At 42.6% G+C, this 144,179-nt stretch overlaps 1 protein-coding gene across 3 annotated transcripts; it reads right to left on the minus strand.

Moving 5' to 3' along the window:
* Positions 1-298: 298 nt before the first annotated feature.
* Positions 299-45,896, minus strand: LOC132402593 (uncharacterized). Of its 3 annotated transcripts, none has more exons than XR_009514969.1 (2): positions 45,827-45,896; positions 299-3,867 (listed from the first exon to the last, which is right to left on the minus strand). XR_009514969.1 is itself a non-coding variant. In XM_059985490.1 (2 exons), the coding sequence occupies exon 2, from the start codon at positions 33,297-33,299 to the stop codon at positions 31,263-31,265; it is 2,037 nt and encodes a 678-aa protein (XP_059841473.1). In that variant the 5' UTR covers positions 33,300-33,317; positions 45,827-45,896; the 3' UTR covers positions 28,911-31,262. The 3 variants fall into 3 exon arrangements, 2 of the variants coding, with proteins under 2 accessions (XP_059841473.1, XP_059841474.1); XM_059985490.1 differs by lacking the exon at positions 299-3,867 and adding an exon at positions 28,911-33,317; XM_059985491.1 differs by lacking the exons at positions 299-3,867; positions 45,827-45,896 and adding exons at positions 28,911-33,317; positions 35,745-35,856.
* Positions 45,897-144,179: the final 98,283 nt, after the last annotated feature.

The following is a 144,179-nucleotide window of genomic DNA, read 5'->3' on the forward strand; positions in this document are numbered from 1 at the left end:
GAAAAATATACTTCATATGTGCCAGAGATTCCATTTCAATCCAGATCTCAGTGTATGGATGCTGTCTGTATGCTGTTTGCACTTTGTTGCTGTGACCCTGTAGAATCCCCCAGGTTCTCCAATTTGCAGTCATACAGAACAGAAATAAACCCTTCAGAACATGCTATCCATCCTCCCAGCTAGCCCCCACGTTCAGCCCAAAACCCTCCATGCACCTATCCAAATCCCTCTAACTTGTAATTATATCCCAAAACTTGTGGTTTGCCAGCATAACTGGCTGAGGTAAATTACTCTGGTGGTTGGTAGATAGATAGATACTTTATTCATCACAAAGGAAATTACAGTGTCACAGTAGCATTACAGTTCACATATACACAAATATTAGAAGCGAAGGAAGAAAAAAATTAAAACCAAGTTACCTCAAACAGTCTAACAGGAGGGGGTCATTATTTCTCTGGCTATAGGTTGACTCATTATAGAGGCTAATGGTCAAGTGCAAGAATGATTTCATATAGCGCTCTTTGGAGCACCTCAGTTGTCTTAGTTAGTAGATTCCTGTGCAGAGTTGGTTGGAATGTGGGGAGATTCAAAAATTAGATCACTGCAGGATTTGTAGGTAAATCCAGTGATTGCATTTTGGGAGCTCAAACAGGGATGGGACTTACACAGTGAATGCTTGGGCCTTGGGGAGTGTTATGGATCTGAGGGATGTAGGCATGCAAGTGCACTTTTACAAAGAAACCACTGCCTCTGCTTTCTCAAAAGTTTGCGAAGATTTTGCATGCTGTCTAAAACTTTGACTAACTTCTATTGATGTACAGTGGAGAGCATACTATTTGATTGCATCACGGCCTGGTATGGAAACACCGATGCCTTTTGTCACCAGGTTTGGACAAGGCCCAAGTGCGGAGTGAGAGACACCAAAGTGTGTTGATTTTTCACAGACTTTAATGTGAACAATGTTAAAGGGAAAAGAAAACAATAATTGCAAGGCCAAACCACGGTGTTAACGAGAACCCTCAAATGGAAAATGAAGTCTACACTACAGCTGAAAAGAACAACTAAGAATAAAACAAATACTGCTAGTCTTCTGAGTCAGTTGACTCGACAGTCCAATTTCTTAGGCAAGGTGGAATTCAGATAACGAAGTGTAGTTATGTCCTGGGTACAAGACTGGACAAACACTACCATGGAATGAATGGAGTTAAATGCCATCACAATGAAATCATAATTAACTGACACTTGCATAGTCACAAGTGCAATTGCCGAATCTGCTGCACTGCCGAATCTGTGGTTGTGACGCCTTTGAATGAAAACGGCTACAAAAAGCAGTGGATACAGCCCTGTCTATCACATGAAAAGCTCTCCCCACCACTGAGCACATCTACAAGGAGTGCTATTGCAAGAAAGCAGCATCCATCATCAAGGCTCCCCACCATCAAGGTTATGCTCTCCTTTTGCTGCTACCATCAGGGAGAAGGTACAGGAGCCTTGGGACCCACACCACCAGGAACGGGAATAGTTATAAAAACTCAACCATCATGCACTTGAACCAGGGAGGAAAACTTCACTCAACTTCACCTATCCCAACACTGAACTGTTCCCATAACCTATGGGCTCACTTTCAGAGACTCTTCATCTCATATTTTTGGTATTTCTTTTTTATTTATTATTATTATTCTTTTCATATTTGCAGTTCATTGTCTTTTGCACATTGATTGTCAATCTTGCAAGTGGTTTTTCATTGATTCTGTTGTGTTTCTTTGGATTTACTGAGAATGCACAGAAGAAAATGAATCTCAAGGTAGAATAGGGTGACATATATGTACTTTGATAATATAGTTACTTTGAACATCAGCTTGGTGAAAGCTGTGTCATTGATGATCAAGTTGGTGTTGGCCATGCTACCCTCCATTACTCAGGGCTTGGAGTACAGAAGATCAGTAGATACAGTGCAGTTATACAAGATGTTGCTGAGCCTGAACTTTGACATTAGTGCTTGGTTTTTGTCACAAGATAAAATCTGCAGATGCTGGAAATCCAAGCAAAACAGAAAATGCTGGAGGAACTTAGGGAGCATCAGAAGGGAAAAGTACAGTCAACATTTTGGGCTGAGTTCTACTGATGTCTGTGTTGTATGGTTTTGGTCACCATGTTTATAAGAAAGATCTTACCAAACTAGAAAGGGTGCAGAAAGATGTACCAGGATGTTGGCTGGACTAGGGGTTCTGGATTACAAGGAGATGTGGGGTAGACTAGGTCTTTATTCCTTGAGACGCAAGAGATTGAGGGATGACCTGATCAAGATTTACAAGATCATATGGGACACAGATAGGGCAAAAGCACATCGCCTTCTTTCCCAAGCAAATGATGCAAAAAGAGGCAAGAAATTTAAAAGGGACATCAGGGGCAGATTCTTCACACAAGGAGTGTTACATATTTGGGATAAGCTGCCAGAAATAGTGGTTGAGGCAGGCACATTACCAACATTTAAAAACTTTTTAGATAAATACAGAGGTTTAGAGAGTTGTGGGCCAAATACAGGCAGGTGTGATCAGGTTGCTGGGAAACAGAGTCAGCATGGATGAGTTGAGCCAAAGGGCCTCTTTCTGTACTGTATGACACTATTGTAACTGGGTGGCTACTGGTAGTGTGGGCTCAGTCAATCAAAGAGCCTGTTTCTGTACTGTATAACTATTGTAACTGGGTAGTTACTGGTGGTGTGGGTCAGTGGGACAAAGGGCCTGTTTCTGTACTGTATGACTATTGTAACTGCGTAGTTACTGGTAGTGTGGGTCAGTGGGTCAGGGGCCTGTTTCTGTACTGTATGACTATTGTAACTGGGTAGTTACTGGTGGTGTGGGTCAGTGGGACAAAGGACCTGTTTCTGTACTGTATGACTATTGTAACTGGGTAGTTACTGGTGGTGTGGGTCAGTGGGACAAAGGACCTGTTTCTGTACTGGGTGACTATTGTAACGGGGTGGTTACTGGTGGTGTGGATCAGTGGGACAAAGGGCTTGTTTCCATTCTCAGTGAGGGACCTGTGAATAGGATTTAGCATCAGGGTCCTTGGGGACTCGATGGTAGCAGGAATAACAGTTTAAAGGTCACAAACAAGACAATCTGCAGATGCTGGAAATCAAAGTAAGACACACAAAATACTGGAAGAATTTAGTGGAAGCAGGAGGCTTGATGAAGGGTTTTGGCCTGAAATGTTGTCTGTTTACTCTTTTCCATACATGCTACCTAGCCTGCTGAGTTTCTCCAACATTTTGTTAGCTTAAAGCTCAGTTCCCTGCAGAGACACAAAACCACATGGCACATTCTGATGTACACAGTTACGATGGTCATCGCCATCAGCACCACTCACTGACATCTGAATCTGACCATTCAATGGCCTTCAGCTGACCGCTGAGAGATTCCAGCATCTCAACAGTGGAAGCCTCCAGTTGCAGCACCTTCCCATCCAGCAGGTTGGGCAGCTTTAATATGTGGGCAATGATGTCATTGAGAACAATGACCAGTGCATCCACGTTACAGAATTTCTCACTGCGAAACTTCAACACTTCCACTTTACCAAGCAGTTCATTGACAGCAACTGTCCCGTGTTTCAGCTGGGAATCTAATTCAAAGAGATTGCTGAGCAGCTCATGCAGTCTGCCGAGTTCATCCTCCACGCTTTTTATTCTTTTTTCTGTCTGGTCGATCTCTTCATTTACCTGCTGTATGTGTGAGATACAGGATTGCAGATCTGATGAACATTTTGAGATACGCTGCTCTTCTTCCTTCACTTTTTCACTGCACCATCGACAATTTGACTCTGCCTCAGCTCTTCTAGACTCACAGATCCCAACCGTTATAGCTCCTGTAGGTAGAAATGTTTTCACTGGGTTAAATTCTCCAATACTAACTGTTACAATTTAAAATCACAAGCCTACTGTCCATTGGATTTCACTATTGGTGTATGGCCAGTGGCCAAGATGAGTTGTCAGAATTAGTTCTTGTGAAAGTTCACCAAATTCCATATTTCTGCAGCATGGAATGAGATCGGTCAGCCCAATCCTACTGTCTGCCTGCACTGCACTTTCTGTGTAATGTTAACAGTTTATTCTGCATTCTGCTATTGTTTTATCTTGTACTACCTCAATGCACTGTGTAATGAATTGGTCTGTGTGGATGGCATGTGAAACATAGTTCTTCACTGTCCCTCACTACACCTGACTTGTACACCAGACCACACTTGTGAATGTGTGACATTGGAGCCAGTTTTCTTACCTAACTCATACCACCATAACGTTCTGTCCCCTTCTTCCTTGTGCGCTTGTCCTGATTTTCCCTTACGGTCATGATACGATTCACCTCAGGTGGAGAGGGAGGGGGAGTTCACCCTCCACCCTTGGATTGGAGACTGCTCTTGCCCACATGTGTGCCCTCTGTTTTTACTCAAAACTTTCACTGTTTTAAAGATATCAATCTAGTCACATAATGGTTTTCTTCAAGACCCCAATGATATTTTCACTGAACTTGCAACCTTGCAGGACTACCCTTGTGAATCTTCACTGCATACACTATTTTGTTCTGCCAGCAAGAGGTAAACTGATGATCAGAATTGCACGTGGTGTTTCTATGTGTGCCCTAATCGAGACTCAGCTAAATAACACAGTTTGTACATTAGCGAGAAGGAAAATATGATGAGCTGCTGACAACAGTGGTTAAACTGGTGATCACTGCACTGTGTGTGTGTAAAACTGTTCGAATCTAAAATTATATTCAAAACATAGGCCAAATGTGAGAGGGGGTAGAGTTGACAGGCCATGAGGACCAGCATAGGTCTGTAGGACTGGTGTCATGTAATGTGTTCATAAGGGATTCTGCAGATGCTGCCAATCTAGACTAACACATATGAATTGTTGGAGGAATTCAGCAAGTCAAGCAGCATCGACAGAGAGGAATAAATTGTTGATGTTTCAGGCTGAGATCCTTTGTCAGGACTGAAAGGGAAGGGAAAAGTCATATCAAAGCCAGGTGTGGGGAGGAGAAGGAGTGCAAACATCCAAGTGAGAGGGAAGGGGAAGTGTGAGTTCTTTCATCAAGGCTGTTGGTGGACTGTGATGTGGGCTGTCTCCCTTTGCACAATATCGACTGCGAAATATACAAATGACGGGAGTGCATTCTCTGTCACAGAACAGTACGACATGTAATGGCAGTCTCAACCTAAATATTAGATGGTTCTTTCAATAGTGCCAGAGTTGGTTTTCATTAAACATTGATAGTTGTTCTTCACCTGGCTAAGCTGAAAATAATGGATCAAACGCACAGCCCATCAAAAGCTCTTGTGGCTCACGTTACAGAAAGGCAGGTCAGAGAGGTAAACAACTTAGAAAACCAAGAGTACAATACAGGCCCTTTGGCCCACAAAGCTGTGCCGAACATATACTTATTGTACAAATTACCAAGGTTACCCATAGCCCTCCATTTTTCTAAGCTCCATGTATCCATCCAGGAGTCTCTTAAAAGACCCTATCGTTTCCACCAGCAGCCCATTCCACACACTCACTACTCTCTGCATAAAAAACTTACCCTTGACATCTCTTCTGTACCTGTTTCCAAGCACCTTAAAACTGTGCCCTCTCATGTTAGCCATTTCAGCCCTGGGAGAAAGCCTTTGACTATCCACATGATCAATTCCTCTCATCATCTTATACACCTCTATCAGGTCACCTCTCATCCTCTGTCACTTCAAGGAGAAAAGGCCGAGTTCACTGAACCTATTCTCATAAGCCATGCTCCCCAATCAAGGCAACATCCTTGTAAATCTCCTCTGCACCCTTTCTATAGTTTCCACATCCTTCCTGTAGTGAGGCGACCAGAACTGAGCACACTACTCGGTGGGGTCTGACCAGAGTCCTATATAGCTGCAGCACTACCTCTTGGCTCCTAAACTCAACCCCACGATTAGTGAAAACCAATACACCGTATGCCTTCTTATCCACATAGTCAACCGGCACAGCAGCTTTGAACGTCCACCTGCCACTTCTCAGCTCAGTTTTGCATCCTATCAATGTCTCGCTGTAACCTATGACAGTCCTCCGTAACATCCATAACACCCCCAACTTTGTGTCATCATATTTGTTGACCCATCCCTCCACTTCTTCATCCAGGTCATTTATAAAAATCACAAAGCGTGGGGGTCCTAGAACAGATCCCTGAGACACACCACTCATCACCGAACTCCATGCAGAATATGACCCATCTACAGCCACTCTTTGCCTTCTGTGGGCAAGCCAGTTCTAGATCCACAAAGCAATGTTCCCTTGGATCCCATGCCTCCTTAATTTCACAATAAGCCTTGCATGGAAAAATCGCTTCTGCTAAAGTTATTGTGAATCAGCCTGAATGTGTTAAAAATACTGATACATTACTGAGAGCAGCATTAAAAGAAGGAATTTACAGGTATTTCCCAGTCTGTGCTGAGGCCCACTGGAGCATGGGCAGCTCCCAACTTTCTGGCACTTGAAAGGGCACAATATCCAAATGTGTACCACATCCACAAGGTGGATGAATGCACTGTAAAAGTACGTTTTAAATCCAATTACCATTACAGCAAGGTGACTGCAGAGTGAATAATATTGGGATCCAGTTTTGGAAGCATTGGGGTGAGGTGAGCTCACAGAAAAGGGGATTGCACAACACTGAGTGCATGGAATGGTTTCACGCTTCAGTTGTCAATGTTTTTGGATTTATGTAATATGGTACAGATTTAGAGCATTTTTGTGCAGAACTAGAAGCGCTGTGACATGAGAGCAGTATGCATCATTAAGGACCCAACCATGCAGGTCATGCTCCCTTCTCACTACTACCATCAGGCAGGAGGGTCACCAGGTTCAGGAACAGTTATTACCCTACAATACCAGGCAGCTGAACAACCATGGATAAATTTACTCACCTCAACACTGAGCTGATTAAACAACCTACAGACTCATTTTCAAGGATTCCACAACTCATCTTCCCAGCACTATTTATGTGTGCTGTACTGTGCAAAAGCCTGAGGCACATATTTATAGTTAGGGTCCTGAAGCCTTTTGCATAGTACTGTAGTAATTTTATATGTGCCACAAAAAATTCAGGAATTCAAAATTCAAAATAAATTAGTTAATTTGCTGATGACGCAAAGTTTGGGGGTGTTGTGGATAGTGTGGAGGGCTGTCAGAGATTACAGTGGGACATTGATAGGATGCAAACCTGGCAGATGGCAGATGAAATGGCAGATGGAGTTCAAACCATATAAGTGTGAGGTGGTTCATTTTGGTCAGTCAAATATGATGGCAGAATATAGTATTAATGGTAAGACTCTTGGCAGTGTCGAGGATCAGAGGGATCTTGGGGTCCAAGTCCATAGGACACTCAAAGCTGCTATGCAGGTTGACTGTGGTTAAGAAGGCGTATGGTGTATTGGCCCTCATTAATCGTGGGAATGAAGTTAAGAGCTGAGAGGTAATGTTACAACTATATAGGACCCTGGTCAGACCCCACTTGGAGTACTGTACTCAATTCTGGTTGCCTCACTACAGGGAGGATATGGAAACCTTAGAAAGGGGACAGAGGAGATTTACAAGGATGTTGCCTGGATTGGGGAGCATGCCTTATGAGAATAGTTTGAGTGAACTCGGCCTTTTTTCCTTGAAGTGATGGAGAATGAGAGATGACCTGATTAAGTGTTTAAGATAATGAGAGACATTGATCGTGTGGATAGTCAGAGGCTCCCGCCCACCCCGGCTGAAATGGCTAACCCAAGGGGGCACAGTTTTAAGGTGTTTGGAAGCAGGTGCAGAGGAGATGGCAGGGGTAAGCTTTTTATAAAAATGGAGAGTGGTGAGTGCGTCGATTGGGTTGCCAGCGGCAGTGGTGGAGGCGGAAACGATAGAGTCTTTTAAGAGATTCCTGGATGGCTACATGGAGCTTAGAAAAATAGAGGGCTGGGGTAAAGCCTAGGTAGTTCTAAGGTAAGGACATGTTCAGCACAGCTTTGTGGGCCAAAGGGGCTGTATTGTGCTATAGGTTTTCTATGTTTCTAGAGTGAACTTATTATCAAAGTATATACAGTATCACCATATACAACCCTGAGATTCATTCTCCTCTGGGCACAAGCAGCAAATCTATAGAATAGTAAATATAACAGGATCCATGAAAGATCAATAAAGAGTGCAGAAGACAACAAACTATGCAAATTCAAATAGAAATAAATAGCTACAAATACTGAGAATATGAGATAATGAAATAAAGAGTCCTTAAAGTGAGATCATTGCTAGTGGGAATATTGTGAGTACAGTTATTCCCTTTTATCCAACAGCCTGATGGCTGTGGGGTAGTAACTGTTCCTGAACCTGGTGCTGCAAGTCCTGAGGTACCTTCTACCTGATAGCAGCCAAGAGAAGTGAGCATGACCTGGATGGTGAGGATCTCTGATGATGAATGCTGTTTTCCTACGACAGCATTTCATATTGATGTGCTCAGTGGTTGGGAGGGCTTTACTCATGATATACTGACCCAAATCTGCTACCTTCTGTAGCATTTTCTGTGCAAAGCAAAGGTAATGTTGTTTCCATACAAGGCCGCAATGCAGCCAGTCAATATGCTCTGCAATGCACATCTATAGAAATCTGTCAAAGTTTTAGATTTCAGTCTGGACCTTTGCAGACACCTAAAGTAGAGACACTGCTGTTCTTTCTTCACAATTGCACTTAAGTGCTGGGTCCAGGATGGGTTCCCTGAAATAGTAACGTCCAGGAATTTGGAAGATTCTTATCCCCTCCACCTCCGATTGTTTGATGAGGCCTGGCTCATGGACCTCTGGTTTCCCTTTCCTGAAGTCTACAATCAGTCTTGCTGACATTGAGTGAGAAATGTTGTGACAGTAGTTAGCAAAATTTTCAGTCTTGCTCCTGATTTTGACATGGGTCTCTTTTGTGGACTAAAAGTGGGATGGGGGCAGAGAGAGGGGATCATGGTTGGGAATAGCGGAAGAGAACAGGGTGGGGTCAGGAAACACCAGATACATTCTATATTCATCAATAAACCAATTGTTTCGTATCAAATGCCCTTTCCTGGTGTCTCAGAAATGGACGTATTTGCACCTGTTGTAGCCCAACACCTGGCACTTGCGCTCAGCTAACCTGTCCTACACCCCTCCTGCAGTATTCCACCCTCACCTTTCCCATCATCGTTTGCTCTTGCCAGATTTACAAATCTGCTCTTCATTCCACGTTAACAATTACGTACTGTGTAAAAGTCTTAGATACCCTAGCTACATGTGCCTGAGGCTTTTGGACAGTACTAAATGTGTCTATTTTCCCCAATGTGTCATCTTTTGCTCATTAGTTGTGTCTTTATTTATTAATATATTTTCATAATTCTATTGTGTTTCTTTATTTTTCTGTGAATGTCTGCAAGAAAATGAATGTCAGGGTAGTATGTGCTGACATATACGCACTTTACTAATAAATTTACTTGGACTTTGAGAATTTGTTGTGGACAAAAATCAAATGAATGTCTTTCTTAGCTTCTGACTTAAAGATTGTGATTTGGGACAGTGTCAATAAGGAAAATGGAGGCATACTCTACAGAATGAAATAATCAGTAATGCTCCATTTGCCATTATAATCATTTGCCACAACTTTGTGAACACCTCAATCCCTTCGACCCTCACATATTTGCGGTTCTGTATGTCTGCATTTGGGTAATAATCTACATTTTTTCTTGTCTACTAGCAAAAATACATAACCTCATATGGCCACATTGAATTCCATCTGCTGAGTTCATACTCGATCACACAACCGACCTATAAACGTTTTGGATCACATAACAAACTGAAGTTACAGAGGGATGGAAATCAGAGTACCTGAGACGTTGGTGAAGAAGTTGTGGAGGTAGGTGTTAATGGGACCTCAGACAATGTTAATAATTAAAAGGTTGAGCAAGGTGCTACCGGTGTCCTGAGCTGTGTATATTTCATTGTGAGAAGAATCGTAGGAAATGTGGATAATAATGAGGTTACAGGTTTGAAAGCAGAGGCAATGTACAGTAAGGAGAAGCTGTTGAATGGGCAAAATTGCAGTCAACGGGTTGATTTCCAATGTGAAAGACTGACAAAATTGAAAAGCATGAATATAGGACTGAAGATGTTATATTTGAAGGTGTGCTGTATACGAAGTAAGGGGGATGAAATTGGACCACAGTTGCAGATTGGCAGGTATAATGTTGTAGGCATCACTGAATCATGGTTGAAAGAAGAGTACAGCTGTGAGTTAATGTGCAAGGATACACATTCTATCCAAAGGACAGGCCAGAAGAAAAAGTGGATGGTGTCGCTCTGCTTGTAAAAGATGAAATCAAATCATTAGAAAGATGTGCCATTGGGTCAGAGGGTGTTGAAGTATTGTCGATGGAGGTCAGGAACTACAAGAGTAAGATGACCCTGATGGGAGTAGTGTACAGTCCCTATGCAGTAGTGAGGATGTGGCCTACAAATTACAATGGGAATAGAAAATGCATGAAAGAAGGGCAATTTTACAATAGTCATGGAGGATTCCAATATGTAGGTAGATTTGGGAAAGTCTGGTTGGTGCTGAATTCCAGGCAGGTGAACTTCTGGAGTGCCTAGAATATGACTTTTGAGAGCAGCTTGTGGTTGAGCACATCAGGAGATCAGTTATTCTGGATTGGGTGTTGTGCAATGAACCAGAACTGATCAGTGAGCTTAAGGTAAAAGAACTGTAAGGGAAAGTGATCGTAATATGACTGAATTCACCCTGAAATTTGAGATGGAGAAGCTGAAGTCAGAAGTATCAGTATTACAATGAAGTAAAGGGAATTAAAAAGGCATGAGAGGGCAGTTGACCAGATTGATTGGAAAAGAACAGTGGCAGGGATGACGGCAGAAAAGCAACGACTGGAATATCTGGAAGCAATTCTGAATGCACATGACATACACATTCCAAAGAGTAAGAAGTGTTCTCAAGGCAAGATAACACAATTGTGACTAATAAGAGAAGTGAAAGCCAGCGTAAAAGACAGAGAGGTCATATAATAGAGCAAAAATTAGTGGGAAGTGAGAGGATTGGCAAGCTTTGAAAAGCCAACAGAAGACAACCAAAAAGTCATTTTGAAAGTAAAAATGGAATATGAAAGCAAACTGGCCAATAATATCAAGGAAGACACCAAAAGTTCCTTCAGTTACAGAAAGCGTAAAAGAGAGATGAGAGTGGGTATCAGAGAGCTGGAATATGATGCTGTAGAGGCAGTATGGGGGAGAACGAAATGGTGGATGACTAAACAAGTATTTTGTATCAGTCTTCACTGTGAAAGACAGTAGCAATATGGTGGAAATTCCAGATGTCAGGGGTCATTATGTGTGTGAATTTACGATAACTAGAGAGAAGGTTCTTGGGAAACTGAAAGATCTGAAGGTAGATGAGCCACCTAGAGGAGATGGTGGACATCCCTAGTTGTGAAAAAATGCCTGAAGAGATTGTGGAGGCATTCACAAAGATCTTTCAAGAATCACTGGATTCTGGAATGGTTCTGGAAGACCGGAAAATTGCAAATGTCACTCCAATCTTCAAGCTGAGAAAGAGGCAGAAGAAAGGAAACTCTACGTTAGTTAGTCTGACCTCTGATTGGGAAGATGTCAGAGTCAATTATTAAGGATGACATCTCAGGGCACTTGGAGGCACATGATAAAATAGGCCATAGTCAGCATGATTTCATCAAGGAAAAGTCTTGCCTGACAAATCCATTGGAATTCTTTGAAGAAATAACAAGCAGGATAGGCAAAGGAGAATCAGTTGTTGTGTACTTGGCTTTTCAGAAGGCCTTTGACAAAATGCCACTTTTGAGCCAGATTAACAAGCTAGGAGCCTATGGTACTGCAAGAAAGATTCTAGAATGGAAAATGCTGTGGCTGGTTGGAAGGAGGCAAAGAATGGGAATAAAGGGAGCCTTTTCCAGTGACAAGTGATGTTCCACAGGGGACTGTATTGGGACTGATACATTTTATGTTATATGTCAATGATTCGGCTGATGAAATTGATGGTGTTGAAGCAAAGTTTGCAGATGATATGAAAATAGGTGGAGGGACAGGTAATTTTGAGGAACTAGAGAGGCTACAGAAAGAGTTAGACATATTAGGAGAGTGGGCAAAGAAATAGCTGATGGAACAGTGTCAGGAAGTGTATGGTCATGCAGCTTTGTGGAAGAAATACAAGGGTTGACTGTTTTTAATTGGAGAGAAATACAAAAAAGAGACATAAAGGGACTTGGGAGTCCTTGTGCAGGAATCCCTAAAGGTTAGTTTGCAGGTTGAGTTGGTGGTGAGGAAGGCAAATGTGATGCAATTTCAAGACAACTAGAATATAAAAGCAAGCATGTAATGTTGAGACTTTATGGAGCATTAGTGAGGCCTCTCAGAGTATTGTGGGTAATGTTGGGCCCCTTATCTTAGAAAGGGGGTGCTGAAACTGGAGAGGGTTCAAACAAGGTTTAGGAAATTTATTCCAGAACTGAATGGCTTGTCATATGAAGAGCATTTGACGGCTCTGGGCCTGTACTCAGAATTCAGAAGACTGAGGGCTGACCTCATTGAATTCTATCAAATGGGGAAAGGCCTTGATACAGTGCATGTGGAGAGGATGTTTCCTATGGTGGGAGAGTCTAAGATCCAAGGACATTGTCTCAGACTCGAGGGACAGCCTTTTATTATAGAGATGAGGAGTAATTTCTTTAGCCAGACGGTGGTGAACCTGTGGAATTCTTTGCTGTAGGCAGCAGTGGAGGCCCAGTCTTTATGTATATTAAAGGCAGAGTTTGATAGATTCTTGATTGTGCAGGGCATGAAGGGATATAGAGAGAAGTCAGGTGATTTTGGGCAGAGAGGCAAATTGGATGAACCCTGATTGAAGGGTGGAGCTGACTCAATGGTCTAAATGGCTGAATTCTGCTCCTATGGCCTTATGGTCTTATAATACTCATGCACCCCTTCAAGCTTGGGAATGGCATAATTTACCATTTGGCCTACAGTTTTGTGCTGATTTGATGCCAATTTATTCTAAGTACCCTCCTCCATTCCTTTCAAATAACATAGAATGTTACAGCACTATACAAGCCCTTCAGCCCAGAATGTTGTGCCAACCATTTAACCTACACTAAGTTCAATCTAAACTTTTCTTCCAATAGAGCTCTCCATTTTTCTGTCATCCATTTGTCTATGGAAGAGTTTGTTAAATGCCCTATGTATGTGTTCCTACCATTACTCCTGGTAGAGCATTCCATCTACCCACTACTGTCTGCAAAGAACTTACCTCTGACATCATTTATAGTGATATGTCTATTCATGAGCCTCTTAAGCTCGAACAAACCGTCTGCTTCCCCACTAACCTATTCCAGGTACCCATCACTCTCTCAGTAAAAAACCTTCTTCCTCAAGTCACCTTTAACCCCCCTCCTGCTCCCCCCCCCCCCCAACATTAAAAGCATGCCCTCTGGTATTTGACATTTTTAACCCAGGGAAAGATTTGGACTGGCCACCCTACCTTTGCTTGTCATAATTTAAAAAAAACATCTATTTGGTCTCCCTTCATTCTCCAGCGCTCAAGAAGAACACCACAGATTTGTCCAGCCTCTGTCCTTATAGCTTATAGCACTACAGTCCAGGCAGCATCCTGCTAAGCCCTCTCCAGGTTCTTGCCATCACAGTGCAACCAGAACTGCACACAATGCTCCAAGTGCAGTCTGACTAAAGTTTTAACCCAGGCATGGGCAAACTACGGCCCGTGGGCCATATGCGGCCCGTTAAGCTTTTTAATCTGGCCCGCAGAACTTGATGAAATTATATTAGTAAACCTTGTTAATGTTTTTTCCCTGCAATTCTGGCATTTTCCCAATAGATGACGCACTCTATATACATTTGTGGCGACCCATTTCCTGGCATATCCGAACTGGCTCACAATTAGCCAGCGTTCCGGCTAAGGGAGATAGCCTGCGGGGATTTGCGAGCACAGAGCTTTGGAGCCTCTGCGCCACGGGGGGCAGGTTGAGGGAGGCTTAAAAGTGAGGCTGGGGATTTCGAATAAAGTTTTTTTCTTCGACTGCAGTTACCGACTCCGTGTCGTAATTTTAGCGCTGCATGTAGCACACCGCTACACATTGACCTTTGTTGAGGTGCAGCGTATTACTCCACATTTGCGCTTTATTCTTTGTTCGGCTCGACCTATTTGTGTGAACAGGCGTTCAGCGTCATGAACATCAACAAAGCCAGCCACAGATCCAAGTTAACTGACCAACACCTCAGGTCCATCCTGAGAATCTCCACAACAAAACTAGATCCAGACTTTGATGCGCTGGCTAAAAAGGGAGACCAACAACACTATTCCCACTGAAATTAAAAATAAGTTTCTTCGTTGTGTTATGTAAAAAATGCATTTGAAAATATTTTTTTCAATAAGCCTTACATGTGGTTATGAGAGCCAGTGGGTTTATAGAAGATGTCAGTGGACTGTCTGTCTCCAGGCTGGAAACCGAGAGATGGGAGAGAAGTGTCCGAGATGGACCAAGTGAATTTGAAGGCTGGGTGGAAGTTAGAGGCAAAGTCGATTAAATTGATGAGCTCAGCATGGGTGCAGGAAGCAGCACCAATCTAGTCAGCAATGTAGTGAAGGAAAGGTTGGGGAGCAGTACCAGTATAGATGTGATGCATAGACTGTTCCAACGAACCAACAAAGAGGCAGGCATAGCTGCGGCCCATGGGAGTGCCCATAGCTACACCCTTGGTCTGAAGAAAGTGGGAAGAGACAAAAGAGAAGTTATTGAGTATGAATACCAGTTCTGTCAACCGGAGGAGTGTGGTGGTGTTGGGGAACTGGTGAGGTCTGTTGTCAAGAAAGTAGTGGAGGGTTTTGAGGCCTTCTTGATGGGGAATGGAAGTGTGTAAGGATTGGACATACATAGTGAAACTGAAGCTGTCGTGACCGGAGAACTGGAAGTTATTGAATAGGTGGAGGGCATGGGATGTATCCCAGATGTAGGTGGGGAGGGACTGAACTATGGGAGACAAAATGGAGTCCAGGTAGGCAGACACAAGTTTGATGGGGCAGGAGCAGGCCAAAACTACGGGTCTACTGGGACAGTCAGGCTTGTGGATCTTGGGGAGGAGGTAAAACCGGGCAGTGTGGGGTGTGGGAATTATGAGTTTTTTGGCTGAGGATGGAAGGTCTCTGGAGTTGATATGGGCAGTGATGGTACGGGAGACAATGGTTTGATGCTTTTTGGGGGGGTCCTGTTCCAGGGGTAAGTAAGAGGAGGTGTTAGAGAGCTACCGTTTGGCCTCAGTTAGGTAGAGGTCTGTCTGCCAGACTACTACAGTGCCATCTTTGCCTGCGGGTTTGATGGTGAGGTTAGGATTAGTGTGGAGAGAGTGGAGAGCAGTGCATTCAGAGGGAGTGAGGTTGGAACCGGAGTGGTGAAGTTGAGACAGTTGATGTCTCAGCGACAGTTGGAGATGAAAAGATCAAGGGCAGGTAGAAGGCCTGGTGGGGGTGTCCAAGAAGAGGAGTGTTGAAGACGGGAGAATGGGTCATCAATAGGGGGAGGAGAATCCTTGTTAACGTATTAGGCTTGGAGATGTCAGTGACGGAAGAAGAGTTCAGCGTCATGGCAAGCACGAAACTCATTGAGGTAAGGACGGAGGGGGAGAAAGGTGAGGCCCTTGCTAAGGACAGAACATTCTGCCTCAGAGTGGAAAGTGAGAAGGGATGGTGAAGAATGGCAAGGGTTGGGGCTGGAGTCAGAGGAGGATAAAGAGTAGGAGGTCTCAGGAGGGAGAGGGGGGTTGGAATGTTTAGGGAGAGCGGGCTGAGGGGAGAATGATCAGAGGGATGGAAGGTGATGAGGGGTGAAGGGAAGGTTGGGAAGGCGGGGAGGATAGGGGCAGTAGAGGAATAAGATGAGCCGTAGGACCCAGCCGTAGTAACAATGGTTCTGGTCTGGAGAGGGTCAGGGCCTCCGCTCCGTCCGCTACAACAGACAGGATCTCCCGGTTGCCACCCACTTCAACTCTGTTTTACGCTCCCATTCAGAGATGTCCACACATGGCCTCCTCTACTGCCATGATGAGGCCAAACTCAGGTTGGAGGAGAAACACCTAATATACCGTCTGGGTAGTCTTAGTCTCCAGCCCCTTGGCGTGATCATTTAATTCTCCAACTTCCGGTAATTCCCTCCCTCTCCCTTCCCCCATCCCAGTTTCACTCTGCCTCCTCCTCCAGCTGCCTATCACCTCTCTCATGATTCCGCCTTCTTCTACTACACAGTTTGCTTTCCCCTTACATTCCTTCTTCACCATTCCTGCCTATCCCCTCCCTGCTTCCCCTCCCCCATCCCTTGATCTTTCCTCTGATTGGTTTCTCCACCTACCAGCCTTCTCCTTCCCACCCTCTCCCCACCTCCTTTGTAGGGCCCCTGACCCCCCTCTTCAGTACTGATGAAGGGTCTCGGCCCGAAATATTGACTGCTCATTTCCATGGATACTGCCCGACCTGCTGGTTCCTCCAGCTTGTACGTGTTGCTTTGACTAATGTTTTACATGGCTGCAACTTAACTTCCTTACTCAAAATCGATATCGTCTACTCATGATGTCAAGCATTCTATACACCTTCTTTACCATCTTAGCCACTGTGTGAACTATGGACATGGACTCCTGTGTGTCAATGCTATTAATGACTAACATTCACTGTATGCTTCCTCTTTTCATTGGAGCTTCCAAAGTCCAAAACCGCACAATTGCCTGGATTACTTTCTATCTGTCACTTCTCTGTCCATATCTGCAGTGGATCTATATCCCGCTGTGTTCTTCAATCATCCTTTACACTATCCATACGTCCACCATAGAACTGAGAGGAGTACAGCACAGGAACAGGCTATTTGACCCATATTGTTTTGCTAAACCAGTTAAAACAGAAATCAGAAACGCTCAAACACTATTTCCTCCTACCTACACATGTCCATATGTCCATATCCCGTCATCTTCCTTATATCCATGTGCCCAACCATTGTCTCTTAAAAGCTTCTAATATGTTTGCCTCTACCACCAAACCAGTCAGGGCATTCACACATCCACCACTCTGAGTAATAAACCTACTCTGCACAAACCCCTTGAACCTTCCTCTTCTCGCTTTTAATGTATGCCCTCTGGTATTAGACATTTCAATCCTCTGTCCAATCTATGTCTCATAATTTTGTAAATCTCCATCTGATTTTATCCCAGCCGCCAATGCTTGTGATAGCAGCTGCCCTCTAAACCAGGCAGCATCCTGGTAAAGCTTTTCTGCAACCTCTCCAAAGCTTCAACATCATCTAACCACCTACATTTTCAGTAAGTCATTGATACACAGCATATCCCAAACAACAAAGACCCCAGTACCATTCCTTGCAAACACCATTGGTCACAGACCTCCAGCCAGAATAATAGTCTTCCACCGTCTTCACTCTGTCTTCTATAGGCAAGTCAGTTCCGATCCCAAGCTTGCAATTCACTATGGCACTCATGCATATTTTTCTGCATCAACTTATCATGTCAGATCTTATCAAATGTTCATGTAGAGATAACATCCACTGCCTTACCCTCATCGTGCTCCTTTGTCACCTCCTTAGAAAACTGAATCTAGTTAGCAAGGATGCAAACTATCTGCCCGACACAAAGTATGTTGACTCTCCCTAAACTGGTTGTGCATTTCCAAGTGCACACAAATCCTCTTCCCCATCTGTATCCTTTCCAGAGGTTTCCCTACTACTCACAATAGGCTCACTGGCCTTTGGGTATTTGAAATTTCCCCTTTCCCTTCTTCAATAAAGATACAATTGCTACTCTCCAGTCCTACGGGATTTCACCTATTGTTAGTGAGGACACAAAGATTTGTGTCAAAACTTAAGAGAAAGGAATAATAGAGCCAGTCCACAGAAATGTTTTGAGAACTTAGTGTGAGTATCAGTCTATAGCCTTGACAGTGTATAATGGTGAAGAACATGTTTGTCTGGAAAAGTACTGGGGTAAAAATTATGTGAGAGAGATAGTGAGAACTGATCATTTCTTCATCTGGCTCAACGAGTGCATTTCCTGGCTTCCACTTGTTCTCCACACCCATAAATCCCTCCAAACATCCCTCCAATTGTATCTTTATTGGAATTGATAGGATTGCTAAGAGGGTATAGTGTTTGTTGACATTCATTAGGCAAGGGACTGAGTTCAAGAGTCATGAGGTAACGTTGCAGCTTTCTGAAAGACTGCTTAGACCACACTTGGAATGCTGTGTTAAGTTCTGGTCACTTCATTATAGGAAGGATGTGGAAGCTTTAGAGAGGGTGCGAGGGTTTACCAGGATGCAGGCAGATTAAAGAGCATGTCTAATAAGGACAGGTAAAGCGAGCGAGGACTTTTCTCTTTCAAGCAAAGGAGGATGCAAGTTGACTTAATAAAAGTGTACAAGTTGATAAGAGACATAGATCAAGTAGACAGCCACAGACATTTCCCAGGTGGAAATGGAAATACAAGAGGGCAATATTTTAAGGCGAACAGAAGAAAATGTAAGGAGTTGTCAGAGGTAGGTGTTTTACGTAGAGAGTGCTGCGTGTATAGAAGCCAGGGGCAGTGATACAGTTGTGTGTGGGCAGGAGGAATGAAAACTGATGACCCCCTGAGCTCGTAAATTGGCAAGGCCTAGTTTGTTATCTCATCATCGGTGAGTATGGCATTCAAGGACATGCCTCAATGATCGACATGTCCTGGGATTGATGCCAAGGATCAGTGCCCAAGAGTTGAGTCAGAAGGGTGGATGTTGAGGCCTGTTGGCTGGAGCTGACTCTGTGGATCTCTGTGAGTCCACTGGGGAGTCAAGACCCAATGTCTGTGTGTCTGCATCTGTTGCAGGCTGCTAGTTTGTCTTAGGGACTAAAGGACTGTGTAGGTGCGTGATTGGGAGGAAGGACCTGGGCTTGTTTTGCTGCTATTGATCTGTTGCTTGTTGTGATCTGTGTTGTTCTGCTGTGGACATGTTATTTTGGTGGTGGAATGTGTGGTGACACTGTGGGCTGCCCCCACTGCATCCAGTGGATGTGTTGGTTGTTAGCGCAAATGACACATTTCACTTTATGTTTTAACATGCACATGATAAGTAAACTTGAATCTTGATGGATTAGCTTGGATAAAGGAAAAAATGAACATAGAATACTATAGCACCATACAGGCCCTTTGGATCATAATGTCGTATCAATCCTCCAAGATCATTCTATCTCTTCCCTCCCACCCAAGTTTTCATTTTTCTTTTACCCAATGGAGGGCTATGTTGGAGGGAAGGGTTAGTTTTAAGTTGGAGTAGGTTAAAAGACTGGCATCCTGGGCCAAAGGGCTTGTACTGTGTTCAACTGTCCTACGTTCTTAAATCATGAATAATCCAGAACTGATCTGAAGGGTATTCAGGCATACTGGACAGATCTGCAGCACCAATTTACAGTGACTCACCTGCGATTGTGCCAATAATGGGCAGAAATAAAAGGCCAATGCCAACATCACGTCCCACTGTCATTGACCTCTCATCTTCCTTTTGTTTCTCCAATGCTTGCTCTGCATCTCTCAGAGATTGTATTGAAGAAAGCAGGCGATTTTCATATTCCGCCTTCTCATTTTCAATGTACGGTAACTGGTATCGTAAACGGCTCAGCTGCTGTCTCTTCTCTTTTATCGCATCTTGCAATTGGCCTTTCTGTTCTGTTAACTGCTCACAGTCTGTCTGAACCTTTCTGAGGTAGCCAGAAGCCGTGTCATAAGCTTCTTGCGCTCCACTGCGTGCTTCCCGGACCCGCGTCTGGATCACATCTGTATCTACCTCACTTAAGCCTCTGTTTCGAATGCTGCTCAGGTTGCGGGCCAGCGACTCCACAGCCTTGATCTCTCTTGAAAGACACATGGCAATCTTACAGGAAATTTCTTCATCCATATAAAGGAGTGCAACTGCCATGATCCCTTTAGAAATACAGAGGTCAGATACTGAGTGACAGTGTTGAGTTTCCACGGGTCACACTCCCTCCTCTGTGAGGTGGTAGATTGGTCACATCACTGCACAGAATGGTTACATGCATCTCATAATAAGGTCACCCCTGCACTGGAGATGGAGCAGAGTTTCACCAGAATGTTTATTATGGGAGAAGATTGGACAGGCTGACTTTGTTTGAGGCTCAGAGGGACCTGACTGAGTTGAGAATTATGAAGGGTGGATGGAGTAGAAAGTTTGCAAATTATCCCAGTGCAGGGTTGTTAACACCAAATGAATAAGTTTAAAGTGGGGACTAAGGTCCAGAGGGGATCTGAGATTGATGTTCTTTTTCCAATTCAAAAGACCACAAGACCATAAAATTTTAGAGCAAAATTTGGCTATTTGGCCCATTGAGTCTGCTCTGCCATCTCATTGAATAGCAGTAGCAGGATCAGTCCAAGTCAGCATGGATTTATGAAGGGAAAATCATGCTTGACTAATCTTCTGGAGTTTTTTTGAGGATGTAACTATGAAAATGGACAAGGGAGAGTCAGTGGATGTAGTGTACCTGGACTTCCAGAAAGCTTTTGATAAAGTCCCACATAGGAGATTAGTGGGCAAAATTAGGGCACATGGTATTGGGGGCAGAGTACTGACATGGACTGAAAATTGGCTGGCTGACAGGAAACAAAGAGTAGCAATTAACGGGTCCCTTTTGGAATGGCGGGCTGTGACCAGTGGTGTACTGCAAGGTTCGGTGCTGGGACCACAGCTGTTTACAATATACATTAATGATTTAGAAGAAGGGATTAAAAGTCACATTAGCAAATTTGCAGACGACAAAGCAAGGTGGCAGTGTGAAATGTCAGGAAGATGTTATGAGAATGCACAGTGATTGGACAGGTTGGGTGAGTGGGCAAATGTATGGCAGATGCAGTTTAATGTGGATAAATGTGAGGTTATCCACTTTGGTGGCAAGAACAGGAAGGCAGATTACTATCTAAATGGAGTCAAGTTAGGAAAAGGGGAAGTACAACGAGATCTAGGTGTTCTTATACATCAGTCAATGAAAGCAAGCATACAAATACAACAGACAGTGAAGAAATCTAATGGCATGCTGGCCTTTATAACAAAAGGAATTGAGTATAGGAGTAAAGAGGTCCTTTTGCAGTTGTACAGGGCCCTGGTGAGACCCCACCTGGAGTATTGTGTGAGTTTTGGTCTCCAAATTTGAGGAAGTACATTCTTGCTATTGAGGGAGTGCAGCGTAGGTTCACAAGGTTAATTCCTGGAATGGTGGGACTGTCATATGTTGAAAGATTGGAGCGACTGGGCTTGTATACACTGGAATTTAGAAGGATGAGAGGGGATCTGATTGAAACATAAGATTATTAAGGGATTGGACATGCTGGAGGCAGGAAGCATGTTCCCACTGATTGGTGAGTCCAGAACTAGAGGCCACAGTTTAAGAATAAGGGGTAGGCCATTTAGAACTGAGATGCAGAAAAACTTTTTCACCCAGAGAGTGGTGGATATTTGGAATGCTCTGCCCCAGAAGGCAGTAGAGGCCAAGACTGTGGATGCATTCAAGAGAGAGTTAGATAGAGCTCTTATAGATAGCCAGGTCAAGGGATTTGGGGAGAGGGCAGGAACAGGGTACTGATTGTGTATGATCAGCCATGATCACACTGAATGGTGGTGCTGGCTAGAAGGGCTGAATGGCCTACTCCTGCACCTATTGTCTATTGTGCCTGATCCAACTTTCCTCTCAGACCCAATCTCTTGCCTTCTCCCCGTACCCCCTCATGCCCTGAGCATTCAAGGATCTAATTACATCCACCTTAAATATACATAAATATTTGGCCTCCACAGCTGCCTGTGCAAAGAAACACCTGATTCACCACTTTCTGGCTAAAGAAGTTCCTCCTCAACTCCAATCTACACAGAAGCCCCTCTATTCTGAGGCTGTCCCCTCTGATCTTAGACTCTTCCACCATATGCCTTACTCACCACAGACTCAACCTGTCATGAGGGGGACATCGGGAGTGGACCCAAAAGCAAGACACAGACACTGAACTACCAGGAACAGGACTAGACATGAGAAGGAAGCAGGGGAAGGGAGGAAGAAAGGACAGTGGACATGACAAGGGCCCCAGACAAGGCTAGGATTTTGGGCCTGGGCTAGGACTTGACAAGGACAGCAGAACCAGGACATGGAACTGGGAACTAGGAGCCTGGGCTTGGACTCCGAGCCAGAGACTGGACAAGGACCCAGAACCTGGGTCTTGACCCAGGCTTGGACTCCAGAACCCAGTGAGTTTAAGACATAGCTACAGGACAGGCAGAGGCAACAGGACTGGACATGAGACTCATGGACAAGAGAAGGGAACCCCAGCACCAGTCTGGGCAAGGAACTCCTGGGCTGGGTGAGGCACACAGACAAGACAAGAACATAAAGCTATGGCTTGGACAGGACAAGGTGCTTGGACCTGGCTAGGACTGGAACAAGACCCCAAAGCCTTGACTAGGTTGAGGAAGGGACAGGAACACAGAACACTGAGCCTGGGCCAAGGGAGAGACAGGAACATGGAACACCAAGCCAGGCCCCTCCTTGGGTACAGGACATAGGGCCAGGACTCATTACACAGTACACAGAGCCAGGATACTTCCTTGGATACAGAACATGGGGTTAGGACTCATTACACAGAACACTGAACATAAAGAGACAGTTCCCAACTCAAGGTAGCAGCAAAATAGCCACACCAGGCCAAGACAGGGTAGGGAAAGGCAAGGCTGAATCCTGAAGCTATTTATGAAGCCAGCCCAAACGAGAATCAGCTGCCTCAACAGAAACTGGGGAAACCCGGAAAACCTGGAATAAGGAGCATGGACTGGACCGTGAACCGGAATGCGGATTTCATGGACCGGACCATGACACAACCTGCAAATTAACTATTAGGGAATCCTGCACAAGGACTCCCAAGTCCCTTTGCACATCTGATTTCTAAATTGTCAAAGGTATTCTGAAAATACAAGTAAATGACATCCACGGCCTCTCCTTTGACCACCCTGCTTGTTACTTTCTTGAAGAGCTCTAACTGATTTATCAGGCAAGATTATTTTCTCATTAATCTCTAAGTACCTTGAAACCTCATCCTTAATAATAGACTTCAACATTTTCCCAATCATTGAGGTTAGGCTAACTGGCCTATAATTTTTTTTTGTTTGACTTCCTTCCTTCTTAAAAGAGTGGAGTGACATTTGCAATCTTCCAGTCCTCTAGGACCATGCCATATTCAAGTGATTCTTGAAAGATCATAACAACAGCATCTGTTAACTTTTCAACAACTTCACTCAACACTCTGGGATATAGTCCATCTGGTATTATCTGACCTATTTACCTTAAGAACTTGCTGCTTTCCTCACTGTTTTTCCTTTGTAAAAGCAATGCCTTTCAGTCCATCTCCCTGACATTGCAGAAGTGGTTCCCTTATTCAAGAAAGGGAGAAGAGATAGCCCAGGAAATAATAGATCAGTGAATCTTCCTTCAGTCATTGGTAAGTTAATGGAGAAGATCCTGATAGGCACGATTTATGAATATTTGGAGAGTATAATATGATTAGGAAGAGTCAACATAGATTTGTCAAGGGCAGGTCATGTCTTATGAGCCTGGTTGAATTTCTTTTAAGGATGTGACTATCCACATTGATGACCCTATGGTATCCACCTCCACCACCGTCACCGGCAGCCATTCCATTCACTCACCACTCTCTACTTACCCCTGATATCTCCTCTGTACCTCCTTCCAAGCACCTTAAAACTCCACCCCTCATGCTAGCCATTTCAGCCCTGGGAAAGAGCCGCTGACTATCCACACGATCAATGTCTCTCGACATCTTATACACCCCTATTAGGTCACCTCTCATCCTCTGTCGCTCCAAGGAAAAAAGGCCGAGTTCACTCAACCTCTCATAATGTATGCTCCCCAACCCAGGTGACATCCTTGTTAACATAGAAACCTAGAAAACCTACAGCACAATACAAGCCCTTCAGCCCACAAAGTTGTGCCGAACATTTCCCTACCTTAGAAATTATTAGGCTGACCTATAGCCCTCTATATTCTAAGTTTCATGTACCTATCCTAAAGTCTATTAAAAGACTTCATCGTATCCACCTCCACCACCGTTGCTGGCAGCCCATTCCATGCACTCACCACTCTCTGAGTAAAAAATTACCCTGATTTCTCCTCTGTACCTAATCCCAAGCACCGTAAACCTGTGCCCTCTTATGGTAGCCATTTCAGCCCTGGGAAAAAGCCTCTGACTATCCACACGATCAATGCCTCTCATCATCTTATACACATCTATCAGGTCATCTCTCGTCCTCCTTCGCTTCAAGGAGTATAGGCCGAGTTCACTCAACCTGTCTTCATAAGACATGCCCCCCAATCCAGGCAACATCCTTGTAAATCTCCTCTGCACCCTTTCTATGGTTTCCACATCTTTCCTATAGAGAACTGAGCACAGTACTCCTAGTGGGTCTGACCAGTGTACTATATAGCTGCAACATTACCTCTTAGCTTCTAAACTCAAACCCACGATTGATGAAGGCCAATGCATCGTATGCTTTCTAAACCACAGCTTTGAGTGCAGCTGTGCAGCAGCTTTGAGTGTCCAATCAACCTGGACCCCAAGATTCCTCTGAACCTTCACATTGTCAAGAGTCTTTCCATTAATACTATGTTCTGCCATCATATTTGACCTACCAAAATGAACCACCTCACACTTATCTAGGTTGAACTCCATCTGCCACTTCTCAGCCCATTTTTGCATCCTATCAATATTCCGCTGTAACCTCTGACAACCCTCCACACAATCCACAACACCTCCAACCTTTGTGTCACCAGCAAACTTACTAACCCCTCTCTCCACTTCTTCATCCAGGTCATTTATAAAAATCACAAAAATTAGGTGTCCCAGAACAGATCCCTGAGGCACCAACTGGTCACTGACCTCCATACAGAATATGACCCATCTACAACCACACTTTGCCTTCTGTGGGCAAGCCAGTTCTGAATCCACAAAGCAATGTCCCCTTGGATCCCATGCCACCTTACTTTCTCAGTAAACCTTGCATGGGTACCTTATCAGATGCCTTGTTCAAGTCCATGTACTGCTGCACCTTCCTCAATGTGTTTAGTCACATCCTCAAAAAATTCAATCAGGCTCATAAGGCAGGACCTGCCCTTGACAAAGCCATGCTGACTATACCTAATCATATTATACCTCTCTAAATGTTCATAAATCCTGCTTCTCAGGATCTTTTCCATCAAGTTACCAACCTCTGAAGTAAGACTCACTGGTTTATAATTTCCTGGGCTATCTCTACTCCCTTTCTTGAATAAGGGAACAACATCCACAACACTCCAATCCTCCAGTACCTCTCCCATCCCCATTGATGATGCAAAGATCATTGCCAGAGGCTCAGAAATCTCCTCACTCACCTCCCACTGTATTCTGGGTTACATCTCTTCTGGTCCCAGGACTTATCCAACTTGATGCTTTCCAAAAGCTCCTGCACACCCTTTTTCTTAATATCTACATGATCAAACTTTTCAGTCCACTGTAAGTCATCCCTGCAATCACCAAGTTCCTTTTCTGTAGTGAATACTGAAGCAAAACACTCATTAAGTACCTCTGCTATCTCCTCGGGTTCCATACCCACTTTTCCACAGTCACACTTGATTGGTCCTATTCTCTCATGTCTTATCCTCTTGCTCTTAACATACTTGTAGAATGCCTTGGGGTTTTCCTTAATCCTGTCTGCCAAGGCCTTCTAATAGTCCTTTCTGGCTCTCCTAATTTCTTTCTTGAGCTCCTTTATGCTAGCCTTATAATCTTCTAGCCCTTTATCATTACCTAGCTTTTTGAACCTTTTGTAAGCTCTTCTTTTCTTCTTGACTAGATTTACAATAGCCTTTGTACACCATGGTTCCTGTACCTCACCATCCTTTCCCAGTCTCAATGGAACGTACCTATGCAGAACCCCATGCAAATACCCCTTGAACACTTGCCACATTTCTTCCGTACATTTCCCTGAGAACATCTATTTCCAATTCATGCTTCAAAATTCCTGCCTGATAGCCTCATATTTCTACTTACTCCAATTAAATGCTTCCATAATTTGTCTGTTCCTATCCCTCTCCAATGCTATGGTAAAGGAGAAAGAGTTGAAATCACTAACTTCAAAATGTTCTCCCACTGAGAGATCTGACACCTGACTAGGTTCATTTTCAATATCAGATCAAGTACAGCCTCTCCTCTTGTCGACTTATCTGTATATTGTGTCAAGAAACATTCTTAAACATACATAACAAACTCCACCCCATCTAAACCCCTTGTTCTAGGAACATGCCAATCGATATATGGGAAATTAAAATCTCTCACCATGAGAACCCTGGTATTTTTACATCTTTCTAAAATCTGTCTCCCTGTCTGCTCCTCAATGTCCCTGTTAATATTGGATGGTCTATAAAAAAACTTCCAGTAGTTATTGACCCCTTCCTCTTCCTATCCTCCACCCACAGAGACACCTTAGACAATCCCTCCATGTCTTCCTCCGTTTCTATGGCCGAGACTCTATCTCTGATCAACAGTGCTACACCCCGCCTCTTTTGCCTCCTTCCCTGCCTTTTGTGAAACATCTAAAGCCTGGCACTTGATGTAACCATTCCTACCCCTGAGAGGTTCTGTAATGGCCACAACATCATAGCTCCAAGTTCTGAGCCACACTCTAATCTTATCCACTTTGTTCATTATAGTCCTTGCATTAAGATAGACACATCTCAAACTATCGGTCTGGGCACGTCCCTTCTCGATCACTTGCCTATTCTCCCTCTCACACTGTCTCCAAGCTTTCTCTATTTGTGAGCCAACCGGCTCTTCCCCAGTTACTTCAGTTTGGTTCCCAACCCAAAGCAATCCTAGTTTAAACTCTCCCCAGTAACCTTAGCAAACCTCCCTGCCAGGACATTGGTCCCCCTGGGATTCAAGTGCAACCTATCCTTTTCTTAATCTAATCCTAATCTTATACCAAGTTCCATCTACCTGCATCCAGACCATACACCACAAAACTATTCATTTAGAAGTCAGGAGGCATAGCATCCAGGAAAACCTAGTTATGTTCCTTCTGAGTAGGCTTGGCCCTCTGTACATTCACCCTTCTATAGTGTTACTGTATTTACTGTCATTTTATATACACTTACTGTCTTGTATGTTCTGTGTGTGATTGTTGGTGCTGTGTTTTTCATCTTGGTCCTGGAGTAACACTGTCTCATTTAACTGTATTCAGGGGTATTCAAGTATAGTTGAATGACAATTCAACTTGAATTGAATTGAATCTCTACCAGTCACCTCTTTCAAGTGTCTGCTCATTCTTCTACGCTCCAGTGGAAAAACTTCAGTCTAATCAACCTTTCCCTATAGCTCAGGTCTTCAAGTGCAAGCAATATCCTGTAAATTTTGTGTGCACTCTTTCAATCTTCTTTACAACTTTCCAGTAGATAGGTGGTCAAAACTGCATACAACATTTAAATTAAAGCCTCAGTAAAGTCTTATACTACTTTTGAGCAGATGGGGCTCATCAGCCATGGTTGGCAGCTCAGAGAAGAAAAACTCTGATATCAAACCTCTGCTGCCTTGCAGCTATACCCACTTACGGGCAAGGATTTGGGAGTAAACCAAGAGGGAAAATTACAGAGCTGGATTCCCTAAGGCAGTCTTATGTTGAGCTCAATGTTGACTGGCAAATCCAGTGATGTAGTTGGTACCAAACTGTATTGGTCTCTGCCGTTCCTTTGGGTTCATCAGATGTGTGGAGAGGAGGAACTTGCTACAATGAAAACAGCTTGCTCTCCATATCGTACTGCCCAAGCTTGCGTATCTAGACAGCTAGGTCACAACATCTATGGTTGAACTTGACTGACGGAAGCCTCACAATACAACTTCAACAAGATATCCCAACTCCTGTACTCAACACTTTGAATTATGAAGGTGAATATGCCAAAAGATCTCTTTACGAAATTAATCTGTGACAACGCTTTCAAAGAATTATGGACCTATATTCACAGACTCTTTTGTTTACCATAACATTCATTGTGCTAGATTCTGTCCTGTTTGTTCTCCCAAACTGCAACATCTCACACTTCTCTACATTAAATTCCATCTGTCACATTCTATCTCATATTTCTAGCTGGTCCAGATCCCACTCAAACTTTGATAACCTTCTTCACTGTTCACCCTGCTCCCCAGTTTTGGTCTCATCCACAAGTTTGCTGATTCAGTTTAACACTCCATTGTCTAAATCATTAATATAGATGACAAATAACAATGGACCTAGCATCAAACCCTGTGGTACACTTTTAGTCACAGCCTTCATTGAGGCAACTGTCTGCTACTCTCTGGCTACTCTCACTAAGTCAATGCTGAATACAATTGATTACTTCATCCTGAATGCCAAGCGACAGATCCTTCTGGGAAAACCTCCCATTGTCAAAGGCCTTGCTGAAGTCCATGTAGCTAATGTCTTCCTTCATCAACATTTTTGCAGAATAAACCTGTCAATGTTGAACATTAATGTTTTGTAAGACAATTGACAAGGTTACGTAGGTGCAGTTATTTGTTGGTTTTGATGGACAACCAGACTGGGGATAATTCTAGAATGATAATGACAACATCAGTCAGGTTAAATAATCTCCAAGTCATGTTGGGGATCTGATAAAGATCATCAGTGCGTACGCTCTGAGAAAATTCAGGAATTTGGTCAAACGCTGTAACAAGTTCCAAGCAATGCCAGTTTATTGAAAAGCAGATGCAATATATCCATATATTTTGGATTATTTTAAACAAAATACAATGAAGTTTCATCTAAGACAAGGGGGTGATCCTTGGGTTACATCGTTGTGATAAAAGACATCATTCAAGACCAGTTCCATTGTCATAAGCAAATCTTAGATCAAAACTTTGACTGAACAGTCCAGTTGGTAAGGGCACTGGAAGAGGCCATTTCTCATAAGGAGTTCATTTCAGGTATTTGCCAAGATCTTGGGTTGCAAGCTTATAGCTCAGTGAAAATTGCGACACTGGTGGATAAGGTAGTGAAGAAAGCTTTTGCCATTCTTGCCTACATTGGCCGAGGCATTGAGTATAAAATATTTGACATTACATTACAGCTGAATAAAACATTTCTCAGACTGCATGGAGTATTGTTTAAAATACTGGTTGCCACAGTGCAGAGGAGACATTGTAGAGCTAGAAAGAGTACAGAAGATATCCAGCAGTACAATACCTGAATGATGGCCTGTTGTTTCAGGACAGATTAGATAAACTTTTTACTCTCACTGGAACATAGGGGACTGAGGTGACATTAAGAGATTTATAAATTTATTAGAGGCATATGTAGGGTAGACAAACTTTATGTGGATGTGCCTAAAACTGGATGGGATAAATATAAAGAAAGAAGGAGAATTTTTAAGGAGCTCTAAGTGCGCTGTTCATCTGAAATGAACAGTTAGAGAAAATAGAGAAGCAAAGACAATTATAAAAACTGTTTGGATGGGAAATTGGACTGAAAACAAGTTGAGGGGTATTGGACAATTGCAAGGAAACTGGGATAAATTTGTATAACAAAGGGCCTCTTTCTGTGCTGTATGACTCTATCAACAATCAGTAAGCATGGACAGACAGGGCTTTGCACAGCCAATTCCTAAAATAAAACCGAGAAGCTAATTGAACAGAAAAGCAGTCTATGCAAATACACCTTGCTTCTAAACTTCATTTAAAATTCTCAGGGGAATTAAACGTAAACCTGCATAATACTGAGGAGATCTTTTGTGTTTGGGAAGCTTCATTGCTTTATATATTGAGTAGTTAGTGAATTTCAAACAACTACATGCAACACTATTGATTTACCAGAGGGCAATTTGTAACCTAAACACCAATTAACTGTGTGCTATTTTGTTACCACCTGTAAAAAGAGATGACAACCTTGCAAACATTCCAAGAATTTGTCTGTATTTGAAACACTGAACAGTAAAGGATTCACCCTGTGATAGGACACAAACTGTACTTATCAAATGGCTGGCATGGTAGAAAAGAAGATAAGAAGATGGCTTGTGTAAATATTTCATGTTTTTTTAGGACACAATCTCTGGGAGAAATGCATTTTAGAACTGATAATCAGAAAACACCCACAGAGACTGCTGCACATGAAGAAGACAGCTTCAAATAAAATTAGGGGAGGTCATTATTCCCAATAGGAATACATGAGATGGACAGGGAGAAATAGCAATGGAGACAGAAACATCCGAGTTGTTTAACAAACCCGTTCATGGTGGAGTGTAGATGTAATGATGGTTTTGATTGGTGAATGAGTGGCCTCTCTTGTCCTGAATCATTGGAAATAGTACAGTGCTCAGTACAGTGTAATAGTAGAGCTCAGTAACAGCTTCTCCAGCCCAGGCTCCAGAGAAAACTATCCATTTGTCCAAATTCTTACAACTCATACCCTCTAATCCATGCATCATCTTTTCCACATCCTTTAAACCCTTCTCATACTGGGGCAGCCAAAGTTGAATGCAATTCTCCAAGTGTGCCCTAACCAGAGCTTTATAATGCTTCAACAAAACATGAACTCAATGCCTCAACTAATAAACGCAAGCCAACCATATGCCTTCTTTGAACTCAGTGCCTCGACTAATAAAGGCAAGCATGCCATATGCCTTCTTTACCACCTTGTCAACTTGTGTGGCTCCTTTCAGGAAACAATGGACTTGGACCCAAGATGTCTTTGTATGAAACTCTTCAGGAGTCTGCCATTAACTTTATATTTTCCCCCAAGACTTGATCTCCCAAAGTGCCACAATTGGCACTTGGCCTGATAAAACTGAATCTGCCACTTCTCTGCCCATATTTCATTGTTCTTTATTCCATTGTTTCCTCTAATTACCTTATAGACTATCTGTAGCTCCATCAACTTTTGTGTTACCTGCAAACTTACACATGAGCTCATCTGTCATTTTACTGAAAGGGTAATCCCTCCTTACGAAAAGCTTGTCAAGACACAGTCAAGAATTTGCAATGACCTTTGAGAAGCGTTGAAAGAATGGAGTGTGCAAGGGAGAGGATCATTAGACAAAATCATTCATGTCTTCCTCTGTCAGTTCTTTCACAGTATTCTCAATTTCTTTCATTTCTTCTGATGTGGCAGGAGGTAGCAAGGGCATCACACTGTTCTGGATTCTGTCTATTCTTGATTGCACACGCTTTTCATACTGTGCTTTGTTCCTCTTTACAAGACTTTCAATGGCTTTTCCTGCTTCCATACAGTCTGATCCAAATTTCTTACGCTCGATCATAAATTTATTGTGATCCCGATTTCGGTCAAGGCCCATTAATTTCCCCAAGCTGTTGACCCGGTCCATCAGATGTTGGGTGGAGACCTGCACGTATGTTTCAGCGATCATGTGGACAAGGCTTGAAATATTAGTGGCTTGAGAGATCTGTGTGTACAGCAGGTCCTGGGTTAGCTTGTTCTGTGAATAGCCGGAGGAAATCTTTTCACTGTACTGTATGAATTTGTGAAGTGATGGGTTCAAGGAGCTTCCGATCAGGTTTGACATCATGGTGAAGAAGAGAACCATCTTTCCCCATTGTTCTTTCACACGGCCCAATGCATCCAAACCTTTGAGAAGCATGTCCACAGTTTTATCAAAGTTTATTTCCTGAATCTGACAGTTCTTCAGAGTTTCCAGTGTCTCTTGCAATTCTTTATTATTCTTCTGTATATTCTCAAAGCTTTTCTCATACATTTGCTCTGCAGCTCGTAGCTGTGCTGCAGACTGTTCCACTTTGAACCTGGCATTGCGAGTGGCCGTGGATAAAGCACTGGCACCCTCTCCTGGGTCAGCTTGAGACATGTGAGGTGGAGTGGCTGTCACACCCATGTTCCCTGCCTTTGCCTTGCAGCGAGAGGTAAACATCACCGTGTCCTGCACCACTTGTGTGATGTTCACAGCTATTTGGGTCATTTCATTTTCATCAGCTGGATTAGATGTTCGCAGCTTTTCTAGGCCCTCACATATTTCAATTCCTGTTTTACAGATCTGCAGGGCTGTATCCTTCTCAGGGCAGTCCTCTCCATTTCCTGCCTCCTCCTGAAACTTCTCCAGATTCTGTTTACACTTGTTTAACATTTTAGTTCCACTCTCACCTTTCAGTTTATTCAAGTCAATTTTCTCATTTTGGGTCCGGAAGGGATAAAGCATTTTTATAAAAATCTCTAGGTTCTTTGTTTTATAAATGATATTATTCCCAGTGCTTTTATAGCTGGGTTCATTACTGCTCCCTCGAGAGAACAATTTCTTTATACCTTTCACAGGACTGAATGAAGTAACTGCATCGACAAGTGATTCTACCACTGCTATTCCCACAGCATTCCAGCCAACTGGGATAGAATCCATGTTGCTTTTGTAATCTTCCTGTGCTTGCTTTATTTGGGCTTCCATTTTTCGGTGTTGCTCTTCCAGCATGGCTTTTGCCTCTCTTGTTGCTTTCTCCTTCATTTCAGTCAGTTCCTTTTTGTTTTTTATTTCACGTAATTTATCCTCATACACTCCTTTCGAGCTTGTACAGGCCTCCAATAGTTCATTGATGAGATGGATGACCCCAGTGAACTTCTCCTCCACAGCTGTGGCCAGCTCCAAGCATTTATCTGCAGTGGATTTGATGCTGTTCAGCGGGATTGGGAGGAAATCTTCGGTGATCTTTGGATCATCTTGCATGAGGAACTTCACAACATCCCTCATGTCAGTGGGGACATTCACAGCGAGAAGCCGGATTTGATCCATGTTCTTGTGGGCTTCCTGAAAGGCCTCCCAGCCCTCGTTGCTCACTTGCACTAAAGAGGCACGGAATGATTTAGGGTATTTCATGTATTTGAATCCTTTCTCGGGTATGTCCTTGTCAATTGCAAAGTCCACTCCTGCAGAAATGAATATTATCTCCCCTAAGATGGCAATAGAGAGTGGGCCAGGCATCAGGAACTGTTCCCAGTTACTGTATGGCTGCAACATCAAAGCATTGTCCTCCCTGACATCAGATGCTTTGGTGACACTCCTCATGGCCTTGTTTATAGTGGCAACAGATTTACATTCCTCAGTTGCCATGGTGACTCACTTCTTCTCCTGTAAGGTAAATAGCTGGAGTAAGCACCAGATGTTTGAGTACCCCATGTTACAAGGGGTATTTATGTGGCATCCTGAAATAGTACATACTGTAACTCAAAAGCAATCCTCAAATTCACTGGAAGATTCATGGATCCTCCTGGTCACTCAGGGTCTCACAGATCATTCTTAATAAAACACAAGAATGGAGTCAAGTTGAGCAGGATAAGGCCACTCAGCCCCTCACCTGCCAGGCTATTCATTAAAATTCTGGCTGATCTACCCTAAGCCTCATTTCCTATCAGTTTCCCATAACCCTCAATTCCCAAATGTACATAATTACCCACTTCCTCATTCACTATGCTGTCTGATATAGCTTCCACTGCACTCTGGAGGAGGGAATCCTAGAGATCCCTTTGTGAAGACATTGCTATGCTCCTCAGTTTTACATGACAGTATTAACCTCTGCCTTAAATATACATAAAGACTTGGCCTCCACAGCTGCTGTGGCAAAGAATTCCACAGATTCAGCACTCAAAGACTAAGAAAATTCCCCCTCATCTCCATTCTAAAAGGACAGTCCCCTATCCTCTATTCTGCGGTTGTGTCCTTTGGTCTTAGACTCTCCCATCTTACCCTCTCCACATCCACTCTATCAAGGCCTTTCATCAATCAATAGGTTTCCATGAGGTCACCCCTCATTCTTCTGAATTCCAGTGAATACTGACAACAAGCAATCAAATGCTCTTTGCATGCCAAGCTATTCAACTGCAGAAACATTACCGTCTGCCTCCTTTGAGCCCTCTCCAGTTTCAGCACATCCTTTTCTAAAACAAGCAGTTCAAAACTGTTCATAATAATCCAAGTGAGGGAACATCAGTGCCTTTATAAAGTCTCAAAATTACATGATTGCTCTTACATTCTAGTCCTCATGAAATGAATGCTAACATTGCATTTGCCTTCCTCACCACAGACTCAACTTGCAAATGAACCTTCAGGGAGTCAGGCACAAGGACAACCAAGTCCCTTTGTGCCTCAGATTTTTGTATTTTCTCTCCATTTAGATAATTGTCAACCCTTTCATTTCTTCCACCAAAGTGCATGACTGTACACCTACATAGCAACATAGAAACAGAAATCCTACAGCACAATACAAGCACTTCAGCCCACAATACTGTGCCGAACATGTACTTCCTTTAGAAATTACCTAGGGTTACCCATAGCCCTTTATTTTTCTAAACTCTATGTAACTATCCAAAAGTCTCTTAAAAAACCCTATTGTAAACGCCTCCATCACCGTTGCCAGCAGCCCATTCCATGCACTCACCTCTCTCTGTGTGAAAAGCTTACCCCTGACATCTCCTCTCTACATGCTTCCAAGCACCTTAAAAGCTGTGCCCTCTCATGTTAGCCATTTCAGCCCTGGGAGAAAGCCTTTTACTATCCACATGATCAATGCCTCTCATCAACTTACGCATCTTCATCAGGTCACCTCTCATCCTCCGTCGCTCCAAGGAGCAAAGGCCAAGTTCGCTCAACCTTTTCTCATAAGGCATGCTCCCCAATCCAGACAAAATCCTTGTAAATCTCCTCTTCACCCTTTCTGTGGTTTCCACATCCTTCCTGTAGTGCGGTGACCAGAATTGAACACAATACTCCAAGTGGGGTCTGACCAGAGTCCTATATAGCTGTAATGTTACCTCTCGGCTCTTAAACTCAATCCCATGGTTGATGAAGGCCAATGTTTTCTTAACCACAGGGTCAACCTGAGCAGCTTTTCTTTTCTTCTTGACTAGATTTACAACAGCCTTTGTACATCATGGTTCCAGTACCCTACCATCCTTTCCCTGTCTCATTGGAACACACCTATGCAGAACTCCATGCAAATATCCCCTGAACATTTGCCACATTTTTCCCGTACATTTCTCTGAGAACATCTGTTTCCAATTTATGCTTCCAAGTTCTGCCTTATAGCATCATATTTCCCCTTGCTCCAATTAAATGCTTTCCTAGCTTGTTTGTTTCTATCCCTCTCCAATGCTATTGTAAAGGAGATAGAATTCGTTATCACTATCTCCAAAACAGATCCCTACAAAGTGATCTAAATTAATTACAAATATAAAATACAATGTAATTGATTGCATAAGGATTCAAACTCTTCAAGTCAGTATTTAGTGGATGCACCTTCATCAGCAATTACAGCCTGAGTCCATGTGGATAGGTCACTTTCAGCTTTGCAGCTCTGAATTCTGCAATTTTCCCCATACTTCTTTACAAAGCTTCTCAAGCTCTGTCAGATTACTTGGGGATCATGAATGAATAACCCTTTTCAAGTAAAGCCACAAATTCTCAATTAGATTGAGGTCTGGACTCTGACTTGGCCATTCCAGGACATTAATTTTGATGATTTTAAGCCATTCCTATTGGCTTTATACTTGGTGTCATTACCTTTCGAGAAAAAAATTCTCTCCTAAATCACAGTCCTCTTGCAGATTGTATTAGGTTTTCTTTCAGGATTTCCTTGTATTTTGCTACATTCCTTTTACCCTGTACCTTCACAAGCATTCCAGGGCCTGCTGCAGTGAAGCATCTCCACAGCGTGATGTTGTCAGCCCCAGGATTCATGAGAGAGATGGTGTGTTTTTGATGATGTGCATGGCATTTAGTCTGATGGCCAAAAAGCTCAGTTTTGGTTTCATCAGACCATAAAACCTTCTTCCAGCTAACTTCAGTCTTCCACATGTTTTCTGGCAAACTCTAGCTGAGATTTCATATGAGTTTTTTTTCCAACAGAAGCTTTCTCTTTGCTACTCTCCCATAAAGCTGCAACTGGTGAAGCACCTGGGCAACAGTTGTTGTTTGGGCAGTTTCTTACATCATAGCTACTGCAGCTTGTAACTCCTCCAGAGTTGTCATAAGTTTTTTGGTGGCCTCCCTCACTAGTCTCCTTCTTGCCTGGTCACTCCGTTTTTGAGGATGACCTGCTCTAGATAGATTTACAGCTGTGCCATATTCTTTCCATTCCTTGATGATTGACTTAACTGTACTCCAAGGGATATTTAGTAACTTGAAGTCCATGTCCTGACTTGTGCTTTTCAAAAACCTTTACATGGAGTTGCTTGAAGTGTTCTTTTGTCTGCATGGTGTTGTTTTTGCCAGGATAGTGATTCACCAGCAGTTGGACCTTCCAGGTACAGTAATATTTTTACTAAAATCAATTGAAACAACTTGATGGTACACAGTTCTCCAAAAACAGATCTCCATTTAACTAATTATGTGGCTTCTAAAACAATTTGTTTTTTTTTATTTGATGTGTCATACTAAAGGGGGTGAATACTTATTTAATCAATTATTTTGTGTCTCATATATGTAATTAACTTAGATCACTCTATAGAAACATAGAAAACCTACAGCACAATATGGGCCCTTCAGCCCACAAAGTTGTGCTGAACCTTAGTAATTACTAGGCTTACCTATAGCCCTCTATCTTACTAAGCTCCATGTACTTATCTAAAAATCTCTTAAAAGATCTTATCGTATCCACCACCCCCACCATCGCTGGCAGCCCATTCCACGCACTCACCACTCTCTGAGTGAAAAACTTACCCCTGACATCTCCTCTGTACCTACACCCCAGCACCTTAAACCTGTGCCCTCTTATAGCAGCCATTTCAGCCCTGGGAAAAAGCCTCTTACTATCCACATAATCAATGTCTCTCATCATCTTATACACCTCTATCAGGTCACCCCTCATTCTCCGTCTCTCCAAAGAGAAAAAGCTGAGTTCACTCAGCCTATACTCATAAGGCATGCTCCTGAATCCAGGCAACATTCTTGTAAATCTCCTAGGCACCCTTTCTATGGCTTCCACATCGTTCCTGTAGCAAGCCGACCAAAACTGAGCACAGTACTCCAAGTGCGGTCTGACCTGGATTCTATATAGCTGCAACATTACCTTTCGGCTCCTAAACTCAATTCCATGATTGATGAAGGCCAATACACCGTAAGCCTTCTTAACCACAGAGTCAACCTTTTGCTTTGAGCGTCCTATGGGCTCGGACCCCAAGATCCCTCTGATCCTCCACACTGTCAAGAGTCTTACATTGTAGAGATGTTTTCACTTTGACATGAAAGAGTCTTTTTCCTTTGATCAGTGTCAAAAAAGCCAAATTAAATCCATTGTGATTCAATGTTGTAAAACAATAAAACATGAAAACTTCCAAAGGGGAGGAGTGAATTCATTTTTATAGGCATTCGACATCCCTAAAATGAAGAAGTATTCTGAAGGCAAGATGCCACAACCAGGGCTAACAAGGGAAGTCAAAACCAACATAAAAACCAGAGAGAGTAATAGAGTAAAAATTAGTGGGAAGTTAGAGAATTTGAAAGTTTTTCAATACAAACAAAAGACAACTAAGTAAAGTTATTAAGAAGGTAAAGATTGAATTCTAAAGTAACTTGACCAATAATATTAAAGGGTACACCAAAAGTTTCTTCAGACAAATAAAGTGTAAAAGAGAGGTGACAGTACATATCAGACTGCTGAAAAATGATGCTAGGAAGTAGTAATGTGGGACAAGGGAATGATGGACAAAGTGAATAAGTACTTTGCATCAATCTTCACTGTGTAAGACACAAGCAGTATGGTTTAAATTCCAGGTGTCAGATTAATTATGTGTGTGAAGTTAACAAGGGAGAAGGTTCTTACAGAGGTGACTGAAGAGTTATGGAGGCATTGGTAATGATCTTTTGAGAATTACTAGGTTCTGGAATAGATCCAGCTGAATGGAAGTTTGTAAATTTCACTCCACTCTTCAAGAAAGGAGAGAGGTAGAAGAGAGGAAATTATGGGCTAGTTGGTCTGACCTCAGTGGTTGGGAAGATCTCAGAGTCAATTATTAAGGATGTGGTTTCAGGGTTCTTGGAGGCAGATAATAAAATAGGCTGTGGTCAGCATGGTTTCCTCAAGGGAAAATCTTGCCTGACAATTCTGCTGGAACTCTTTGAAGAAATAACAGGCAGGATAGAGAAAAGAGAATCTGTTGATGTTTTACATTGTCATACTTGGGTTTTCAGAAAGCCTTTGACAAAGTGTCATACATGAGGCTGCTTAACAAGCTATGAGCCCTTGGTATTACAGCAAAGCTTCTAGTATGGATAAAGTGGTGGCTTATTGGCAGGATGCAAAGAGTGGGAATAAAGGGAGTCTTTGTTGGTTGGCTGCTGGTGATAATACTATGTATATTGTGTATGTTGTAGATTTTATACATTTGTTTTTGTAATTAATTAATTGTCAAAATTTTGCTCATGACAGACCAAATTTTTTTTGGAGGGATGTGTTACATACCCCATGGGTATCTTGTATTTGGTGTATCTGGTGTAATTCAGCATGATGTAATGGTCTTGTGATGGTGGGGTGACGTAATTTCCAGCCAGTGTGAGGTCACGTGATGACATGTTCTCAGCAGGTATAAAACAGGAAAGCCTGCTGTCACGCAGGCGCTTTGTGTTGAACCATTAATTAATTTGTCAGTTACTCTGTTATGCTGTGTATTTGTCTCATGGCGCAATTTCATTTTAAAGTGGAGTTTTACTTCCTACTGTAAGGTACAGAATTGCTGTGCTGGCAGTTTTGTTTTATATATCTTTGATTTACTTTTAAAGTCTAATTATTGGAGAGTGAAAACTTTACTGAAATATGGGAACCTAAAGGGTCGAGTAAAGTTCAGCGGTTTAATACAGGGTTGACCTTATTGAATCTTCGTTCAGGAAATAGTTACCTGCATCTGAGATAACCTCTAACTGTGAGAGTAGAAAGGGTTGTGCAGTTTTCATTTGCTAAGAAAAGGTTAGTTCCTTTAGGCCGTTTTAATTTCCTTCCTCGTGAATCCTTCTGACAAGATATATTTCAGCTGGGATCAGCAGTAAAGTCACGTTGTCGAGGAATTCATTACTTCAGGAAAGTCTGTCTTAATTGACTGTATAAGTCACTTGGACTTTTGTAGTTACCATTTTAAGACTGTGTTCGCATTTACCATTTTAAGAACTGTTCCAGAGTTGCCGTATAGCAGTTAACTTCTGGTTAAGTTAGTTGTTTGTTTACTTTTCATTTTTTGTTGAGCAGGGTTTAATGAATTGTTTATTTGTTTGTAAAACTTGACTTAATTCTATATTCATTGTTGTTGGACATGTATTGTAACAGTATACTTAAGGCAGTGCTTGATTGATTCTTGATTGGTTAGGGCATGAAGGAATACAGCGTGAAGGCAGGGGATTGTGGGTGAGAGAAAATGGATCAGCCATGATGAAATGGCACAGCAGACTCAATGAGCCAAATGGACTAGTTCTGCTCTTTGATCTTATGGTCCAACTTACTCGACCTTTCCCTGTAATTCAGATCCTCAAGTCTTAGCAACAATCACGAAAATTTTCTCTGCATTTCTTCAAACTTATTATCTTTCCTGTAGATAGTTGTCCAGATTGCACACAATACTCCAGATTAGGATTCACCAACATTTCATTGAGCATCAATGTAACTCCTGTACTCAGCACTGTGACTGGTGTAGAGACAATGTGGAATGGGCCCTTCCAGCACAGCCAACAACACCTGATTTAACCCTCGTCCGATTATGGAACAATTAATAATGACACATTAACTTACTAAGTGGAATCTCTTTGGAGTGTGGGAGAAATCTTTGCCACTTGGTGAAATCCATGTATCCATTGAGGACCCCTGGACTGAACTCTGATCTACGATGTAGTTCTAATCACGTCGTGCTAACCACAATTTTACCATGAAAGTCAATGTACTGAAAGCTCTTTATATGTTTTCAAGAAAACTATCTATTATTTATTTATATAGAGGTACACACGGAAAAGAACCCTCTGGCGCACTGAGCCATGCCATCCAGCAACACACCTATTTATCCCTGGCCTCATCATAGAACAGTTTACAATGACTAATTAACTGGTCCAGTTGGACTATGGGAGGAAACTGGAGCACTGAGAGGAAACCCATGTGTACATGGGGGAGGAGATACAGACTTGATTAGAGGACATTGGAGCAACTCCGAACTCCAACATCCCGTGTTGTCATAGACCTGTGCTAACTGCTACACTACCATGGTCCCCAATCTGACATCCAAGTGACATTGAACGATTTAGTTACAGTTTTTCCAGGATCCCTTTGTCCCATTGCACTCCTCAGTGCCCTGCCATTCGATATGTAAATTTGAATACCGGAAGCAATGTCTCCTGCAGGTTCCCTTGAAATCACTAACCAGCTGAAGAAGAAAATCAGTGGCTCAAGGAGCATCTGTGGAAGGAAAAGAATTGATGGACTTGATGCAGCCCTTGAACTGAAAATTCTCTTCAACCTGCAGATGCTGCTGGACCTACTGCATTCGTCTTGTTCATTTGTTATTTGTCATGTCATATGACAACGGTGATCATTGTCTTTTCAACAGTGGCTCAGACGTAAGGAATGTGTTTTGGGTCCGAGCCTTATGGAAGTCAGGAGAAAGGATAAAAGGAGCAGATTTGGACAAGGTTGTACTCTTTGGACTGCACAGGCGCAGAAAATATTGGCGTCAGAGGTCGAACCTCAGCTGCAAATAAGAGGAGGGTATGTTCAATCAGAGTGGCAATTGTTGGAATGTGCCAGTGACAGAGTATTTTTTTCTTTCTTTTTTTTGGGCATAGAATTGTCAGGATGGAATGCTTCTTCTGTCAGATGTAGGAATTCGTTATACCTGACAGTTTCTCTGATGACTACGTCTGCAGGAAAAGAAAATGACTGACCAGCTCAAGGTGCTGGAGCTGGAGTGGACAGACAGACATACTTTACTTATCCCAAGGGAAATTGGGTACCAGAATAAAACTCTCTCCACCAGCATGTTAGAGAGGGTGCAGCTTCGACGTGTTACCGTGAACGAAAAAAAAACAAATAATGTAAGTTAGAAAAGTTAGAAAACTAGTCGGAGCAGCTGTAACAGGCTGCATGCACAGCCAGCGCATGCACACGTGTGAGTTGGATGTACCCAGGATCATTCGGGAAGCTGAAGATATTATAGGTGAGACATTTGAAGAGGTGCTCACACCCTGAGTACAGGCTTCGGACAGAAGATGGATAACTGCCAGGAGAGGTAAAGGGATTAAGACGTCATTTCTGACTTGCCCTGTGGCATTTCCCGTCAGCAACAACTACACTGATTTGGATATGGGGGGGGTGGGGGGAGGATGTGGTAGTAAATGACCCATCAGATCCTGGCAGGAGCTGCATGCTGGTGACCCTGTGTCCAGTTCTGAGCTTGACAGGGAAGGGTAAAGTCAGGCAGTACAGTAGTTTAAGGGGACTTGATAGTTCAGGGGACAGAAAGGAGGATTGAAAACAGACTCCAGGATGGTGTGTTGCCTTCCAGGTGCGAGGGTCCATGATGTAGTGGAGAGGTTGCAAAATGTTTTCAAGGGGGAGGGAGATCGTGGTACATATTGACACCAATAACATGGGCAGAAAAGGGAAAGTGGGCCTATGCAGTGAGTATATACATAGAGCTGGGAAAGAGGCTGAAGAGAATGTTTGCCGAGATTGTAATCTCCAGATTACTCCCTGTGCCACGGGCTAGCACAGGTAATGGGGTGTTGGCACAGATATAAGAGTGGCTGTGGAGATGGTGCAGGGGACAAGGTTATGAAGTTTGTGGATTGCTGGAACCTTTTCTGGGGAAGAGGTGACTTGTACAAGAGTGTGGGTTGTATATGAACTGGAGGCAAACTAATATGCTTTCTGATGCTACTCGGGAGAGCTTAAAATAGTTTTGCAGGGTGCTGGGAACCAGAGCCCCAAGTCAGTAAGGGAAATATTGGACTGGAAGGAAGATGTCAGGTAAAGTATTGAAAAGTAAAATTGAAATGACAGGCCTGATGGGTCAGATAGTTTGAGGTGCATATATTTTAATGCTTGGAGTATTATGGGTAAGGGTGATGAACTTTGCACATGAATCAGTACATAAAACTATGATGTTGTAGCCATTACTGAAACTTGATTGAGAGAGCGACAAGAATGGTTGACTAATGAATCAGGTTTTCAAAGTTTTAAAAAAAGATAGAGGAGGAGGTAAAAGAAAGGGTGGATTTGCACTACTAATCAGGGACAATATCACAGCTGTACTCAGAGGAGACATAATGGAGGGATCAGACACTGAATCCATTTGGGTGGAACTCGGGAATAGGAAGGGTGCAATCACACAAGTGGGATTGTACAATAGACCCCGAAAAACCACCGGGACATTGATGAACAGGTATGTAATCAGATTAAGGAAATATGTAAAAATAATAAGGTTGTCATCATGGGATATTTCAACTTCCCTAAACTAAACTGGGACATTCTTAGTGTGATGTGTTTAGAAGGGGCCAACTTTTTTTAAGTGTATCTAGGAAAGTTTCTTAAATCCATATGTTGGCGATCCGATGAGAGAAGGGGCCATACTGGACCTGGTGTTGGATGATGAGCCTGGCCAGGTGACTGATATATCAGTGGATGAACGGTTATGGAGCAGTGACCCCAACTCCTTAACTTTCAGAATAGCTATAGATAAGGATAGGTATGGTCTTTGTAGGAGAGTTTTAAATTGGAGTAGGGTAATTTACATTAGATAAGAACTAAGAAACGTTTATTGGGAACACCCTTTCTCTGACAAATCCATATCAGACATCTGAAAGATGCTTAAAGATCAATTGCACAGAGATCGGTGAAGGTATGTTCCTGTTAGAAGTAAGGACAAGGATGGAAAGCTTGAGAGAAACTTGGATGTTCAGAGAGGTGCTGAATTTAGTCAAGAAGCAAAGGGAAAGGTATATAAAGTTTCAGAGGTTAGGATCAATCAAAGCACATGAGGAGAATAAAGAAGCCAGAAAAGAACTAAAGAAGGGGATTAGGAAAGCCAGGATTATGGGTAACATTGGTAAACTTCGAGCATGCATCAGAATACGGAAGTATGATGTTGTAGCCATTACTATACATAGATCAAGAGTAGGAGGATAACTAGTTAGAGGTTAGGAGCACTCAAGGATAAAGGAAGTCACATTTGCTTAGATTCAGAGAATGTAAATGAGGTACTTAATGAGTACTTTGCTTCAGTATTTACTGAGGAAAAGGATATGGAGGACCAGGAGATCAGTACTAAGTGCATAGATACGTTAGGGAATTTTAAAGGAGGAAGTGTTGTGCTTCCTAAGGAATATTAAGGTGGTTAAGTCCCCGTTGTCTGATGGAATTTTTCTCAGATTATTGAAGGAGACAAGAGATGAGATTGCTGGGGCCTTAACCAGTAACTTTGTGATCTCTCTAGGCACTGGTGAGACCCCGGAGGACTAGTGAGTGGCTAATGTTGTACCTCTATTTAATAAGGGGACAAGGGAAAATCCTGGGAAGTACAGACCAGTTGATCTCTTGTCTGCCGTAGGGAAATTGCTGGAGAAAATTCTTACGGATAGGATTTATGAGCATTTGGAAACCCATGGCCTGATTAGGAATCCGACATTGCAGGTTGTGCCTTACCAACCTGATTGAAATTTTGACAAAGTAACAAGAAAGTTTGATGGGAGTAGGGCAGTGGATGTTGTCTACATGGAGTTTAGTAAGGCATGTGACAAAATCGCTAATGCAAGGCTAATCCAGAAAATTAAGATGCATGGGATCTGTGGTAAATTGGCTGTTTGGATTCAGAACTGACTTGTACAGCTTGAAGACAGAGATTAGTGGTTGAAGGGACTTATTTGAGCTAGAGGTCTGTAATTAGTGGAGTTCTGCAGGGATCTGTGCAGAAACTCTGCTGTTTGTGATGTATATAAATGACTTGGATGAAAATGTAGATGGGTGGTTAAGTAAATTTGTGGATGACATCAAGATCGGTGGAGTTGTGAATAGTTGTGAATAGAAGACTGGCAAAGGAAAGAGTATGATATAAAACTGGTGCTTATTTGAGCTGAGAAATGGTAGAAGGAGTTTAACCCAGATAAATGTGAGACATTGTACGTAGGTAGAGCAAAATCAGAGGTTCTGAACAGTGTAGCTGAGCAGGGAGATCTTGCAATTAAAGTTTATAGCACCTTAAAAGTAGCGACATAGGTCAATACGGTGGTTAACAAGCTTCATGGAATGCTTGGTTTCATTAGACTTCAAAGGTCAAGAGCACAAACAAGAGAAAATTTGCAGATGCGGGAAATCATAGTAATCTACACAAAATGCTGGAGGAACTCAGCAGGCCAGGCAACATCCATGGAAAAGAGTAAACAGTTGACATTTTGGGCTGAGACCCTTCATCATGAATGGAAAATAGAGATGAAAAATCAGAGTAGGAAGGTGAGGGGGAAGGGAGATAGAAGTACTAGTAGGCGATAAGTCAAACCAGGAGAGGAAGATGGGTCAAGCATAGTGCTGGGAAGTCGATTGGTATAACAGACCAGGGGCTGGAGAAGAGGGAATCTGACAGGAGAGGACAAAAGGCCATGGAAGAAAGGGAAAGAGGAAGAGCAACAGAGGAAATTGTTGGTCAAGCAAGAAAATAAGGTGAGAGAGGGAAACGGGAATGGGGAACAGTAGAGGAGTTCTGGGTGGGCAATTCCCAGAATCGATGTTCATGCTATCAGGTTTTAGGCTACTCAGATAGAATATAAGGTGTTCCTCCTCCAACCTGAGTGTGGACCCATTGCAGCAGAAGAGGAGGCCATGGAATGACACATCAGAATGCAAATGGGAAACAGAACTGAAATGTGTAGCCACTGCGAGATCACGCCCTTCTGGCAGATGGAGCATAGGTGCTTGGTGAAGCGGTCTGCCAGTATACAGGATCTGATATATTGGGTCTCACCGATATATAGGAGGCCACAGTGAGAGGAGAAGCCAGGAGTCTATATTGCAACCTAATAAAACTCTGGCTCACCCACATCTGGAATATTGTGTACAGTTCTGGTAACTCCACTATAGGAAGGATGTTAAGGCTTTGGAGAGAGTGTGGAAGAGGATGCAAAGGGCAGGAGTGCCTTGCACCTGCTTTAGTAGAGATGTATCTCCACTTCACTTTGTTAGAAATAGAGCTGAATAACAGGCCCTTCTAGCCCAGTGAGGCCGTGCTGTCCAATTACACCCATGCGACCAATTCATCTAACCAGTCTGTCTTGGGAATGTGTGAGGAAACCAGAACATCCAGAGCAAACCCACATGGTCATGGAGAGAATGCACAACCTTCCTGTGGACAGTGATGGAATTGAAATTGAGCCTGGATCGCTGGTGCTGTAATAGTGTTGTGCTAACCATTGCACTATTACATCCTCTGAACTGGGGGTGGAGGAAGGGGGGGGGAGAGGGGGAGAGTGAGGGAGATTGCTTCCCTAGATTCCAGCATCTGCAGTCTCCAAACAGCCTCACTCACTGATATCCAATTAACTCTGATCCTGTCATCAATGCATATTTCACATCAGTGGTTATTTAGACTGGAGAGTTACAAGAATTGAAAGCCAGCAAGACTCACCGATGAAGGTTCGATATTTTGACAGCGTGGTCCAATGTGCTAGAAACTCACTTCAGCTGTCCAATGTGAGATGGTCTATGAACTGGGAGAGAGCAGGAGAATTTTATAGTGAGAAACAAGGAAATGAAAACTGAGAGTTGCAGAATGAATCTCCGGTCAGCTGAGCCCTTTCTACTAACAGCTCAGCAGTTGTGGTAATCTTGAAAGCAGAAGAGGAATTATGCATGTCAACCCTAAATATCCCTGCCAAAATATTTGTCATAACAAGTATTGTATTATCCATTTATTCTCTCTGTTTGATAGTTGATGCATTTGCCTTTCAATTCCAGATGCTAAAAATTGAAATACATTCATGATTTAATTTCTGAAAATGTTTCAGTAATTCCCTCTCCTGTAACAAATCAACAGAAAAGGAGGAAACAGAGAATGACCAAGATCTGTTGCAGTCTTTAATTTTGATAATGACTGTTTTGTTTCGTAGATTCTCCTCTCAACCAAACCCTCAACTTGGAGATGAGATTTGTCACGGGATTTCCCATGGTATTTCTGTCTTTGCAACAGAATTATTAGCAATTCTCTGGGCCTTATGATGGATAGAAGACTCTCGACCATGCAGGGTTGTCATCTTTTCGGATTCTGCTGCTGCCTTAGAGGCTATAAAAGGGAATAAAACGAAAGCGAATCCTGACGTAGTTAGTGAGATTCTGTTAGCTTTGTGTAGAGTAGGGAAGATGGGTTGTGAAGTCAGATTTACATGGATACCCTGGCATGCTGGGGTGGAGGGAAATGATATTGTGGATGGCATTGCAAAGTCTTCCTTACAGAGCGGGCAAGTAGGAATTAGAATACCCCTAGGCAGAGCAGAATTGAGAAGTAGGATAAAAAAAGGTGTAGAGAAGCAATGGCCGGAGGATTGGAAAAATGAATTAAAGGGAAGGCTTTCTTTTCTAGTCACCCACTAGTTAAAACGGTCTTAAATTGTAGAGATATTGAGAAATTAACAAGACTTAAGTTGCGGCATTGTGGGCTAAACTATTATTTAAAGATAATAGGAGGACATCCTACTGGATTATGTGACTGTGGTAGTCCAGACAGTTCAGCACATTTTGCTGAGTTGTAATCCATACAAAAAATTGAAAGAAGCATATTGTTCAAGAGGCTGTCTGAATTAAATGTATTTTGTTTTTCTATTAGATCTTTGGCCACCAAGAGAACCACCATCTGATTGAAAAGTTTATTATTCTCTTTCTACGTGTGACTAGTGTATACTCAAGAACTTGAGTTTCTTGAAACTCTGTAACTAACTATACATCCTGCAGAGGGCAGCAATATGCCTAGATTCATCTAAACTGCTGGAAGTGGAAGAAGACGAAATAGAAACGCCTCTCCACCCAATCACTTCACATCTCCCCTCCACACCCACCTTCACCTCTCCCCTTCCATCCCTCCCTATCCACCCCTCCACCTCTCCCCTCTACGTATTGCTATCAACCCCTCCCCACCCACCATTTCCTCTCCACCCCTCGCACTCCACCCCACCCTCCAACTCTCCCCTTTGATCGCACCTTCTCCCCCTCCTTTTCCACCAATCCCCTCCACTCCTCCACCCCCTCCAACCCTCCTCATCCATCCATTTCCATATCTCCCTTTCCACCCTTCCCATCACTCCCCTTACACTATACCCCTTCTAATTCCCCTCCATGCCTCCCCTTGACCCCTCCATTTAAACCCTCCCATCCATCCTTCTTCTTCACCCCTCCCTTCCATAAATCCCATCCACCCCTTTCCATGCCTCTCATTCCATTTATCCCCTTCTCCGCAACAAACTAACCCTCCCTTTCCACTCCTGCCCATCCATGCCATAACCTCCACCTATCCTCTTACATGCCTACCCTTCCATGCCTTTCTCTCCATCCCTCCCCTACCATTTCCTTCCACCACACCCTATCCACCACTCTCCTCTGCACCTCCATCTCCACTCCCCTATCCACAATACCACACCCCCACTCCCCTTCCTCCTAAACCCCCTCTCCCACCTTTCCTCTTCCACTCCTCCCCATCCGCAACTCAGCTTTACCTCTTCCTTTTCTACCCCTCCGCTCCTGCTCCCCTTCTACAATCCCACTCCACCACTCCCCTTCCTCCCAAATCTCCACCCCTCTCCTTCCACCACTCCTCCCCATCCACACCTCACCTACCACCCCTCCCAGCCACCTCTCTTCCCACAACTCTCCATCACTCCTCCACTTCCACCAGACCTGGTCCACCTCTCCTTTCAATTCTCCCCTTTCACCCCTTCCCCCACTCGACCTCCAACTTTCTCCCCTCCTTTCCACCTCTCCACCTGACCTCTCCATTTCCACCCCTCCACTCCTTCCCTCCACTCCTCACCCATTCCCTTCACCCCTCTTCATCCACCTCTTCCCTCCACCACTCCCCTTTCAACATCCCCCAACCCTTCCCACCACCTCTCCTACTTGCTATCTCAGATCTGGTCCAATGTAATGAAACAGGTAAAATTTTGATCTTGTAGTTAGGGATCCTCTTGGAAAAAGTGATCACAGCATGATTTGAGTTTCTCAAGTAAATGGAGGGTGCAATAGTTCAATTAAAAACCAATGTTTAATCCGATCAATAAAGAAATGGAAGATAAGTTGTAAAAATAAACTAGCACAAAATAGAAAAAATGGATAGTAAAAGTTTTGATAATTATATAAAGCGGAGAAAGGTGGCCAAAGTGAATGTAGGTCCCTTGGAGGACGAGAAGGGGGAATTGATGTTGGGTAATGAGGAAATAACTGAAGCTTTGAATGACTATTTTGTTTCAGTCTTCATGGTGGAGGACACATCTAACATACCAAAAAGAGATGATATGGGTGCAATAGGAGGTGAAGCATTTATACAATAGCTATCATGAAAGTGGTAGTGTTTAGCAAACTTATGGGCCTGAAGATAGATAAGTACCCTGGCCCTGATGGAATGCATCCCAGGGTACTGAAAGAAATGACAGAAGTTATAGTAGAGGCTTTAGTGATAACTCACCAAAATTCTTTGGACTCTTGGTAGGTCCTGTCAGATTGAAAGATGGCAAATGCATGCCACTGTTCAAAAAAAAAGATGTAGGCAAAAAGCAGGTAAATATAGGCCAGTTAGTTTGGTTGGAAAAATCACCAAGAGTAATGGGAAACTGCTTGAAGCTTTCATTAAAGAAGAAATAGCCAAGCATCTGGAAGGAAATGGATCCAGTGAAGGCAGGTCCTGTTTGACAATCTTACTGGAGTACTTTGAGGATATAATGAGCGCAGTGGATAGAGGGAACAGACAGATGTTATTTACTTGGATTTCCAGAAGACATTTGATAAGGTGCCACATAAAAGACTTATTCATAAGATAAGGATGCATAAAGTTGGGGGTGATGTATTAGCATGGATAGGAAATTGGTTAACCAATAGAAAGCAAAGTGTTGGTATACATGGGTGTTACTCTGGTCGGCAAATCAGTGGTGAGTGGTGTGCCACAGCAGTCAGTGCTGGGCTCACAACTGTTCACAAAATGCATTAATGATTTGGAAGCAGACTGAGTGGAGAGTATCTATGTTTGTTGATAATTCCAAATTGAAAAGCAGATTGTGCAGAAGATACAGAGAGTCTGCAGAGAGTTATATGTAGGTTAAATGAGAGGGCAAGGGTCTGGCAGATGGAGTACAATGTTGGTTAGTGCAAGGTCATCCACTTTGGAAGGAAAACTGGAAGAGCAGATTAATATTGAAATGGTAAAAATTTGCAGCATGCTGTTGTGCAGAAGGACTTGGGTATACTTGTGCATGAATCACAAAGGGTTGGTATGCAGGTGCAGTAGGCTCTTAAGAAGACAAATGGCATATTGACTTCTGTTGCAAGGAGGATTGAATTTAAGAGCAGGGAGGTTATGCTGCAACTGTACAGGATACTGGTGAGGGAGCACCTGGAGTACTGCGTGCAGTTCTGTTCTCCTTATTTGTGGAAGGATAAACTGGCTTTAGAGGCAGTGCAGAGGAAGTTCACCAGGTTGATTCCAGAAATGAAGGGGTTAGACTATGAAGAGAGATTCAGTCGCCTGAGAATGTACTTGCTGGAATTCAGAAGAATGAGAGAATATCTTATATAAACATACAAAATTCTGAAAGGGGTAGATCAGATTGAGGCAGGAAACTTGTTTCTACAGGTAGGTGAGACTAGAATCTAGGGTCATGGTCTCAAGATTCAGGGGAGTAGATTTAGGATCCTTGGTTGCTCAGCTCCCTGCTGTGATCTTCTTTCAACTATAACACTGTGATGCCCACAATTCCATTCCTACTAGTTTCAAACTACACTACAAAATCATCTACCTTACTTAGTATGCTGCGTACATTCAAATATAACACCTTCAGTCCTGTCTTCACCACCTTTCTTCTGAATTTTCTTGCCATGTTGCCTGAAGTTGAATTCTTTCTTATCGTTTTTTAAACTTTCTGTTTCATTCTTTATTCTGGAGATTTTTCAGATACTCCAGTACAAAGGGCTCTAGAATTTACAGAGAACGGTGCAAAAAATAAATTAAAAATAAACCTGTCGTGAGCAGTCTGTGGGTGAAAACAGGTTGTGAATGAGAGAGGTCAAAGGAAACTACTAGAATAAAGAATAAGAGAACATTTAAAAAGGGATCAGAGTTGAACATTAGACAACATGAAGACTGGGAAGACTGTCAACCCTTGAAATGGATGAGCTACAGTAGCAGAAGACCATGAATATACACTCCGTGACTAGTTTATTAGATACAGGATGAACCTAACAAAACGGCCAGTAAGTGTAAATGTCAAGCTAACATCTGATTACTTTTTCTTTCTAATATTAAACATCATAGTCTTTGGGTGAAGCAACTTCCTTAAATTCATTTTCTGGAAGTTGGTGCATTGGGACTTGAAAAAGGTGAACTGGACACTTTCTGAATGAAAAGTCATTCTCTGAGATATTCCATTTCTCTTTTGATCCTCACCATGATTATAACAACACAGAACCATAGAAACACAGAAAACCTACAGTACATAACAGGCCCTTCAGCCCACAAAACTGTGTAGGACATGTCCCTACCTTAGAACTACCCAGGCTTTACCCATAGCCTTCTGTTTTTCTAAGCTCCATGTAGCCATTAAGGAGACTCTTGAAAGATCCTATCGTTTCTGCCTCCACCACCGGCAGCCCATTCCACGCACTCACCACTCTCTGTGTAAAAAACTTACCCCTGACATCTCCTCTGTACTTACTTCCAAGCACCTTAAATCTATGCCACCTTGTGTCAGCCATTTCAGCCTTGGGGAAAAGTCTCTGACTATCCACACAGTCAATGCCTCTCATTATCTTGAACACTTGTATCAGGTCACCTCTCATTCTCCATCGCTCCAAGGAGAAAAGCGAGTTCACTCAACCTGTTTTCATAAGGCATGCTCTCCAATTCAGGCAACATCCTTGTAAACACGAGTTTGTTCCCAATTGGTCTTCACAATGCCCCCTGAGACGGTGATGTGCCTCTCCAGTGAGATGTGGCAGTCTTGGGGGAACTCCCCTCTCCCGCAGAGTCACATCTGCCAGAAGTGCTTGCGGCTGGGCGATCTGGAAGAACGTGTGAGAAATCTGGAGCAGCATCTGGATGACCTTTGACTCTTAAGGGAAAATGAGGCAGTCATAGATGAGAGGTAGAGGGAGGTAGTCACACCTAGGCTGCTGGAAGCAGGTCATTGGGTGACAGTCCAAGGGGGGAAATTGAAGGAGAGTAGACTGGTAGTGCAGAGCACCCCTGTAGCCATTCCCCTGAATAATAAGTTTACCATCCTGGATACTGTTGGCGAGGATAACCGACCAGGTGTGAGCCATGGTGGCAGAGCCTCTGGTACAGAGTCTGACCCTGTGGTGCAGAAAGGTGGGATGAAGAAGACGAGACTCTATAGTCAGGGGAGCAGACAGGAGATTTTCTGGATGCAAGAAGGACACCCGCATGTTTTGTTGCCTCCTGAGTGCCAGGGTCTGGGATGTCTCTGACCGGGTGCATGACATCCTGCTACGAGGGGGAAAGCATCCAGAAGTCATGATACATGTTGGTACCAATGACATAGGCAGGAAGAGGGATGAGGTTCTGAAGTGTGAGTTTTGAGAACTAGGTAGAAGGCTGAAGAACAGGACCTCAAGGGTGGCATTTTCAGGATTGCTGCCAGTTCTATGTGACAGTGATGGTAAGAATTGGAGGAGCTGGCAGTTAAATGCATGGCTGAGGAGTTGGTGCAGGGGGCAGGGTTTTAGATTTTTGGACCATTGGGATCTCTTCTGGAGAAGGTGGGACCTGTACAGATTGGATGGGTTGCACCTGAACTTGAGGGGGAGCAATATCCTTGCTGGTAGGTTTGCTAGCATGGTTCAGGAGGGTTTAAACTAATTTACAAGGGGGATGGGACCCGGAGCGATAGAGCAGTGAAAGAAGTACATGGCGTAAAGCCAAATCTAACATATAGAGAGGCTTTGAGGAAAGAGAAGCAGAATAAAGGGTGTAAAAATAGTAAGGTAGAAGGGCTAAAGTGTGTGTACTTCAATGCAAGAAGCATCAGGAACAAAAGTGATGAACTGAGAGCGAGGATACATACACAGAATTATGATGAAGTGGCCATAACGGAGACTTGGCTGCCACCAGGGCAGGAATGGATTCTCAATATTCCTGGATTTCAGTGCTTTAAAACGGATGGTGGGGGGGAAGGGGAGGAGGGGTGGCATTACTGGTCAGGGATACTATTACAGCTACAGAAAGGGTGGCTAAAGTAGCAAGATCCTCTTTTGAGTCAGTATGGGTGGAAGTCAGGAACAGGAAGGGAGCAGTTACTCTACTGGGGGTATTCTACAGGCCCCCTGATAGCGTCAGAGTTACCAATGAGCAGTTTGGGAGGCAGATTTTGGAAAGGTGCAAAAATAACAGGGTTGTTATCATGGGTGACTTTAACTTCCCTAATATTGATTGGCACTTGATTAGTTCCAAGGGTTTAAATGGGGCAGAGTTTATTAAGTGTGTCCAGGACGGATTCCTGTCACAGTATGTTGACAGGCCGACTAGGGGAAATGCCATACTAGATCTAGTAATAGGTAACGGACCAGGTCAGGTCACAGATCTGTCAGTGGGTGAGCATCTGGGGGACAGTGATCACTGCTCCCTGCCTTTAGCATTATCATGGAAAAGGATAGAATCAGAGAAGACAGGAAAATTTTTAATTGGAGAAGGGCAAATTATGAGGATATAAGGCTAGAACTTGTGGGTGTGAATTGGGATGATGTTTTTGCAGGGAAATGTATTATAGACATATGGTCGATGTTTAAGGATCTCTTGTAGGATGTTAGGGATAAATTTGTTCTGGTGAGGAAGATTAAGAATGGTAGGGTGAAGGAACCATGGGTGACAAGTGAGGTGGAAAATCTAGTCAGGTGGAAGAAGGCAGCATACATGAGGTTTAGGAAGCAAGGATCAGATGGGTCCATTGAGGAATATAGGGTAGCAAGAAAGGAGCTTAAGAAGAGGCTGAGAAGGCCTTGGCGAGTAGGGTAAAGGAAAACCCCAAGGCATTCTTTAATTATGTGAAGAACAAAAGGATGACATGAGTGAAGGTAGGACCGATTAGAGATAAAAGTGGGAAAATGTGCCTGGAGGCTGTGGAAGTGAGCAAGGTCCTCAATGAATACTTCTCTTCGGAATTCACCAATGAGAGGGAACTTGATGACGGTGAGGACAATATGACTGAGGTTGATGTTCTGGAGCATGTTGATATTAAGGGAGAAGAGGTGTTGGAGTTGTTAAAATGCATTAGGATGGATAAGTCCCCGGGGCCTGTTGGAATATTCCCCAGGCTGCTCCACGAGGCGAGGGAAGAGATTTCTGAGCCTCTGGCTAGGATCTTTATGTCCTCATTGTCCACGGGAATGGTACCGGAGGATTGGAAGGAGGCAAATATTGTCCCCTTGTTCAAAAAGGTAGTAGGGATAGTCTGGGTAATTATAGACCAGTGAGCCTTACATCTGTGGTGGGAAAGTTGTTGGAAAAGATCATTAGAGATAGGATCTATGGGCATTTCGGGAATCATGGTCTGATCAAGGACAGTCAGCATTGCTTTGTGATGGGCAGATCATGTCTAACAAGCCTGATAGAGTTCTCTGAGGAGGTGACCAGGCATATAGATGAGGGTAGTGCAGTGGATGTGATTTAAATGGATTTTAGTAAGGCATTTGACAAGGTTCCACACGGTAGGCTTATTCAGAAAGTCAGAAGGCATGGGATCCAGGGAGGTTTGGCCAGGTGGATTCAGAATTGGCTTGCCTGCAGAAGGTAGAGGGTCGTGGTGGAGGGAGTACATTCAGATTGGAGGATTGTGACTAGTGGTGTCCCACAAGGATCTGTTCTGGGACCTCTACTTTTCGTGATTTTTATTAATAACCTGGATGTGGGGGTAGAAGGGTGGGTTGGCAAGTATGCAGACGACACAAAGGTTGGTGGTGTTGTAGATAGTGTAGAAGATTGTGGAAGATTGCAGAGAGAGATTAATAGGATGCAGAGGTGGGCTAAGAAGTGGCAGATGGAGATCAACCTGGAGAAGTGTGAGGTGGTACACTTTCGAAGGACAAACTCCAAGCAGAGTACAAAGTAAATGACAGGATACTTGGTAGTGTGAAAGAGCAGAGGGATCTGGGGGTACATGTCAACAGATCCCTGAGAGTTGCCTCACAGGTAGATAGGGTAGTTAAGAAAGCTTAGGGGGTGTTAGCTTTCATAAGTCGAGGGATAGAGTTTAAGAGATGTGATGTAATGATGCAGCTCTATAAAACTCTGGTTAGGCCACACTTGGAGTACTGTGTCCAGTTCTGGTCGCCTCACTATAGGAAGGATGTGGAAGCATTGGAAAGGTACAGAGGAGATTTACCAGGATGCTGCCTGGTTTAGAGAGTATGGATTATGATCAGAGACTAAGGGAGCTAAGGCTTTACTCTTTGGAGAGAAGGAGGATGAGAGGAGATATGATACAGTTGTACAAGATATTAAGAGGAATAGACAGAGTGGACAGCCAGCACCTCTTCCCCAGGGTACCACTGCTCAGTACAAGTTTTAAGGTAAGGGGAGGGAAATTCAAGGGGGATATTAGAGGAAGGTTTTTCACTCAGAGAGTGGTTAGTGCGCGGAATGCACTGCCTGAGTCAGTGGTGGAGGCAGATACACTAGTGAAGTTTAAAAGACTACTAGACAGGTATATGGAAGAATTTAAGGTGAGGGGTTATATGGGAGGCAGGGTTTAAGGGTCGGCATAACATTGTGGGCTGAAAGGCCTGTAATGTGCTGTACTATTCTATGTTCTATATTATATGTTCTTCTGGCTCTCCTATTTTCAGTTTTCAGCTCCTTCCTGCGAATCTTATAATCTTCTAGATTTTCATATTTCCTAGTTTGTTGAACCTTTCGTAAGTTTTTCTTTTCTTCTTAACTAGATTTTCAACAGCCATTTGTACACCACAGTTCCTGTACCCTACCATCCTTTCCCTGTCTCATTGGAACATACCTATGCAGAACATTAAGCATTTCTGCTGTACATTTCTCTGTGAACATCTGCACCCAATTTATGTTTCCAAGTTCCTGGGGCTGATAGCTTGATATTTCCATTACTCCATTTAAATGCTTTCCTAACTTGTCAGTTCCAATCCCTTACCAATGCTGTGGTAAAGGAGATAGAATTGTGATTACTATCTCCAAAATACTCTCCCACTGAGAGATCTGAAACCTGACCAGGTTCTTTTCCCAATACCAGATCAAATACAGCCTCTCTTCTTGTAGGCTTTTTTTGTCAGGATACCTTCCTGAACACACCATACAAATCCACCCCATGCACTAGGGGGTGCCAATCAATATTTGGGAAATTAAAATCTCCCACCACAACAACCCTGTTAGTATCACACCTTTCCAGAATCTGTCTTCCTATCTTCTCCTCGTTATTCCTGTTACTATTATGTGGTCTATAAAATCACCCAGTAGAGTTATTGACCCCTTCCTGTTTCTAACTTCCACCCACGGAGACTCATTAGACAATCCCTCCATGACTTCCTCCTTTTCTGCAGCCGTGATGCTATTTCTGATCAACAGTGCCATGCCCCCACCTCTTTTGCCTCCCTCCCTGTCCTTTCTGAAACATCTAAAGCCTGGCAATTGAAGTAACCATGCTTGTCCCTGAGCTACCCAAGACTCCGTAATGGCCACAACGTCATAGCTCCAAGTACTGATCCACACTCTAAACTCATCTTCTTTGTTCATAATACTCCTTGCATTAAAATAGACAAATCTCAAACCATTGGTTTGAGCACATCCCTTCTCTATCACCTGCCTATCCTCCGTCTTTCACTGTCTACAAGCTTTCTCTATTTGTGAGCCAGTTTCTTCAGTTTGGTTCCCAACCCCAACAATTCTATTTTAAACTCTCCCCAATAGGTTTAGCAAACTTCCCTGCAATAATGTTGGTCCCCTTCAGATTCAAGTGCAACCTGTTCTTTTTGTACAAGTCACGCCTGCCCCAAAAGAGGTCCCAATGATCCAGAAATCTGAATCTCTGCCCCCTGCTCCAATCTCTTAGCCACACATTTATCCTCCACCTCATTCCATTCCTTTACTCACTGTCGTGTGGCACAGGCAGAAATCCCCAGATTACTACCATTATGGTCCTGCTTCTCAACTTCCTTCCTAACTCCCTGTAGTCTATTTTCAGAACCTCCTCCCTTTTTCTACCTAAGTCATTGGTACCAATATGTACCACAATCTCTGGGTGTTCACCTTCCCACTTCAGGATATCGTGGAAGTGTTCAGAAACATCACGGACCCTGGCACCTTGAGGCAAACTACCATCTGAGCTTCTCTCCTGTGTCCAGGATCGCCTGTTTCACCCCCTAACTATAGACTCCATTATTACTGCTGCCTTCTTCCTTTCCCTACCCTTCTGTGCCAGAGGTGAGGGCACTATTGCTTCCCCCTGTTAGCCCATCTTCCCCCCACCAACTGTACTCAAACAGGAGTACTTAATGTTAAGGGGGACAACCACTGGGGTACTCCATAAGTTCTGCCTGTTGCCCTTTCCTCTCCTGACTGTTACACACTTACCTATCTCCCGAGGCCACCTGCCTATAGCTCCTACCTATCACCTCCTCTCACTCCCTGACCAGACGATGGTCATGGAGCTGCATCTCCAGTTCCCTAACATGGTCCCTAAGTAGCTGCAGCTGGACGCAACTGGTACAGATGTGCGCGTCCGGAAGTCTGTGAGTCTTCCGGGCTTCCCATATGAGACACCCAGTACACAGCACCAGCCTCACAGATATACTTCCTGTTTCTATTCTTCACAGGTAACTTACCTCACCTCAACCCATTATCGCTTCAGCTCCATTGAGCCAAAGCACCTCCTACTCTGTCACGTGCTCGATAATGCTGTCTTCCTTTTAAACTCGTCCTGCTGGTCTAACTCGCTGATGTCCTCACACTTGTGCAGTCCTGCCTCAATCAAACCATTGAGGAAAAAATCTCCTTTTAAGCTCTTCCCACTGGTCTAGTCATGCCTCGATCAAACTCTGGTCTGTGGGGAAAACTGTAAGTTCAAAGATCTGCCTCATCAATGTTCCCCCAAAAGGCCATTGTGAGAAGAGGATGTGGGGTGTATGTTGTCTTGGATGATCAGAGTAACAAGTCTTTAGCCAGATCATCTTATTTTCAACATCTTTAACATAACCAATGGCACCTCCCTTTGCATACTTAATATACATGCAAAGAGCAAGAAGTTTTGCTGGAGGTCCTTAATAATGGACGCTGCCTTTCTGAGACACCGCTCCCTGAAGACCCTTGACAGCCACGAACATGAAACTGCTCACTCTCTCCACTTCTGATACCTTTATGAGGAGTTGTATGTGTTCCTTCGTTTTATCCTTCCTGAAGTCCACAATCAACTCTTATGTCTTACTGATGTTGAGAGCCAGGTTGTTGCAACACCACTCCACCAGTTGTCATATCTCACTCCTGTACACCCTCTCGTCTCCATCTGAGACTCCGTCAACAATAGTTGCATCTTCAGCAAATTTATAGTTGGTATTTGAGCTATGCCTAGCCACACGGTCATGGGTATATAGAGAATAGAACAGTGGGCTAAAAACAGACCCCTGAGGTGCACCAGAGTTGTTTGTCAGCGAGGAGAAGATGTTATCACCAATCTGCACAGATTGTGGTTTTTCGGTAGGGAAGTCAAGGATCCAATTGCAGAGGGAGGTACAGAGGCCCAGATTCTGCAACTTCTCAACCAGGATTGTGGGAATGATGGTATTAAATGCTGAGCTATAATCAATGAACAGCATCCTGACGTAGGTGTTTGTGTTGTAAAGGTGGTCTAAAGCTGTGTAGAGAGCCACTGAGATTGTGTCTGCTGTTGACCGATTGTGGCGATTGGCAAATTGCAATGGGTCCAGGTCCTTGTTGAGGCAGGAGTTCAGTCTAGTCATGACCAACCTCTCAAAGCATTTCATCACTGTAGATGTGAATGCTACCAGGCAATAATCATAAAGGCAGCTCACATTATTTTTCTTAGGAACTGGTATAACTGTTGCCTTTTTGAAGTAAGAGGGAACTTCTGCCCATAGCATTGAGAGGTTTAAAATGTCCTTGAATAATCCCGCTAGCTGACTGGCAGGGGTTTTCAGAGCTTTACCAGGTACCCCATCTGGACCTTCCGTCTTCTGAGGGTTCACTCTCTTTAAAGACAGCCTAACATCGGCCTCTGAGCCAGAGATCACAGGGTCATCAGGTGCAGCAGGGATCTTCACAGCCGTAGTTGTGTTCTCCCTTTCAAAGCTGGCATAGAAGGCGTTGAGTTCATCTGGTAGTGAAACATTGCTTCCGTTCATGCTATTGGGTTTTACTTTGTAGGAAGTAATGTCTTGCACAGAACTAGCATTCATGAAAATGGGCGCCCCAATCTCATGAACTCCTGCCTTAGCAACGCCCATGTCAAGGAGAGCTTTGGCCAGTCCTGTCAGCATCTTGTCCTCCCGCCTTCACCTCACAAGAAAGAAGTTTCATGACCAACACACAAAGCATGTTAGAATGTTACCTGGGTTTCAGCACCTAAGTTACAGAAGAATGTTGAAGAAGTTAGGTCTTTATTCTTTGGAGCGTAGAAGGTTGAGGGGGGACTTGAAAGAGGTACTTAAAATTATGAGGGGGCTAGATAGAGTTGATGTAGATAAGCTTTTTCCATTAAGAGCAGGGGAGATTCAAACAAGAGGACATGATTTGTGAGTTAGGGGGCAAAAGTTTAGGGATAATGCGAGGGGGATGCTGTGTGGAACAAGCTTCCAGTAGAAGTGGTAGAGACAGGTTCAATATTGTCACTTAAAGTAAAATCGGATAGGTATATGGCCAGAAAAGGAATGGAGGGTTATGGGCTGAGTGCAGGTCAGTGGGACTAAGTGAGAGTAAGCTTTTGGCACGGACTAGAATGGCCAAGTGGCCTGTTTCTGTGCTGTAATTGTTATATGGTTATATAATCTGTTGGAAAGTGATTGAAACGTGAACTCTGGTTACAAACCTGTAAAAATGAAGGCAATATTTTAAGCTTATTTGGATTCTAGATTTGCTTTAGATTCTCTGTTGCATATTTGATATGATCTAATTAGCTTTTTGAAGTTTGGGTCATGATCCCTGTTGAAGGACAGAATTTTACTCCAATCTTTCAAATCCATTTGAGGATCTTATTACCTTTTAGTGCTTGACTGTGCTATTCAATTGATCAGGAACGTTGACTCTAATGTTTTAATGATTTTTATGAAAGCCACGAGTTCTGTTGGTGATATCTTTCACAGATACCAGGCGGGGAGTGTTATGTCTTTCCTGATGTGGTTTGTGTCTAGATACCAGATCTCACCACTTGAAAGTTCACAACTTCTGTCGATTACTTATTGTCATGTTGTTATGTAATTAGTTTTCGACAATAGGTCTGCCTTTATTACATTTCATTTAGTGGTTAGAAGCACCTGTTAGAAGTTGAAGGAATTTCAATCAATATTTGAATCTGCCTTTTGTCAGTATGCTGAGAATTACTGTCTTCTTGTGCCGGCTCCTTACATACTGCAAGGCATTGATGAATTATAAAACTACCTATAACGACAGCTATGCTGGGACCGGTGCTATCGATCTGTCTAGATTAAGAAAATGGGGAAAACTCTTGAGTGAGGGTGAAATACGATCATCTTTGCAGGACTTGTATGCGCCCAGGACAATGAACCAGACAGGAAAAAAATCATTGCAGTCACTTTCCACCCTGCAAACTGCCTTTTCCAAAAGTAGCTTTCTGGAAAGCACTATAGGCCTATAAAAACATAACCAGACAGTCCTTCAAAGTGAGGCGACACTTCACCTGTGAGTCAGCTGGTGTGGTATACTGCGTCCAGTGCTCCCAGTGTGGCCTTTTATATATAGGTGAGACCCGACGCAGACCGGGAGACCGTTTTGCTGAAGACCTATGCTCTGTATGCCAGAGAATGCAGGATCTCCCAGTGGCCACACATTTTAATTCCACAAACCATTCCCATTCTGATATGTCTATCCATGGCCTCTTCTACTGTCAAGATGAAGCCACACTCAGGTTGGACACCTTGTATACTGGCTGGATAGCCTCCAACCTGATGACATGAACATTGACTTCTCTAACTTTTGTTAATGCCCCTCTTCCCCTTCTTACCCCATCCCATATATTGAGCTTTTTTCTCCCCTCGTTTTTTTTCTCTCTCTTTCGGCCCATCACTCTGCCTGTTCTCCATCTCCCTGTGGTGCTCCCCTCCCCCTTTTTTTCTCCCTTGGCCTCCTGTCCCATGATCTTTTCCCTTCTGTAGCTCTGTATCCCTTTTGCCAATCACCTTTCCAGCCCTCAGCTTCACCCCACCCCCTCCAGTCTTCTCCTATCATTTTGCGTTTTCCCCTCCTGTTCCTACTTTCAAAACTCTTACTATCGTTCCCTTCAGTTAGTTCTGTCAAAGGGTCGCGGCCCGAAACGTCGACAGTGCTTCTCCTTATAGATGCTGCCTGGCCTGCTGTGTTCCACCAGCATTTTGTGTGTGTTGCTTATCTTTAAAGCTTCTGTTTTAAGGAACTTAATCTGATCAGCCATTTTGTTGATCCTTTTCCAACCTCTATGTATTACCCCGTCACTGCACTGCATTGTAAACAATTAAAACACTGTTTATATTGTATTGCTGTTTACGTTCCAAATTCACATTGATATCTCTGGATAACAGTTTTTTTGAAAAAGTTGCTTCCTCCAATTTATTTTCTGTTTTTGATAGACCACATGAAGCTGAACACCAATATAATTTCAGACCACTTGTATCAAGTAGGAATTTGGAGAAACAAGAAATTAACTGTTATTGAATATAATGTGTTGAATTGCATAATGGTTCTGGCACTTCACAATAGTTCAACTAAGCTAAAAATGTTTTGTTAATGATTTTCATTTCTACTCTGTGGCTTTTTGCTTAGGCATCCAACAATAATCAGCTGGCAATGATGTATTCCACTTTCCCTGATACTGTTTCCCCATGTCAACTAACTCCTAGTGAAACTTACACCATGCTCGTTGGTGACAGCATTGGGATTTGCAGGGAAGAAATGTGAACTGAAGTGCAGAAATGAATCTATAGTGAATGTTGCAATTCATAGTTCTGTATGCTTGAAGTTTGTTGTCCACTAGCTGCATGTTGTTTGATGATCCGTCATTGCCAAGAAAACTTCAGCAACATCCTTGAATACCTTCCATATTATTTTCTCAATCTCATGAGTATTCTTTGAATTGTCTGTCATGAACGACCTGCTTGATTTTTGGACAAAAACTCAAATATCTTGTCTTCCTGAAACTTGGCATCAGTTTTTCTGACTTGTATTATGAATATAAATAACAAATACAGGTGATTTCAAATATAGGTGAGTAATAGGGAAATTTCATGATGATTTTCATGATCAGCAGCCCAAAATCTATAAGGTATGCCCCAAAGTATTCAGGAAGCAAAATCATTGTTGTCCAGTGTATTTAACTACATTTTATTCCATATTCATACATCAACCTTAGATATTTGATTCCCAATTATCCATACATCAAAAAGGGAATGCAGAAACTGAATCTTCAGTGGCATCTTGCACTTCATGGTTTTGTATGCTTGAAGCATGTTATCAACCAGCTGCACGTAATTTGGTGCTCTGTAATTGCCAAGAAAATCTTCAACAACATCCTTGAATGCCTTTCATGTGACTTTCTCCGATTCCACGAGAAGATCTTCAAGTTGCTTGTCATTGATGATCTGTTTGATTTGTGGACGAACAATAATGCCTTCCTTCATCTTGGCATAAGCTATTCTGATGAATTATGAAATTAAATAACAAATATAGGTGATTTCAAAACAATGGGTGTGATAGGGAAATTCCACGATCACTATCATGATCAGGACCCCAAAGTATTCAGGAATCAAAGTCTTTCTTGTCCATTGTATGTATGTGTATTATACTCCATGTCCATAATTGGACAGTGATTTCATTATAACCTTGCACCTTGTTCTGTGCCTCAATTGGGACACTGAACAACATTGACTCCTAAAGTATCTCTGAGCCAAGCTCAAAGATTGACAGTACATGTTGTGGAACAAATGTAAGGAGCCCAGGCTATGTCTTAGTTGCACCCAAAGTAGCGCTCATGGGATTTCATAATTAGGGGAATCATGCTCCATCTTTGAGATTTAAGTGTGTACTTGTCTCAAATATAACAGAAAGTATCGCGGCTGTTGCAACATTAGTTAGAATTTTGCTATCACAGATACTCCTGAAAATACAATTACTGTATTAAAATGCGTGCACATAATGCACATCACATGATCGCAAGCAAACACAATACATAGAGCAGTGTATGTATGATGCCTTTATAGCCTTTCTATAAACTGTCCTGCCAGGTGGTGTAAGCAAATTTCATTGTGATTTTCATGATCAGTAACCCAAAATCCATAAAATACACACATGTATTCAAGAAGCACTTTGTTGTCCAGTGCTATTATCCTGATGTCATCCTGAATTAGGAGAAGCACCCCACCTCTCTTGCCTTCCTGTCTAACTTTTCCTATTTCCCAGTACCCTTAGATATTTGATTCCCAATTATCTCCACCCTGAAACCATGTTTCTTTAATGGCCACCAAATCACAATCTCTGTACTAAGGTGTGCCATAAGTTCACTGATCCTATTTCAAATATTACAGCGGTTCTGGTAAAGTGTCCTGACACTTATTGTCCTTTCAGAATTCAAAATGGCATTTTTGAATTCACAAGGTCAAATTGTAAACACTGCAGATGAGGAACATCTGAAAGGCTCATTGTCCTCCTGTGCTGAATCTGCTTCTCTCCACAGATGCTGCCTGACCTGCTGAACATCTCCAGCATCCTCTGTTTTCATTTGAGAAAGTTTCTGGCTGGATTATCTGGAAATGCACAATCGTGGGAAGTAGAAAGGTCAATTTCAGTCCTTGTGAATGATCTGTTGCATGACTACAACTACTTTATGAAGAATCATCATCTTTCTGTGGTAGAAATGCTTGTGATCCCGACAGTGATATCGTCTGCAGCTGAACTCTTAAAAACATAGGAAAACATGGAAACATAGAAAACCTACAGCGCAATACAGGCCCTTCAGCCCACATGTTGTGCCAAACATGTCCCTACCTTAGTAATTACTAGGCTTACTCATAGTCCGCTCTCTTACTAAGCTCCATGTAATTAGCACGAGTGCACAACTGGTCACCGACTTCCATGCAGATTCTGCCCTTTCTACAACCAATCTTTGCCTTCCATTGGCAAGCCAATGCTGGATCCACAAAGCAAGGTCCCCTTGCATCCTTACTTTCATAATAAGCCTTGCCTGGGGCGCCTTATCAACTGCCTTGCTGAAATCCACATGCACTACATCTACTGCTCTTCCTTCATCAATGCGTTAGTCACTTCCACAAAAAATCAATCAGGCTCGTAAGGCACAATCTGCCTTTGACAAAGTCAATCTGACTACTCCTAATCATATTATACCTCCCCAAATGTTCATAAACCCTGACTCTCAGGATCATCTGCGTTTGCTTACCAACCACTGAGGTGAGACTCACTGGTCTATAATTTCCTGGGCTACCTCTACTCCCTTTCTTGAATAAAGGAACAATATCCGCAACCCTCCAATTCTCTGGAACCTCTCCAGTCCTCATTGATAATGCAAGGATCATCAGCAGAGGCTCAGCAATCTCCTCCCTCGCCTCCCGCAGTAGACTGGGGTACATCTCATCCAGTCCCAGTGGCTTATCTAATTTGATGCTTTCCAAAATCTTCAGCACATCCATTTTCTTAATATCTATATACCCAACCTTTTCAGACTGCTGCAAGTCATCGCTACAATCACTAAGATTCTTTTCCATAGTGAATACTGAAGTAAAGTATTCATTAAGTACCTCTGCTATCTCCTCCGGTTCCATACACACTTTCCCACTGTCACACTTGATAGGTCCTATTCTTTCACGTCTCACCCGTTTGCTCTTCACATACTTGTAGAATGACTTGGGGTTTCCCTTAATCCTGCCCACCAAATGCCTTCTCATGGCCCCTTCTGGCTCTCCTAATATCCTTCTTAAGCTTCTTTCTATTAGCCTCATCATCTTCTAGATCTCTAATATTACCTAGCTCTTTGAAAAGTTTGTAAGCTTTTCATTTCTTCTTAACTATATTTATTACAGCCTTTGGGCACCATGGTTTCTGTACCATACCATAACTTCCCTGTCTCATTGGAAAGCACCTATGCCAAACACCACACAAATACCCCCTGAATATTTGCCACATTTCTTCTGTATTTTTCCCTGAGAACATCTCTTTCCAGTTTAAGCCACAAATTGTCTGATGGCCTCATAATCCCCCTTACTCCAATTAAATGCTTTTCTAACTTGTCTGTTCCTATCTCTCTCCAAAGCTATTGTAAAGGAAATAGAATTATGATCACTATCTCCAAAATGATCTCCCACTGAGAGAACTGACACTTGACCAGGTTAATTTCCCAATACCAAATCAAGTAGAGACTCTCCTCTTGTAAGATTATCTACATACTGTGTCAAGAAACCTTCCTGAATACACCTAACAAACTCCTCCCCATCTAAACCCCTTGCTTTAGGGACATTCCAATCAATGCTTGGGAAATTAAAATCTCCCATCACAACAACTCTGTTATCATAACAACTTTCCAGGATCTGTTTCCCTATGTGTTCCTCAATATCCCTGTTACTATTGGGCAGCCTATAAAAAAAAAACACCCAGTAAATTTATTGACCCCTTCCTTTTCTTAACCTCCACCCACAGAGACTCTGTAGACAATCTCTCCATGGCATCCACCATTTCTGCAGCTGTGATACTATCTCTGATCAACAATGCCAGACCCCCATCTCTTTTGCCTCCCTCCCTGTCCTTTCTGAAACATCTAAAACCTGGCACTTGAAGTAACCAATCCTGTTACTGAGTCATCCAAATCTCTGTAATGGCCACCACATCATATCTCCAAATACTGATCCATGCTCTAAGCTCATCTGCTTTGTTCACAACACTCCTTGCGTTAAAATGGACACATCTCAAACCTTTGGTCTGAGCACATCCCTTCTCTATCACCTGCCTATCCTCCATCTTGCACTCTCTACAAGCTTTATCTATTTGTGAACCAACCTTCTCTCCCCCAGTCCCTTCATTGCGGTTTCCACCCCCAACAATTGCCTGTCTGAACATCATCAATGTGTTTAGTCATATTCACAAAAAAATTCAATCAGTCTCATAAGGCATAACCTGCCTTTGACTATCCTAATCATATTATGCTCTCCAAATGTTCAGAAATCCTGCTTCTCAGGATCTTTTCTATCAACATACCAACCACTGAAGTAACATCCACTGATCTATAATTTCCTGGGCTATCTCTACTGCCTTTCTTGAATAAGATGTGCATATCTCCAATCCCCCAGAGCCTCTCCTGTCCCCATTGATGACGCAAAGATCACTGCCAAAGGTTCAGGAATTTCCTCCCTCACCTCCCACAGTAGCTTGGGTACATCTCGTCTGGTGATGCTTTCCTCTTTCTTAATGTCTCTATGCTCAAGCTTTTCAATTCACTGTAAGTCATCCCTACATTCCCCAAGATCCTTTTCTGTAGTGAATAGCGAAGCAAAGTATTAATTAAGTACCACTGTTAACTCCACTGGTCCATTCACACTCTTTTACTGTCACACTTGATTGGTCGTATTCGCTCACATCTTATCCTCTTGCTCTACAGATATTTGTAGAATGCCTTGCAGTTATCCTTCATCCTGCTCACCAAGGCCTTCTCATGGTCCCTTCTGGCTCTCCGATTTTCAGTTTTCAGCTCCTTCCTGCGAATCTTATAATCTTCTAGATTTTCATATTTCCTTGTTTGTTGAACCTTTCGTAAGCTTTTCTTTTCTTCTTAACTAGATTTTCAACAGACTTTTGTACACCATGGTTCCTGTACCCTACCATCCTTTCCCTGTCTCATTGGAACATACCTATGCAGAACATCAAGCATTTCTGCTGTACATTTCCCTGTGAACATCTGCACCCAATTTATGTTTCCAAGTTCCTGGGGCTGATAGCTTGATATTTCCATTACTCCATTTAAATGCTTTCCTAACTTGTCTGTTCCAATCCCTTACCAATGCTGTGGTAAAAGAGATAGAATTGTGATTACTATCTCCAAAATACTCTCCCACTGAGAGATCTGACACCTGACCAGGTTCATTTCCCAATAACAGATCAAATACAGCCTCTCCTCTTGTAGGCTTATTTTGTCAGGATACCTTCCTGAAACACACCTGACAAATCCACCCCATGCACTAGGGAGTGCCAATCAATATTTGGGAAATTAAAATCTCCCAGCACGACAACCCTGTTAGAATCACACCTTTCTAGAATCTGTCTTCCTATCTTCTCCTCGTTATTCCTGTTACTATTATGTGGTCTATAAAATCACCCAGTAGAGTTATTGACCCCTTCCTGTTTCTAACTTCCACCCACGGAGACTCATTAGACAATCCCTCCATGACTTCCTCCTTTTCTGCAGCCGTGATGCTATTTCTGATCAACGGTGCCATGCCCCCACCTCTTTTGCCTCCCTCCCTGTCCTTTCTGAAACATCTAAAGCCTGACAATTGAAGTAACCATGCTTGTCCCTGAGCTACCCAAGACTCCGTAATGGCCACAACGTCATAACTCCAAGTACTGATCCACACTCTAAACTCATCTTCTTTGTTCATAATACTCCTTGCATTAAAATAGACAAATCTCAAACCATTGGTTTGAGCACATCCCTTCTCTATCACTTGCCTATCCTCCGTCTTTCACTGTCTACAAGCTTTCTCTATTTGTGAGCCAGTTTCTTCAGTTTGGTTCCCAACCCCAACAATTCTATTTTAAACTCTCCCCAATAGGTTTAGCAAACTTCCCTGCAATAATGTTGGTCCCCCTGGGATTCAAGTGCAACCCATTCTTTTTGTACAGGTCACGCCTGCCCCAAAAGAGGTCCCAATGATCCAAAAATCTGAATCTCTGCCCCCTGCTCCAATCCCTCAGCCACACATTTATCCTCCACCTCATTCCATTCCTTTACTCACTGTCATGTGGCACAGGCAGAAATCCCTAAATTACTACCATTATGGTCCTGCTTCTCAACTTCCTTCCTAACTCCCTGTAGTCTATTTTCAGAACCTCCTCCCTTTTTCTACCTAAGTCATTGGTTCCAATATGTACCACAATCTCTGGGTGTTCACCTTCCCACTTCAGGATATTGTGGAAGCATTCAGAAACATCACGGATCCTGGCACCTTGAGGCAAACTACCATCTGAGCTTCTCTCCTGTGTCCAGGATCGCCTGTTTCACCCCCTAACTATAGACTCCCTTATTACTGCTGCCTTCTTCCTTTCCCTACCCTTCTGTGCCAGAGGTGCGGCCACTAATGCTTCCCCCAGTTAGGCCATCTCGCCCCACCAACTGTACTCAAACAGGAGTACTTAATGTTAAGGGGCACGACCACTGGGGTACTCCATAGCTTCTTCCTGTTGCCCTTTCCTCTCCTGACTGTTACACACTTATCTATCTCCCGAGGCCCCAGTGTGTCCACCTGCCTATAGCTCCTACCTATTACCTCCTCTCACTCCCTGACCAGATGAAGGTCATCGAGCTGCATCTCCAGTTCCCTAACATGGCCCCTAAGGGTTGAGCTGGTGCTGGTGTGGCAGACTGCGGTCTGACTGTGTGTGCTGTTTGGGAGAGCATGAGAAACAGGTCTGGTTGGTTTGGCCTCCAGCATTCCTTTGTTCTATTTTAAAGTTTGGACATGTATGCTTATATAACTTGTGTTTGGTCCCCTTACAGGGGACTTAAAGGAATTTTTTTACTGGCTGTTTTTGTTTTTTGCCTTTGCATGGGCAATTTGCTAGCGCTGGTGGTATTAGAGGTACTTACTGTGTTTCTCAAAGAAAGAGCAAGCCAACCATTAGAATAGCGATGAAGTTGTGGGACTAAAAGTTGCTTCATGGAGATAGTGAAATTTACTAACTTTGGGTAAAGGGGATTCTGTGAGGAGGCACAGTTGAGTAGCAGGTAAAGCTTTTGTAGTGGTTGAATAAAAAGTCACCAAACTACAACTAACTAACTAAAAGAGGGAAGATGCTGGATCAGGTGATGTGCTGTTGCTGCATGATGTGGGAGCTGGTGGACCCCACTGTGGTTCTGGGTGACCACATTGCAGCAAGTGCTGGCTGCTCGAGGAACTCAGGTTCAAAGGGAATGACCTGGAATCTCAGCCTCATACAGTGCAACACACCAGGGAGAGGGAGAGTTACCTGAACTCTCTGTTTCAGGAGTTAGGCACTCCCATTAGATTAACCACCTCAAATTCGGCCAGTGCTCAGGGAAAAGAGGGTGTGACTGTGAATGAGTCAGGTAGTGGGATCCAAGAAACATTGCTGGTGGAGCCTCAGCCCTTGAGCTTTTCCAGCAGGTGTGAGATTCTTGCTCCCTGTGTGGATGAGTGGGGGCTGTAGGAAGGATGAGCAACCTAACTGTGGCACTGTAGTTCAGGGAACCATTCAAGAAGAAGGGAGAGGAAGAAATGTAGAAGGTAATTGGGAATAGTATGGTCAAGGAATTAGACAAAGTTCTCTGTCACGAGGGAAGAGCATTCCGAAGGCTGTGTTACCAGCCGGGTGCCCAGGTTCGGGACACCAAATCTGATCTACAGTGGAATTTTCAGTTGGAAGGGAATGATCCAGTTGTCTTGGCCCATGTGGCTATCAATGACAGGTAGAAAGAGGAAAGAGGCTCTGCTGAGGCAATTTGAGCACCTACAGATTAAATTAAAAAGCCAAACCAAAAAGTTGGTCATCTCTGGATTACTACCTGAGCCACACGCAAGATGGCACAGTGTTAAGAAGACTAGAGAGTTAAATGCATGGCTCAAGGATTGGTGTGGGAGAGGTGAGATTGAAGTCATGGGAAACGGGCACCAATATTGGGGAAGGAGGGAGTTGTTCCATTGGGATGGGATCCACCTGAACTCTGATGGGACCTGGATCTTGTCAAATTGCATAACTAGGGTTGTGGAGAGGGCTTTAAACTAAATTAGTGGGGGAAGACATCACACAGGTACACAAGGTACCCGAGCAACAGAATGGGCCCCAAGTTACTCCCTTTGCACAGAGCTTTGAACTGTATGGGTCATAATAGAAGACGTCTGCTGAGGGAATGCAAATAAACCGTTAAATGTGAATGTCCCAACCAGAATCAGAATCAGGTTTATTATCATGTGATAAAGGCATGTGGCATGAAATTTGTTAATGCAGCAGTAGCAGTTCAATGCAATACATAATATGGAAGACAAATAATAATAAATCAATAAGTAAATCAATTACAATGTACATATATTGAATAGATTGAAAAATCATTCAAAAACAGAAATGCTATATATTTTAAAAAGTGAGTTAGTGTCCAAGGGTTCAATGTCCATTTAGGAATCGGATGGTAGAGGGAAAGAGGCTGTTCCTGAATCACTGAGTTGTACCTTCAGGCTTCTGTATCTCCCACCTGATGGTAATAGTGAGAAAAGGGTATGCCCTGGGTGCTGGAGGTCCTTAATAGCAGTTGCTGCCTTTCTGAGACTCCGCTCCTTGAAGACCCTTGACACCCACGAACTTGAAACTGCTCACTCTCTCCACTTCTGATCCCTCTATGAGGATTGGTATGTGTTCCTTCGTTTTATCCTTCCTGAAGTCCACAATCAACTCTTTTGTCTTACTGATGTTGAGTGCCAGGTTGTTGCAACACCACTCCACCAGTTGTCATATCTCACTCCTGTACACCCTCTCGTCTCCATCTGAGACTCCGTCAACAATAGTTGCATCTTCAGCAAATTTATAGTTGGTATTTGAGCTATGCCTAGCCACACGGTCATGGGTATATAGAGAATAGAACAGTGGGCTAAAAACAGACCCCTGAGGTGCACCAGTGTTGATCGTCAGCAAGGAGGAGATGTTATCACCAATCTGCACAGACTGTGGTTTTTCGGTAGGGAAGTTAAGGATCCAATTGCAGAGGGAGGTACAGAGGCCCAGATTCTGCAACTTCTCAATCAGGATTGTGGGAATGATGGTATTAAATGCTGAGCTATAGTCAATGAACATCATCCTGATGTAGGTGTTTGTGTTGTAAAGGTGGCCTAAAGCTGTGTAGAGAGCCACTGAGATTGTGTCTGCTGTTGACCGATTGTGGCGATTGGCAAATTGCAATGGGCCCAGGTCCTTGTTGAGGCAGGAGTTCAGTCTAGTCATGACCAACCTCTCAAAGCATTTCATCACTATAGATGTGAATGCTACCAGGCAATAATCATAAAGGCAGCTCACATTATTTTTCTTAGGAACTGGTATAACTGTTGCCTTTTTGAAGTAAGAGGGAACTTCTGCCCATAGCAGTGAGAGGTTTAAAATGTCCTTGAATAATCCCGCTAGCTGACTGGCAGGGGTTTTCAGAGCTTTACCAGGTACCCCATCTGGACCTTCCGTCTTCTGAGGGTTCACTCTCTTTAAAGACAGCCTAACATCGGCCTCTGAGCCAGAGATCACTGGGTCATCAGGTGCAGCAGGGATCTTCACAGCTGTAGTTGTGTTCTCCCTTTCAAAGCTGGCATAGAAGGCGTTGAGTTCATCTGGTAGTGAAACATTGCTTCCGTTCATGCTATTGGGTTTTACTTTGTAGGAAGTAATGTCTTGCACAGAACTAGCATTCATGAAAATGGGCGCCCCAATCTCATGAACTCCTGCCTTAGCAACGCCCATGTCAAGGAGAGCTTTGGCCAGTCCTGTCAGCATCTTGTCCTCCCGCCTTCACCTCACAAGAAAGAAGTTTCATGACCAACACACAAAGCCTGTTAGAATGTTACCTGGGTTTCAGCACCTAAGTTACAGAGAAAAGTTGAAGAAGTTAGGTCTTTATTCTTTGGAGCGTAGAAGGTTGAGGGGGGACTTGAAAGAGGTACTTAAAATTATGAGGGGGATGCATAGAGTTGACATGGATAAGCTTTTTCCATTCAGAGCAGGGGGGATTCAAACAAGAGGACATGATTTGTGAGTTAGGGGGCAAAAGTTTAGGGATAATATGAGGGGGAAGTTCTTTACTCAGAGAGTGGTAGCTGTGTGGAACGAGCTTCCAGGAGAAGTGGTAGAGACAGGTTCGATATTGTCACTTAAAGTAAAATCAGATAGGTATATGGCCAGAAAAGGAATGGATGGTTATGGGCTGAGTGCAGGTCGGTGGGACTAAGTGAGAGTAAGCTTTCGGCACGGACTAGAATGGCCAAGTGGCCTGTTTCTGTGCTGTAATTGTTATATGGTTATATAATCTGTTGGAAAGTGATTGAAACGTGAACTCTGGTTACAAATCGGTAAAAATGAAAGCAATATTTTAAGCATGTTTGGATTCTAGATTTCTTTTAGATTCTCTGTTGCATATTTGATACGATCTAATTAGCTTTTTGAAGTTTGGGTCATGATCCCTGTTGAAGGACAGAATTTTACTCCAATCTTTCAAATCCATTTGAGGATCTTATTACCTTTTAGTGCTTGACTGTGCTATTCAATTGATCAGGAACGTTGACTCTAATGTTTTAATGATTTTTATGAAAGCCACGAGTTCTGTTGGTGATATCTTTCACAGATACCAGGCGGGGAGTGTTATGTCTTTCCTGATGTGGTTTGTGTCTAGATACCAGATCTCACCACTTGAAAGTTCACAACTTCTGTCGATTACTTATTGTCATGTTGTTATGTAATTAGTTTTCGACAATAGGTCTGCCTTTATTACATTTCATTTAGTGGTTAGAAGCACCTGTTAGAAGTTGAAGGAATTTCAATCAATATTTGAATCTGCCTTTTGTCAGAATGCCGAGAATTACTGTCTTCTTGTGCCGGCTCCTTACATACTGCAAGGCATTGATGAATTATAAAACTACCTATAACGACAGCTATGCTGGGTCAGGAGCTATCCACCTGTCTAGATGAAGAAAATGGGGAAAACTCTTGAGTGAGGGTGAAATATGATCATCTTTGCAGGACTTGTATGTGCCCAGGACAATGAACCAGACAGGAAAAAAATCATTGCAGTCACTTTCCACCCTGCAAATTGCCTTTTCCAAAAGCAGCTTTCTGAAAAACACTATAGGTCTATAAACACATAACCAGACAGTCCTTCCATGTGAGGTGACACTTCACCTGTGAGTCGGCTGGTGTGGTATACTGCGTCCGGTGCTCCAGGTGTGGCCTTTTATAGATTGGTGAGACCCGATGCAGACCGGGAGACCGTTCCACTGAACACCTACGCTCTGTACGCCAGAGAATGCAGGATCTCCCAGTGGCCACACATTTTAATTCCACAAACCATTCACATTCTGATATGTCTATCCATGGCCTCTTCTACTGTCAAGATGAAGCCACACTCAGGTTGGACACCTTATATATCGGCTGGGTAGCCTCCAACCTGATGACATGAACATTGACTTCTCTAACTTACGTTAATGCCCCTCATCCCCTTCTTACCCCATCCCTGATATATTTAGTTTTTTTTTTCCCCCTCCTTTTTTTTCTCTCTCTTTCTGCCCATCATTCTGCCTGTTCTCCATCTCCCTCTGGTGCTCCCCTCTCGCTTTCTTTCTCCGTAGGCCTCCCGTCCCTTGATCTTTTCCCTTCTCCAGCTCTGTATCACTTTCGCCAATCACCTTTCTGGCCCTCAGCTTCACCCCACCCCCTCCGGTCTTCTCCTATCATTTTGCATTTTCCCCTCCCCCATCTACTTTCAAATCTCTTACTATCTTTCCTTTCTGTTAGTCCTGACGAAGGTTCTCGGCCCGAAACGTCGACAGTGCTTCTCCTTATAGATGCTGCCTGGCCTGCTGTGTTCCACCAGCATTTTGTGTGTGTTGCTCATCTTTAAAGCTTCTTTTTGCAGGAACTTAATCTGATCAGCCATTCTGTTTATCCTTTGCCAATCTCTATGTATTACCTCTGTCACTGCAGTGCATTGTAAACACTTAAAACATTGTTTATACTGTATTGCTGTTTACATTGCAAATTCACATTGATGTCTCTGGAATGCAATTGTTTTGAAAAAGTTGCTTCCTCGAATTTATTTCCTGTTTTTGATAGACCACATGAAGCTGAACACCAATATAATTTCAGACCACTTGTATCAAGTAGGAATTTGGAGAAACAAGAAATTAACTGTTATTGAATATAATGTGTTGAATTGCATAATGGTTCTGACACTTCGCAATAGTTCAACTAAGCTAAAAATGTTTTGTTAATGATTTTCATTTCTACTCTGTGGCTTTTTGCTTAGGCATCCAACAATAATCAGCTGGCAATGATGTATTCCACTTTCCCTGATACTGTTTCCCCATGTCAACTAACTCCTAGTGAAACTTACACCATGCTCGTCGCTGACAGCATTGGGATTTGCAGGGAAGAAATGTGAACTGAAGTGCAGAAATGAATCTTTAGTGAATGTTGCAATTCATAGTTTTGTATGCTTGAAGTTTGTTTTCCACTAGCTGCATGTTGTTTGATGATCTGTCATTGCCAAGAAAACTTCAGCAACCTTGAATACCTTGAATATTATTTTCTTAATCTCATGAGAATTCTTTGAATTGTCTGTCATGAATGACCTGCTTGATTTTTGGACAAAAACTCAAATATCTTGTCTTCCTGAAACTTGGCATCAGTTTTTCTGACTTGTATTATGAATATAAATAACAAATACAGGTGATTTCAAATATAGGTGAGTAATAGGGAAATTTCATGATGATTCTCATGATCAGCAGCCCAAAATTCATAAGATACACCCCAAAGTATTCAGGAAGCAGAATCTTTGTTGTCCAGTGTATTTAACTACTTTTTATTCCATATCCATACATTAACCTCTAACTTCCTTTTTAGGAAATTATTTACAATTATTGAATGTTGACGTTTTTTTGTTGCATGTCACATCCTGATCACCACACAACAGAAAAAACACCAGCCAGCGTTGTTCTGCCGTCAAATCTACCCATGTCCCCTTCCAACTAACTTTGACCAGCTCCTCTCTCATTCTTCTGTATTTCTCTTTACTCCAGTGTAACACTGATACGTCTGATTTTAGCTTCTCTCTCTCAAACTGCTGGGGGATGTCTATCACATGATCACTGCTTTCTAAGGGTTCCATCACCTAAGTTCCCTGATCAAATCTGGTTCATTTCAGAACACCAAATTGAGAATCATCTTTGCCCTCATGGACTCGGCAAAAGATGCTCCAGAAATCCAATTTGTTGGCATTCTACAAATTCTTTCTCCTGTCCAATGTGTTCCAGTACTAACTTTATTTTCCAAATCTATTTTATACATTGAAATTTTGCAATCATCATAACATTGCCACTTTAACAGGAGTTTTCTGTCTCCTGCAGTAATTTGAACCCCATGTACTAGATACAATGATTCTACAGCTTCTAGTCATATGTCATTTCTGATTTCTTTTTTTCAACCAACAGAGCTCTTCCACCCTCCCTGCCCACCTTCCTGTCCTTTCAACAGGATGTGCATCCCTGGATGTTCAGCTCCCTGCTGTGATCTTCTTTCAACTACGACACTGTGATGCCCACAATCCCATTCCTGCTAGATTCTAACTACTCTAAAAGATCTTCAACCTTATTTTGTATACAGCATACATTCAAATATAATGTCTTCAGTCCCGTATTCACCACCTTTTTTTTCTCAATTTCATCGTTGCCTGAAGTTAAATTATTATTCATCTTTAAAGTTTCTGTTTTATTCTTCATTCTGTAGACTTTTGGAGGTTTCTTAGAATATTTGTGCACAACAGTATCTTGAGTTTGCAGAGAATAGTGCAAACAAAATTAAAAATAACCAATCAGCAACATTTCTGTGGATGAAAACTCTTTGCAAATGTGAGAGGCCAGAGGAGATTTACAGAATAAAGAATAAGACATTTCTTATGTAAAAATAGATCAGTATTTAACTTCAGGCACCACGGAGACTGGGAAGACTGGTTCAAGCTGACATTGACTCCAATAACTAGGCATTACAACAGTAGTATGGAGAATAGCATGTCTGAATGCACAACACATTGAACCTTGAAGTGGGTGGGCTACAGCAGTACAAGACCATGAATATACACTCAGTGGCAACTATTTTAGGCATAGGAGGGACGTAATAAAGTGGCCAATAATTGGAAATGACAAACTAATGTCTATTTACCTTTGCTATCTAATATTAAAAATGACAGTGCTTAGGTGAACGCAACCTCCTTTAATTGATTTGTTGGCAGTTGGTGCTTTGGGACTGGAAAATAGTGAACAGCACATGTTCAGAAAGGAAATTCAAACACCAGCTTAACCGCCAGAAGTTGGGTAATTCTTCAGGATGCTACAGATACAGGATTTCCTGTTTTAGCAAAGAAACCAGACTCACTGGTCAGGCAAAAGCAGCAGTTTGTCACATGGCTGCTACTTCTTCATACCCCTTCAGACTAATTGGTGCCACTGGTTCACTGATCCTGTTTCGAATACTACAAGGGTTCCAATAAAGTGTTCTTACACTCACTGTCCTTTCAGAATTCAAGAAGGCATATTTGAATTCACAAATTAAACAGGATGTCTGAAAGGTTCATTGACCTTCAGTGTTGACTCTGCTTCTCTCCATGAGAACATAAGGACATAAGAAGTAGGAGCAGGAGTCTCATTGAGTCTGCCTGCCATTCAATAAGATTATGGCTGATTTGGCCATAGACTCATCACCACCCACCTGCCTCTTCCCCATAACTCTTAATTCCCCTACTATGCAAAAATCTATCCATCCTTGATGATGCCTGACCTGCTGAACATTCCCAGCATCTTCTGTTTTTATTTGAGAAGGTTTCTGGCTGGATTGTCTGGAAATGCACAACCTTGGGAAGAAGCAGAGTCAATCTGGGTCCTTGGAAGTGATCTGTTGCATGATTACAACTTCCTTATGAAGAATCGTCACCTTGCTATGGTAGAAAGTCTTGTGATCCCAAAAGCAACACTATCTTTAGTTTAGCTCCTGCTAGGGTCACTGATGACAGTAAGGTCAAGGGGAATGTTTCCAAAGAGGCTGTGTCCTCTGCTCTTAAGACTCTTCCAAACTACAAAATATCCTCTATATCCACACTATCAAGGCCTTTCATCATTCGATAGATTTTAATGAGGTTACCCATCATTTTTCTGAATACCTTTGAAAGCAGGCCCAGAGCCATCAAACACCCTTCCCATGATGTCATTCAATCCTGGAATAATTTTCATGAACCTACTTTGAACACTACTAGGTTTCAGCACATCTTTTCAAAGATAAGATAAGGGACCCAAAACTGCTCACAATTCACTAAGTGAGGCCTCACCAGTGCTTTATAAAGTCTCAACATTATATTCTTGCTTTTATACTCTAGTCCTCTTGCTAACATTGCATTTGCCTTCCTCACCACAGACTCAAATTGCAAATTAACCTTCAGGGAATCCCGTGTCAGGACTCTGAAGTTCCTTTGCACCTCAGTTCTTTTGTATATTCTCTTCATTTAGAGAATAGTCAACCATTTCATTTCTTCTACCAAAGTGCATGAGCATACACTTCCTGACACTTCCATTTGTTATTTCTTTGCCCATTCTCCTCATCTGCCTAAGTTGCCTAAGTTTACTTCCTCAAACTACACCTATCTTCATATTGTCTGTAGATTTTGTAATAAAGCCATCTATTTCATCATCCAAATCATTGACTTATAACATAAAAATAATCAGTTCCAACTCCTATGGAACACCACTATTCAACTGCAGCCAGCCAGAAAAGCACCATTTATTCCCACTTGTTACTTTCTGTTGATCAGCCATTGCTTTATCCGTGTTAGATCTTTCCTGTAATACCATGGGCTCGTAGTTTGTTAAGCAGCCTCATGTGTGGCAGCTTGTCGAAGGCCTTCTGAAAATCCAAGTACACAACTTCAACTGATTCTCCATTGTCTATCCTGGTTGTTATTTCTTCAAAGAATTCCAACAGATTTGTCAGGCCAAATTTTTCCTTAAGGAAACCATGCTGACTATGGCCTATTTGTCTCCAAGTACCCTAAGTTCTCATCCTTAAAAGTTGACTTCAACATCTTGCCAATCACTGAAGTCAGGCTAATTGGTCTATAATTTCCTTTCTGCTATCTTCCTCCTTTGTTAAAGAGTGGACTGACATTTGCAGTTTTCCAGTCTTCCAACAACATTCCACAATGTAGTGATTCTTACTAATGCTGCATGATCTCTTCAGCCACCTTGTTCAGAACTCTGGGGCATAAACCATCTGATCCAAGTGACTTATCTACCTTCAGATATTTCAGCTTCCCAATAGCCTTCTCCCTTGTAAACTTGGCACACTTCTGACCCCTTGCTGAATCAGTCCACCTCCTTGTTAAGCAGCACTTGAGGGAGGCATTGAGGCTGACAAGGGCACAGAATGTACTCTGGGTGGGGGACTTCAATGTCCATCACCAAGGGTGGTAACATACTGTTTGAAAGACTGTTAATAACTTCCATCAGTGTCTTTGTACCTTGCAGTTCCTTAACTCTTGTCACAAGGATTCTGCAGTGTCTAATCATATGTTATTTCTAATTTCATTTTCTTTCTCAACAGATCCATCCCACCCCACCCGCCAGCTTCCTGTCTTTTTGACAGGATGTGTATCCCTGGATGTTTGCCTGCTGTGATCCTTCAACTACAAAGCTGTGATGCCCACGCACGATGTCATTCCTACTCGTTTCTAACTACACTACAAAATCATCTACCTTATTATGTGTACAGCGTGCATTCAGATATAACACCTTCAGTCCAGTATTCCCCACACTTCTTCTCAATTTCGCTGCCATGTTGCCTGAAGTTAAATACTTATTCATTTTTAAACTTTGTTTTTTTTCTTTCTTCTGTTGAATTCTGAATATTCAGAATGAAGAATAAGACAGAAAGTTTTAAAAGAATTTAAAGAAAAAATATAATTTAACTTCAGGCAACATAGAGACTGGCAAGCCTGGTCCAAATTCACAGGAAGGTGACAGTAACTCAAAAATGCACACATAACAGCTACAAACAAGAGAAAATCTTCAGATGCTGGAAATCTGAGCAACACACACAGAATGCTGGAGGAACTCTGCAGCCCAGGCAGCATCTATGTAAAGAATTGCAGCTGATGCTTTGGTTTGAGACATGTCTGTGTGAGTTGTGTACATTACAACCATGATCGACATCATGTCGAACCTTAACAGGGATGGGCTACAGCTGTAGAGATCATGAGTGTAAACCCAGTGACTATTAGTTACAGGAAGCTGGGTGAAACAGATTCTTTTAATTCATTTACTGGAAGTTGGTGCTTTCAGACAGGAAAAAGGTGAACTAGACACTTTCAGAATGAAAATACATTCAGCAGCTAAGTAAGCAGAAGTTGAACAATTCCTCAGGATGCTAAAGAAATATTCCATTTCCCTTTTGATTCTCACCATGTTTGTAATGGATGCACTATAGAAAGCATCCTGTGAGGATGCATCACTGCTTGGTACGGCAATTGTTCTGGATGTGAACACAAGAGACTGCAGAGAGTCATGGGCACAGCTCAGCACATCATAGATCCAGACTCCCCTCCATGGACACTGACTCCCTAACATTGTTTTACCAAAGGAGGGAGAAATGTAAAGGTCTCACTCATCTCGGGCATTCTCTGTTCTCTCAACCTCCACCACAACCAGACCAGACAAAAGATAGAACATCCTGAAAGCACAGACTACCAGACTCATGGACTGTGTCTATACTGTTGTTACAACAGGATTGAACAATCTCCTAGTACGAAAAGAGGAACATTGATTTCCTTATGACCTGGAATCTTGTTCTGTGCCTGCACTGCATTTTCTCTGTAATACATGCCTGAAGGGAGTTTGCGGTATTCAATGTATTTCATGATTTTGGCAAAGAAACCAGACAGAAGCAGCAGTCTTTCACATGAGACTTCTATTCTTGCCATAACATTGGGACACTGAACAACACTGACTTCTAAAGTATCTCTGAGCCAAGCTCAAAGATTGACAGTACGTGTTGTGGAACAAATGTAAGCAGCCCAGGCTTTGTCTTAGTTGCACCCAAAGTAGCGCTCATGGGATTTTATAATTAGGGGAACCATGCTCCATCTTTGAGAATTATGTGTGTACTTGCCTCAAATATAACAAAGTATCGTGGCTGTTGCAACATTGGTGAGAATTTTGCTATCACAGATACTCCTGAAAATACAATTACCGTATTAAAATGAGTGCACATAATGCACATCACATGATCGCAAGCAAACACAATACATAGAGCAGTGTATGTATGATGCCTTTTTTAGCCTTTCTATAAACTGTCCTGCCATGAAACATAAGCAAATTTCATGATCAGCAACCCCAAAATCCATAAAATACACACATATGTATTCAAGAAGCAAAATCCTTGTTGTCCAGTGCCATCATCCTGATCTCATCCTGAATTAGGAGCAGTACCCCACCTCTCTTGCCTTCCTGTCTAACTTTTCCTATTTCCCAGTACTATTAGATACTTAATTCCCAATTATCTCCACCCTGCAACCATGTTTCTTTAATGGCGTCCAAATCACAATCTCTGTACTAAGGTGTGCCATAAGTTCATTGATCCTATTTTGAATACTACTGCGGTTTAGCTAAAGTGACCATACACTTATTATCCTTTCAGAATTCAAAATGGCATTTTTGAATTCACAAGGTCAAATTGTAAACACTGCAGATGAGGAACATCTGAAAGGCTCATTGTCCTCCTGTGCTGAATCTGCTTCTCTCCACAGATGCTGCCTGACCTGCTGAACATCTCCAGCATCCTCTGTTTTTATTTGAGAAAGTTTCTGGCTGGATTATCTGGAAATGCACAATCGTGGGAAGTAGAAAGGTCAATTTCGGTCCTTGTGAATGATCTGTTGCATGACTACAACTACTTTATGAAGAATCATCATCTTTCTGTGGTAGAAATGCTTGTGATCCCGACAGTGATATCGTCTGCAGCTGAACTCTTAAAAACATAGGAAAACATGGAAACATAGAAAACCTACAGCGCAATACAGGCCCTTCAGCCCACATGTTGTGCCAAACATGTTCCTACCTTAGTAATTACTAGGCTTACTCATAGTCCGCTCTCTTACTAAGCATGTAATTAGCACGAGTGCACAACTGGTCACCGACTTCCATGCAGATTCTGCCTTTTCTACAACCAATCTTTGCCTTCCATTGGCAAGCCAATGCTGGATCCACAAAGCAAGGTCCCCTTGCATCCTTACTTTCATAATAAGCCTTGCCTGGGGCGCCTTATCAACTGCCTTGCTGAAATCCACATGCACTACATCTACTGCTCTTCCTTCATCAATGCGTTAGTCACTTCCACAAAAAATCAATCAGGCTCGTAAAGCACAATCTGCCTTTGACAAAGTCAATCTGACTACTCCTAATCATATTATACCTCCCCAAATGTTCATAAACCCTGACTCTCAGGATCATCTGCGTTTGCTTACCAACCACTGAGGTGAGACTCACTGGTCTATAATTTCCTGGGCTACCTCTACTCCCTTTCTTGAATAAAGGAACAATATCCGCAACCCTCCAATTCTCTGGAACCTCTCCAGTCCCCATTGATAATGCAAGGATCATCAGCAGAGGCTCAGCAATATCCTCCCTCGCCTCATCTCATCCAGTCCCAGTGGCTTATCTAATTTGATGCTTTCCAAAATCTTCAGCACATCCATTTTCTTAATATCTATATACCCAACCTTTTCAGACTGCTGCAAGTCATCGCTACAATCACTAAGATTCTTTTCCATAGTGAATACTGAAGTAAAGTATTCATTAAGTACCTCTGCTATCTCCTCCGGTTCCATACACACTTTCCCACTGTCACACTTGATAGGTCCTATTCTTTCACGTCTCATCCGTTTGTTCATCCTTATTATGAAAGTAAGGATGCAAGGGGACCTTGCTTTGTGGATCCAGCATTGGCTTGCCAATGGAAGTTTGTATTTTTCCCTGAGAACATCTCTTTCCAGTTTAAGCCACAAATTGTCTGATGGCCTCATAATCCCCCTTACTCCAATTAAATGCTTTTCTAACTTGTCTGTTCCTATCTCTCTCCAAAGCTATTGTAAAGGAGATAGAATTATGATCACTATCTCCAAAATGATCTCCCACTGAGAGAACTGACACTTGACCACTTCAAATGCCTTGGGGTTTCCCTTAATCCTGCCCACCAAATGCCTTCTCATGGCCCCTTCTGGCTCTCCTAATATCCTTCTTAAGCTTCTTTCTATTAGCCTCATCATCTTCTAATATTAGATATTACCTAGCTCTTTGAAAAGTTTGTAAGCTTTTCATTTCTTCTTAACTATATTTATTACAGCCTTTGGGCACCATGGTTTCTGTACCATACCATAACTTCCCTGTCTCATTGGAAAGCACCTATGCCGAACGCCACACAAATATCCCCTGAATATTTGCCACATTTCTTCTGTACTTTTCCCTGAGAACATCTCTTTCTAGTTTAAGCCACAAATTGTCTGATGGCCTCATAATCCCCCTTACTCCAATTAAATGCTTTTCTAACTTGTCTGTTCCTATCTCTCTCCAAAGCTATTGTAAAGGAGATAGAATTATGATCACTATCTCCAAAATGATCTCCCACTGAGAGAACTGACACTTGACCAGGTTAATTTCCCAATACCAAATCAAGTAGAGACTCTCCTCTTGTAAGATTATCTACATACTGTGTCAAGAAACCTTCCTGAATACACCTAACAAACTCCTCCCCATCTAAACCCCTTGCTTTAGGGACATTCCAATCAATGCTTGGGAAATTAAAATCTCCCATCACAACAACTCTGTTATCATAACAACTTTCCAGGATCTGTTTCCCTATGTGTTCCTCAATATCCCTGTTACTATTGGGCAGCCTATAAAAAAAAACACCCAGTAAATTTATTGACCCCTTCCTTTTCTTAACCTCCACCCACAGAGACTCTGTAGACAATCTCTCCATGGCATCCACCATTTCTGCAGCTGTGATACTATCTCTGATCAACAATACCAGACCCCCATCTCTTTTGCCTCCCTCCCTGTCCTTTCTGAAACATCTAAAACCTGGCACTTGCAGTAACCAATCCTGTTGCTGAGTCATCCAAATCTCTGTAATGGCCACCACATCATATCTCCAAATACTGATCCATGCTCTAAGCTCATCTGCTTTGTTCACAACACTCCTTGCGTTAAAATGGACACATCTCAAACCTTTGGTCTGAGCACATCCCTTCTCTATCACCTGCCTATCCTCCATCTTGCACTCTCTACAAGCTTTATCTATTTGTGAACCAACCTTCTCTCCCCCAGTCCCTTCATTGCGGTTTCCACCCCCAACAATTGCCTGTCTGAACATCATCAATGTGTTTAGTCATATTCACAAAAAAATTCAATCAGTCTCATAAGGCATAACCTGCCTTTGACTATCCTAATCATATTATGCTCTCCAAATGTTCAGAAATCCTGCTTCTCAGGATCTTTTCTATCAACATACCAACCACTGAAGTAACATCCACTGATCTATAATTTCCTGGGCTATCTCTACTGCCTTTCTTGAATAAGATGTGCATATCTCCAATCCCCCAGAGCCTCTCCTGTCCCCATTGATGATGCAAAGATCACTGCCAAAGGTTCAGGAATTTCCTCCCTCACCTCCCACAGTAGCTTGGGTACATCTCGTCTGGTGATGCTTTCCTCTTTCTTAATGTCTCTATGCTCAAGCTTTTCAATTCACTGTAAGTCATCCCTACATTCCCCAAGATCCTTTTCTGTAGTGAATAGCGAAGCAAAGTATTAATTAAGTACCACTGTTAACTCCACTGGTCCATTCACACTCTTTTACTGTCACACTTGATTGGTCGTATTCGCTCACATCTTATCCTCTTGCTCTACAGATATTTGTAGAATGCCTTGCAGTTATCCTTCATCCTGCTCACCAAGGCCTTCTCATGGTCCCTTCTGGCTCTCCGATTTTCAGTTTTCAGCTCCTTCCTGCGAATCTTATAATCTTCTAGATTTTCATATTTCCTAGTTTGTTGAACCTTTCGTAAGCTTTTCTTTTCTTCTTAACTAGATTGTCAACAGACTTTTGTACACCATGGTTCCTGTACCCTACCATCCTTTCCCTGTCTCATTGGAACATACCTATGCAGAACATCAAGCATTTCTGCTGTACATTTCCCTGTGAACATCTGCACCCAATTTATGTTTCCAAGTTCCTGGGGCTGATAGCTTGATATTTCCATTACTCCATTTAAATGCTTTCCTAACTTGTCTGTTCCAATCCCTTACCAATGCTGTGGTAAAAGAGATAGAATTGTGATTACTATCTCCAAAATACTCTCCCACTGAGAGATCTGACACCTGACCAGGTTCATTTCCCAATAACAGATCAAATACAGCCTCTCCTCTTGTAGGCTTATTTTGTCAGGATACCTTCCTGAAACACACCTGACAAATCCACCCCATGCACTAGGGAGTGCCAATCAATATTTGGGAAATTAAAATCTCCCAGCACGACAACCCTGTTAGAATCACACCTTTCTAGAATCTGTCTTCCTATCTTCTCCTCGTTATTCCTGTTACTATTATGTGGTCTATAAAATCACCCAGTAGCGTTATTGACCCCTTCCTGTTTCTAACTTCCACCCACGGAGACTCATTAGACAATCCCTCCATGACTTCCTCCTTTTCTGCAGCCGTGATGCTATTTCTGATCAACAGTGCCATGCCCCCACCTCTTTTGCCTCCCTCCCTGTCCTTTCTGAAACATCTAAAGCCTGACAATTGAAGTAACCATGCTTGTCCCTGAGCTACCCAAGACTCCGTAATGGCCACAACGTCATAGCTCCAAGTACTGATCCACACTCTAAACTCATCTTCTTTGTTCATAATACTCCTTGCATTAAAATAGACAAATCTCAAACCATTGGTTTGAGCACATCCCTTCTCTATCACCTGCCTATCCTCCGTCTTTCACTGTCTACAAGCTTTCTCTATTTGTGAGCCAGTTTCTTCAGTTTGGTTCCCAACCCCAACAATTCTATTTTAAACTCTCCCCAATAGGTTTAGCAAACTTCCCTGCAATAATGTTGGTCCCCCTGGGATTCAAGTGCAACCCATTCTTTTTGTACAGGTCACGCCTGCCCCAAAAGAGGTCCCAATGATCCAAAAATCTGAATCTCTGCCCCCTGCTCCAATCCCTCAGCCACACATTTATCCTCCACCTCATTCCATTCCTTTACTCACTGTCATGTGGCACAGGCAGAAATCCCTAAATTACTACCATTATGGTCCTGCTTCTCAACTTCCTTCCTAACTCCCTGTAGTCTATTTTCAGAACCTCCTCCCTTTTTCTACCTAAGTCATTGGTTCCAATATGTACCACAATCTCTGGGTGTTCACCTTCCCACTTCAGGATATTGTGGAAGCATTCAGAAACATCACGGATCCTGGCACCTTGAGGCAAACTACCATCTGAGCTTCTCTCCTGTGTCCAGGATCGCCTGTTTCACCCCCTAACTATAGACTCCCTTATTACTGCTGCCTTCTTCCTTTCCCTACCCTTCTGTGCCAGAGGTGCGGCCACTAATGCTTCCCCCAGTTAGGCCATCTCGCCCCACCAACTGTACTCAAACAGGAGTACTTAATGTTAAGGGGCACGACCACTGGGGTACTCCATAGCTTCTTCCTGTTGCCCTTTCCTCTCCTGACTGTTACACACTTATCTATCTCCCGAGGCCCCAGTGTGTCCACCTGCCTATAGCTCCTACCTATTACCTCCTCTCACTCCCTGACCAGATGAAGGTCATCGAGCTGCATCTCCAGTTCCCTAACATGGCCCCTAAGGGTTGAGCTGGTGCTGGTGTGGCAGACTGCGGTCTGACTGTGTGTGCTGTTTGGGAGAGCATGAGAAACAGGTCTGGTTGGTTTGGCCTCCAGCATTCCTTTGTTCTATTTTAAAGTTTGGACATGTATGCTTATATAACTTGTGTTTGGTCCCCTTATAGGGGACTTAAAGGAATTTTTTTACTGGCTGTTTTTGTTTTTTGCCTTTGCATGGGCAATTTGCTAGCGCTGGTGGTATTAGAGGTACTTACTGTGTTTCTCAAAGAAAGAGCAAGCCAACCATTAGAATAGCGATGAAGTTGTGGGACTAAAAGTTGCTTCATGGAGATAGTGAAATTTACTAACTTTGGGTAAAGGGGATTCTGTGAGGAGGCACAGTTGAGTAGCAGGTAAAGCTTTTGTAGTGGTTGAATAAAAAGTCACCAAACTACAACTAACTAACTAAAAGAGGGAAGATGCTGGATCAGGTGATGTGCTGTTGCTGCATGATGTGGGAGCTGGTGGACCCCACTGTGGTTCTGGGTGACCACATTGCAGCAAGTGCTGGCTGCTCGAGGAACTCAGGTTCAAAGGGAATGACCTGGAATCTCAGCCTCATACAGTGCAACACACCAGGGAGAGGGAGAGTTACCTGAACTCTCTGTTTCAGGAGTTAGGCACTCCCATTAGATTAACCACCTCAAATTCGGCCAGTGCTCAGGGAAAAGAGGGTGTGACTGTGAATGAGTCAGGTAGTGGGATCCAAGAAACATTGCTGGTGGAGCCTCAGCCCTTGAGCTTTTCCAGCAGGTGTGAGATTCTTGCTCCCTGTGTGGATGAGTGGGGGCTGTAGGAAGGATGAGCAACCTAACTGTGGCACTGTAGTTCAGGGAACCATTCAAGAAGAAGGGAGAGGAAGAAATGTAGAAGGTAATTGGGAATAGTATGGTCAAGGAATTAGACAAAGTTCTCTGTCACGAGGGAAGAGCATTCCGAAGGCTGTGTTACCAGCCGGGTGCCCAGGTTCGGGACACCAAATCTGATCTACAGTGGAATTTTCAGTTGGAAGGGAATGATCCAGTTGTCTTGGCCCATGTGGCTATCAATGACAGGTAGAAAGAGGGAAGAGGCTCTGCTGAGGCAATTTGAGCACCTACAGATTAAATTAAAAAGCCAAACCAAAAAGTTGGTCATCTCTGGATTACTACCTGAGCCACACACAAGATGGCACAGTGTTAAGAAGACTAGAGAGTTAAATGCATGGCTCAAGGATTGGTGTGGGAGAGGTGAGATTGAAGTCATGGGAAACGGGCACCAATATTGGGGAAGGAGGGAGTTGTTCCATTGGGATGGGATCCACCTGAACTCTGATGGGACCTGGATCTTGTCAAATTGCATAACTAGGGTTGTGGAGAGGGCTTTAAACTAAATTAGTGGGGGAAGACATCACACAGGTACACAAGGTACCCGAGCAACAGAATGGGCCCCAAGTTACTCCCTTTGCACAGAGCTTTGAACTGTATGGGTCATAATAGAAGACGTCTGCTGAGGGAATGCAAATAAACCGTTAAATGTGAATGTCCCAACCAGAATCAGAATCAGGTTTATTATCATGTGATAAAGGCATGTGGCATGAAATTTGTTAATGCAGCAGTAGCAGTTCAATGCAATACATAATATGGAAGACAAATAATAATAAATCAATAAGTAAATCAATTACAATGTACATATATTGAATAGATTGAAAAATCATTCAAAAACAGAAATGCTATATATTTTAAAAAGTGAGTTAGTGTCCAAGGGTTCAATGTCCATTTAGGAATCGGATGGTAGAGGGAAAGAGGCTGTTCCTGAATCACTGAGTTGTACCTTCAGGCTTCTGTATCTCCCACCTGATGGTAATAGTGAGAAAAGGGTATGCCCTGGGTGCTGGAGGTCCTTAATAGCAGTTGCTGCCTTTCTGAGACTCCGCTCCTTGAAGACCCTTGACACCCACGAACTTGAAACTGCTCACTCTCTCCACTTCTGATCCCTCTATGAGGATTGGTATGTGTTCCTTCGTTTTATCCTTCCTGAAGTCCACAATCAACTCTTTTGTCTTACTGATGTTGAGTGCCAGGTTGTTGCAACACCACTCCACCAGTTGTCATATCTCACTCCTGTACACCCTCTCGTCTCCATCTGAGACTCCGTCAACAATAGTTGCATCTTCAGCAAATTTATAGTTGGTATTTGAGCTATGCCTAGCCACACGGTCATGGGTATATAGAGAATAGAACAGTGGGCTAAAAACAGACCCCTGAGGTGCACCAGTGTTGATCGTCAGCAAGGAGGAGATGTTATCACCAATCTGCACAGACTGTGGTTTTTCGGTAGGGAAGTTAAGGATCCAATTGCAGAGGGAGGTACAGAGGCCCAGATTCTGCAACTTCTCAATCAGGATTGTGGGAATGATGGTATTAAATGCTGAGCTATAGTCAATGAACATCATCCTGATGTAGGTGTTTGTGTTGTAAAGGTGGCCTAAAGCTGTGTAGAGAGCCACTGAGATTGTGTCTGTTGTTGACCGATTGTGGCGATTGGCAAATTGCAATGGGCCCAGGTCCTTGTTGAGGCAGGAGTTCAGTCGAGTCATGACCAACCTCTCAAAGCATTTCATCACTATAGATGTGAATGCTACCAGGCAATAATCATTAAGGCAGCTCACATTATTTTTCTTAGGAACTGGTATAACTGTTGCCTTTTTGAAGTAAGAGGGAACTTCTGCCCATAGCAGTGAGAGGTTTAAAATGTCCTTGAATAGTCCCGCCAGCTGACTGGCCGGGGTTTTCAGAGCTTTACCAGGTACCCCATCTGGACCTTCCGTCTTCTGAGGGTTCTCTCTCTTTAAAGACAGCCTAACATCGGCCTCTGAGCCAGAGATCACTGGGTCATCAGGTGCAGCAGGGATCTTCACAGCTGTAGTTGTGTTCTCCCTTTCAAAGCTGGCATAGAAGGCGTTGAGTTCATCTGGTAGTGAAACATTGCTTCCGTTCATGCTATTGGGTTTTACTTTGTAGGAAGTAATGTCTTGCACAGAACTAGCATTCATGAAAATGGGCGCCCCAATCTCATGAACTCCTGCCTTAGCAACGCCCATGTCAAGGAGAGCTTTGGCCAGTCCTGTCAGCATCTTGTCCTCCCGCCTTCACCTCACAAGAAAGAAGTTTCATGACCAACACACAAAGCCTGTTAGAATGTTACCTGGGTTTCAGCACCTAAGTTACAGAGAAAAGTTGAAGAAGTTAGGTCTTTATTCTTTGGAGCGTAGAAGGTTGAGGGGGGACTTGAAAGAGGTACTTAAAATTATGAGGGGGATGCATAGAGTTGACATGGATAAGCTTTTTCCATTCAGAGCAGGGGGGATTCAAACAAGAGGACATGATTTGTGAGTTAGGGGGCAAAAGTTTAGGGATAATATGAGGGGGAAGTTCTTTACTCGGAGAGTGGTAGCTGTGTGGAACGAGCTTCCAGGAGAAGTGGTAGAGACAGGTTCGATATTGTCACTTAAAGTAAAATCAGATAGGTATATGGCCAGAAAAGGAATGGATGGTTATGGGCTGAGTGCAGGTCGGTGGGACTAAGTGAGAGTAAGCTTTCGGCACGGACTAGAATGGCCAAGTGGCCTGTTTCTGTGCTGTAATTGTTATATGGTTATATAATCTGTTGGAAAGTGATTGAAACGTGAACTCTGGTTACAAATCGGTAAAAATGAAAGCAATATTTTAAGCATGTTTGGATTCTAGATTTCTTTTAGATTCTCTGTTGCATATTTGATACGATCTAATTAGCTTTTTGAAGTTTGGGTCATGATCCCTGTTGAAGGACAGAATTTTACTCCAATCTTTCAAATCCATTTGAGGATCTTATTACCTTTTAGTGCTTGACTGTGCTATTCAATTGATCAGGAACGTTGACTCTAATGTTTTAATGATTTTTATGAAAGCCACGAGTTCTGTTGGTGATATCTTTCACAGATACCAGGCGGGGAGTGTTATGTCTTTCCTGATGTGGTTTGTGTCTAGATACCAGATCTCACCACTTGAAAGTTCACAACTTCTGTCGATTACTTATTGTCATGTTGTTATGTAATTAGTTTTCGACAATAGGTCTGCCTTTATTACATTTCATTTAGTGGTTAGAAGCACCTGTTAGAAGTTGAAGGAATTTCAATCAATATTTGAATCTGCCTTTTGTCAGAATGCCGAGAATTACTGTCTTCTTGTGCCGGCTCCTTACATACTGCAAGGCATTGATGAATTATAAAACTACCTATAACGACAGCTATGCTGGGTCAGGAGCTATCCACCTGTCTAGATGAAGAAAATGGGGAAAACTCTTGAGTGAGGGTGAAATATGATCATCTTTGCAGGACTTGTATGTGCCCAGGACAATGAACCAGACAGGAAAAAAATCATTGCAGTCACTTCCCACCCTGCAAATTGCCTTTTCCAAAAGCAGCTTTCTGAAAAACACTATAGGTCTATAAACACATAACCAGACAGTCCTTCCATGTGAGGTGACACTTCACCTGTGAGTCGGCTGGTGTGGTATACTGCGTCCGGTGCTCCAGGTGTGGCCTTTTATAGATTGGTGAGACCCGATGCAGACCGGGAGACCGTTCCACTGAACACCTACGCTCTGTACGCCAGAGAATGCAGGATCTCCCAGTGGCCACACATTTTAATTCCACAAACCATTCACATTCTGATATGTCTATCCATGGCCTCTTCTACTGTCAAGATGAAGCCACACTCAGGTTGGACACCTTATATATCGGCTGGGTAGCCTCCAACCTGATGACATGAACATTGACTTCTCTAACTTACGTTAATGCCCCTCATCCCCTTCTTACCCCATCCCTGATATATTTAGTTTTTTTTTTCCCCCTCCTTTTTTTTCTCTCTCTTTCTGCCCATCATTCTGCCTGTTCTCCATCTCCCTCTGGTGCTCCCCTCTCGCTTTCTTTCTCCGTAGGCCTCCCGTCCCTTGATCTTTTCCCTTCTCCAGCTCTGTATCACTTTCGCCAATCACCTTTCTGGCCCTCAGCTTCACCCCACCCCCTCCGGTCTTCTCCTATCATTTTGCATTTTCCCCTCCCCCATCTACTTTCAAATCTCTTACTATCTTTCCTTTCTGTTAGTCCTGACGAAGGTTCTCGGCCCGAAACGTCGACAGTGCTTCTCCTTATAGATGCTGCCTGGCCTGCTGTGTTCCACCAGCATTTTGTGTGTGTTGCTCATCTTTAAAGCTTCTTTTTGCAGGAACTTAATCTGATCAGCCATTCTGTTTATCCTTTGCCAATCTCTATGTATTACCTCTGTCACTGCAGTGCATTGTAAACACTTAAAACATTGTTTATATTGTATTGCTGTTTACATTGCAAATTCACATTGATGTCTCTGGAATGCAATTGTTTTGAAAAAGTTGCTTCCTCGAATTTATTTCCTGTTTTTGATAGACCACATGAAGCTGAACACCAATATAATTTCAGACCACTTGTATCAAGTAGGAATTTGGAGAAACAAGAAATTAACTGTTATTGAATATAATGTGTTGAATTGCATAATGGTTCTGACACTTCGCAATAGTTCAACTAAGCTAAAAATGTTTTGTTAATGATTTTCATTTCTACTCTGTGGCTTTTTGCTTAGGCATCCAACAATAATCAGCTGGCAATGATGTATTCCACTTTCCCTGATACTGTTTCCCCATGTCAACTAACTCCTAGTGAAACTTACACCATGCTCGTCGCTGACAGCATTGGGATTTGCAGGGAAGAAATGTGAACTGAAGTGCAGAAATGAATCTTTAGTGAATGTTGCAATTCATAGTTTTGTATGCTTGAAGTTTGTTTTCCACTAGCTGCATGTTGTTTGATGATCTGTCATTGCCAAGAAAACTTCAGCAACCTTGAATACCTTGAATATTATTTTCTTAATCTCATGAGAATTCTTTGAATTGTCTGTCATGAATGACCTGCTTGATTTTTGGACAAAAACTCAAATATCTTGTCTTCCTGAAACTTGGCATCAGTTTTTCTGACTTGTATTATGAATATAAATAACAAATACAGGTGATTTCAAATATAGGTGAGTAATAGGGAAATTTCATGATGATTCTCATGATCAGCAGCCCAAAATCCGTAAGATACACCCCAAAGTATTCAGGAAGCAGAATCTTTGTTGTCCAGTGTATTTAACTACTTTTTATTCCATATCCATACATTAACCTCTAACTTCCTTTTTAGGAAATTATTTACAATTATTGAATGTTGACGTTTTTTTGTTGCATGTCACATCCTGATCACCACACAACAGAAAAAACACCAGCCAGCGTTGTTCTGCCGTCAAATCTACCCATGTCCCCTTCCAACTAACTTTGACCAGCTCCTCTCTCATTCTTCTGTATTTCTCTTTACTCCAGTGTAACACTGATACGTCTGATTTTAGCTTCTCTCTCTCAAACTGCTGGGGGATGTCTATCACATGATCACTGCTTTCTAAGGGTTCCATCACCTAAGTTCCCTGATCAAATCTGGTTCATTTCAGAACACCAAATTGAGAATCATCTTTGCCCTCATGGACTCGGCAAAAGATGCTCCAGAAATCCAATTTGTTGGCATTCTACAAATTCTTTCTCCTGTCCAATGTGTTCCAGTACTAACTTTATTTTCCAAATCTATTTTATACATTGAAATTTTGCAATCATCATAACATTGCCACTTTAACAGGAGTTTTCTGTCTCCTGCAGTAATTTGAACCCCATGTACTAGATACAATGATTCTACAGCTTCTAGTCATATGTCATTTCTGATTTCTTTTTTTCAACCAACAGAGCTCTTCCACCCTCCCTGCCCACCTTCCTGTCCTTTCAACAGGATGTGCATCCCTGGATGTTCAGCTCCCTGCTGTGATCTTCTTTCAACTACGACACTGTGATGCCCACAATCCCATTCCTGCTAGATTCTAACTACTCTAAAAGATCTTCAACCTTATTTTGTATACAGCATACATTCAAATATAATGTCTTCAGTCCCGTATTCACCACCTTTTTTTTCTCAATTTCATCGTTGCCTGAAGTTAAATTATTATTCATCTTTAAAGTTTCTGTTTTATTCTTCATTCTGTAGACTTTTGGAGGTTTCTTAGAATATTTGTGCACAACAGTATCTTGAGTTTGCAGAGAATAGTGCAAACAAAATTAAAAATAACCAATCAGCAACATTTCTGTGGATGAAAACTCTTTGCAAATGTGAGAGGCCAGAGGAGATTTACAGAATAAAGAATAAGACATTTCTTATGTAAAAATAGATCAGTATTTAACTTCAGGCACCACGGAGACTGGGAAGACTGGTTCAAGCTGACATTGACTCCAATAACTAGGCATTACAACAGTAGTATGGAGAATAGCATGTCTGAATGCACAACACATTGAACCTTGAAGTGGGTGGGCTACAGCAGTACAAGACCATGAATATACACTCAGTGGCAACTATTTTAGGCATAGGAGGGACGTAATAAAGTGGCCAATAATTGGAAATGACAAACTAATGTCTATTTACCTTTGCTATCTAATATTAAAAATGACAGTGCTTAGGTGAACGCAACCTCCTTTAATTGATTTGTTGGCAGTTGGTGCTTTGGGACTGGAAAATAGTGAACAGCACATGTTCAGAAAGGAAATTCAAACACCAGCTTAACCGCCAGAAGTTGGGTAATTCTTCAGGATGCTACAGATACAGGATTTCCTGTTTTAGCAAAGAAACCAGACTCACTGGTCAGGCAAAAGCAGCAGTTTGTCACATGGCTGCTACTTCTTCATACCCCTTCAGACTAATTGGTGCCACTGGTTCACTGATCCTGTTTCGAATACTACAAGGGTTCCAATAAAGTGTTCTTACACTCACTGTCCTTTCAGAATTCAAGAAGGCATATTTGAATTCACAAATTAAACAGGATGTCTGAAAGGTTCATTGACCTTCAGTGTTGACTCTGCTTCTCTCCATGAGAACATAAGGACATAAGAAGTAGGAGCAGGAGTCTCATTGAGTCTGCCTGCCATTCAATAAGATTATGGCTGATTTGGCCATAGACTCATCACCACCCACCTGCCTCTTCCCCATAACTCTTAATTCCCCTACTATGCAAAAATCTATCCATCCTTGATGATGCCTGACCTGCTGAACATTCCCAGCATCTTCTGTTTTTATTTGAGAAGGTTTCTGGCTGGATTGTCTGGAAATGCACAACCTTGGGAAGAAGCAGAGTCAATCTGGGTCCTTGGAAGTGATCTGTTGCATGATTACAACTTCCTTATGAAGAATCGTCACCTTGCTATGGTAGAAAGTCTTGTGATCCCAAAAGCAACACTATCTTTAGTTTAGCTCCTGCTAGGGTCACTGATGACAGTAAGGTCAAGGGGAATGCTTCCAAAGAGGCTGTGTCCTCTGCTCTTAAGACTCTTCCAAACTACAAAATATCCTCTATATCCACACTATCAAGGCCTTTCATCATTCGATAGATTTTAATGAGGTTACCCATCATTTTTCTGAATACCTTTGAAAGCAGGCCCAGAGCCATCAAACACCCTTCCCATGATGTCATTCAATCCTGGAATAATTTTCATGAACCTACTTTGAACACTACTAGGTTTCAGCACATCTTTTCAAAGATAAGATAAGGGACCCAAAACTGCTCACAATTCACTAAGTGAGGCCTCACCAGTGCTTTATAAAGTCTCAACATTATATTCTTGCTTTTATACTCTAGTCCTCTTGCTAACATTGCATTTGCCTTCCTCACCACAGACTCAAATTGCAAATTAACCTTCAGGGAATCCCGTGTCAGGACTCTGAAGTTCCTTTGCACCTCAGTTCTTTTGTATATTCTCTTCATTTAGAGAATAGTCAACCATTTCATTTCTTCTACCAAAGTGCATGAGCATACACTTCCTGACACTTCCATTTGTTATTTCTTTGCCCATTCTCCTCATCTGCCTAAGTTGCCTAAGTTTACTTCCTCAAACTACACCTATCTTCATATTGTCTGTAGATTTTGTAATAAAGCCATCTATTTCATCATCCAAATCATTGACTTATAACATAAAAATAATCAGTTCCAACTCCTATGGAACACCACTATTCAACTGCAGCCAGCCAGAAAAGCACCATTTATTCCCACTTGTTACTTTCTGTTGATCAGCCATTGCTTTATCCGTGTTAGATCTTTCCTGTAATACCATGGGCTCGTAGTTTGTTAAGCAGCCTCATGTGTGGCAGCTTGTCGAAGGCCTTCTGAAAATCCAAGTACACAACTTCAACTGATTCTCCATTGTCTATCCTGGTTGTTATTTCTTCAAAGAATTCCAACAGATTTGTCAGGCCAAATTTTTCCTTAAGGAAACCATGCTGACTATGGCCTATTTGTCTCCAAGTACCCTAAGTTCTCATCCTTAAAAGTTGACTTCAACATCTTGCCAATCACTGAAGTCAGGCTAATTGGTCTATAATTTCCTTTCTGCTATCTTCCTCCTTTGTTAAAGAGTGGACTGACATTTGCAGTTTTCCAGTCTTCCAACAACATTCCACAATGTAGTGATTCTTACTAATGCTGCATGATCTCTTCAGCCACCTTGTTCAGAACTCTGGGGAATAAACCATCTGATCCAAGTGACTTATCTACCTTCAGATATTTCAGCTTCCCAATAGCCTTCTCCCTTGTAAACTTGGCACACTTCTGACCCCTTGCTGAATCAGTCCACCTCCTTGTTAAGCAGCACTTGAGGGAGGCATTGAGGCTGACAAGGGCACAGAATGTACTCTGGGTGGGGGACTTCAATGTCCATCACCAAGGGTGGTAACATACTGTTTGAAAGACTGTTAATAACTTCCATCAGTGTCTTTGTACCTTGCAGTTCCTTAACTCTTGTCACAAGGATTCTGCAGTGTCTAATCATATGTTATTTCTAATTTCATTTTCTTTCTCAACAGATCCATCCCACCTCACCCGCCAGCTTCCTGTCTTTTTGACAGGATGTGTATCCCTGGATGTTTGCCTGCTGTGATCCTTCAACTACAAAGCTGTGATGCCCACGCACGATGTCATTCCTACTCGTTTCTAACTACACTACAAAATCATCTACCTTATTATGTGTACAGCGTGCATTCAGATATAACACCTTCAGTCCAGTATTCCCCACACTTCTTCTCAATTTCGCTGCCATGTTGCCTGAAGTTAAATACTTATTCATTTTTAAACTTTGTTTTTTTTCTTTCTTCTGTTGAATTCTGAATATTCAGAATGAAGAATAAGACAGAAAGTTTTAAAAGAATTTAAAGAAAAAAATAATTTAACTTCAGGCAACATAGAGACTGGCAAGCCTGGTCCAAATTCACAGGAAGGTGACAGTAACTCAAAAATGCACACATAACAGCTACAAACAAGAGAAAATCTTCAGATGCTGGAAATCTGAGCAACACACACAGAATGCTGGAGGAACTCTGCAGCCCAGGCAGCATCTATGTAAAGAATTGCAGCTGATGCTTTGGTTTGAGACATGTCTGTGTGAGTTGTGTACATTACAATCATGATCGACATCATGTCGAACCTTAACAGGGATGGGCTACAGCTGTAGAGATCATGAGTATAAACCCAGTGACTATTAGTTACAGGAAGCTGGGTGAAACAGCTTCTTTTAATTCATTTACTGGAAGTTGGTGCTTTCAGACAGGAAAAAGGTGAACTAGACACTTTCAGAATGAAAATACATTCAGCAGCTAAGTAAGCAGAAGTTGAACAATTCCTCAGGATGCTAAAGAAATATTCCATTTCCCTTTTGATTCTCACCATGTTTGTAATGGATGCACTATAGAAAGCATCCTGTGAGGATGCATCACTGCTTGGTACGGCAATTGTTCTGGATGTGAACACAAGAGACTGCAGAGAGTCATGGGCACAGCTCAGCACATCATAGATCCAGACTCCCCTCCATGGACACTGACTCCCTAACATTGTTTTACCAAAGGAGGGAGAAATGTAAAGGTCTCACTCATCTCGGGCATTCTCTGTTCTCTCCCCTCCACCACAACCAGACCAGACAAAAGATAGAACATCCTGAAAGCACAGACTACCAGACTCATGGACTGTGTCTATACTGTTGTTATAACAGGATTGAACAATCTCCTAGTACGAAAAGAGGAACATTGATTTCCTTATGACCTGGAATCTTGTTCTGTGCCTGCACTGCATTTTCTCTGTAATACATGCCTGAAGGGAGTTTGCGGTATTCAATGTATTTCATGATTTTGGCAAAGAAACCAGACAGAAGCAGCAGTCTTTCACATGAGACTTCTATTCTTGCCATAACATTGGGACACTGAACAACACTGACTTCTAAAGTATCTCTGAGCCAAGCTCAAAGATTGACAGTACGTGTTGTGGAACAAATGTAAGCAGCCCAGGCTTTGTCTTAGTTGCACCCAAAGTAGCGCTCATGGGATTTTATAATTAGGGGAACCATGCTCCATCTTTGAGAATTATGTGTGTACTTGCCTCAAATATAACAAAGTATCGTGGCTGTTGCAACATTGGTGAGAATTTTGCTATCACAGATACTCCTGAAAATACAATTACCGTATTAAAATGAGTGCACATAATGCACATCACATGATCGCAAGCAAACACAATACATAGAGCAGTGTATGTATGATGCCTTTTTTAGCCTTTCTATAAACTGTCCTGCCATGAAACATAAGCAAATTTCATGATCAGCAACCCCAAAATCCATAAAATACACACATATGTATTCAAGAAGCAAAATCCTTGTTGTCCAGTGCCATCATCCTGATCTCATCCTGAATTAGGAGCAGTACCCCACCTCTCTTGCCTTCCTGTCTAACTTTTCCTATTTCCCAGTACCATTAGGTATTTAATTCCCAATTATCTCCACCCTGCAACCATGTTTCTTTAATGGCGTCCAAATCACAATCTCTGTACTAAGGTGTGCCATAAGTTCATTGATCCTATTTTGAATACTACAGCGGTTTAGCTAAAGTGACCATACACTTATTATCCTTTCAGAATTCAAAATGACATTTTTGAATTCACAAGGTCAAATTGTAAACACTGCAGATGAGGAACATCTGAAAGGCTCATTGTTCTTCAGTGCTGAATCTGCTTCTCTCCACTGATGCTGCCTGACCTGCTGAACATCTTCAGCATCTTCTGTTTTTATTTGAGAAGGTTTCTGACTGGATTGTCTGGAAATGTATAATCTTGGGAAGCGGAAGGGTCAATTTGAGTCCTTGGGAGTCCTTGCATGATTACATCTTCTTTATGAAAAATCATCACCATTCTGTGGTGGAAAGGCTTGCAATATCGTCTGCAGCTGAGCTCCTAGAAGGATCTCTGATGGTGGTAAGGGCAAGCAGGAGTTTCCAAGATTTCAACAATGGCGCTGGTGGTAGATAATTACACATTACAATGGCAATGAAGGCAGCGGACCTGAACTGTCAAGGATCGTGTGGTGGTCACCATGCATTAGCTTCCCCATGTTAACCAAAGTCATGCACAAACATTCTCCTTTCCAAAAATCCACCCAAACATCCTGGACTATGTCCCATGGTGATCCCAGATCAGGCTCTACAGCCACCTGAAGACCCACTGATAGGCAATCAGTTAGGACATCATCACACTTGACTTCAGTGACCCTACTACTACTACTGATACATAACGGTTAATGTATTGATCTTCCTTGTTTCTGTAAAATATCTTTAATCTTTTGGGGAGACAACTCCATGTCTGTCTTGGTTTGGTATTAAAACTTCCTTCTTACTTCACTTTCAAATAACCATGTCTGATGTTAAGCCTGTGCCCAGCTTAAACTTCAGCTTGGGGTTCATCTGTTCACAGCTGGAGATTGCAACCCACTGCTTTACTCTGAATTTGGTCACATTTTTGGACCTTCTCTTTTATTTCTAAATGTTCAATTGTATCTGACATCCAGAGGGGTAGTTGACAATGAATCAGTTCTCATGGATTATATGACAAGCTCTCTTAGTCTATCTGTTGTTCTTCCCTGATATGGCTTGACTCTAAGTACCAGATCTCACCACTTGAAAGTTCACAACTTTGATCGATTACTTATTATCATGTTGTTAAGCAATTAAACTTCATCATTAGGTCAGCCATTATATCATCATTTGTAGTAGTCAGGAGCACTTGTTGGAAGTCGAAGGAATTTCAACGAATATTTGAATCATCTTTGTGGTGGTGCCGATGCTTGCTTCTTTTTGCCGGTGGGGAGAGGGGGGAATTGTTGCTTGCTGCCGCTTATGCGTGGGAGGGGGAAGCTGGGGGGGGGGTGTGGAAATGACATTTAACTGTCATTCATTCTTTGAGGCACTTCTCTATTTTTGTGGATGTTTGTGAAGAAAAAGCATTTCAGGATATATATTGTATACATTTCTCTGACATTAAATTGGACCTTTGAACCGTTGAACCTTTGAATCTGCCTTTTGATAGAATACCAAGAAGTATTGCCTTTTCAGTTTCAGGTCAGTATGTCTACAAATTCAAATTCAACACCCACCCCCACCAATAAAGGGAAATGAAAAAAAAATAAAATCTATATCTTAACTCTTTTCACGACAACAATTTCTCCAACATACTACGACTACGTCGACTCAGGCCCAGGGGGCCCGCGTCAGACATGATGATGGACTCTCCACTTCTCCCTCTCCCTCATCAGTGTGTTCAGTTCATCTATATTAGCCACGCCGCTATCTTCTAGGGGTGTGTTGACCATATCTTGGGAGTGCACCCAGGGTTCATCCTCCCATGCTTGGGCTCCTATATGATGACTAGGCTGACAGGCAGCTCAATCTGGCATAGATAGTGCCCCACATGTTACAGTCTTCTTGCCTCAATTTCAGTAGTGAGCATCGGTAGGTTGTCATAGAGCTCGACGTTCGTCATGTGCTGTTGCCAACTCATGTCAAGAGCCATCCGGAGCATTTGTATATAGCAACCATCTAGTGACTTTCACATGGTCTTGGTAATATCACAAACTTTAAATAAAGCAAATCTTATTCAGTCACTTATCAAAGTCCTTGCAAAAATCCTCACACCCCTCATACAAACTCTTCTCCCTCCTGCCGTTTGGAAAGGGCACAAAAGCATTCGGGCTCTCACGATGAGACTATTTAACAGTTCCTTCCACCAAGCTATCAGACTCCTCAATACCCAGAGTTGACACCAACTTACTGCCCTATTGTCTTGTTTATTATTTATTGTAATGCCTGCACTGTTTTGTGCACTTTATGCAGTCCTGGGTAGGTCTAGAGTCTAGTGTAGTTTTTTTTTCTGTGTTGTTTTTTACATAGTTCACTGTAGTTTTTGTACTTTTTCATGTAAAACCATGGTCCTGAAAAATGTTTTTACTGTGTACTGTACCAGCAGTTATGGTCAAAATGACAATAAGAAGTGACTTGACTTGACATGAAAAGTAATTAGTTATTCCAAAAAATCAAGTTCAATTCCTTTGAATGAGTAATAAAATTATGCACCCGAGCATTTTAAATCCTCTATGCCTTGTAGCATTCCATTCCTACATTGATTTTTCAATCTTGGGTGGCTCACCATCTTGTTTCTTGTTTGTTGGATGGAATGGAGGGTCATCCATGGAAAGACGATTCAAAATACTTACACAAAAAAAACCCTGACTAAGTTCCTTGGCATGATTCAACTGAACTAAAACTGGGTTACGTGGTAACGATCTTGGACACCAGTCTCTGCTGATAGTATCTCACTAGAGCTAGTGTTTGTTATAGCTGTAGCTTCAATAAATCATTTATCAATTTATCTCTCCTCCAAGGCTTATGGGTTAAGAGTGAAAGGTGAAGTGTTTAAGATGTTAAACATGATGGAGAATATCTTCATGCAGACGATGGTGAGAGTGTAGAAGCAGCTGCCAAAGAAAGTGGTGCATACAGGTTTGATTATAACATTTAAGAAAAGTTAGGACAGCTACTTGTATGGGAGGTGTATGGCGGAGTGGTCCAGATGCTTGTTGGTTCTTCTAGAGAAAGTAATAATTTGGCAAGGATTAGATGGGCCAAAGAGCCTTTTCTGTGCTGTAGTGCTCTATGACTATTAAAACAACTCACTTATTTGATAGACTCTCTACCAGCTCCTAACAGTTAACTTGCCAGGAAAGTTGCTTCAGCAAGTTGTCATTGATATCCATAACCAAGAAAGATGGTTTCAAGCCAGTGCAGTTGCAGAATTTTGATCCACTGGACAGATTCATGGAGTTATACAGCATAGAAATGTGCCCATCAGTCCATGCCAATCAGAGTACCTCCTCGAGCCTTTTGCATATGCCTGGTACGTATCGCAAATTGTCACAAAAACACTCGCAAGTATCTACTGATGTACTGTGAAGAGCATTGAAAATGGTTGTGGCACAGTCTAATATGAAGGGGTTGCTGTAGAGGATTGAAAAATGCCGCAGAAAGCTGTAAAGTCGGGTAGCTCCACCATGGACACTGGCCTCACCAGCATACAGGACATCTTCAAAAGATGATGCCTCAAAGAGGCAGCATTCTTCATTAAAGACTTCCATCACCCAGGACATGCCCACTTCTCATTCTTACCATCAAGAGGAGCCTGAAGACTTACACTCAATGTTTCAGAAACGGCTTCTTTCCCTCTGCCGTCAGATTTCTGAATGGATATTAATCCCATGAATACTTTGTTCTCTTTTTGCCTACTTCATAAATTTAATTTTGCATATATATATTTCTTATTGTAATTTATAGTTTTTATTATGTATTGTAATGTACTGCTGCTGCAAAACAACAAACGTCACAACATATGCCAACAGTATTAAATCTGATTCTGATCCCTCGCCATCTTTTTTAACTGTGTATCTTTACACACACTATTGTTGTCTCACTTCTTCTGCTAGTTCATTCTATGTAATCATTCATCTTCTGTGTGAAAAATCTAGTCCAAACTCCCCTTTAAATCTCAATTTAAAACAATGGCATCTCTTTTCAAACACTATTCCCAAAGAGGTTGTGATCACACACCACACAAGGCTGTATGACAAAGAAGCTAAATAAGGCTATTTGACCCATCGAGTCTGCTCTGTCATTCCTTCATGGCTGGTTTATTATTCCTCTCAACCCCATTCTAAGGCCTTCTCCCCTATTCTTTGCCATCTTTACTGACCAAGAACCTATCAACACCTCTGCTTTAAATATTTTGTAGCCTGGGGAAAAATACACACACAGGACAACAAATACTTTTTCGAGTCTTAAGTTCCTTTATCTGTTTTAGATGCTTTATTGCAGAAAGAGGGTATCAAAATAAAAATGACAAGATAAACTTAAAACAGTTACTGCTATTACAATCTCAGTTTAACCACACCACATCCTTGTTATGTATGCAGTATGAAAATAACAAAAAAAAACACAACCTTTACGGTAGTGAGAAATATTTGGAACACACGTGCTTAACTTCCAAACACATATAGGCTAGGTCTTGAAAATGGTCCACCCATGCTAAATGCATTTTCTCTTAAAGGCACAGGCAGCATTACCAAGGTGAATACACAAGTACACTTTAACAATAAAAAATGTGTATTCAATGGTCACCTGGTTACAAATATACCCAATAACTTGGTCTCCACAATAGTCCGTGGCAATGAATTCCACATACAACTGTATGGCCGAAGAAATTCAAAGTTAAAAGTACACTTATTATCAAAATACATATTAGTAATACAGCTTTGAGATTTGAATGCTTACAGGTAGCTACAAAACATTAAAACCGAAAGAACCCAATTACAAAAAAGATCAAAACCCAATGCCCAGAGACTGAGTAAAAAAAAGAACTAGAGTCTATGGACATGGAACTGGGAGCAGTCCGAGCAGGCCCATAGCTTCAGCTCATCACACAGTGGGACAAATCGTTTGAATCTAGCAGACATGAAGCTTGGAGCAGACGGACTAGACTCACAGCCTCAGTTCATCACACAGCAGGGCAAATCGTCGCAAAGCCCACAGACATGAAGCATGGACCAACCAGACTAGTCTCGCTGCATCGGCACCATGAAGAGAGGATTAAACGTTGTGGAAGAGCAAGCAGAATTGGCCCAATCCTGACATCCTACCTTTCCAGTCTATCTGGGTCAATATTTAAATCCAAACACCAGGATTTCTTTTCAGAGCGGTCATTTGAATCGGGAGGAAGTTACAGCTTGTGATTCAGCTGGGAGCTCAGAGAATTCGACTGTGTAGGTAGGATTTAAGCCTACCTGGTCAATACCTGTGGAGGAGGGGGAACTGCGCAGGCGCGAGTGACGTCAGCGTCGAGCGCGCACTTTAAAAGGCAGGACTTCTTTTCAGAGCGGGCAGCGGAGTCCGTGGAAGCAGAGTCCTGGGCTTTGGCTAAATGGGCTTCGGCATAAGGGGACTTTGGCAAGCTTGTGTGATTGCTCGCTGAGGGGAAGAAGGTAAGGTCGCTAGGTGCTTTTTAGACTTATTCTATCAATCCAGTTCAGGTATGGGGGAGACAGTCAGAGCAGTGGTGTGCTCCGTATGCGGTATGTGGGAGGTCAGGGTCAACACAGTTGTCCCTGATGACCACACCTGCAAAAGGTGCGTCCAGCTGCAGCTCCTATCAGCCCGAGTTAGGGAGTTGGAGTGGGAGCTGGATGAACTACGGATCATTTGGGAGGCAGAGGCAGAGATAGATAGGAGTTATCAGGAGGTAGTCATACCAAAAAACCAAGAAGTAGGCAGATGGGTGACGGTCCAGAGAGGCAGGGGGAGCAGGCAGAGAGAGCAGAGCACCCCTGTGGCCATTCCCATTAACAATAAGTATACCGTACTGGATACTGTTGATGGGGATGACCTACCAGGAATGAGTTGTAGTGGTCCTGCCTCTGGCACAGAAGTTGAACCCTCAACTAGGAAGGGGAGAAGGGAAGAGAAGAGAGCAATAGTTTTAGGGGATTCTATAGTCAGGGGGGCAGATAGGAGATTTTGTGGGGCGGATCGGGAGTCTTGGATGGTATGTTGCCTCCCTGGTGCCAGGGTCCGGGACATCTCAGATCGGGTGCAGGCTATTCTTGAGAACGAGGGCATGAACCCAGATGTAGTAGTCCATGTAGGGACCAACGATGTAGGTAAGGTGAGTGAGGGGGTCCTGCTTAGAGAGTTCAGGGAGTTAGGAGTGAAGCTGAAAGGCAGGACCTCCAGGGTGACAATCTCGGGATTGCTACCTGTGCCACGTGCGAGTGAGGCGAAGAATAGAATGATTATGCACATTAATACGAGGCTGAGAGCATGGTGCAGGAAGGAAGGGTTCAGGTTTTTGGATAATTGGTCTTTGTTCCAGGGACGTTGGGATCTGTTTCGAAGGGACGGTCTACATCTGAACTGGAGGGGTACTAACATTCTTGCAGGAATGTTTGCCAGTGCTGCTCGGGGGGGTTAAACTAGATGTGCAGTGGGCAGGGATCCAGAATACGAGAGAAGATGAAATGATGAAGGATAAGGGACAGGTGGGGAATACACATTTCCCAAATATTAATTGTGTAAAGGAGAAAGGTGAGACAGAACATGTGTTGGAAAAGTTACATGTACAGAGGGTTGGTCAGAAGGTGCATGGGGTTAAATGTGTAGAAAGTTTGGGTGATCTTGAGAAGGTCATCAAAATTCAAGGTGCAATTAGCCCGATGGAAGTTCAAGGAGCTGGGTTAGGTACAATAGACAGTGTTTTAAGCAAAGAGAGGAGGAATGGGCTAAGAATTCTATACTTGAATGCACGTAGTGTCAGCAATAAGACAGATGAGCTTGAAGCTCAGATGAAAATGGGGAACTACGATATTGTTGGGATAACGGAGACATGGCTGCAATGGGATCAGGCCTGGGAATTGAGTGTACCAGGGTATACATGCTATCCAAGAGACAGAAATATGGGAAGAGGGGGTGGGGTGGCTCTGTTGGTGAGGAATGAGATTCAGTCCTTAGCAAGGGGTGACTTAGGAACAGGGGAAGTAGAGTCTGTGTGGATTGAGCTGAGGAACAGTAAGGGTAAAAAGACCCTAATGGGTGTTGTGTACAGGCCCCCAAACAGTAGCGTGGATATTGGGTACAAGTTGATTAGGGAGTTAACATTGGCATGTGCTAAAGGTAATGCAGTCGTTATGGGAGATTTCAACATGCAGGTGGACTGGGAGAATCAGGTAGGTGCTGGACCCCAGGATAGGGAGTTTGTGGAGTGTCTAAGGGATGTATTTTTGGAACAGCTTGTGCTTGAGCCAACCAGGAACGAGGCTATTTTGGACTTGGTGATGTGTAATGAACAGGAATTGATAAGTGATCTTGAAGTAAAGGAGCCATTAGGAAGTAGTGATCATAACATGATAAGTTTTTAGCTACAATTTGAGAGGGATAAGGGCAGATCAGAGGTGTCAGTGTTGCAATTAAATAAAGGAGACTACGGAGCCATGAGGGAAGAGCTGGCCAAAGTTAAATGGGCGGATGCCCTGGCAGGAAAGACAGTGGATCAGCAGTGGCAGATATTCTTGGGCATAATACAAAAGATGCAAAAGCAGTTCATTCCAATGAGAAGGAAGGATTCAAAGAGGGGGAAGGGGCCACAGTGGTTGACAAAGGAAGTCAGAGATTGTATAGCATTAAAGAAAAAGAAGTATGACAGGGCTAAGATGAATGGGAATACAGATGATTGGGGAAGTTTTAAGGAACAGCGGATCTTAACTAAAAAAGCAATACGGAGAGAAAAAATCAGGTATGAGCTCAGTCTAGCCAGGAATATAAAAGGGGATAGCAAAAGCTTTTTTAGCTATGTGAAGAGAAAGAAGATAGTTAAGAACAATGTTGGCCCCTTGAAGAATGAATTGGGAGAAATTGTTATGGGAAACAGGGAAATGGCAACAGAATTTAATGCATACTTTAGATCTGTCTTCACCAGGGAGGTCACAAGCAATCTCCCAGATGTATGGATGGGCCAGGGTCATAAGATATCAGAGGAATTGAAACAGATTGACATTAGGAAAGAAACTGTGATGAGTAGACTGATAGGACTGAAGGCTAATAAATCCTCGGGTCCAGATGGTCTGCATCCGAGGGTTCTAAAAGAGGTGGCTCAGGAAATTGCGGATGCATTGGTAATCATTTTCCAATGTTCCTTAGATTCAGGATCAGTTCCTGAAGATTGGAAAGTGGCTAATGTTATCCCACTTTTCAAGAAGGGAGGGAAGGAGAAAACGGAGAACTATCGCCGTTAGCCTAACGTCAGTCGTGGGGAAGATGCTTGAGTCCATTATTAAGGACAAAATAGTGGCATATCTTGATGGCAGTAATAGGATTAGGCCGAGCCAGCATGGATTTACCAAGGGCAAATCATGCTTGACTAATCTGTTGGAGTTTTTTGAGGGTGTAACAAGGATGTTAGATGAGGGTAAGCCAGTGGATGTAGTATACCTAGATTTTCAGAAGGCATTCGATAAGGTGCCACATAGGAGATTGGTGAGTAAAATCAGAGCTCATGGCATTGGGGGCAGGGTTTCAACATGGATAGAAAACTGGTTGGCAGATAGAAAGCAAAGGGCAGCTGTGAATGTGTGTTTCTTGGACTGGCTGGAGGTGACTAGTGGGGTACCACATGGCTCTGTATTGGGACCACAGCTCTTTACGATTTATGTCAACGATTTAGATGAGGGCATTGAAAACTATATCAGCAAGTTTGCTGACGATACTAAACTGGGTGGCAGTGTGACATGCGAAGAGGACGTTAGGAGAATACAGGGAGACTTGGATAGGCTGGGTGAGTGGGCAGATACTTGGCAGATGTCATTCAATGTGAATAAATGTGAAGTTATCCACTTTGGAAGCAGGAACAAGAGAGCAGAGTATTGTCTGAACGGTGTAGAGTTAGGTAAGGGAGAAATGCAAAGAGACCTAGGAGTCCTAGTTCACCAGTCAATGAAGGTGAATGAGCAAGTGCAACAGGCAGTGAAGAGGGCAAATGGAATGTTGGCCTTTGTCACAAGGGGAATTGAATACAAGAGCAAGGATGTCCTTTTGCATTTGTACAGGGCCCTGGTGAGACCACACCTGGAATATTGTGTACAGTTTTGGTCTCCAGGTTTAAGGAAGGACATTCTGGCAATTGAGGAAGTGCAGCGTAGATTCACTAGGTTGATTCCTGGGATGGCAGGGCTGTCTTACGCAGAGAGATTGGAGAGATTGGGCTTGTACACACTGGAATTGAGGAGACTGAGAGGGGGTCTGATTGAAACGTTTAAGATAATTAAAGGATTTGATAGGATTGAGGCAGGAAATATGTTCCAGATGTTGGGAGAGTCCAGTACCAGAGGGCATGGATTGAGAATAAGAGGTCAGTTATTTAAAACAGAGTTGAGGAAGAGCTTCTTCTCCCAGAGAGTTGCGGAGGTGTGGAATGCACTGCCTCGGAAGATGGTGGAGACCAATTCTCTGGATGCTTTCAAGAAGGAGCTAGATAGATATCTGATGGATAGGGGAATCAAGGGATATGGGGACAAGGCAGGGACTGGGTATTGATAGTGAATGATCAGCCATGATCTCAGAATGGTGGCGCAGACTCGAGGGACCGAATGGTCTACTTCTGCACCTATTGTCTATTGTCATCCCACTGCACTAGAACCTGGGCCCCCACCACGATGAAATGTTCTGAGCCTGGACCCTGCCATCCATCCATCCATTTTCAGCCTGTATTTGATCTTTCCAATTCAGCCAAACATCGGGCAATTTCTCACTGTAATACCTGTGCCCTGTTGCATCAATACACTCTGTGAATGGACCCCACCATCATGTTTCGACCCATCCCTGACTTTTCCAAATTGGTCTGGTGCTTAGATTGATCAAACCTCACTCTTGCTTTAGGTAGATGGACTCCAAATTCTTCTCTGAACCCTCTACAATGTCAGTATATCCTTTCTAAAATAAGGAGCCCAAAACTGCACACAATACTCCAAGTGTGGTCACATGAGTGCCTTATAGAGCCTCAACATCACATCCCTGCTCCTATATATTCTACACGTCTGGAAAAGAATGTCAACATTGCATTCGCCTTCTGCACCACCAACTCAACCTGAAGGTTAACCTTTAGGGTATCCTGTACAAGAACTCCCAAGTCCAAAAACTTCAGATGCTGGAAATCTGAGCAACACACACAAAATGCTGGAGGAACTCTGCAGCCCAGGCAGCATCTATGGAAAGAAGTGCAGCTGATGCTTTGGTTCGAAACACATCTGGGTGTGTTGTGTACATTACAACCATGGTGTGCATGTAAAGGGGGTATCTTATTTTTCATTGTTACTGTGTATGTTACTCAGAATGGTTTCTTTGTTTTGTTAAAAGTAGGAATGCTTCTTTGTTGCGAGAGAGTGCTGGAAGCTTGTTTGGGTTAAAATTTACTGATAAGGAGAATTGTATTCCTTTGTTAACCAATTGGGATTAATGTTCTTTCTTCTGAGTCTGTAAACTATTGTTGGCGGGCTTTTGGGGAGATTGGCGTGAGGGGGTGAGAGAGGGAGGACATGAGACTGTAAACTGGGTGAGGAACGGACCTCAAAGGGGGGTCCGAGGCCAGGAGGTACCCCGAGGAAAGGAGACGAAGATAGATGTGTTTGGTTGACCACTTCGGATGGTCCTGAGCTGCGAGTCAAGGAGTTCGAAGGGGGTCGAATGGTGGCCAGAAGACTTCAGTAATTGAACTCCAACAGTTGTGCATGAAGTGGTTTGGACTTCGATAAGTTTGCTTTTTCTTTTCTTTCATATATATATTGTATTGGCTAGTACTCTTTTAGTTTTAGTAAACTCTTTAAAGTGTATTCCGTAACGGTATCTGGTGTGAGTTCGATATTGTGTGTGTACACGCAGCATAAACTTGATTCCCACAGCACCTGTGTGTACGGGAGGCAGGGTTAGTGAGTGGCTGGATCTCCTTTTCCCCTAGACATATACCAGCCTGTTGGGTAAGTGTTACATTTGTGGGGGCTCATCCGGGGCGCCTACTAACAGGGCTTCACCCTTCAACACTCCTGGGAATCTGGGGTCCCCATCACGAGTGCTACCTCCCCTGGTCGGATCACCTTGGGCCTCGCCTGCGTACACCACACCATCTCTCGTTTACACTCTGGGTCCAGCCCTTGGGAGGTAACCCCTTCTTCAAACACGTCTCGAAACACTGGATGCACTGGGAGGGTCTCCAGAAAGTGTTCCCTCCCTTTCTCCTTACAAGCTCCCAGGAGCCGTCGCAAAACGGGGGAGTTATTCCCCACCAGGAGGGCAGCACCACCAGTTTTCACCGGGTCAGGACACACCATCACCAATGTCTCAATAGCTTCAGACACTCCCACATCGCCCTCCGAGAACTCCAATCTCTTCGAAAGGTACCCATCATATGGGTAATCACCCTCGCTCACACCCCAAATCTGCAAGGCGTCAAATGGGGCTATGGGCAAATGCTTTAGATATTGGTTGTAGAATGACCGGTACAATAAAGTCACCTGCAATTCCGTATCAAGAACGGCTTTCGCGTAAACTCCCTCTATCCGTAGACACACACTGGCACAGGGTCCTACCAGCCCATCCGGAATAGAGGCGTGGCCACCCGGTGGTCCCCTGGCTGATCTCTGGGAATGTGTTCCTCCAAAGGCTCCAGTCTGTTCCCTCACTGAGCCTCTCCTAAGTTTCCCAACACCTCTCCCTTCTTAGTCGCGGGGGGGGGGCTTGCCCTCCGGAGGACTCTTTGTCTCTCACAATCCCACCTAAAGTGTCCCTCCTCTCCACAGCTATAGCACACCCTTGGCCGCCCACTGTCCCGCCTGAAATGCCCCTCTTTCATACAAGGTCGGCAAAAATGTCTCCGCTAAATCAAAACTGGACTCATTTAAACTGTCTCCATTCTCAGCTGGGGTTGAGAAATCCAGGACTACCCCTTGTCACCCACAGGGAGATCCTCAGCCAGAGAGGTTCAACAGGATCCTGTTGGACATGCTTGGGACTCTGGAGATTGGCAGAAAAGTAAGTGGAGTCGTCATATTGGACAATTGGTCCACTGTTACAATTGTACTCGCAATAATGCTACAGGGTACTCGCCCTATTATCTGATGTTCGGGCAGGAAGCGAGGTTGCCCACTGACTTGTGTTTTTGGGTTGAAGAGGGTGAATTACCCAGGATGCCCTATCTAAAGTATGTGTCCGATATGAGGAGGGAGTTACAGAGGGTGTACGAGTTGGCCGAGGCAGTGGCGACCAAACAAAATCAGAGGAATAAGATGCGGTATGACCAAAAGGTGAAGTTTGTCCAATTATTGCCGGGTGACTGGGTCCTTTTACGGAATTTAGGACTCCCTGGTAAGCACAAGTTGGCAGATCGATGGGCAGCCAGCCCCTATGTAATAGAGAGCCAGATGCCGATTCTACCAGTTTACCGGGTGAAACCTGAGGATGGGAATGGGCCTATCAAGGTACTCCATTGGAATCACCTGCTGCCCCTGGGCCAAGCGGTGCAGATGGACAAGGAGCCAGAGTGGGAGGTTGCGCTTAGTACAAGGTCTCTGCGAGGGCGCGGAGCGAGGGAAGAGGCCGCTGCTGAAGAGCGGGGACAGGTCCCTAACCCGGGAATGGATACCGATTTGGAAGATGACGACTCAGATGAGTGGCCCCTGTTCCCATTCGCTGGTGCTCCAGTACCAGAAGAGGAGGCTCCTGGCCCTTCCCATACTGATTTGGGTGAGAGGAGGGAAGGTGTTGATGGTCAGATGGAGAGGCAGCCAGCATTGGGGGGAGAGAGGGTGGAACCCGAGCTTGAGCTGGAGGGTTCTCAGGTGAGGGGGGGAACCCCGTGAGGGAGGGGGTGAGGGTCTGTCAGGCAGACCTGGGGTGTCCGAGGCAGAGGGTTCGCAGGTGAAGAGGGAGCCCAGTGAGGCGGAAGGGTCAGCAGAAGGGGTACGGAGATCTCAGAGAAGTAGGCGCCCCCCAGAGCAGTTGACCTGTGTGGTACCAGGAGAACCAAGTGTGATTTCTACTGCTCTGGGTAGTTATGTCGCTGCTTTCTGCACCTGGGTTGGGCTTTGTGTGTTGCAAGAAGCCTTGGGGAACTCTGGTAATGCCATGAGGACATGACTTTAGTTTGGTGTGGGGAGAGTGTAAAGGGGGTATCTTCTTTTTCCTTGTTACTGTGTATGTTACTCAGAATGGCTTCTTTATTTTGTTAAAAGTAGGAATGCTTCTTTGTTGCAAGAGAGTGCTGGAAGCTTGTTTAGGTTAAAATTTACTGATAAGGAGAATTGTATTCCTTTGTTAACCAATTGGGATTAATGTTGTTCTTTCTTCTGAGTCTGTAAACTATTGTTGGCGGGCTTTTGGGGAGATCGGAGCGAGGGGGTGAGAAAGAGAGGACGCAATGCTGTAAACTGGGCGAGGAACGGACCTCAAGCGGGGGTCCGAGGCTAGGAGGTACCCCGAGGAGAGGAGACGAAGATAGATGTGTTGGTTGACCACTTCGGATGGTCCTGAGCTGCGAGTCAAGGAGTTCCGAGGGGGTTGAATGGTGGCCAGCAGACTTTAGTAATTGAGCTCCAACGGTTGTGCATAAAGTGGTTTGGACTTTGATAAGTTTGGCGCCTTTTGCTTTTTCTTTTCTTTCATATATATTGTATTGGCTAGTACTCTTTTAGTTTTAGTAAACTCTTTAAAGTGTATTCCGTAATGATATGTGGTGTGAGTTCAATATTGTATGTGTACGTGCGGCATAAACTTGATTCCCACAGCACCTGCGTGTACGGGAGGTGGGGTTGGTGAGTGGCTGGATCTCCTTTTCCCCTCGACATATAGCAGTGTGTTAGGTAAGTGTTACATGCAGAAGAGCATCTGAATGCACATCATGTCGAACCTTGAAAGGGATGGGCTGCAGCAATAGAGATCACGAGTGATCCAGTAATCCAGAGATACCCAGTGACTGTTAGTGACAGGAAGCTGGGTGAAAACAGCTTCTTTTAATTCATTTACTGGAAGTCGGTGCTTTCAGACTGGAAAAAGGTGAACTAGACACTTTCAGAATGAAAATACATTCAGCTGCTAAGTAAACAGAAGTTGAACAATTCCTCGGGATGCTAAAGAAATATTCCATTTCCCTTTTGATTCTCACCATGTTTGTGATAAGGTACTAACGTTAGACAGTGTGCTAAAGTTTAGCAATGAGTCTGACTGGTGAGGTAAACTATATACGAGGTGTTGGGAGTGCCCTTATGCCTGTATATTTGCATAGAGTAAATTTAAAGTCAGAGTTAGTTAGAAGACCTGTTAAAGTAGGGCCACAACCCAGTTTACCCATGAATGATGTATCTCTATTGTTAGGGGATGACTTAGCAGACGGACAAGTTTTTCCTGAAGTGCCTTCGACAATGAAGTCAGAGGAACCATGGATGGATTCTAACACAGATTCCTCCTGTGTTGTAACTTGAGCTATGGCTATAAAGCTTGATATGCAGAATGTGGTTGTTACTCATGACTGTTCAGCTCAGGATTTGAATTTTGAGGATGTGTCAATAACTTTCTTACCTTCATTGTTTGATCAAGATTCTTGGAGTAAATCTGACCATGAAGATGTGTCTCTATCTCGGAAGGAAGTGATAGCAGAGCAGAGTAGAGACCCTGAGATTATCAAATTAAAAGATCAAGCTCTCCCAGATAGTGAAATTGAGAAGGTGCCAGTAAGATAATACTTTGAAAAGGGAGTATTAATGAGGAAGTGGAGATCACCTACAATTTCTGCAAATGAGGAATGGAAAGTTGTTCACCAGGAAGTAGTTCCTAAAGTTTATCGGAATGAGATTTTAATTTTGGCTCATAGTGTTCCCTTGGGTGGATGTCAAGCTGTGAAGAAAACTGTGAACAAGGTTTTTAAACATTTTTACTGGCCTGGTTTGAGAAAAGATGTGGCGATGTTTTGCAGAATGTGTCATACTTGCCAAATTGTGGGTAAACCTAATCAAGTTACTCCAGTGGCCCCACTGCAACCTATTCCCGCATTCGGTGAACAGTTTTCCAAAATTATTGTAGATTGTGTAGGCCCATTACCAAAAACTAAAACTGGCCATCAATATTTGCTGACCATCATGTGCACAGCATCTAGGTTTCCAGAGGCAATACCACTTAGAAATATAATGGCTAAAACTGTAAAAAAAGGCTCTTATAAAATTCTTTACTTACTTTGGGTTGCCTAGGGAAATACAATCTGATCAAGGTAGTAATTTTATGTCTGGAGTGTTCGAGCAGATAGTTTATAAACTGGGAACCAACCAGATTACCTCATCTGCATACCATCCAGAATCGCAAGGAGCCTTGGAGAGGTTCCATTCTACTCTCAAAACCATGATTAGGACGTATTGTGTGGAAAATGAAAATGATTGGGATGAGTGCATATACTTACTTCTATTTGCAGTACTGGAGTCAGCGCAGGAATCATTAGGTTTTAGTCCTTTTGAACTTGTGTTTGGACATAGAGTTAGAGGACCTTTTGCCTTATTAAAAGAACAGTGGATTAATAAAGAGGTACACACTAATTTACTGGATTATGTTTTAAAATTTAAAGAAAGATTGCATAAAGCTTGTAGCTTAGCCAGGGAAAGTTTAAAATTGGCTCAGGAGAAAATGAAAACCTGGTAAGGAAGCTAGAATGAGGTCACTTAAGCCTGGAGATAAGGTGTTGGTTCTTTTCCCAGTGCAAATGAACCCTTTACAAACTAAATTTCATGATCCTTATGAAGTTATGTCTAAAGTTAATGATGTGGATTAGATGATAAAATACCAGATCAAAGAAGGCCAACACAGCTTTGTCGTATGAATATGATAAAGCCATATTATGAGAAACAGTCTGCTACTATGATTGCTGTGGTCAATAATAATAAGTCTGATCTCACCAGGAACTTAATGGATGATTCATCTGAAACTCACTTTAAACCCCATATTATTTCTGCCAGATTACCAAACTCAACAATTCTGGAAAACATTGATGAGAAACTAGCTCATTTGCAGCCAGAGCAGAAGCAGCAGATGAAGCAATTAATTTTTAAATATAGGGATGTATTTCCAGATGTTCCTAAAAGAACTACAGTAGCTTCACATGATTTAGATGTTGGAGATGCCAAACCCATAAAGCAACATCCATATCAGATGAATATGGAAAAAATGTGAACTTGCTGATCAAGAAATTAAGTATATGTTAGAGAATAATATTATTAGACCCTCTAATTCAAATTGGAGTTCACCTTGTGTTATGGTGCCTAAGTTAGACGGTGGTATTCAGTTTTGTACTGATTACAGGAAGGTGAATGCTGTGACAAAACCAGATGCATATCCAATCCCTAGAGTGGATGATTGCCTGGATAAAGTCAGGAAAGCAAAGTTCCTTACAAAAATTAATTTGTTAAAAGTGTATTTGTGTGTTCCATTGATGGATAGAGGTAGAGAGATTTCCGCATTTGTTACCCAATCTGGGTTATATGAATATAATGTTCTTCCATTTGGGATGAAGAATGCCCCAGGTACTTTTCAGCGGATGATTAATTCTGTGATTCATGGGTTAAGAGATACAGATGCCTACATTGACGATTTTGTTACAGGGAATGATACTTGGAAAGCACACATTACTGCAGTGGAGAAGGTATTTGAAAGGCTTTCAAAAGCTAACTTAATTATTAACTTAGCTAAAAGTGAATATAGTCATGCCACTGTGACTTACCTTGGTTACGTTGTGGGTCGAGGAAAGTTAGCTCCTGTTCAGGCAAAAGTTCTGGCAATTTTAGAGGTCCCCACTCCAACTGGTAAAAATAACTCTCAGAAGATTCTTGGGAATGGTAGGATATTACTGAAAATTCTGTAAAAATGTTGCTAATATTGCCCTTTCATTAACTAACTTGAAGAAAAATGAAAAGTTTGTGTGGACAGTGCTTTGTCAGGAGACATTTGAGAAATTGAAAACTATGCTATGTCATCAAACTGTGCTCAGGGCACTTGACTTTGAGAAACCATTTTCATTAGTTGTAGATGCTAGTGATGAGGCTGCAGAAGCAGTGTTACCTCAAAGGAATGAGGGTGATGAGGTTGATCATCCAGTAGCTTACTTTTCTAAGGAATTTAATGAGATTCAAAGTAACTATTCAACTATAGAAAAGGACTTATTATCCCTTGTTTTGACTTTACAATATTTTGATGTGTGTGTTGGTACAACTCAGAAACAACTCATAGTTTACACCGATCATAATCTGTTAGTGTTTCTGAGTAAGATGAAAAACAAAAATAGAAGGTTACTAAATTGGAGCTTGATGTTACAGGAGTATAATATTTTGATAACTCATATTAAAGGCAAAGATAATGTGGTTGCTGACTGTCTATCTAGATGTTCAATGTACAATGTAATTTTTTTATGGAGTGGTATGTTAATATTTGTAACACTCCTGCTGTATATTAATTTGTAAGGTGCTGTATGATAATACTAGGTATATTGTGTATGCTGTAAATTGTATACATTTGTATTTTTTTTGTAATTAGTTAATTGTTAAAATTTTGCTCGTGACAGACCAAAAAATTCTTTTTTTGGAGGGAAGTGTTACATACCCCGTGGGTGACTTGTGACTGTCTTATGACCATAATGTAATTGAGTATCTGGTGAGCATGATGTAATGGTCTTGTGATAGTGGGGTGATGTAATATCCCACCAGTGTGAGGTCACGTGATGACAGGTTCCAACAGGTATGAAATGTGAAAGCCTGCTGTGACACAGGAGTTTTTTTTGTGTTGAGTCATCATTTAATTTGTCAGTTACTCCGTTATGCTATGTATTTGTCTCATGATGCAGTTTCATTTTAAAGTGGAGTTTTACTTTCTACTGTAAGGTACAGAATCATCGTGCTGGCAGTTTTGCCAATTGCTGCCAGTTGTATTTGATGTATCTTTGATTTAATTTTAAAGTCTAAGTATTGGAGACTGAAGACTTTACTGAAGTACAGGAACCCAAAGGATTGTGTAAAGTTGGTATCATCGGCAGTTTACTACAGGATCAACCTTATTGAATCTTTGTTCAGAAAATAGTTACCTGCATCTGAGATAACCCCGGCCTGTAAGAGCAGAAAGGGTTGTGCAGTGTTATTTGCCAAGACAAAGGTCAGTTCCTTTAAACCATTTTTTATTTCCTTCGTCATGAATCCTTTGGACCAGGCATACTGCTGGGATCAGCAGTAACATCATGTCGTCGAGGAATTTATTACTTCTGGAAAGTCTGTCCTAATTGACTGTATAAATCACTCAGACTTTCGTATTTACCATTTTAAGAGAGTGTTTGCATTCACCACTTTAAGAACTGTTCCAGAGTTGCCATTCAGCAGTTAACTTCCGGTTAAGTTAGTTGTTTGTTGAATTTTCATTTGTTTTTGGGAGCAGAGTTTAATAAATGTTTATTTGTTTATAAACCCTGACTTAATTCTATATTCATTGTTGCCGGACTCGTATCGTAACACAAGAATAGGTGACACCATCTCTTGGTAGGATTACTGAATGCTTCAAATCGAGAGGTAACAAAGCCTTTTTTAATCATCCTCTCACTATGAGAATAGCATCTTGTAATACTGGGTCAAGTTGGAACAATGAATGGCTGTGTGGCAGTTGACCTTGACTCAGTATTCGCACTTCCTCTTTGAAAGCATCCCTTTGTGCCAATTTTACAAGCTCAAGACTGGCCTTTCTTCTGTCTTCGACATTTATGGGTATTGCTGATTTGGCTCTCTTTGCTAGTTGCTGGATCTGTGCAACCATATTCAATGTTGTATGCCATTTTGTGAACCGTTTAAGTCTCTACAAGAAATTGTCTTCTTTTGCCACCTTTGTTTCTAGTACTTGTGTCATTTTGACTTCAGAATCACCCACCAGAAACCCTGGAGTTAACTTTAATGTGACAATCTCTCTTTCCCACAGAAACTTGGGTCCAGTGAGCCAATTTGTACCAATCAGTTCTGCCACCTTCAGGCCTTTGGAAGCATGATCTGCCAGATTTTGATCAGTGTCAATGTAGTACCGCTGTGCTGCATCAGTTGCTTCTCTGATTCTTTGGACTCAATTTGCAACGAAAACGTGAAACCTTCGGGCTTCATTATTAATGTAGCCCAAGACAATCTGAGAATCTGTCTTGGTCAATTTTGAGCTCTGGCTCCTCATTTAGCATACTGCTGACCGCTGAGGAGACCACTGCAACCGTTAACTCCAGCTTTGGTTCGGTTATAACTCTTGTGGGTGCAACCCTTGCCTTACCTATGAATAAGGACCAATGCACTTTGTCCTCACTCAGAACACGGATATATGAGCACTGACCATACCCATGGCTACTCGCATCCGAAAAGTGATGCAGTTGAATTCTCTGGACCTTCCCTAGGTTTCCAGGAGCAAAGCATCTTGGAATCTGGAGTTTTTGCAGATTCTTTAGATCGTTTAGCCAGCTCTCCTATTGTGGCTTTAATTCTCCAGGCCATCCCATCCAATGCCCTTTTGGCACATATCCTGTAGTACTTTCTTTCCTAGGAGGAGAAAGGGAGCTGGGAAGTCTAGTGAGTCAAACACAAATGCTACAGTCGAAAGGATTCCCCTCCATGTTGCTGGTTTCTCATCTAGGGTGACTTTAAAAGCGAAGGTGTCACTGATCACACTCCACTTTACTCCCAACACAGTCTGGGCTGGGAGTTCATCACAATTGAGATCCACATCCAGAACTCCACTAGCTCATTCATTGTCCGGAATTGACTCCAAGACTTCGCTGTAGTTGGAGATGAACTTGTGGAGATGTAATCTCCCTCCTGCACACACATTTTGCGCTTCTCTCACTAGTTTGATGGCTGTGCCTGCAGATTCTACACTGATGAGGTCATCATCAACTTAGAGATTTTTTCTGATGAAGTTGGCTGCTGCTGGATACCCTTTTTCCTTTTGGCTCGCAGGATACTTTATTCCATAATTTGTGCAGCCAGGAGAGGATGCTGCTCCAAAAAGATGGACCTTCATGCGCTGTTCTTTTGGCTCTAGATTTGTATCGCCATTTTCCCACCACAGGAACTGTAAGTAATCTCTGTCCTCGTGCTTACATGGAACCTGTGGAACACTTTTTCTACATCACAGATTACAGCGATCGGGTGTTTGCGGAATCTGCAGAGCACTCCTGTCAGCCCATTCGTGAGATCAGGTCCAGCTCGTAAGCGATCATTCAAAGTCGTGCCATCATACTTAGCAGAGCAGTCGAACACAACCCTCATTTTTCCTGGCTCTGTAGGGTGATAGACTCCTTGGTGAGGAATATACCACACATTTCCTGCTTTGGGTTGATCTTCAGCTCTCTCCACATCACCAACCTTGAAGACACCTTCCATAATTTTAACGTAGTCATCCTTGAATTTGGGAGTTTTCTCAAGTTACCCTTTCAGGTGGTTCAGCCGCACCAGAGGCAGCCATTTATTTTCTAACAGTTGAGGGCATGTCTTAAAGGGGAGGGGCATTTCCAAATGCCCATCTGCATTCTGGTGTATTCTTTCATTAGGTATTTGTATGAACTGTATGTCATCTTGTGCTGTGCTCTTTTCCCCAGGGTTTGTATCTCTGAACTCTGATTCAAGGGCTCTAACGACAGTGTCAATGACGAAAGTTCCTTGACGGATACATGATGGCACAGACCTGTCACTTCTGTTAACTTTGCAACCCGTGGTGGGCTGCCGACAATGCTCCAACCCAGGTCAGTCTTGATGGCATACAGCTCATCGTCACCTCCTGTGATGACTTGTCGTGGCGGTAACGGTCTCGCGCAGTTGTAGCCTATCAGGAGTCCTACCTCGCAAACCATCAGCTCTGGTATTTCCTGTGCTATTCCGTTCAGATGTTTCCACCTTCTGGCTGTTTCAGGGGTAGGAATGTGGGAATGTTCGAGTGGGATGAAATCTCTGGTATAGCTTTTCTCTTATAATCCTTTGAATTGCGTCTTCTCCTAAGACAGCCAAAGCACAGGTTATTGTCCATGAACCCTCTCTTGCCCTCCACAGGCTTCTGGCATTTGTGTTTGGAGTGGCTTTCCCCACAGCACGTGCATGTGACTGGGTTTGGAGATGAAAATGAAGTGTTCACCTTCTTGGATCCGTTTGAATCCTTCGAGCTGCTCTCCACGGCACTGTATGTTTCCATCACTGTGCTTAATTTATCCGACGCTTTCACATTTGTGATGAATATGTTAGCTTTTGTGTGCTTCGTGTCTCTAGATGGCTTTTCTTCAGTCGGCTTCAAGGCATGAAAGGACGTTACAGGATTGCACGCGATTTCTGCTCCTTGTGCCACAAAATCAGAAAACTCCTTGAAATCAGGGAATTCCCCCGTTTGTCGCAACTGATTTGTGACATGACAATTCCAGTGAGAGGGGTCACCCAATCAGGGAGTTTTTGGAGTATCTTTTGATTCTCTTCACAGTCATTTAACACCTGAAGCCCTTTGATATATGGCATGGCATTGCTGCAGGCTGTCAGAAAATCACTGAATTGTCTTAGTTTAATTGACTTCCTCGAGCCAATCTTTGGCCAGTTATTCAGTCTTTCTCCAAATGTGCACTGGATTACAACGGGGTGGCCATACCGAGCATTCAAAGCCTCCCATGCCTGGTCATCATCCTTTCTGTAGAAGCTTCCTTCCAATACAGATTGTGCCTCACCACTGATGTATTTTTCTAGGTAGAACAACCTGTCAGCTGGATTTGTTCATCACCATTCTATCAATGCCTTAAAACTTGTGCTCCTCTCTAAGAACCCAAGTGGATCCCCAGAGAAGACTGAGGGCTCGGGTGTAGGAAGTCTGGTATGTCATGTAGGATTTGTACTAATGATGCTTCATTGTTAGTATTGTTTGTTTTTTCATTGTTATTGTTCTTACATGTCTTTATAAGGTATGCCTTTAATTTCTTTATAAGGTATTGGAGGACAATTAGCTGGCTCACTGCTTGCTGTTCTACTTCCCTTTCTTGTCCAGTCTCTCTCTCTCTCTCTATGACTGAAGGTCTCTCTCACTCACTGTCTGTGTAAAAATCTGAAGCAAACTGCTTCAGCCTGTGACTGACGTCATAATCCCACCTTACTCAGGTGCTTAAAGCGACAGTCCACAGTAAACAAAACCTGTGAGTTCGTAACACAGGTCACCTCTCATCCTCTGACACTCCAAGAAGAAAAGGCTGAGTTCACTCAACCTAATCTCATAAGGCATGCTCCCCAGTCCAGGCAACATCCTTGTATACCTACTCTGCACTGTTTCTATGGTTTCCACATCCTTCCTGCAGTGAGGCAACCAGAAATGAGAACAGCATTCCAAGTGGGGTCTGACCAGGGTCTTATATAGCTGCAATATTACCTCTCGACTCCTAAATTCAATTCCACGATTGATGAAGGCCAATGCACTGAATGCCTTCTTAACCACAGAGTTAACCTGCACAGCATCTTTGAATGTCCTATGAACTCGGACCTCAAGATCTTTTTGATCCTCCATGCTGCCAAGAGTCTTACTATTAATAGCATTTTCTGCTATCAAACTTGACCAACTGAAATGAACCACCTCACTCTTATCGGGGTTGAACTCCGTCTACCACTTCTCACCCCAGTTTTCCAACCTATCAATGTCCCGTTGTAACCTTTGACAGCTCTCCACACTATCCACAACATACTCAACTTCTGTGACATCACCAAACTCACTAACCCATCCCTCCACTACCTCATCGAGGTCATTAAAAAAATCAAGGAAGAGAAGGGGTCCCAGAACAGATCCCTGAGGCACACCTCTGATCACTGACTTCCATGCAAAATGTGAACTGTTCCCACAACGTGCAGACTCACTTTCAAGGATTCTTCACTTCATGTTCTCAATAGTTATTGCTCTTTTATAAAGATTATTTTGTTTATATTCTTTATTTAGTTTGTTTTTAGTTTCTTTGTATTACTGTGATGGGCCACAAGGAAATTAATATGAAGGTTGTATATGCTGACATATGTACTGAGATAATAAATTTACTTTGAAATTTGAAGTACATAGATCCATAGTGCTGCAGCACAGAAACTGCCCCTTTGGCCCATCTAGTCTGTGCTGTCATTCTGCCCAGTCTCATCGATCCGCTCTGTGACCACAGCACTCCTTACCCTTCCCATCCATGTAACTATTCAAACTTCTCATAAATGTTGAAATCAAACCCATTTCTGCTGGCAGCTTGTTCCACACTCTCACCATTCTCAGAGTGAAGATGTTTCCCTCAGGTACTCCTTAAATATTTCACCTACAGCCCCAAAAATTGCAATGCCTCAAAAAACTTGGCATCCATCTTTAAGCATCCCCATCTCCTAGGGCATGCCCTTTTCTCATTGCAACTGTCAAGGAAGAGTACAGAAGCCTGAAGATAAACACTCAACATTTTAGGAACAGCTTCCTCCCCTCTGTCTTCCCCCAACCCCACCCTGGTGGCTGACAAGTGAATTCAGAGCCAAAGTAAAAGGACAAGAGAGGTGTACAAGGAAGCCAGAGTTACTGGGAAGATAGAGGATTGGGAAGCTTTTAAAAACTTGCAGAAGGAAACTAAGGTCATTTGGGAGGAAAAGATGTATTATGAAAGGAAGCTGGCGACTAATATCAAAGAAGATACTAAAAGCTTTTTTAAGTATATAATGGGTAAAAACGAGTTGAAGGTAGATGTAAGATCAATACAAAATGACGCTGGAGATATTGTACTGAGAGATGCAGAGATGGCAGTTGAACTGAATGCATATTTTGCATCAGTCTTCACAGTGGAAGACATCTGGAGTATATCGGACGTTCAATAATATCAGGGAAGTATGTGCAGTGAAAATCACGACTGAGAAGTTGTTCAGGAAGCTTACTGGTCTGAGGGTGGATAAATCTCCTGGACCTAATGGAATGCACCCTCAGGTTCTGAAGGAAGTAGCTGGAGAGATTGCAGAAGCATTAACGATAATCTTCCAAGAATCAATAGAATCTGGCATTGTACCAGATGACTGGAAAATTGCAAATGTTACTCCGTTATTTAAGAAGGGTGGGAGGCAGCAGAAATGAAACTATAGACCTGTTAGCCCGACATCAGTGGTTGGGAAGTTGCCGGAATCAATTGTTAAGGATGAGATTACAGAGTACCTGGAGGAACATGACAAGATAGGCCAAAGCCAGCATGGTTTCCTGAAAGGAAAGTCCTGCCTGACAAACCTACCGCAATTCTTTGAGGAAATTACAAGCAGGGTAGACAAAGGAGTGTTATGTATTCAGGCAACAATAAATATATGAGTTCGGCAAGGGTTTTTTATAACAAACAACATGTTTATTAAACACAGAAAACAAAACCCCCAAAAGTAAACAAACGCTAACGTAACCGGAAACCAACTGCGGTGCAGCAGCCCAAACAGTTCTTAAAGCGATATTGCAAAAACAGTTCTTTAAAGTGGTATTGCCAAAAGTTCGATATGCTCACAGTCCATTCAAAAGGAGAGACTTTATAAGACGATTTAAATTCTCTTTCACGTCGCTTTGCTTCGATCCCCGACGTCGAACTTCCCTCGAAGAATTTACGAAACGAAACGGCTTAAAGGCACTGACCTTTCCTTCCTCACTATGTTCAATCCTTTCTGGTACCCAGGGATTAACACGAAGATAGTCAACGAAATCCTTCCAAATAAGGATCAAACAAAGGTCGAAACCTGTTTCACCGTAGAAAGCGATTCTCCTCGATCCTTAACTCCAGAACTTCAATCTTCACTCTCCACTGTCTCGAACTGGCAGAATCGTAAAGAACCTGCTGGCAATGACCTTTTAAACTTTAGGCATTAGATAAAACTTCATCCTTCAACTAAACTGCGTCATCACTTAAATCATGCAGTGGCATGAAGTCAGCTTGGCAAATCCAGCCACGAGCTGCCCCTCCTCGCAGGGTGGGGTCTTCCTTTTATAACCCGTAAAGAAAACCTGTCACATGATCTCTACTGGCGGGAAAATGACGTCACTCCACCATCACAAGACCATTACCTCAAATCCAGTAAAGCTTCAACCGCAGTCACGTGACAAGTGTACCATGGTCATGTGGCACGAGTACGTAACACCTCCCTCCAAAAAAAACATTTTTGGTCTGACAAGAACAAAAATTTTTAACAATTGCTTACAAGAAAAACAAAGGCATAAATTTTATAACATACACAATATACAATACCATCATATAACAGCTTATAACTCACAATACAGTAGGAGTGTTACAATTGAAAAAAACACTCAATAAAAAAAATTACAGTGTACATTCAACATCGAGATAAACAATCAGCAACCACATTATCTTTACCTTTAATATGAGTTATCACAATATTGTACTCTTGTAACATCAAACTCCAATTTAATAATCTTCTGTTTTTGTTTTTCATCTTACTCAGAAAAACTTATGTATTATGATCAGTGTGAACAATAAGTGGTTTTTGAGTTGTACCAACATATACCTCAAAATATTCCAAAGCTAAAACAAGAGATAACAATTCTTTCTCTATTGTCGAATAGTTTCTTTGATGCTTATTAAATTTCTTAGGAAAAGTAAGCTACTGGATGATCAACCTCATCACACTCATTCCTTTGCATTAATACTGCCCCTGCAGCCTCATCACTAGCATCCACAGCCAATGAAAAAGGTTTTTCAAAGTCAGGTGCCTTAAACACAGGTTGTTGACATATCATTGTTTTCAATTTTTCAAATGCTTCTTGACAAGGCACTGTCCACCCAAACTTATCATTCTTCTGCAGAAGGTTAGTTAATGGAAGGGCAACATTAGCAAAATTCTTACAAAATTTTCAATTATATCCTACCATTCCCAAAAATCTTCTGAGAGTTTTTTCCCCGTTGGAGTGGGAATCTCTAAAATTGCCTGAACTTTTGCCTGAACAGGAGCTACCTTACCTTGACCCACAACATCACCAAGGTAAGTCACAGTGGCATGTCCAAATTCACTCTTAGCTAAATTAATAGTGAAATTAGCTTTTGAAAGCCTTTCAAACAATTTCTCCATCGCAATAATGTGTGCTTCCCAAGTATCATTTCCTGTCACTAAATCATCAATATAAGCATCAGTATCTTTCAATCCCTGAATCACAGAGTTAATCATCCTCTGGAAAGTACCTGGGGCATTCTTCATCCCAAATGGAAGAACATTATACTCATATAACCCAGATGGAGTTACAAATGCAGAAATCTCTCTACCTCTGTCCGTTAATGGAACACACCAATACCCTTTCAATAAATCAATCTTCATAAGGAACTTTGCTTTTCCAACTTTATCTACACAATCATCTACTATAGGAATTGGATATGCATCTGTTTTCGTTACAGCATTAACCTTCCTATAATCCGTACAAAACCTAATACTACCATCTGGTTTTGGCACCATAACACATGGCGAACTCCAATTCGAGTTAGAAAGTCTAATGATATTATTCTCTAATATATATTTAATTTCTTTCTCAGCAAGTTCACATTTTTCTATGTTCATCCTATATGGATGTTGGTTAATAGGTTTGGCATCTCCAACATCTACATCATATGAAGCTATAGTAGTCCTTCTCGGAACATCTGGAAACAACTCCCTATATTTAAAAATTAACCCCTTCATCTGTTGTTTCTGCTCTAACTGTAAATGTGCTAATTTCTCATCAATATTTTCTAGAATGGTTGAATTTGGTAACCTAACAGAAACAATGTTGGATTTAGAATGAAAGTCAGATGAATCATTTATCATGTTCCTAGTTAAATCAAACTCATTCTCACTAACCACAACAGTCACAGTATCAGATTGTTTCTCAAAAAATGGTTTTATCATATTTATATGGCAAAGTTGTGTTGACCTTCTACAATCTGGAGTTTTTATCACGTAATCCACATCATTGATTTTAGACACAATTTCATAAGGACCATGAAATCTAGCTTGTAAAGGATTTGTCTGCATTGGGAAAAGAACCAACACCTTATCTCCAGGCTTAAACATCCTCATCCTAGCTTCTTTATCATACCAAGTCTTCATTTTCTCCTGAGCCAACTTTAAATTTTCCTTAGCTAAGCTACAAGCTTTATGTAACCTGTCCTTAAATTTCAACACATAGTCCAACAAATTAGTGTGTACTTCCTTACTAATCCACTGTTCTTTCAATAAAGCTAAAGGTCCTCTAACTCTATGCCCAAACACAAATTCAAATGGACTAAAACCTAAAGATTCCTGGACCAATTCCCTTACTGCAAATAAAAGTATGTTTATACCCTCATTCCAGTTACTTTCATTTTCCACACAAAATGTCCTAATTGTATTCTTGAGGATAGAATGAAACCTCTCCAAGGCACCCTGCGATTCTGGATGGTATGCAGACAAAGTGATTTGCTTAGCTCCCAATTTATAAACTATCTGTTGAAACAATCCAGACATAAAATTACTGCCTTGATCAGTTTGTATCTCCTTAGGTAATCCAAAATAAGTAAGAAAATTTATAAGGGCCTTTGTCACAGTTTTAGCTTTTATATTCCTAAGTGGTACTGCCTCTGGAAACCTAGACAAAGTACACATGATAGTCAACAAATGCTGATAACCAGTTTTTGTCTTTGGTAATGGACCAACACTATCTACAATAACTTTAGAAAATGGTTCACCAAATGCTGGGATAGGGTGTAATGGAGCTATTGGTGTAACCTGATTTGGTTTACCCACAATTTGACAAGTATGGCATGTTTTACAAAACATCGCCACATCTTTTCTTAGACCAGGCCAATAAAAATGTTTTAAAATCTTGTCCACAGGTTTCCTTAACCCTTGATGTCCACCTAAAGGCACACTATGAGCTAAAGTCAAAATCTCATTTTGATAAACTTTCCGAACAACTACCTGGTAAACAACATTCCAATCCTCACTTGCAGGAATAGTAGGCAATCTCCACTTCCTCATCAACACTCCTTTTTCCAAGTAATATCCTACTGGCACCTTCACAATTTCACTATCTAGTAAAGCCTGCTCTCTTAATTTTATAATCTCAGGGTCTCTATTCTGCTCTGCTATCATCTCCTTCTGAGACAGAGATAAATCTTTATAGTCAGACTTACTCCCAAAATCTTGTTCAAACAACGAAGATAAGAAAGTCTCTGACACATCCTCAAAACTCGAATCCTGAATTGAACAGTCCTGAGTAACAACCTCATTCTGCACATCAATCCTTTTAGCCATAGCTCTAGTCACAACATAGGAAGTATCTGTGTTAGAATTCAACTGGTTCCTCTGACTCCATTGTCAAATGCACTTCAGGAAAAACTTGTCCACCTGCCAAGTAATTACCTAACAATAAAGAAATACCCTTCACAGGTAAGCTATGCTGTAATCCTACTTTAACAAATCCTGTAACTAATCCTGACTTTAAATTTACTTTATGTAAATGTACAGGCATAAAATCACTCCCAACACCTCTTATGTAATTCACCTCACCAGTATCAGACACTTCATTAAACTTCAACACACTGTCTAACATCAGTGATTGAGAAGCTCCAGTATCCCTAAGGATTTTTATTGGCACCAGAGTAGATCCTTCTTTCAAGGACACAAACCCTTCAGTTATAAAATGATCATATCCCTTTCTAACTTGGTCAGACTCTAACAAAGCCTCATTTGTGTTTATCAAACCCTGCAATGTTACAGGTGCTTCAGTATGTTGCACACAAGCATCTGGAACTGCTTCCTTCTCTTTCTTTTTCAATCTGAAACAGTTAGCTATTACATGGCCAGGCTTCTTACAATAGTTACAAATAAGACCAAACTGTCTTTCCTTCACAGGCTTTCCATCCTCCTTACCTTTCTCATTAACTTCTGATTTAATTTATGATTTACCTTGAGTCTCCATGTTATTTTTCCTCTTAAAATTTCTGCCCTGAGGAAATTTATTCTTATGGGTTAAAACATACTCATCAGCTAATCTAGCACAGTTCTGCAATTTATCAGTATCCCTCTCATTTAAGTAAGTCCTTACTTCAACAGAAATGCTTCTTTTAAATTCCTCCATTAAAATCAGCTCTCTCAATGTATCATAGTCCCCATTTACATTTTTAGAAGAAACCCATCTCTCAAAACACATAGCTTTATCATAGGCAAATTAAACATAAGTTTTTTCCACAGACTTTTTCAAACTTCTGAATCTTTCCCTATAAACTTCTGGGACTAATTTGTATGTGTTTAAGATATGCCTCTTCACAATATCATAATCAAGTGCTTGCACAACAGTTAAAGCTGTGTAAACTTGTGCTTTACCTTTAATTACACTCTGTAACAACACTGACCATTTATCTCTCGGCCACTCTGACATCCGAGCAATAGTTTCAAAATGTTGAAAATATCTTTCCACTTCTGTTTCACTAAATGGAGGGACCAATTTAATTTCTTGACTAGCAACAAACAGTTTTCTTGATCCAGAAGACTGATTCCCAGACCTTAATTCCTCCATTGCATAGTCAAATTGCCTCTTCTTTTGATCCACCTCCAATTTACACCTCTCCAAATCAGCTTTACTCTGCTCCAACCTCATTTGTTCGATTTGCAACTGCATCTCCAGATTACTTATTGGAAACGACTCTAAAACCAAATCATCAAAAACACCCGAATCCACATAGTGTGACGGGATTTTTCTCTGTATAACAGCCTTTGATGTGGTCTGCAAAATACCCTTAAGATGCAATCTACGAGCTATCTCAAACACCTCAGTTTTTTTTCGACTTCGCTCACAACTCCGTAGCTGGCGAAGCCAGAAACTCATCAATATTCATCGTTGCCGAATACCACTCACAAGCCAATCAAACAAAAAGAATCGAGTATTCCCTTTTCCCAAAACACCGATTCAAAAGTTAGCAAGCATATAAACTCAAACAATCCAATCCAGACGCAGCCCCCATATTTAATGTTACGTATTCAGGCAACAATAAATATATGAGTTCGGCAAGGGTTTTTTATAACAAACAACACGTTTATTAAACACAGAAAACAAAACCCCCAAAAGTAAACAAACGCTAACGTAACCGGAAACCACCTGCGGTGCGGCAGCCCAAACAGTTCTTAAAGCGATATTGCAAAAACAGTTCTTTAAAGTGGTATTGCCAAAAGTTCGATATGCTCACAGTCCATTCAAAAGGAGAGACTTTATAAGACGATTTAAATTCTCTTTCACGTCGCTTTGCTTCGATCCCCAACGTCGAACTTCCCACGAAGAATTTACGAAACGAAACGGCTTAAAGGCACTGACCTTTCCTTCCTCACTATGTTCAATCCTTTCTGGTACCCAGTGATTAACACGAAGATAGTCAATGAAATCCTTCCAAATAAGGATCAAACAAAGGTCGAAACCCGTTTCACCGTAGAAAGCGATTCTCCTCGATCCTTAACTCCAGAACTTCAATCTTCACTCTCCACTGTCTCGAACTAGCAGAATCGTAAAGAACCTGCTGGCAATGACCTTTTAAACTTTAGGCATTAGATAAAACTTCATCCTTCAACTAAACTGCGTCATCACTTAAATCGCATGAAGTCAACTTGGCAAATCCAGCCACGAACTCTCCCTCCTTGGGCTCCTTATTTTAGAAAGGATAAATTGACATTTTAGATGGTTCAGAGAAGATTCAAGAGAATGATTCCAGGAATGAAAGGGTTACTGTATGAGAAACGCCTGGCAGCTGTATTCCCTGGAGTTCAGGAGAATGAGGCGGGATCGCATAGAAACATTCCAAATATTAAAAGGCCTGAACAGATTAGATACAGCAGTTATTTCCCATGGTAGGGGATTCTAGGACAAGAGGGCAAGATTTCAGGATTGAAGGACGTCCATTTAGAACTGAGATGTGGAGAACTTACTTTAATCAGAGAGTGGTAAATCTGTGGAATTTGTTGCCACGAGTGGCTGTGGAGGCCAAGTCATTGGGTGCATTTAAGGCAGAGATAGATAGGTTCTTGATTACCCAGAAAGGGTATGGGGTGAAGGCTGGGGAGTGGGGATGACTGGAAGAATTGGATCAGCCCATGATTGAATGGTGGAGTAGACATGATGGGCCAAATGGCCTACTTCTGCTCCTGTATCTTACGGTCTTAATGTCATCAGATTTCTCAATGGACAATGAACAATGTCAGTGGACAATGAACCCATGTAGACTACCTCACAATCTTGCTCTCTTTTTGTGCTACTTATTTATTTTTTATAACTCTCTAATAATAATTATACTGTATTTTAACTACTGCACTGACCTGCAGCTGCAAACAGCAAATTTTATGACAAGTCATCGATAATAAACCTGATTCTGAACATTGCAGGTGCTCCAAAGTGAATTCATGCACAGCTCCAAGAGTTCATGCAACTGAACGCACTTCCTGCACACGTGGTGATCAGGGACTCCGGTCCCACATTGATCAGGAAGAGCCCGACATGGGGGTGAGCTCACCTGCCATGAGTCGAAGGCTCTTTTCAATTTTCTTGTTCTCCTGTCTCTGTAAGTGCACAGCATATCAGGTATGCACCTCATACCAGTCACCTCACACCTATCAGCAATCACCTCACATCCCGCGCCTCGCTCCAATCTCCTCACATCCCTCACTTCACTCCTATCACCTTGCATCCCGCGCCTCGCTCCAATCGCCTCGCACCCCGCACCTCACTCTTCTCTCCAATCACCTCACACCCCGCACCTCACTCCTTGTTCCAATCACCTGGCACCCCGCACCTCGTTCCAATCACCTCGCACCCCGCACCTCGTTCCAATCACCTCGCACCCCGCACCTCACTCCTCGTTCCAATCACCTCGCACCCCGCACCTCGTTCCAATCACCTCGCACCCCGCACCTCGTTCCAATCACCTCGCACCCCGCACCTCGTTCCAATCACCTCGCACCCCGCACCTCACTCCTCGTTCCAATCACCTCGCACCCCGCACCTCGTTCCAATCACCTCGCACCCCGCACCTCGTTCCAATCGCCTCGCACCCCGCACCTCACTCCTTGTTCCAATCACCTGGCACCCCGCACCTCGTTCCAATCACCTCGCACCCCGCACCTCACTCCTCGTTCCAATCACCTCGCACCCCGCACCTCGTTCCAATCACCTCGCACCCCGCACCTCGTTCCAATCACCTCACACCCCGCACCTCACTCCTTGTTCCAATCACCTGGCACCCCGCACCTCGTTCCAATCACCTCGCACCCCGCACCTCACTCCTCGTTCCAATCACCTCGCACCCCGCACCTCGTTCCAATCACCTCGCACCCCGCACCTCACTCCTCGTTCCAATCACCTCGCACCCCGCACCTCGTTCCAATCACCTCGCACCCCGCACCTCACTCCTCATTCCAATTGCCTTTCATCCCGCACCTCACTCGTCGTTCCAATCTCCTCACATCCCTCACTTCACTCTTATCACCTCGCATCCCATGCCTCGCTCCTCACTCCAACTGCTTCGCATCCCGCGCCTCACACCTCGCTCCAATCATCTTGCTCCTGGTGCCTCCTGCCTAATCTCTTTAACTGTCCCTGACTCGATAAACTGAAAATTATCGACAGGCTTCTCATCTTAAATCACCACAAGCAGCGCCTTTTGCTACCCAAAACTGAATGGGTAGAAAGCCGAATAAAAACCTTACAATAAACTTAAAATGTCCGATGAGCATGAACACAGGGGCACTTGCCACGGAGGAATCTTTAACATGCACAGAGATTAGGTGAATCATATTGCCTGACGTAGTCTTGAGAACTTCATAGAAATCGTTTTTGAATAGCTTGTTAATGAACCTACCCACAAGGGAAATGTTCTCTTCGATCTGGTCCTGTGCAATGAGGCAGGAAAACTTAATGATCTTGTAGTGAGGAATCCTCTTAAAGCAATCACAGTATGACTAAATTTCTTATACAAATGGAAAGTTCCTTACCAGTAACAATGACATCTTTCAGGTAACACTGAGTGCTTTGCTAGCACCTTGTCCACAACCAAACCTGGGAGCTGCCTGGTGGCCGCTTTATTGGACTCCCTGTACCGATTCAAATGACCACTGAGTGTACATTCGTGGTCTGCTGCTGCTGTACCCCATCCAGTTCAAGGATGGACATCTTCATTCAGAGATACGTTCTGCATACCACTGTTGTAAAACATGGTTATCTGAGTTGCTGTCACCTTCTTCTCAGCTAGAAGCAGTCTGTCCTTTCTCCTCTGACCTCCCTCATTAACAAGGCATGTTCGAACCACTGGATGAATATTTTTTTGTTTTTTGCACCATTTGCTGCTAACTCTACGGACTATTATGCATGGAAATCCCAGAAGATTAGCAATTTCTGAGATACTAAAACCACCCTGTCTGGCATCAGCAATCATTCTCCTGTCAAAGTCACTTGGATCACATTTCTTCCCCCATTTTGATGTTTGGTCTGAACAACAACTGAACCTCTTGACCACGTCTGCATACTATTATGCATTGAGTTGATGCCACATGATTGGCTGATGATCACATGATCATTAACGAGCAGGTGACCTAATAAAATGGCCACTGAGTGTAGGTCCATTGGAAGATGAGACGAGAGAAGCAGTGGGGTTCAATCATTGGGAGCACCCACTTATTTGGTTAGGCAGGGTGAGGTTTAAAAAGAACTCAGGATGTTTCAGGGCTTTCTGATGGGCTTCAATCATAGCAATTGATTCGGTACTTGGCAAAGCCCAAATTAGGAAGAGAAGTGTAAGTTGAGTGGCTTTTGTGCGAGTGACTATTGTGTGAGGAAACAGTGTTAGAGTGGTTAGGCTTTGGCTTGACAGGCTTTGGTGAGGAGAGACAAAGACCAAAGTCAGATTCTGGTAAGATTTTATTTTCCTTTGTCTGTTGGTACATAACTGGTGCAGTTAGAATGGGTCCATGGCTAGTGGTATGCTCTCCATATCAGATGTGACCTCCAGTCTCCCTGAGAACTACGTCAACATAAAATGCACCGAGCTGCAGCTCCATAGAGGCAGTCTCAAGGAAATAGAACCACAGCTGGATGATCTTCGGCTCACAGAGGAAGATAAAGAAGTGATTGATAGGAGCTAAAGGGATGTAGTCACTTCTGTGTTTCAGGAGGCAGGTATCTGGATGACTGTCAGGAGTGGTGAAGGGAATAGGCAGCCAAAACAGATTACACTTAGTATCTAACAACACTGGGAAACAGTCATTAAGACAAAATCTGAGATTGTGTTACATGATAAAAATGTGTTACAGATATATATATCCAAAGAGCTTGCTGTTAGTCCAAAACAGTCAACTTTAATTGACTTTGGACTCCTACAGTCCAGGAAGATGATAGTTTTATCTTGGAGAAAAATGGATATACCTTCTCATGCATGTATGGGTGAAGGAGATGGCATCTTGTATTACACTGGAGAGACTGACTTACATAACCAGGGGAAGGGCAGGAGAATTTGAAAATGTGTAGAAACCTTCATTGGAGCTCCTTGGACATCAAGGTGCACAGTCATTTTGAAATAGCTGTGTGTTGTTGAGTGCTTCTACAGTATTTTTTCTGGTGTTTTTATTTTTTTTATTAAATATGTGAAGTATGTGAAATGTTATATCTCTTTTCCTTTGATGATTGTTAAAAACATGAGGACCTGTTTCACTATTTAGTTTAATTATTATTATTGTTTATTTGTATATGTGAAATATATGTAAAATTCAATAAAAATATTGTTTAAAAACTACCAATGGTGAAAACCAGGACCCCGAATTCTGGAGCTCCCTCAACACTTCGCTCTTCTGTTATAATGTTAATACGCCCCTGGACCTTACACCCAGTGATCTGTTGCAATGCATCCTTTTGTGTCCCAGCCTCAGTTTCTGTATGATAAAGGTTCCTGTCTGATACTTTGGGAAGTTTCACTGTGTTGGAGGTGCTGTATGTGGTGGTGGTGGTTGTTGGAGAGACTGAGGAGTGAGTGAGCCAGCCGACATCACCCGACCTGCCTCCACGACAGAGTCTCAGACTGAGTGAAGGAAGAGAACCTTTCAACATCAGTAATGAGGTCTGACAGCAAAATGTACATTTATTCATATTTAATAACAAGCATAGTGATACATTGACATTCAGATCAACATGCAGACACTTCAGTACAGTGAATATGGGAAATTGGTTAATGTGGTAGTCAAGGCTAGCTAGCAATTTAACAAAGACAACACTGTGTATCCTGCTCAATTCACCCTGAATGGCTGAATGGCTGAATGGTAAATTGTGGGGTTCATTTAGAAATAAATCGGGGCCATGTTACCCAATGTCACTGTTCACTCTCTCTGTTAAATCCAACTGTATGCTGTTTTTGTGCTGGCATTAACCTCGCATCTTTGGAGTTTGAAAAATGTACTTTATATGCACCAGAAACCCAGATTCAGTCCTATCCTTGGGCACGGTCTGGGTGCAGATTGCATGCTTCCCCATGGGGTTCCTCCAGATGCTCTGGTTTCCTCCCACATCCCAAAGACATGACTTTTGTAGAATAACTGGTCACTATCAATTACCCCAGTTAGTGGTAGAACTGGGGAAGTGTTTGTAGGAATGTTGGAGATCCAAAACTGAGATTACTGTAGGAGTCATGGAACACAGCGATGACTGGTGGTGTAGGTTCAGTGGGTCAGGGGCCTGTTTCTGTTCTGTATGACTATTGTAACTGGGTAGTTACTGGTGGTGTGAGTCAGTGGATCAGGGGCCTGTTTCTGTACTGGATGACTATTTGTAACAGGGTAGTTACTGGTGGTGTGGGTCAGTGGAACAAAGGGCCTGTTTCTGTACTGGACGACTATTGTAACTGGGTAGTTAATGGTGGGGTGGGTTCAGTGGGCTAAAGAGCCTGTTTCCATGCTGAATTAGAAACATGAATAGAACTGAATATCAGGGATCCCAGGGCCACAATGGGAGGGGTGATAACAGCACAATTCTCAGATTCCTGCAGTGAATCAGTGTCATAGGGCACATTCTAATGTATACAGTTACTATGGTCATCGCCACTAGCACCACTCACTGACATCTGAACCATTCAATAGCCTTCTGCCGACCACTGAGAGATTCCAGCATCTCAACAGTGGAAGCCTCCAGTTGCAGCACCTTCCCATCCAGCAGGTTGGGCAGCTTTAATATGTGGGCAATGATGTCATTGAGAACAATGACCAGTGCATCCACGTTACAGAATTTCCTGCTGCAATACTTCAACACTTCCACTTTACCAAGCAGTTCACTAACAATGCCTGCCCCTTGTTTCAGCTGGTATCTAATTCACCGCGATTTTCCAGCAGCTCGTGCACGTTTTCCAGATGCGTCTCCACATTTTGGAGATTTTTACCATGGCAGTCGATCTCTCACTTTTTCTCCTCTATGCATGCGATACAGGATTGAAGACGTGCTGAACATTTTGAAATGTGCTCCTCTTCATCCCATACTTGTTCACTGAACAATTGATAATTTGCCTCTGCTTCAGCTCTTTGAGATTCACAAATTCCAATAGTTATAGCTCCTGGAGGAGAAATGTTTTCGCTGGATTAAATACTCCAGTATTGATTGTTACAGTGCTCAATCACAAACTTACTGTCCATTGGACTTCACTGCTGATGTACAGCCAGTAGACAAGACAATTTGTAAGAATTTGTTGTTTTGAAAGTTGCAATAAGGGCTGAGAAATGGCATTTGAGTTGAACCCAACAAATGTGAGGTGTTGTACCCTGGTAGGGCAAATGCAAGGAAACAGTAGGCTGTTAAGGGCTAGATCCTTAACAGTGTTGCTGAGCAGGGAGACCTTGTGATCCAAGTACATGGCTCCTTGAGAGTGGCTACACAGGTTGATTAGATGGTTTAGAAGGCTTATGGAATGCCTGCTGCAATTAGATGAGCATTGAATTCTGGTTTATTAATCTCTGATTTGGCCACATCTGGAGTATTGTGTATAGTTCTGATCGCCCCACAATAGGAAGGATGTTGAGGCATTGGAGAGAGTGCGGAAGAGGTTTACCAGAATGCATGTGTTATCACAGGAGCAGCAGAGCCTGAGTGGAGATGTGATAGAAGCTTACAAGATTATGAGACACATACACAGAGTGAACAGAGAGCATCTGCTTCTCAGGGTTGAAATCTCTGATACCAGAGGGCATACATTAAGATGAGAGGGGTTAGTTTCAAGGCGGATATGAGGGATGAGTGTTTCACTCAGCAGTTGTGGATGCCTGGAATGTGCTGCCTGGTATTATGGTCCAGGCAAATTCATTAAAGATCTTTAAGAGACATTTGGACAGGCACACGGATACAAGGAGGGTGGAGGGATATGGGCATGGTGTAGGTAGGAGGGATTAGTGCTTTGGACAGGCACACGGATACAAGGAGGGTGGAGGGATATGGGCATGGTGTAGGGAGGAGGGATTAGTGCTTTGGAGTTTTTCATTTGCTTTTTAGCTGGTTCAGCACAACACAGAACATAGAAACCTACAGCACATTACAGACCCTTCAGCCCACAATGCTGTGCTGACCAGGTAACCTATTCTAGAAACTGCCTAGAATTACCCAAGCACATAGCCCTCCATTTTTCTAAGCTCCATGTAGCCATCTCTGAGACTCTTAAAAGACCCTATTGTATCCACTTCTACCACAGCTGCTGGCAGTGCTTTTGATGCACCCTCTACTCTCTGTGTGGAAAACTTATCCCTGACATAACCCCTGTACCTACTTCCAGGCACCTTAAAACTATCGCACATATTGTCAGCCATTTCAGCCCTGGGAAAAAGCCTCTGACTATCCACAAGACCAATGTCTCTCATCATCTTGTACACCTCTATCAGGTCACCCCTCATCCTCCGTTGCTCCAAGGAGAAAAGGCAGAGTCCACCCAATTATTCTCATAAGGCATGCCCCCCAATCCAGGAAACATCATTGTAAATCTCCTCTGCACCCTTTCTATGGTTTCTATATCCTTCCTGTAGTGACTTGACCAGAACTGAGCACAGTACTCCAAGCTGACCAGCTTCATATATAGCTGCAACATTACCTCTCAGCTCTTAAACTCAATCCCACGGTTGATGAATGCCAACACACCATAAGCCTTTTTAACAACATTGTCAATCTGCACAACTTTTAGTATCCTATGGACGTGGAATCCAAGATCTCACTGATATACACTGCCAAGAGTCTTACCATTAATATTATAGTCTGTCTTCAAATTTGACCTACCAGAATGAACCACTTCACACTTAGCTGGTCTGAACTCCATCTGCCACTACTTAGCTGAATTCTGCGTCCTATCAATGTCCCGTTGTAACCTTTGACAACCCACCAGACTATCCAAAGTATCCCCAACTTCTGTATCATCAGCAAACTTACTAACCCACCCTTGTACATCTTCATCATGGTCATTTATAAACATCACAAAGAGGAAGGTTTCCAGGAGTGATCCTTGCAGAACACAACTAGTCACCATCCTCCATGCAGAATATGAACCATCTACAACCACATGTGCCTTCTCTGGGCAAGGCAATTCTGGATCCACAAAGCAAGGTCTCCTTGGATCCCATGCCTCCTTACTTTCTGAATGAGCCTTGCATTGGAGAACCTTATCAATGCCTTACTGAAATCCATATACACTACATGCACTGCTCTACCTTCAATGTATTTTGTTACATCCTCAAAGAATTCGATCAGGCTTGTAAGGCATGACCTGCCCTTTACAAAGCCATGCTGACTATCCCTAATCAGATTATATCTCTCCAAATGCTAATAAATCCTGCCTCTCAAGATCTTCTCCAACAACTTGCCCACCACTGAAGTAAGACTCACTGATCTATATTTTCCTGGGTTATCTCTATTCCCTTTCTTGAACAAGAGAACAACATTTGCAACTCTCCAATCATCTGGCTCTTCTCTGTCCTGATTGATAGTGCAAAAATCATCACCAGAGGCTCAGCAATCTCCACCCTTGCTTCCTCGCAGTGCCCCGGGATATATCTCATCCATCCAGTAAACTTATTTAACAATGCTTTTTCAAAAGCTCCAGCATATCCTCTTTCCATGCACATGTTTCCATTATCACATCTGATTGGTCCTATTCTCACATGGCTTATCCTTTTGCTCTTCGCATACTTGTAGAATGCCTTGGGGGTTCCCTTATGTTTGCTCACCAAGACCTCCTCATGATCCCCTTCTAACTCTCCTAATTTCATTCTTAAACTCCTTCCTGGCAACCTTGTAATTTTCTAGACCTCCAGCAGTACTTAGTTTCTTAAACCTTTCGTAAGCTTTTCTTTTCTTCTTAACTAGATTTTCTACATCCTTTGTACACCGTGGTTCTTTTATCTTAACCAGCCTCAATGGAGCATACCTATGCAGAACACCATGCAAATAATCCCTGAATATTTGCCACATTTCTGCCATGCATTTCCCTGAGAAAATCTGCTCCAAATTTATACTCCCAAGTTTCTGCCCAATAACATCTTATTTCCCCATACCCTAATTAAATATTTTTCCCAAATTGTCTGATCCTATCCCTCTCCAGCACTACGGAAAAGGAGATAAGAGTTGTGATCACTACCTCCAAAATGCTTTCCCACTGAGAGATCTGACAGCTGACCAGGTTCATTTCCCAATACCAGATCATGTAGAACTCCTCTAGTTGGCTTATCTACATACTGCATCAGGAAACCTTCCTGAACACACCTAACAAACCCCACCCCATCCAAACCCCTTGCTCTAGTATTGTGGGCTGTATGGCCTGTTCCTTTCTAGTACTGTTCTATGAAAGTTCACCATGTTCCATATTTCTGCAGCATGGAATGAGATTGGGCAGCCCAATCCTATCATCTGCTTGCACTGCACTTTCTGTGTAATGTTAACAGTTTATTCTGCATTCTGCTATTGCTTTATCTTGTACCACCTCAATGCACTGTGTAATGAATTGATCTGTGTGGATGGTGTGCGAAACATAGTTCTTCACTTTCCCTCACTACACCTGATTTATGCACCAGACTACTCTTGTGAATGTGTGACATTGGAGCCAGCTTTCTTATCTAACTCATACCACCATAACGTTCTGTCCCCATCTTCCTCATGTGCTTCTCCTGATTTCCCCTGATGGTCATGATACTATTCACCTCATCACTGCTGAGAGGTCTGGGTCCACTTCTCTCTCTCTGTGGGGAAAGTGCTTCTGCTGAATTCCCCATTGGATTGGTGACTACTCCTGCCCACGTTGGTGCACCCTGTTTACTCAAAGCCTGTCACAGATTTGAAGATGTCAATCTGGTCACATAGTCTGTACTCATTCAGCTCCTCTGTCACATGACCTTTCCTACCAAATACAATATACAACATTTCATCACTGTGTGACAGAACGCACATCATTGTACAATAGTCTCTGTTTTATTAGTTTGTATGTTATTATCATACATTATTGCACTGGTACATTATTATTGTTTATATTATTATTCTGTAGTTTGTTATTATAATGTCTGAACACTGCTAAGTGTTATTAAATGTTGCTGCTGTAACAAAAGAATTGCTCAGTAAAGTGCTTTATTATTATTCTCATTATTATTATACTGTCAGGCTTTTTCAAGACCCCAATGATATCTTCACTGAACATGCAACCTTGCAGGACTACCCTTGTGAATCTTCATTGCATACACTATTTTGTTCTGCCAGCATGATGTAAATTGATGATCAGAATTTTATTTAGTGTTTCGATGTGTGGCTGAATTGAGACTCAGCTAAATAACATAATCTGGACATTAGCAAGAAGGAAAATCTGATGAGCTGCTGGCAACTGTGGTTAAACTGGTGATCACTGCACTGTGTGTGTGTAAAACTTTTGAATTTTAAATTATATTCAAAGGATTGGCCAGATGTAGGAGGGGATGCTTTGTTAGACAAGTTTTTCAACCACCAACAAAGACTTGTCAGAAAGGTGGCTTGTGATGTGAGCCATTTCCCTGTGCATGAGGCACAATATGAAATACACAATTGTCCATCACAGAACAGTGCAATGGTAATAGCTATCCCAACTTGAATATTAGATGGGTTTTCAATATTTGAATTGTACCAAATGACTGGAGCCAGAATCAGTTTTTATTGGACAGAAACACCTATTCTCTTTCACCAGGCTAATCTGAAGAGAGTGACCAGCCAGGCAGGCAGGTGGCAGCTCTCTTCACAGGAAGGTAAGACAGTGAGATGAGCACCCACAGATTCCACTAAATTTGTCGTGAATCAGCCTGATGGTGGTCAAATATCAAGCTGTACAATATCACACTGAAGCAGATATTTTGCTGTTATGTCCTACTCTGGTGTATTTGTGATGAGTCTCATTTGAATATGATTGGCTTCTAATGAGCCTGGAGGGAGCAAAGACACGCACCGTATACCACCACTGAAAGGAACATATCGCAATGCACACTGCAACAAAAGCTGCGTGCAGAAATGGTAAATGTTAATTGTAAATTCAATTCCAATTGCAGAAACATGATTGCAGAGTGCCCATGATCCTCCAGAAATTGGATTGGATCAGCAGAAAGTGATACTTTTGGAATGAGATAAAAAGTAACAATGGCAAACCAAAAATTTTATGTTACTGAAACATTACTTGTTGACTCTTCTACTCAGAGACCGGGGAACAAAGGCAAGTGTGCAGAATCTTTGTGACTATGTGGGCACATTCAGGGAGCTGTGGACATGGACTCCTGGATCACTCTGCTAATGTTGATAAGGCTCCTGCCATTAACTGTAAACTTCCTCAAGCAGACAATAATTAGATCATTCAACCATCAGAACATAAGATATAGGAACAGAATTAAGCCATTTGGCCCATCGAGTCTGCTCCACCATTTCATCATGGCTGATCCATTTTTCCTCTCAGGCCCAATCTCCTGCCTTCTCCCCATATCCGTTCATGCTCCAACCAATCAATAATCTTTCAACCACTGCCTTAAATATACATACAGATTTGGTCTCTACAGCTGCAGATTGCAAAGAATTCCACAGATTCATCACTCTCTGGCTAAAGAAATTCCTCCCCATCTCTGTTCTAAAAGGATGTCTCTCCATTCTGAGTCCTCAAGTCTCAGTCTTTTCCACCGGGGGAAACACCCTCCACATTCACTCTATCAAGGTCTTTCACCATTCAATAGGTTTCAATGAGGTCAGTCCTCATTCTTCTGAATTCTAATGAATATAAATGCAGAGCCATCAAACGCACTTAACATGACAAGCCATTTGATTCTGCAATCACTTTCATGAAGCTCCTTTGAACCCTTTCCAGTTTCAATATATCCTTTCCAAGATGAGGGGCACAAACCTGCGCACAATACTCTGAGTGAGGCCTCACCAGTGCTTTATAAGGTTTCAATATTACATCCTTGCTTTTATATTCTAGTCTTCCTGAAATGAATGCAAAAATCGCATTTGCCTTCCTCACCACTGATTCAGACTGAAAATTAAACTTTCAGGAATCCTGCATGAGGGCTCCCAAGTTTTTGGTACTTTTTCATCATTTAGAAAATAGTCAACCCTTTCATTTCTTATACCAAAGTGCAAGGCCATCCAATTCCCAACACTGTATTCCATCTTCCACTTCTTTGCCCTTCACCTAATCTGTCTAAATCCTCTGTTGCTTCTCTCCTTCCTCAAAACCTCCTGCCCATCCACCTATCTTTGTAACAAAGCCATCATTCAGTCATCCAGATCATTCACATATACTGTAAAAATAATTGGTCCCAACACAGATCCCTGTGGAACACCACTACTCATCAGCAGCCAACCAGAAAAGGCTTCTTTTATTTCCATTCATTACCTACTAATAAACAGCCATGCTGTATACATGTTAGAATCTTTCCTGTAATACCATGGACTCGTAGCTTGTAAAGCAGCCACATGTGTGGCACCCTATCAAGGACCATCTGAAAATCCAAGTACACATGAGCTGATTCTCATTTGTCTATCCTGCTTGTTACAGCTTCAAAGAGTTCCAACAGATTTGTCAGGCAAGATTTTCCCTTGAGGAAACTGCAGTCTATTTTATCTCATGACTCCAAGTACCCTGAGACTTCATCCTTAATAGTCGACTTCTAGTTATTGCCAAACACTGTGGTCAGACTAACTGGTCAATAGTTCCTTTCTTCTGCCACTCTCCTTGAAGAGTGGAGTCATATTTATAACTTTCCAGTCTTCTGGAACCATTCCACTGTCATGGTCCGGATTGTGTTCCCTTTAAATTTACCTCGTTTGAGTTATGATCCGGACCGTTGACTCCTTGTTTAACTTTAATTCCCTGCTTTCCTGTGTTCCTCGAGCTTGGTGATTAAAGGCAATTTACTCTCGACCAAACTGGCAGTTTATAAGACCCTAGCTTCAGCTGTTCGGGGCTTGAGTGTTAACAAAGTCATCGTAGCTACCGCGAGCCAAAGTCATCTAGCCTGAACCAACTAAGTTTCTTGCTGGAGCGAGCCAAGACTCCTCCCAAAGCAAGTGCCAGCAAGCCACCTTCCCTTGCCAGAGTGGGTTCAGGCAAGGTTAACCCGCCAGGGTGAGTCAAGAGCTCCCGCTGCTTGGAGCAAACTTGGGCTCAGTTAATACATCGTCCATTGTAGTTTCATGGTCTTGTATCCAGCTCAGTAGATAGAGCATGTGCTGCTACTTGAATGGACGGTCGTTGTTTTATGGTCTCGTATTCAGCTCAGTAGGCAGCCATTTGCTGCTATTTGTCTTGTCATCTTATACCCAACTCAGTAGGCAGGCCATTTACTCGAATAGACTATTGTTGTGTTCTGTGTATGAGTCCCGGCCCTAAGTCCTGTCCTCAAGAATGGGTCCTGACTCTGTGTAAAGCCCTGGCCCTACGTCCTGTACCCAAGGAGGTGTCCCGGCTTGGTGTCCATGTTCCTGTCTCTCCCTCTGTGTGTTCCAAGTATCAAGTCCTGGCTGTGGTGTTCCAACTATCAAGTCCAAGGTCTGTGTTCCGAGTCCTGGCTGTGATCCCCGATCTCTAAGTCGTAGACCCCAGACCCTGAGTCCCAGGCCTGAGTCCTCATCCATTATGCCTATTCCCACTTCCTCTTTGATTTCCTTGATTTCTCTGTTCTATCCTTGCGTCACGGTTCTCCTTGTAAATAGTAATAAACTCTATTTAGTTAACCTTACAAAACGTGCTTGTGTCCTGCATTTGGGTCCTCCCCCAGCACCCTTGTCCCTCCGCATTGTGACATCCACAATCTAGTGATTCTTGAAAGATCATTACCAATGCCTCTACAATCTCTTCAGCCACCTCTTTCAGAACTCTGGGGTATCGATCATTTGGTCCATATGACTTCTCTACCTTCAGACCTTTCAGTTTCCCATGAAACTTCTCTCCAGTTATGATAACTTCACACACTTCATGATTGCTGACACCTGGATCTTCTACCATACTGCTGGTGTCTTCCACAGTGAATGCTGATGCAAATACTTATTCCGTTTGTTCACTATTTTGTTGTCCCCCACTACTACCTCGCCAGCATTCTTTTGCAGCAGTCCAATATTCACCTTCATCTTTCTTTTACACTTTATGTATCTTAAAAACTTTTGGTAACCTCTTTAATATTATTGGCTAGCTGACTTTAATAGACTATTTTTACCATCTCAATAACATTTCAGTTGCTTTCTGTTGGTTCTAAAAGGTTCCAAATCTTCCCATTAATTTTTGCTTTATTATATGTCCTCTCATTGGCTTTTATGTTGGTTTTGACCTCTTGTTAGCCATGATTGTGTCATATTTCCTTTAGATTACTGCTTCCTCTTTGGGATGTATATATCCTGTGCCTTCTGAATTGCTTCCTGAAATTCCAGCCATTGCTGCTCTGCCACCATCCCTGTCAGTGTTCTTTTCCAATCAATTCTGGCCAGCTCCTCTCTCACGCTTCTTTAATTCCCATTACTCCACTGTAATACTAATACATCTGACTTAGCTTCTCCTTTTTAAACTTCAGGCTGAACTCAATCACATTATGATCAGTTTCCCAAATACTTTTTTTACTTTAAGCTCTCTAATCAGTTCGGGTTCATTGCACAACACAAAATCCAGAAAAGCTGATCTTCTCGTGGGCTCAACCACGAGCTGTTCTAAAAAGCCTTCTCACAAAAACTCTGCAACTTCTCCTTCCTGAAATCCAGCACCAACTTGATTCCCTAATCTACTTGCATATTGAAGTCCACCATGACTATTGTAATGTTGCCTTTTTAGCTTGTATTTTCTTTCTCCCATTGTAATTTGTAGACCACATTCTTACTACTGTTTGAGGGTCTGTTTACAACTCTCATCAGGGTCTTTTTACCCTTGCAGTTGCTTAGCTCTATTCACAATGACTGAACACTTTCTGACCCATGTCACCTCTTTTTAATGATTTGATTTTATTTTTTATCAACAATGCAATGCTGCCCCTGCCTTCTTGCTTATACTTTCAATACAATACATATCCTTGGACATTAACTCCCAGCTATAAACTGTCAGTCCATCAAGTCTGCTCCGCAATTCCATCTTGGCTAATCTATAATCTCTCTCAACCGCATTCTCCCAACTTCTTCCTGTAACCTTTGATGCCCTGACTCATCCAGAATCTATCAACATCCTCTTTAATTGTATCCAGTAACTTGGACTCTACTTCCATCTGTAGCCGCAGATACTTCCACTACTCTGTTCTAAGTGGATGTCCCTCAGGCTAGCCTTCTGTTCCTAGACTCCCCATCGGAAACATGCTCTCCACATCCACTCTATCTAGACCTTTCAATATTTGATATGTTTCAATGAGATCCTATGGCATTCTTCTAAACATCTGTAAGTACGGGATCAGAGTTATCAAATGCTTCTCATAGGTTATCTCTTTCAATCCCAGAACTATTCACATGTATCTCCCTGGGACCTCATCAAATGCAGCAAAACTTTACTTAGAAAGTGGCCCAAAACTGACTACAATATTCCAAATGCAATCTGATCAATGCCTTATAATGCCTCAGCATTACATCCTTGCTCTTATATTCTAGTCCTCTTGAAACAAATGCAAAAATTGCATTTGCCTTCCTTACCTCCAACTTAACCTTCAAGTCGACTCTTTGAAGAGGACAAGAGAAGGGAGAGGGGATATAAGACCATTGGAAGATGATATGACAGGTAGTAATGGGAAACAGTGAAATGGTGGATGAACCTGCTAAGTATTTAGCATCAGTCTGCACTGTGAAAGACGTCGGCAGTATGCTGGATTTTCAACAGTGTCCGGCAGAAGTGAGTGTTGTTGCAATTATAAGGAAAAGGACCTTGGGACACTGAAGGGCCTGAAGGTATATAAGTGACCCCAATCAGATGGATTACACCCCAGGGTTCTGAAAAAGGTAGCTGAGTAAATTCTGGAGGCAACGGTAATGATCTTTCAAGAATTACAAGATTTTGGAATGGTTCTGA

This window comes from Hypanus sabinus, chromosome 12, assembly GCF_030144855.1.
Source record: "Hypanus sabinus isolate sHypSab1 chromosome 12, sHypSab1.hap1, whole genome shotgun sequence".
NCBI lineage: Eukaryota > Metazoa > Chordata > Chondrichthyes > Myliobatiformes > Dasyatidae > Hypanus > Hypanus sabinus.

Bases quoted from the DNA above. Each gene is read 5' to 3' on its own strand.
- LOC132402593 (XM_059985490.1), bottom strand. From the start codon at position 33,299: ATGGCAACTGAGGAATGTAAATCTGTTGCCACTATAAACAAGGCCATG.